We start from the raw sequence: 144,179 nt of genomic DNA, 5'->3' as shown, positions 1-144,179 counted from the left end.
TTTCACATGACTGGGCAGGGGTGCAGCCATGGGTGGGTCAGGCCAAGGCAATCAGAATGTGTTCTTCCCACAAAGGGGCTTTATTACAGACATAAATACAAAAATACTCCTCAGCACCCCCCCCCCCCCCCCCCCCCCCCCAGGCGAAGAAGCCAGATGTGTAGGTCCAGGGCTGACGTGGTTACATGTGGTCTACTGTTGTGAGGCTGTTTGAAAGTACTACCAAGTTCTCAAAATCTCAAAATCGATGTTGGAGGCAGCTTATGGTAGAGAAATACATGTTCAATTCTCTGGCAACAGCTCTGATGGTCATTCCTGCAGTCAGCATGCCAATTGCATACTCCCTCAAAATTTGAGACATATGTGGCATTGTCCTGTTTGACAAAACTGCACATTTTAGTGTGGCCTTTAATTGTCCCAGAACAAGATGCACCTGTGAAATGATCATACTGTTTAATCAGCTTCTTGATATGCCAGAATGGTCAGGCGGATGGATTATCTTGGCAAAAGAGAAATGCTCGAAAACAGGGATGTAAACTAATTTGTGCATAACATTTTAGAGAAATAAGCTTTTTGTGCATATGGAACATTTCTGGGATCTTTAATTTCAGCTCATGAAACATGGGACCAATGCTTAACATGTTGTGTTTATATTTTTGTTCAGTGTACATTAGACACGGCAGGTCTGTCTGTGGTCTTTCTAAGAGACAGAGAGAGAGAGAGAGACAGAGAGACCCTCTGGACAAAAACTGGTTGAATCAACATTGTTTCCACGTCATTTAAAAAAAATATCTATGTGATGACGTTGAATCAACATGGAAAACTGATGGGATTTGCAAAAAGTCATCGCTCAACGTTTTTGTAAATCCAATGACATGGTGACATTTTTTGTTGATCTCACGTTGAATTCACATTAGTTGACAACTCAACCAAGTATAAATGAAAACTAGATGTTCAACTGACATCTGTGCCCAGTGGGGAGAGACAGAAAGTGAAAGAGAGAGAAAGAGAAATAGATGGAGAAACGTCTTGTCCCTACCGAATAGGTGAATCAGGAGCATTGTCACACTACCATTACTGTCCCATCTGTCCTCCGGTCCGAGTGTATTGGTCCATTAGCCAATACACACGGATGTGATGGGATAGCAGGCCTCTGATATCTGGCACTTGTCTCTCCACACAAACCCTCCCCGCTCTCTCCCCGCTGGGGCCTAATCACACCTGATTACCCATGGGTGTTTAGCTCCTATCCAAGCCTGCAATGCTCAGATCTCAATATCCTTTTGAAAACACACACCGGACGGGGAACAGGGGAATGGAGCGCACAGGTAATAACATTTACTTTTGGTAAACAATCCGCGCTCTGCAGGGCAGTGCGGGGCCATGCGGTATTAGGAACTCATCAATTAGTTGTCTGTGAATGGAGAGATTTGTGATTAAAGAGGGAGAGAGGGGCAACGGGTGAGGATAGGAGGTGTGGGGGAGGGAGGGATAAGAGAGAAGGAAGGACAAAATTGTGTATGCACACGGCGTCGCCTCTTCAGTGAAATTCCCAGAGGTTGCTAAGAACATCGTCTAACCATCTCCCTCTAGGTGCTTTCGATATTATGCAAAATGCCTTTGTGAAAGATACAAGTCCCCCTGTCTCAATCCACAACAGCTACTTTCTCTGCTTTTGATGGACAGTAGCAGTTGTGGCAACAGGTAGAATCCATACCTGTGCACGACACAAGACATTTCAAAACATGATGGCATTGACATCCTCCTGTGTGAAGCACATTGTGTGAATATAAAACGAGAAGAATGCCATTACTATCAAACTGAATAGAATTCTCCCTCCTTTTTCTCCACCATTCCATTCACCTGTGTCCATATATTTCTCTCTCCATCTCTCCTTAATGAACTGAGTGGTCCCTTGTTCAGCCGAGTGTAGGATGAGAGGAAAAGAGATAAGAAGTATTGAGTCGACATACAGTATATAGTTGAAGTCGGAAGTTTACATACACCTCAGCCAAATACATTTAAACTCAGTTTTCACAATTCCTGACAATTAATTCAAGTAAAAATTAACTGTCTTAGGTCAGTTAGTGTTATGTTTGTTCCTTATATAATGACAAACCGGGGCGTAGGTTTAACTACTTTTAATGAACATATACTTCAGCTAGAAAACTCCATGTTTAGCCATGCAAGGCATTCTTTAACCAACTCCGCGCCCGCATAGCCTGCTGGGTAACGTAGTCTAAATGTTATTAACACATAACAACACATCTTCTTTCCTTTAAAAGAAAACTACTTTTCTATGTAACTACACATGTCACATCACATTTGTTTACTCAACCTGCATAACATGCAATTTTCAATAACACACATTTCTTTCCCCCAATTTTTTTTTCTTTAAAAATAAAATAGTTTTTCAACTAAATATTATCTGTCCAACAATACTCTATTGTGGCTCTATTTCTATTCACATTAACAAAACATTCAGTCCAGGTGCCCCTTTTTTGTATTTTTTGCATTATTATTTTTTTTAGCAATTCTCAATAAGCCTTTCAGGGGCTCTTGACAGTCCTTTTTGGTCGTTCTGCTGATGTGCTTCCTGAAACAGTTGGACAGCGTTCATTGTCAGTCAGGGTGTTCTGACTGAATTGTCCATTTCTAAAGGCATTTGACGCTTCAACAGTGACCTCCTGATGATCCTCAGTCCCTTGAGTGAATGGCTGTAGGCTTAGATCCACTCTGTTTCGTCTCAGTTGTGATCCCTGCTCCGTTTGGATCTCAAAGGATCGCGATGAAACTTCTCTCTGGACACACCCTTGCTGCATCCAGGTTCCTGTAGTGATGTCTCGGAGTCGGACTCCAGGTTTCAGTTCAGGTAAGTGTCTTGCACTTTTGTCGTGTCGCTGTTTTTGTTTGTCTTTCTGTTTTTCCTTTGCGAGTTTGACTTTGTGAGCACCTCTGGGTGTTAGCAAGCCCTCGTGGATGGGTAGGTTGGTTCTGATGCGACGTCCCATCAACATTTGTGCAGGTGAAAGTCCGTTCTGCAGCGGTGCGCAGCTGTAGATCATCAGATTTTTTAGGAAGTCCTCCTTTCCATCGTGTGCCTTTTTCATCAGACCTTTGACAATTTTGACTGAACTCTCTGCTAAGCCGTTGGACCTTGGGTAGTTGGGGCTGGAGGTGTTGTGTCGGAATCCCCAGTCGTTAGCGAACGATCGAAATTCTGAACTTGAGAACTGCGGGCCATTGTCCGAGTACAGTTCAGACGCAACCCCATGTCTTGCAAAGACTGATTTCAGGTAGGTGATTACAGAAGGTAGTTGGCAGTGTTGCTACTTCAGGGTAGTTTGAGTAGTAGTTGGTAACAACAATGTGACTTTTGCCATTGCAGTCAAAAAGGTCAACTCCAACTTTGTAGTAGTGTCTGTTGGGTACTGGATGAGGCATTAGCGGCTCTGCTTGCTGCTTTGGCCTGTAGGTCAAACACAGTTCACATGAAGCAGTGGTCTGGCTGGTTTCCTAGTTAATTCTTGGCCAATACATTAGTTCTCGTGCTCGTCGTTTGCATTTTTCCTCACCCAAGTGGCCCTCGTGTATTTTCTGTAGCATTTCTTTGCGTAGTGTCATGGGAATGACAATCTTGTTGCCTTTGAACACTATGTCATCCACAACGGTGAGCTCTGCTCTGCATATCCAGTAATCCTGCATTCTCCTTGGACAGTTGTTTTTCTGTGCGGGTCATCCTATCAGTGTTGTTTCTTTCAACTCTGTCATTGTTTGGTCAGCTGCGGTCTCTCTTTTTATCTGCTCCATTCTCTCAGAAGACACAGGAAGTGATGCTACGATCATGTCGACGTAGGCCTGAATCTCAGTTTTTTTCTGTGTGTCGAAGCTCTCCTTCTTGTTGACTGCTCGAGAAAGAGTGTAGGCGGCGAACATGAACTTCCCGGGGTATAGATCATCTTCACATCATACTTTTGCAGTCTGATCAACATTCTCTGGATTCTCATTGGACAATCATTCAGTGGCTTAGACATGATTGACACCAACGAAATCTCGTCCGTAGACGTATTGGTGAAACCTTTCGCAATCGTATGTGCTTGTAGTTCAGTAGTTCTTTCTCTATTTGTGCATACCTTGTCTCTGCGCCTGTCAAGGCTCTGGACGCATAAGCCACGGGTTGCCATGTGTCGCCATGCTGTTGCAGAAGAACTGCTCCCAGGCCAAACTGTGACGCGTCTGCAGAAATCCTTGTGCTTTTCTCTGGATCATAGAACCTAAGCACTAGCTCTTCTGTGATTGTCTTCTTTAGGTTTTTGAAGCAGTTTTCCTGTTCATGGGACCATTCCCATTCATTTTTCTGTTCCAGAAGACATCTGAGTGGAGCGGACTGTGCTGACAGTTGAGGTATGAACTTTGCAAGGTAGGTGATCATGCCCATGAAGCGTCTCACATCGCCCTTGTTCTTTGGGCGCTCCATGTTGTTGATGGCTGATGTTTTCCTCGGGTCTGGTTTGACTCCGTCCCCTGAAAGTACATCTCCCACGAAGGTAAGTGTTTTCACACCAAACTTGCATTTGTCCTTGTTTAGTTTTAGGTTGACTTTCCATGTTAGGTCCAGCACTTGTCTCACTCTCGCATCGTGTTCTTCTTTTGTGGACCCCCAGACGATGATGTCATCCATCATAGTCTCCACTCCTGGAATGTGCTCGAAGATCATGTGGATTGTCTTGTGGTAGACCTCTGGCACTGAGAGAATCCCATATGGTAGACGAAGAAATCTGTACCTGCCCTCAGGTGTGTTGAATGTGCATAGCCTTGAGCTTGTATCGTCTAGCTTCATTTGCCAGAATCCTGATGAGGCATCAAGCTTCCTGAACCACTTTGCTCCAGCAGACTGAGACATTATCTCTTCTCTGGTTGGCAACTTGAAATGCTCTCTCTTGATTGCTTTGTTGAGATCTCTCGGGTCTAGACATATCCTGAGATCGCCGTTCTTTTTCACCACAATAACCAGTGAGCTTACCCAGTCTGTAGGTTCATCCATTTTTGTGATGACATCCATCTTTTCCATGCGTCCGAGTTCCTCTTTGAGCTTTTTCCTCAGTGCAAATGGAACTTTTCTGCATGCATGCACAACTGGAGTAATTTTGTCATCAGTACATATTTTGTGTTCTCCTGGTAAACATCCAAGACCCTCAAACACGTCCTCATACTCAGCCAGTAGTGATTCTTGGTCATTTTCAGTCTGTGATGTCACTACATACACTCTTTTCAACAAATTGAGCTTTTCATATGCAATGATTCCTAGAATTGGCTGTACACTCTTTTCCACGATCAGCAGCTGTGCTCTGAACTGTTTTCCTTTATGCTGTAAAGTTACTATGCAGCTACCTTTGACTGGTATGTTCTCCCCAGTATAAACAGTAACCTTCATTTTCACCGGGTGTATTTTGCTCTTCACCTTCAATGTTTTGTAGTCATCCAGCGATAACAGGTTTACCTCTGCTCCAGTATCAAGCTTGAACGGTTTTATAGTTTCATTCACAGTCAATGGCACAATCCATTCAGCATTTACTGCATTGCATATTTCCACAGAATCAACAAAGAATTCTTCAATCTCCTCGACTGTGTGAACCTTTTTCTTTGTAGCCTCAGCTTTGCAGCATTTTGAGAAATGATTATTTTTCCCACAGTTGTTACATGATTTGCCATATGCAGGGCATTTTTTTGGCTTGTGGATAAATCCACATTTTCCACATGTAGTGTTTTGATTTCTCTCCTTTGCTTGTTTTTGTTTTGTAAGGCGTTGTGTGTGGTGCTCCTCTCTTTTTATTGCATGCACTGACGTCTCATCCCTGCACAGCTCTTTACCTTGTGCTCTGGTGGTTCAGCTGCTCGACACATATTCACTGCTTTATCCAAAGTTAAATCTTGCTCACGCAGCAATATCTCCTTGAGTCCATTATCAAGTCCATTATCAAGGACTATCCTGTCCTTCACTAGTGAGTCTCAGATTTTCGAATTCACACGTTTTGCTCAGTGTGTTCAGCTCAGCCAAATACTGGTCAAAACTGACTCCCTGTTTCTGATCATGAGAGAAACTTGTATCTCTCAAACGTGATGTTCTGGCTTGGTACAAAGTACTCCTCAAATTTTGCCATTAGCACAGTCAATGTCAAGTTTGCCTCGTCTTGCTGAAAGCTATTGTAAATGTCCCATGCATCCTCTCCAATAACATACAGAAAAATGGAAGCTTTCAATTTGTCATCATCTCCCCCTGCTCCACTGGCTGCTGGGTAGATATTGAATGTCTGCTTGAAACGTTTCCAATTGTCGGCTAAATTGCCTGTTAACTGCATAGGAGTAGGAGGACTAAGCCTATCCATGACGGAGAAAAGGAACAGTGTCAATTTCTCTTACTTCACAGTATGTTGCTCATCAACTTGCTCGTCAACAGATTCCAATGCAGCCTCGCTCTCGCTGCTGTCACTCTCGCTGCTGCGGCTCGTTGTCCTCGCTCTTGCAAGCTAGCATCTTCGACTACTCACGACACTTGACTTGTGGTAGAATGTTCAATTTTCGTCGCGGAAATTTGCAGAGTTACTCCTTTCTTTTCTCTGTCTCGTCATAGCGACTACCAATCTGACACCATGTTATGTTTGTTCCTTCCTTATATAATGACAAACCGTAGGTTTAACTACTTTTATTGAACATATACTTCAGCTAGAAAACTCCATGTTTAGCCATGCAAGACATTCTTTAAACAAGTCCCGCGCCCGCATAGCCTGCTGGGTAACGTAGTCTAAATGTTATTAACACATACCAACACAGTTAGGATCACCACTTTATTTTAAGAATGTGAAATGTCACATTGATAGCAGAAATAATTATTTATTTCAGGTTTTATTTCTTTCATCACATTCCCAGTGGGTCAGAAGTTTGCATACACTCAATTACTATTTGGTAGCATTGCCTTTAAATTGTTAAACTTGGGTCAAACGTTTTGGCTAGCCTTCCACAAGCTTCCCACAATAAATTGGGTGAATATTGGCCCATTCCTCCTGACAGAGCTGGTGTAACTGAGTCAGGTTTGTAGGCCTCCTTGCTCGCAAAAACTTTTTCAGTTCTGCCCACAAATGTTCTATAGGATTGAGGTCAGGGATTTGTGATGGCCACTCCAATACCTTGCCTTTGTTGTCCTTAAGCCATTTTGCCACAACTTTGGAAGTATGCTTGGGGTCATTGTCCATTTGGAAGACCCATTTGCGACCAAGCTTTAACTTCCTGACTGATGTCTGGAGATGTTGCTTCAATATATCCACATAATTTTCCTACCTCATGAAGCCATCTATTTTGTGAAGTACACCAGTCTCTTCTGCAGCAAAGCACCCCCACAACATGATGCTGCCACCCCCGTGCTTCACGGTTGGGATGGTGTTCTTCGGCTTGCAAGCCTCCCCCTTTTTCCTCCAAACATAACGATGGTCATTATGGCCAGATAGTTCTATTTTTGTTTCATCAGACCAGAGGACATTTCACCAAAAAGTACAATCTTTGTCCCCGTGTGCAGTTGCAAACCGTAGTCTGGCCTTTTTATCTCAGTTTTGGAGCAGTGGCTTCTCCCTTGCTGAGTGGCCTTTCAGATTATGTCGATATAGGACTAATTTTACTGTGGATATACATACTTTTGTACCTGTTTCCTTCAGAATCTTCACAGGGTCCTTTGCTGTTGTTCTGGGATTGATTTGCACTTTTCACACCAAAGTACGTTCATCTCTAGGAGACAGAACGCATCTCCTTCCAGAGCGGTTTGACGGCTGCGTGTTCCCATGGTGTTTATACTTGCATACTATTGTTTGTACAGATGAATGTGGTACCTTTAGGCATTTGGAAATTGCTCCCAAGGATGAACCAGACTTGCAAAAAGATTTTTCTGAGGTCTTGGCTGATTTCTTTTGATTTTTCCCATGATGTCAAGCAAAGAGGCGCTGAGTTTGAAGGTAGGCCTTGAAATACATCCACAGGTACACCTCCAATTGACTCAAATGATGTCAATTAGCCTATCAGAAGCTTCTAAAGCCATGACATCCTTTTCTGGAATTGTCCAAGCTGTTTAAAGGCACAGTCAACTTAGTGTATGTAAACTTCTGACCCACTGGAATCGTGATACAGTGAGTTATAAGTGAAATAATCTGTCTGTAAACAATCGTTGGAAAAAATACTTGTGTCATGCACAAAGTAGATGTCCTAACCGACTTTCCAAAACTATAGTTTGTTAACAAGAAATGTGTGGAGTGGTTGAAAAACTGAGTTTTAATGACTCCAACCTAAGTCTATGTAAACTTCCGACTTCAACTGTATGTGAAGGTAATGATCCTCTATTAATTCATCTTCCATAGGGAATAATTTGTAATGCATTGTGATGACACTCGCATTATGATGACACATAGCGGGAGGTAGAGTTGCTGTATTTTTACCATAAAAGCTTGTTTATCAAAGCCAGAGAGGTGGATAGATATTCATGGTAAATAATACCTCTTAATTATATGTCATTTCTGTGCTTATTATACAACAAGTCTTGGTTTTCGAGTGGCTCTCGGATGTTTGATCCTCTGGTCAGTCTGCCTAATGACTGTTTCATATGAAATCCCTCTCCACTCTTCACACTATCACCCCAGCTAACACATTTGGTTCCTTCGAAGTAGTGGGGACATACGTTTTTGGTTTCCCATTGGTTCTGAGAATGAAGCCATATGTTTCCTGACCGGTAAAACATCATTTTTTAAAAACATTCTTAGAGCGGAATTTAAAATGTAGCTTCTTCTGGGAACATCTATTTTTAGGTTGCAGGGACGTTCTGGAAACGTTTTACTCTAGTCCCTTGAATGTTTTCCTGTGAGGTTTTATTAACACTCTGAGAACGGAAATGATAGGTTACTTGGAGGTTTTTGAATTACTTCCTTTCACTTTCATTTAAATTTTTATTAAGACTTTTACTATCACCACTTCCTGATTTTGTGTTCACTTCTTCTAACTCCAAGCTCAGATAGGACAGACATGTATTTCCTTATGCATTAATCATGCAAACACATTTATTGTCACACCCTGGCCTTAGTTATCTTTGTTTCCTTTATTATGTTTGTTAGGTCAGGGTGTGACATGGGGAAGGATTGTGTTTGGGTGGTTATATGGTTAAGGGGTTGTTGGGTTTTGTGTTTGTGGTTTTGTGTTGAGTGAGTATGTCTAGGTATGTCTATGGTTTAGTGAGGGTTTCTAGGTATGTCTATGGTTGCCTGAGCGGTTTCTCAATCAGAGACAGGTGTCTTTCATTTGTCTCTGATTGGGAGCCATATTTTAGGCGGCCATAGGCATCATGTGTTTGTTGGGTCATTGATTTAGTCATTGTCTTAGTCTGTGTCTAGGTCTGTTTCAAGTTGGCATGTTTTGCATTTAGTCGGTTTTTGTTTCACGGTCTTGGATTTGTTGTTTTGCTTCGTTAGTTCCTCTCCTAAATAAAGAGAAGATGTATTATTTACACGCTGCGCCTTGGTCCTATCTCTCTCCCATGGACGATCGTGACAGAATGACCCAACCAATTTGGACCAAGCAGCGTGAAAGGAGGGAACCAGAGCCCGTTGTGCAGATACTGGAGGTGAGCAATGGGAAGGATACAGAGACTGTTAAGGAGTTAATGAGGAGTTTGGAGGAGAGTGAAAAGAGGGACCTGCTGTGTTGGTGCGTGAGGCACGACATCCACCCGACAGAGCGTGTGCGGGAGGTGATGTTACCTGAGTCAGTTCTCCATGCTCGTCCTGAGTTGCGTGCTAACCGTCTGGGAATGACAGTCCCACGAACCAGGCCTCCTGTGTGCATTCCTAGTCCTACACCTCCTGTAACACCTTTCCGCCCCAGCCCAGTACCACCAGTTCCGGCACCACGCCCCAGGATTCCAGGGTGTCTCCAGAGCCCTGTTCGCATTGTTGCTTCTCCCCGCACTCGCCCTGAGGTGCGTGTCCTCATCCCGGTACCACCTGTGCCGGTACCACGCACTAGGCCTATAGTGCGCTTTGAGAGCCCAGTGTGTCCTGTTGCTGCTCCCCGCACTAGCCCTGAGATGTGTGGCCCCAGCCCGGTACCACCAGTTCCGGCACCACGCACTAGGCCTAATGTGCGTATCCAGGGTCCAGTATGCCCTGTTCCTTCTCCCCGCACTAGCCTTCAGGTGCGTGTCCCTAGCCCGGTACCACCAGTTCCGGCACCACGCACCAGGCCTATAGTGCGTCTCAGCCGGCCAGAGCTGCCAGTCTGCCCCGAGTCGTCAGAGCTGCCAGTCTGCCCCGAGTCGTCAGAGCTGCCAGTCTGCCCCGAGTCGTCAGAGCTGCCAGTCTGCCCCGAGCCGTCAGAGCTGCCAGTCTGCCCCGAGCCGTCAGAGCTGCCAGTCTGCCCCGAGCCGTCAGAGCTGCCAGTCTGCCCCGAGCCGTCAGAGCTGCCAGTCTGCCCCGAGCCGTCAGAGCTGCCAGTCTGCCCCGAGCCGTCAGAGCTGCCAGTCTGCCCCGAGCCGCCAGTCTGCCCCGAGCCGTCAGAGCTGCCAGTCTGCCCCGAGCTGCCAGTCTGCCCCGAGCCGTCAGAGCTGCCAGTCTGCCCCGAGCCGTCAGAGCTGCCAGTCTGCCCCGAGCCGTCAGAGCTGCCAGTCTGCCCCGAGCCGTCAGAGCTGCCAGTCTGCCCCGAGCCGTCAGAGCTGCCAGTCTGCCCCGAGCCGTCAGAGCTGCCAGTCTGCCCCGAGCCGTCAGAGCTGCCAGTCTGCCCCGAGCCGTCAGAGCTGCCAGTCTGCCCCGCGCCGTCTGAGCCGCCAGTCTACCCAGCGCCATCTGAGCCATCCGTCTGCCCAGCGCCATCTGAGCCATCCGTCTGCCACGAGCCAGAGTCGCCCGCCAGCCATGATCAGCCAGAGTCGCCCGCCAGCCATGATCAGCCAGAGTCGCCCGCCAGCCATGATCAGCCAGAGTCGCCCGCCAGCCATGATCAGCCAGAGTCGCCCGCCAGCCATGATCAGCCAGAGTCGCCCGCCTGCCATGATCAGCCAGAGTCGCCCGCCTGCCATGATCAGCCAGAGTGGTCCGCCAGCCAGGATCAGCTGAATCCGCCATTCAGCCAGGATCTACCAGAGACACCGAAGCGGAGATCGACTATGGTGGAGTGGGGGCCACGTCCTGCACCCGAGCCGCCGCCATATTAAGGCCTACCCCGGATCCTCCCCTAGACTTTGTGTTGGTGCGCCCGGTGTTCGCACCTTAAGGGGGGGGTTATGTCACACCCTGGCCTTAGTTATCTTTGTTTCCTTTATTATGTTTGTTAGGTCAGGGTGTGACATGGGGAAGGGTTGTGTTTGGGTGGTTATATGGTTAAGGGGTTGTTGGGTTTTGTGTTTGTGGTTTTGTGTTGAGTGAGTATGTCTAGGTATGTCTATGGTTTAGTGAGGGTTTCTAGGTATGTCTATGGTTGCCTGAGTGGTTTCTCAATCAGAGACAGGTGTCTTTCATTTGTCTCTGATTGGGAGCCATATTTTAGGCGGCCATAGGCATCATGTGTTTGTTGGGTCATTGATTTAGTCATTGTCTTAGTCTGTGTCTAGGTCTGTTTCAAGTTGGCATGTTTTGCATTTAGTCGGTTTTGGTTTCACGGTCTTGGATTTGTTGTTTTGCTTTGTTTGGTCATCTCCTTAAATAAAGAGAAGATGTATTATTTACACGCTGCGCCTTGGTCCTATCTCTCTCCCATGGACGATCGTGACATTTATTTGTTATTGTGACAATTAGTTAACAAGATAGAGAATAGAGAGAGTGTTATTGATGCTGAGAACGAAATGTACAGTGCCTTGCAAAAGTATTCATCCCCCTTGGCATCTTTCCTATTTTGTTGCATTACAACCTGTTATTTAAATATATTTTTATTTGAATTTCACGTAATGGATGTACACAAAATAGTCCAAATTGGTGATGTGAAATAAAAAAATAACTTATTTAAAAAACATCTAAAAAATCTAAAACAGAAAAGTGGTGCGTGCATATGTGTTCACCCCCTTTACTATGAAGCCCATAAATAAGATCTGGTGCAACCAATTAACTTCAGAAGTTACATAATTAGTTAAATAAAGTCCACCTGTGTGCAATCTAAGTGTCACATGATCTGTCACATGAGCTCAGTATATATACACACCTGTTCTGAAAGGCCCCAGAGTCTGCAACACCGCTAAGCAATGGACACCACTAAGCAAGCAACACCATGAAGACCAAGGAGCTCTCTAAACAGGTCAGGGACCAAGTTGTGGAGAAGTACAGGTCAGAGTTGGGATATAAAAAAATATCCGAAACTTTGAACATCCCACGGAGCACTAATAAATCCATAATTAAAAAAAATGAAAGAATATGGCACCACAACAAACCTGCCAAAAGAGGGCCGCCCACCAAAACTCACAGACCAGGCAAGGAGGGCATTAATCAGAGAAGCATCAAAGAGACCAAAGATTACCCTGAAGGAGCTGCAAAGCTCCACAGTGGAGATTGGAGTATCTGTCCATAGGACCACTTTAAGCCACAGAGCTGGGCTGTACAGAAGAGTGGCCAGAAAGAGCCATTGCTTAAAACTTCTTTGGGATAGGGGGGCGCTGTTTCACTTTGTATAACATCATTCCCAAATTAAACTGCCTCGTACTCAATTCTTGCTCGTACAATATGCATATTATTATTACTATTGGATAGAAAACACTCTCAAGTTTCTAAAACCGTTTGAATTATATCTGTGAGTAAAACAGAACTCATTTTGCAGCAAACTTCCTGTCAGGAACTGAAAAATCTGAAATCGAGGCTCTGTTCCAGGGCCTTCCTATTAATTTGCTTGAAATCTATGGATATACATGCACTTCATAAGCCTTCAACTAGATGTCAAGAGGCAGTGAGAGGTGGAATGGGGTGTCTAGCTTGATCTGAGGTCGAACAAGAGCTCTTGGAATGACGTGACCACTATTTCCTTTGTTCAGCAAGGCGCGGGAAGGAACCCTGGATTGCGTTCTGAAAAGCTATCATTATAGACGGCTAATATCTCCGGCTTTGATTTTATTTGATACATGTGATAATATCATCGTAAAGTATGTTTTTTCAATATAGTTTTATCAGATTATTGAAAGTTTATCGGGAGTTTTGGCGGTTTCCGTTCTCTGCTTTTTGTAAAGATGGACAGCTTCGTGCCACTTGGCTAGCTTTGGTTGCTAATTCGACAGGAGAAAAGGACATTCTAAAACCAAACAACGATTGTTCTGGACAAAGGACCCCTTGTACAAGATTCTGATGGAAGCTCAGCAAAAGTAGGAACCCTTTATGATGTTATTTCGTATTTCTGTGGAAAATGTTTAGTACTATTTTCCGCCCTCATTGCAGGCGCTGTCTCGCTATAACGTAAGCTGTATGTCGTACTAAAGTTATTTTTAGAATTCTAACACGGCGATTGCATTAAGAACTAGTGTATCTTTCATTTGCTGTACAACATGTATTTTTTAGTAAAGTTTATGATGAGTTATTTGGTCAGATTAGGTGAGTGTCAGAAATATATCCGGAGGTTCTTTGAAAAAGTTGCTACGTTTTCACAATGTATAACCACGGATTTCAGCTCTAAATATGCACATCTTTGAACAAAGCATAAGTGTATTGTATAACCTGATGTTATAGGACTGTCATCTGATGAAGGTTGTCAAGGTTAGTGAAAAATTATATATCTTTTGCTGTTTTTTGGGGATTTTTACCCACGTTCAAGTTTTCTTATTTGTTGTTTGTTTCACAATAAAAAATATTTTGGATCTTCAAAGTGGTAAATCAAATGATCATACACATTTTAATTCCAGGTTGTAAGACAATAAAATAGGAAAAATGCCAAGGGGGTGAATAGTTTTGCAAGGCACTGTACATTTCGTTCTCAGCATCAAGAACACTCTCTCTATTCTCTATCTTGTTAACTGTTTTCAGGTGTGTTGGCTGCACCCACTAATTGTCACAATAACAAATAAATGTGTTGTACTGTTGGTACTGTATATCAAAGAACGTGACATATATTTTTTATATGTGTTCATATATTTAATACCCATATATAAATGTGACATACATTTTGAAATATACGATAATATATTTTAATAACGTATATAAATCTCACACCACCATACAAAAAAATAATAATATTGATATGTATTTTCATAATGAAAAAGGTTCTTAATTTTTGTTCAATGCATTTATTGCTTTGAAATGCATTCTAGAAAAAAAAAATTACATTCCATATACACTTACGTTCAAAAGTTTGGTGTCACCTAAAGAAAGGCACATTTTTTGTCCATTAAAATAACATCAAATTAATCAGACATACAGTGTAGACATTGTTAATGTTGTAAATGACTATTGTAGCTGGAAACGGCTGATTTTTTATGGAATATCTACATAGGCGTACAGAGGCCCATTGTCAGCAACCATCACTCCTGTGTTCCAATGGCACGTTCTTTTAGCTAATCCAAGATGATTATTTTAAAAGGCTAATTGATCATTACAAAACCCTTTTGTAATTATGTTAGCACAGCTGAAAACTGTTGTTCTGATTAAAGAAGCAATTAAACTGGCCTTCTTTAGACTAGTTGAGTATCTGGAGCATCAGCATTTGTGGGTTCGAATACAGGCTCACAATGGCCAGAAAGAGACCTTTCTTCTGAAACTCGTCCGTCTTTTCTTGTTCTGAGAAATGAAGGCTATTCCATGCGAGAAATTGCCAAGAAACTGAAGAAACTGGCAACGCTGTGCCAAAAAAATCAAGAAACCTGCCTGCTAGACTCTTATGAAGTTATCATGTATTGTTATGACATGATGTTCCAATACTACTGTAAAAACATACTTCAAAGAAGATGGAAGTAGTTCTGAAAACGTTGCTTCAATGTTCTGTTAATATTGATGTGTCGTGTAACATTATGCAGTTGCCAAACATTTAAACAAATGGAATTTCAAGCTTCTTACATTATGATATTTTATTCTGATTTTTGTCCAAACATAGTTCTAGCTTTTCTACAGACAGGCCATTAGATTTGAACCTGCTGTCTGCCGTCTTCTAGCCCTGTGGTCTACACCACCAGGACCCCAATGTTTCCATTGGATTTCCCTTTGCACTGAACTCCCTAAATTATAATTAAGTATCAATAGGTATTTTTCTAGATTTAGTTATTGTTTCTCTGCAAAGACAAAAGCCCCGACCTGGAAGTCAGAGCAAAGCTGTGAACAGCTTTGTATCAGTACCCTTCCAGTGGAGCAGTGGGTTAGTTCCAGGGATAACCCTCCAAAGGTCCCATGTTCAGTCTCCGCTAGTGACATTGAATAAAATACAGCAAAACTATATTTGTACAATCAATGTCTAATAAACTGTCATGTAATTGTCAAGTGTGTTTTTCTATATGAATTGCTGGCAACCACATTCCTCAAAGAAATCATGCAAGGAACATATGAAGAACATTGATGGAATATTTTGTGCACCCTAATACAAACTGTCATCATAACTGGATATATTGTGTGTTTTGGGAACCTAAACTCAGCAACATAAAAAAAATGTCCCCTCTCTGTCAACTGTGTTTATTTTCAGCAAACTTAACATGTGTAAATATTTGTATGAACATAACAAGATTCAACAACTGAGACATAAACAGAACAAGTTCCACAGACATGTGACTAACAGAAATGGAATAATGTGTCGGTGAACAAAGGGGGTCAAAATCAAAAGTAACAGTCAGTATCTGGTGTGGCCACCAGCTGCATTAAGTACTGCAGTGCATCTCCTCCTCATGGATTGCACCAGATTTGCCAGTTCTTGCTGAGAGATGTTACCCCACTCTTCCACCAAGGCACCTGCAAGTTCCTGGACATTTCTGGGGGGAATGGCCTTAGCCCTCACCCTCCGATGCAACAGGTCCCAGACGTGCTCAATGGGATTGAGATCCGGGCTCTTTGCTGGCCATGGCAGGATACTAACATTCCTGTCTTGCAGGAAATCACGCACAGAACGAGCAGTATGGCTGGTGGCATTGTCATGCTGGAGGGTCATGTCAGGATGAGCCTGCAGGAAGGTTACCGCATGAGGGAGGAGGATGTAATGCACAGCGTTGAGATTGCCTGCAATCAGTCAGATGATGCTGTGACACACCGCCCCAGACCATGACGGACCCTCCACCTCCAAATCAATCCCCCTCCAGAGTACAGGCCTCAGTGTAACGCTCATTCCTTCAACGATAAACACGAATCCGACCATCACCCCTGGTGAGACAAAACCGCGACATGTCAGTGAAGAGCACTTTTTGTCAGTCCTGTCTGGTCCAGCAACGGTGGGTTTGTGCCCATAGGCAATGTTGTTGCCGGTGATTTCTGGTGAGGACCTGCCTTACAACAGGCCTACAAGCCCTCCGTCCAGCCTCTCTCAGCCTATTGCGGACAGTCTGAGCACTGATGGAGGGATTGTGCGTTCCTGGTGTAACTCGGGCAGTTGTTGTTGCCATCCTGTACCTGAGGGTCCCTGAGCAGGAACCCTGGGCATATTTCTTTTGGTGTTTTTCAGAGTCAGTAGAAAGGCCTCTTTAGTGTCCTAAGTTTTCATAACTGTGACCATAATTGCCTACCGTCTGTAAGCTGTTGGTGTCTTAGCGACTGTTCCACAGGTGCATGTTCATTTATTGTTTATGGTTCAATGAACAAGCACGGGAAGATCTGTGAAGTTATTTGGATTTTTACTAATTATCTTTGAAAGACAGGGTCCTGAAAAAGGGATGTTTCTTTTTTTGCTTAGTTTATATATGTAGTAATGTCCCCACACTGTTCCCACAATCCTTATGACATGCTTGGGAACTTTTAAACAACAGAAAAAATGTGTTTTGTGAAAAATGTTGCAATTTTAGGGGAATGTTTTGCCAATGTTAATACCAACATTTTACACAACAGTATCTCTTTTAAAGTCACCACACTGTCTCACAACATGATGAAATGCTTTGAAAATGTAAAAGAACTGTCAGGATTTGGCCAGGATTGTTCAGGTTTTGGTCACTAGATGTCCCCATTGCACCTTTTTTGAACCTTTTTTGTTTTTTCCTTGCTCTAATTATTGTTTGCACCTGTGTGTCGTTTCCTTGTTGGTATTTAAACCCTGTATGTTCCTCAGTTCTTTGCTCAGTTTTTGTATGTTAGCACCCAGCCCCAGCCTTGCTGTGAACATATATTTCTCTTGTTGGATTTTCCAGAGGTTCTCTGGTTTAGTTCTTGTTTATTTTTGATTAGTCTTTTGAGGTTTGTTTGTTCCCTGCTGTTTTCCACTTTGTGGAGTTTCTTTGTATTTTGGAGGATATCCATTTTTGCCTCTTGGCTTTTTTTTGGACGTTGTGGATTTATATTCTTTGCCTGAAGATCTTGTTCTTTTATTAAACCACCATCTCTAGTACTGCTGAGTCTGCCTCATCTTCTGGGTTCTGCCGACTATTAGTGACTGTTTCTCACACCGGGTCCTGACAAGAACATTAAAAATTATGTTCTATTAACAGTCTTGCAACGTTAGAGGAATGTTTTTTCACCCTAATACAAACATTGAATAATCATAAACACAACTGTACAGATTTTGTGTTATTAGAACATTTGGGGGGAATGTTCTTATACTTTTCCCACTGCAATGTAATGAAATGTTCTGGGAACATTCACAGAACCAGTTGTGGTTTGCTGAGAATGGACTGAAACCGACACTTTGTTACATACATGTTATAAAACAGCTAATACATGTCAAGTGCTAGACAGTGGTGTAAAGTACTTAAGTAAAAATACCTTAAAGTACTTCTTAAGTAGTTTTTTGGGGTATCTGTACTTTAATTTACTATTTATATTTTTAACAACTTTTACTTCACTACATTCCTTAAGAAAATATTGTACTATTTACTCCATACATTTTCCTTGACACCCAAACGTACTTGTTGCATTTTGAATGCTTAGCAGGACAGGGTCATCCCTGGTCATCCCTACTGCCTCTGATCTGGCGGACTCACTAACACACATGCTTAGTTTGTAAATTATGTCTGAATGTTGGTGTAAAGCACGTGGCTTTCCATAAATAAAAAAACAAGAAAATGGTGCCATCTGGTTTGTTTGATATAAGGAATTTAAAACTATTTTTACTTTTACTTTTGATACTTAAGTATATTTCAAACCAAATACTTTTGGACTTTAATCAAGTAGAATTCTACTGGCTGACTTTTACTTTTGCTCGAGTCATTTTCTATCAAGGTATTTTTACTTTTACTTGAGTATGACAGTTGGATACTTTTTCCACCACTGGGGCTAGACATAATTAGCATTGCAGTTATTCAACCCAGCAGTACCTTATATGAGAGGAAAAACATTACCTTGCTACACAATCATCTCTTTTGTGTCTATTATGCCTGAGTGAACGGTCTATCAATTTAATGGTCTGCCACAGTGCAGTCGGAAGGCCATTGTGGCCTACTCTCCTGCACATTTTATAGGTCAATAACTTTCATGCCTATTCATTTCCATGCGTAATTGGCTTCTTTTCAGCCTTTTTCCCTTTCTTTCTGGTCCTTCAAATGAAAGACAAATTGGACCGCCAGTGACAACAGTTCTGAAAATACTCATTCACACTTTATTTTTTATCTGAGTCCCAGACAATTTCTTCTGGCACAGTTGGCAACTTCTGAGGAGAGAGCTGTGAATGGCGAGGGACCTCGTCAAAATGACAAGTATGTCAAAATGACACAGCAGGTGGATTTCCAGCTGATGTTGGCACTCACGATGGGACTGTCAAGGTCCAAATGTTCAACTGTGTTATTTGTTTCCCTGCCAGTACACTAACACATCCGAATCTGCTAATGGTCGAGAACGATTAGTTGAACATTTGAAAAAGGTGCGTTAAAGCCTACCTACCCAGTAGCTCTCCAGGGTAAGAGTTTGAGATCCTTGCTCTTGCGTCTCCTAGACACAAAGCTAATAAACGAGACTGGGATAAGGTGGAGGAGACAGCAGTGTTATGGTGCACTGTCTAGACCACAGGAGGTTGATGGCACCTTAATTGGGAAGAATGGGCTCGCGGAATCAGTGGAACGGTATTAAATACATCAAACACATGGTTTCCAGGTCAATAAAATGTTGTCTTTCACTATTTAATTTCACATTTCCAAGGTGCAGCTGTGCGTTGTGTCGGAGAGCAGCAAGGCTCACAGGTGTTTGGGTGTCCAGTTTTACTACTGGACACATCAGTCATCACGATCCAGGGGTGTAATTGCGAAGTTGGCTCGATAAATCCAAGTTTACAGTGGATTTGAGCATTGTGTCCATGCCCATAGGCAGACAAGAAATGGCTTTCTGGATAATATATGTCAGAGTTATTACCTCTTGAGCCACATTACCCTAGCCTAGAACATGAATAAATGCTTCTGTGTGGACACAGATTGCCCAAATTCCAACCATTCAGATATTGTATTGCACAACTATAAAAAAATAAAAAAATAAACATTTTATGATGATTTCCATGACCCTTCCTTTTTCAAACTGGACAAGGAGTCGTCTGCAGTTAATAGAATGAAGACCTTTGCATTTCCTTGACAGGCCACATTTTTTCTCTCTCGAGCAACTGAAAAAGTGACATTTGGACTTCAGGTGAAAGAAGCACTAGAATGATACAAGGTCTTTGCTGAGCAGAGAAAGAGAACAGAAAGTCATGTCATGATTACATAACTCATAACAACCTTCTCCAAACATTGGAAAATGGCGTCTCTAAACTTCTTCTGAGCACATTGCACCCAGTACTACAAAACAATCTGTGAATTTAGTTAGAGAATACACCGACAGCTGTTACCAACATATAATGCAATTTGCGATTAATTAGTGAATAGCTCGTCTTGCTAATCAAATTATGACATTGCATCAGAGCACAAAATAGACTCATCAGCACACACTTAGCACATACTGAGCAAATATGCATATACATAATGAATACATAATTCACTGTTAAGTGTTCAGTTCACAGAATATTAACCCATTGTTTTCATCAGAAGAGAAATGTGTGCAATTGTGTTGACTGTTTCTGGCAAATCAGTAAATACTACTGCACAAAATTCTGAATCATCCCATCAGTGTCATACCGTGTACAATATATGGAAAGATCTAGGCAATGAGGGCTGTCTAATTGTTATGATTTGTTTACAATATGGGTTACTCCTAAGTCATCATCTCCAACATTGTGACCTTCCATTAAAGAGCTTTGCTTTGGTGTGGATTTAGGCCTTTACATTCATATCAGTTGTGGTCCTCCATTGTATTCACCTGTCCTTATTTCCATTGTGGGTTGTGTTTGGGTGCGCCAATGGAACGTCTACAAAAAACCATGAGGAAACCAACCTTTGTATTGAATACATGGAAATGGATTGTGATGATACCGATGAATGAATCATGCACACAATGTGCTTATTTAAATTGAACACATTTAAAACCGACATTGTTGTTCCCATGTTGTTTACCTTTTAATATTAAGGACACAATTCAATTTCACAACCACATGGATCAGTGGAACGGCACCACTGCTGTATGCATTAGCACTTATTCATACATAGTATCAGGTGTACAGTACCTTAGGACCTGGAGAGGGGGTTTGGGGTTATTGTAGACCTGTAATAGCACACAGAGCTAAAGTTTAGCAAATGAGCTGTGTGTGGTTTAGGATAGTAAAACAACGAAAATTGTCCCTTGTGGGGGGGGGGGGGGGGGGGGGAAGAGAGAGAGAGAGAGAGAGAGAGAGAGAGAGAGAGAGAGAGAGAGAGAGAGAGAGAGAGAGAGAGAGAGAGAGAGAGAGAGAGAGAGAGAGAGAGAGAGAGAGAGAGAGAGAGAGAGAGAGAGAGAGAGAGAGAGAGAGAGAGAGAGAGAGAGAGAGAGAGAGAGAGACGAGAGAGAGAGAGAGAGAGAGAGAGAGAGAGAGAGAGAGAGAGAGAGAGAGAGAGAGAGAGAGAGAGAATATACGGCCTTGTTTCTGTTGGGGGAAAGACAAAGACATTTAATGTGGTTTGGTATCCAAGTATAGCTTCTACAGCAAAACTGTCATTGTTCACTGCAGCACAAACAAAACAGACAGAGACATCCACTGAGGTTATTTATAGGAAATGGGTAGAGTTCTGCAGAATAAGGGGAAATATAATCAAAGGGCGCCAATGAGTTTCCCAGTGAACAACACTTTTAACAAGAAAAATACCATTTACTATGGTTAACAATACGTAGACTACGTTGGGGTGGATTACCGTTTCTAGTTGGATTCAAGAGCACGCTATTCTACTTCTCTGCTGTTATTCCTTCTTTCTGTTTCCTCTGAGACAAACTAAGACCCGAGAGAGCAAGTCTGAGGTCTCTCTCTACAGCCAGTAAAGAACAGTGAGTGTCAGTGAGACAGGGCAAACTGCAGCAGCAGGAGACTTGTAGTCCCAGTTCAGTCCCAGACGCAAGTTGTGATTGTGTGGATGAGTTAAGATGAACGCGATTGGACTGAATAGCTCGATTGCACCACCTACTGGTCAAGGGAGAGGAACACATAGTGTATGGGTGTTGCATGGTGACTTCTGGTCTTAATAGGTCTCATCCAGAAACAACCCTTAGTTAGAAACATCAGCACCAGCAAAGCCAACTGCATCGCCATCATCTGGTATCAACATCATCTTGGCATCAACTGCATCGCCATCATCTGGAATCACCATCATCGAACCATCGTTTAACTCAGTTTAGGAGCTGATCTACTGACGCAGTCATACTATACGGCTATGACAATGTCGTTTTGTTATGTGTTATATGTGTTACCCAAACATGCCTAGTAGGTTAGGTCTACTGTGTAGCCTGGTCCCACTAGGTGGTTTGTTAATTTTTTCGAAACATGTATTGAAGAGGACCACAATGGAAATAATGTTTTGTTTTGTTATTTTCAATGCATTATCCAAATGGGTGGTTTGTATTGTGTTTTAGATTGTCAGCTAGATAGATACATCTATCTATATCTATCTATCTATAATGACATATTGATTATGCTGGAAATTGCCTACATTTTTCCTTTCTAGCAATAAATGCCAGTGCCTAAACCGTCTCACCCACTTGAAAAAAAAAAGTGTTCACACTCTGAATGGCACACATACACATTCCATGTCTCAATTGTCTCAAGGATTAAAAATCCTTTCTGTAACCTGTCTCCATCACTTCATCTGAACTGATTGATGTGGATTTAACAAGTGACATCAATAAGGGGTCATAGCTCTCTGTACCGGTACCCCCTGTACATAGCCTCACTATTGTTATTTTACTGCTGCTCTTTAATTATTTGGTACTTTTTATTTCTTACTATTTTTAGGTATTTTTCTTAAAACTGCATTGTTGGTTAAGAGCTAGTAAGTAAGCATTTCACTGTAAGGTCCTGTTGTATTCGGCGCATGTGACAAATAACATTTGATTTGATTTGATAGCTTTCACCCGGATTCACCTCATCGGTCTATGTCATGGAAAGAGCAGGTGTTCTTAATTTTTTGTATACTCAGTGTAGACAGATGGAGCACCAATTCGCTAGCCTGGATTTTAAATGATGCAAAGAGACTAATGTTAGAGTGGATCATTCGCCAGAGACAATAGACATTGTTAGCTAGCTAGCTAGCAATGTTTTGGTATTTCTCAAACCAACACATTTGAAAAAAAATCTATTTTTTTTGTTTTCTCATCTGTTCATTCACCAAATCAAATCAAATGTTATTTGTCACATGCTTGATAAACAACAGGTGTATACTAATAGTGAAAGGCTTACTCACGGGCCCTTCCCAACAATGCAGAGAGAACATTGGAAAAATAATAGAAAGATAACACAACGAGTAAATACACAACGAGTGACAATAACTTGGCTAGCGCATTCGGAAAGTCATCAGACCACTTGACTTTTTCCACAGTTTGTTATGTTACAGTCTTATTCTAAAATGATTATAAAAAGACATGGACTCATCAATCTACACACAATAGCCCATAATGACAAAGCGAAAAACAGTTACAAATATATATATATTTATATATCAGAAAATCCTTATTTACATAAGTATCCTTTGCTATGAGACTCGAAATTGAGTTCATGTGCATTCTGTTTCCATTGATCATCCTTAAGATGTTTCAACAACCTGATTGGAATCCACCTGTGGTAAAGGTGGTTCACCTTCCAACAAGACAATGACCCTAAGCACACAGCCAAGACAATGCTGGAGTGGCTTCGGAACAAGTCTCAATGTCCTTGAGTGGCCCAGCCAGAGCACGAATTTGAACCCGATCAAAAATCTCTGGAGAGACCTGAAAATACCTGTGCAGCGACGCTCCCCATCCAACCTGACTGAGCTTGAGAGGATCTACAGAGAAGAATGGGAGAAACTCCCCAAATACAGGTGTGCCAAACTTGTAGTGTCATACCCAAGAAGACTCAAGCCTGTAATCGCTGCCAAAGGTGCTTCAACAAAGTACTGAGTAAAAGGTCTGAATACTTATGTAAATGTGATATTTCAGTTTCAATCCATTTTAGAATAAGGCTGTAACGTAACAAAATTTGAAAAAGTCAAGGGGTCTGAATACTTTCCGAATGCACTGTACATGGGGCACCAGTACCGAGTCGATGTGCATGGGGTACGAGGTAATCAAGGAAGATTTGTACTAGAGGTCGACCGATTATGATTTTTCAACGCCAATACTGATACCGATTGTTGGAGGACCAAAAAAAGCCGATACTGATTAATCGGACGATTTTTTATTTATTTAGTATTAATAATGACAATTACAACAATACTGAATGAACACTTATTTTAACTTAATATAATACATCAATAAAATCAATTTAGCCTCAAATAAATAATGAAACATGTTCAATTGGGTTTAAATAATGCAAAAACAAAGTGTTGGTGAAGAAAGTAAAAGTGCAATATGTGCCATGTAAGAAAGCTAACGTTTAAGTTCCTTGCTCAGAACATGAGAACATATGAAAGCTGGTGGTTCCTTTTAACATGAGTCTTCAATATTCCCAGGTAAGAAGTTTTAGGTTGTAGTTATTATAGGAATTATAGGACTATTTCTCTCTATACGATTTGTATTTCCTATACTTTTGACTATTGGATGTTCTTATAGGCACTTTAGTATTGCCAGTGTAACAATATAGCTTCCATCCCTCTCCTCGCCGCTACCTGGGCTCGAACCCGGAACACATCAACAACAGCTACCCTCGAAGCAGCGTTACCCATGCAGAGCAAGGGGAACAACTACTCCAAGTCTCAGAGCGAGTGACGTTTGAAACGCTATTAGCATGCACCCCGCTAACTAGTTAGCCATTTCACATCGGTTACACCAGCCTAATCTCGGGAGTTGATAGGCTTGAAGTCATAAACAGCGCAGTGCTTGAAGCATTGCGAAGAGCTGCTGGCAAAACGCACGAAAGTGCTGTTTGAATGAATGCTTACAAGCCTGCTGGTGCCTACCATCGCTCAGTAGGCTGCTCTATCAAATCATAGACTTATTTATAACATAATAACACACAGAAATACGAGCCTTAGGTCATTAATATGGTCGAATCCGGAAACTATCATCTCGAAAACAAAACTTTTATTCTTTCAGTGAAATATGGAACCGTTCAGTATTTTATCTAACGGGTGGCATCCATAAGTCTAAATATTCCTGTTACATTGCACAACCTTCAATGTTACGTCATAATTACGTAAAATTCTGGCAAAATAGTTCGCAATGAGCCAGGCGGCCCAAACTGTTGCATATACCCTGACTCTGCGTGCAATGAACGCAAGAGAAGTGACACAATTTCACCTGGTTAATATTGCCTGCTAACCTGGATTTCTTTTAGCTAAATATGCAGGTTTAAAAATATATACTTCTGTGTATTGATTTTAAGAAAGGCATTGATGTTTATGGTTAGGTACACCTTGGAGCAACGACAGTCCTTTTTCGCGAATGTGCACCGCATCGATTATATGCAACGCAGGACACGCTAGATAAACTAGTAATATCATCAACCATGTGTAGTTATAACTAGTGATTATGATTGATTGATTGATTGCTTTTTATAAGATAAGTTTAATGCTAGCTAGCAACTTACCTTGGCTTCTTACTGCATTTGCGTAACAGGCAGGCTCCTCGTGAGGCAGGTGGTTAACTGTAAGGTTGCAAGATTGAATCCCTGAGCTGACAAGGTAAAAATCTGTCGTTCTGCCCCTGAACAAGGCAGTTAACCCACCGTTCCTAGGCCGTCATTGAAAATAAGAATGTGTTCTTAACTGACTTGCCTAGTTAAATAAAGGTGTAAAAAAATATATATAAAAAAATACAGATTTCCGATTGTTATGAAAACTTGAAATCGGCCCTAATTAATCGGTCGACCTCTAATTTGTACATATGGGTTGGAGTAAAGTGACTAGGCAACAGGATAGATAGTAAACAGTAGCAGCACCGTATGTGATGAATCAAAAGAGAGTGCAAAGGGGGGTCAATGTAGCTATTATGGCTTGGGGGTAGAAGGGAGTAGTACACAGCATTGTACGAGATCTTCAGTTTCTTCAGTGGAGACATTATGTACAAAAAAGTTTAAAATCAGCATTAATCAAAAAACACACAGAATAGAAGAGGTTGGTCAGGTGCCTGTAAAACATCCGCTTTCCATCGCAGTACCATCTCTGTTCCAGATTGGAATGAAACATTTGTTTGCTCAAGTAATTAACGTTACTGCTTTCCTTTGTTAGTTAGTAGTTTTACTTGTATAACAATGACACCAGCTAGCTAGCCTAACTAGTTACCGTTACTTGGCTAGCTTGCTAACTTTGGATGGCTTGCTAAAATGATTTAGCTAGCTAAATACTGTTACGTTGGCTTGCTAGTCTGCTATGTGATTGTGTCCTTGCTAGCCGAGTTACTTAGCTAGCTAGCTTGCTAATGCTAGATGGTTTGCTAATGTTAGTTAGCCAGCTAGCTAGCTAGCTAACAACATTGACTAAATGTATATGTACTGTACATTTAGGGGAGAAAAAAATGACTTTTTCATGTAACTAATCTGGTTTGTCTTTCAATTAAGGCGATGGCCTGCTCCAGTATTGTATTCACCACAGCATCATGTGGATGTGATAGCCTTAGCCTAGATGAGACTTTTCTTATCTGTTCTTTTTTGCACAGTAGTTACTTTATTTCAATGTAACGTTATTGTTTCAAACGGGGCCAGGAGTGAGACACTACAACAGGCCAATGGTGCCAAGTTTGGGCTGCAGACAGGAAGTTAAAAACATAAATAGTTATTGGAAATATCTGGAATCTGTCTTTACAGACTGTCACAAAAAAATGTATATAAAATATAAGGGTTTGGAAATATGTTAACATAGTGTGTCATGTCTAATACTTCTCTTGCATTTTGTAGCCAACGTTTCTGTCTGTAATGGGTGCCAAGAACCTGAAGTCGATAGTGTGGTGGATGCTACCTTGCATTTTACCAAACCGTCTTACCATCACCACAACCTGAACTGGGCCAGGAGATAAGGCCTGTTTCAGGGACTTGTTTCATTAGATCGTTCTTCACAGTAAGTCTTGATATTGTTCAATGTGTTATACTTGTTTTCTTTACTTGTAAGTCAATTCCTGAACTCATTTGTAAGTCCATTTGCAATTCAAATGTAACTCAATGTTCTTTAATTGTGTATAGGAGCCATTGGGAAGAACTGTATACCGGAATGCCACAGTTACCTGAAAGGAGCCTCCGATTGTGAAGGCGGAGAGTGAACCTCTGCAGGGAATGTCAACATCAGCTCTCGGACCACCTGTCTCAAAGCTAGCCTCTACACCCAAGCCACAAGACTGTTCCAACAGCTGAACCCTGGGCGGACTACTGCACCCTACCAAAACACTTAACATTTATTCAAATTCTGTACAGACTGAAATCCTTTTTGTCTACCGGAACAATGCAATAGTTATGTCACCTTACCACACTACTAATGTATATGCTTTCATATAATTATTCGCTCTACTACGCTGTACCTTATTCCACTCACTATGCACATGGGCAAACAATGTCTATACTATATCCATATAGGCAATTTTTTATAATCCTATTTTGATGTATTTCTTATTTTACCTGCATTAGTATTTTTATTAGTATGTTATATATTTACAATGTGATATACACTGCTCAAAAAAAATAAAGGGAACACTTAAACAACACAATGTAACTCCAAGTCAATCACACTTCTGTGAAATCAAACTGTCCACTTAGGAAGCAACACTGATTGACAATAAATTTCACATGCTGTTGTGCAAATGGAATAGACAAAAGGTGGAAATTATAGGCAATTAGCAAGACACCCCCCAAAACAGGAGTGATTCTGCAGGTGGTGACCACAGACCACTTCTCAGTTCCTATGCTTCCTGGCTGATGTTTTGGTCACTTTTGAATGCTGGCGGTGCTCTCACTCTAGTGGTAGGATGAGACGGAGTCTACAACCCACACATGTGGCTCAGGTGGTGCAGTTCATCCAGGATGGCACATCAATGCGAACTGTGGCAAAAAGGTTTGCTGTGTCTGTCAGCGTAGTGTCCAGAGCATGGAGGCCCTACCAGGAGACAGGTCAGTACATCAGGAGACGTGGAGGAGGCCGTAGGAGGGCAACAACCCAGCAGCAGGACCGGTACCTCCGCCTTAGTGCAAGGAGGTGCACTGCCAGAGCCCTGCAAAATGACCTCCAGCAGGCCACAAATGTGCATATGTCAGCATATGTCAGCATATGGTCACAAGGGGTCTGAGGATCTCATCTCGGTACCTAATGGCAGTCAGGCTACCTCTGGCGAGCACATGGAGGGCTGTGCGGCCCCACAAAGAAATGCCACCCCACACCATGACTGACCCATCACCAAACCGGTCATGCTGGAGGATGTTGCAGGCATCAGAACGTTCTCCACGGCGTCTCCAGACTCTGTCACGTCTGTCACATGTGCTCATGTGCTCAGTGTGAACCTGCTTTCATCTGTGAAGAGCACAGGGCGCCAGTGGCGAATTTGCCAATCTTGGTGTTCTCTGGCAAATGCCAAACGTCCTGCACGGTGTTGGGCTGTAAGCACAACCCCCAACTGTGGACGTTGGGCCCTCATACCACCCTCATGGAGTCTGTTTCTGACCGTTTGAGCAGACACATGCACATTTGTGGCCTGCTGGAGGTCATTTTGTAGGGCTCTGGCAGTGCTACTCCTTGCACAAAGGCGGAGGTAGCGGTCCTGCTGCTGGGTTGTTGCCCTCCTACGGCCTCCTCCACGTCTCCTGATGTAATGGCCTGTCTCCTGGTAGCGCCTGCATGCTCTGGACACTACGCTGACAGACACAGCAAACCTTTTTGCCACAGTTCGCATTGATGTGCCATCCTGGATGAACTGCACTACCTGAGCCACTTGTGTGGGTTGTAGACTCCGTCTCATGCTACCACTAGAGTGAGAGCACCGCCAGCATTCAAAAGTGACCAAAACATCAGCCAAGAAGCATAGGAAGGCGAATTTGCCAATCTTGGTGTTCTCTGGCAAATGCCAAACGTCCTGCACGGTGTTGGGCTGTAAGCACAACCCCCAACTGTGGACGTTGGGCCCTCATACCACCCTCATGGAGTCTGTTTCTGACCGTTTGAGCAGACACATGCACATTTGTGGCCTGCTGGAGGTCATTTTGCAGGGCTCTGGCAGTGCTACTCCTTGCACAAAGGCGGAGGTAGCGGTCCTGCTGCTGGGTTGTTGCCCTCCTACGGCCTCCTCCACGTCTCCTGATGTACTGGCCTGTCTCCTGGTAGCGCCTGCATGCTCTGGACACTACGCTGACAGACACAGCAAACCTTTTTGCCACAGTTCGCATTGATGTGCCATCCTGGATGAACTGCACTACCTGAGCCACTTGTGTGGGTTGTAGACTCCGTCTCATGCTACCACTAGAGTGAGAGCACCGCCAGCACTCAAAAGTGACCAAAACATCAGCCAGGAAGCATAGGAACTGAGAAGTGGTCTGTGGTCACCACCTGCAGAATCACTCCTGTTTTGGGGGGTGTCTTGCTAATTGCCTATAATTTCCACCTTTTGTCTATTCCATTTGCACAACAGCATGTGAAATGTATTGTCAATCAGTGTTGCTTCCTAAGTGGACAGTTTGATTTCACAGAAGTGTGATTGACTTGGAGTTACATTGTGTTATTTAAGTGTTCCCTTTATTTTTTTGAGCAGTGTATTTGATTATTTTCCTGTTGATTATTAGCTGTGTCACATTTGTTGCCATTATGTTGTGTGAGAAGCCTGCAAGTACGTGAAAATAAGATTTGACTGGATCTTATTTGTCGTATCTTGTGGATCCAGATGACCAGCATTGGCTCTCGTTACCTGATACATTTTTCACACATAAAATCATTTACAGTACTTTTCCACAAACCTTTTTTCAAGTGAACACGGCATCCAATGAACAGTAAATCTTAAATAATACAAATCTATAAATAAGATGCCTTCAAAAAGTATTCATACCGCTTTTTCTCACCTATCTACACACAATACCCCATAATGACGAAGTGAAAATATGTTTTGAGAAAATTTTGCAAATGTATTGGAAATGAAACACATATCTATAATGCATAAGTATTCAAACCCCTGAGTCAATACATGTTATAATCACGTTTGGCAGTGATTACAGCTGTAAGTCTCTAAGAGCTTTGTGCACCTGGATTGTACAATATTTGCCAATTGGATCATTTCAAAATTCTTCTAGCTCTGTCAAATTGGTTGCTGGTCATTGCCACACAACCATTTTCAAGTCTTGCGATAGATTTTCAAGCAGATTTAAGTCAAAACTGTAACTTGGCCAATCAGGAACATTCATTGTCTTCTTGGTAAGCAACTCCAGTGTATATTTGGACTTGTGTTTTAGGTTATGGTCCAGCTGGAAAATGTATTAATTCTTCCAGTGTCTGGTGGAAAGCAGACTGAACCAGGCTTTTCCCTAGGATTTTGCCTGTCCTTAGACCATTTGCATTTCTTTTTTATCCCCCCAAAAAACTCCCCAGTCCTTAACGATTACAAGCATACCCATAACATGATGCAGTCATCGCTATGCTTGAAAATATAAAGAGCGGTACTCAGTAATGTGTTGTATTGGATTTACCCAAACATAACACATTGTATTCAGGTCAACATTTTAATTGCTGGGGCCTCCCAGCAGTCTAAGGCACGGCATCACAGTGCTAGAGGCATCACTACAGACCCGGGTTTGATCTCGGGCTGTATCACAACCGGCCGTGATCGGGAGTCCCATAGGGCGGCGCACAATTGGCCCAGTGTCGTCTGGGTTAGGCGAGGGTTTGGCCGGGGGGGGGCTTTACTTGGCTTATCGCGCGGTAGCGACTCCTTGTGCCAGGCCAGGGGCCTGCAGGCTGACATCAGTCGTAAGCTGAACGGTGTTTCCTCCGACACATTGGTACGGCTGGCTTCCGGGTTAAGCGGGCAGGTGTTAAGAAGTGTGTTTCTGAGCGCCATAATTCGACCTTCGCCTCCCGAGCCCATTGGGGAGTTGCAGTGATGAGACAAGATCGAAATCATAAAATATATATCATTTTAAGTGTTTATTTTTTTATCTAACATAAATCAGATAGATATAGGATATGGTAGAACGAGTATGTGGCTTTTGCTGTAGCCTACTGGCTGGAGATAAAATGTATGACAATGTAATGAGATAGACACTTTTTACATCATGCAGGTTTCTCAGATCACTTGGGAGGCTGTTGATAGTTTTTTTGATGGAACGTTTCTGGAGCTCTGCAGAGATGCGTCTCTCCAACAGCACCCTGGAGAGTCGCGCTGTGAATGGACAAGCTAAATATTGGTAGCTTACAGGATTTCCACAAGACATGGCTTCATTCATGACAGGCAACCACATCTCCCGCAGTGCTAGCTGTCAGGCAGGCGGGCAAACAGCGAGTACTGGACTGTCCACGTGTCTTAAATGTCATTACCAATTAATACTTTTTACCCAGACTTTTACAGATCTTGGACATTTACTTTTGCTTTGTGCACGTCATGGGAATGGGACTTCTCCTGCCACTCAATTTGGGCCCGAGCCTTGGCTTCTACAAGTTAGCTTCAACAATGATTGTATGTGTGTGGCTGCATGGGAGTGCACTCGCGTGGCATGATTCTTTTTTCCGATCGGCTGGATGCCCTAATGGATGGAGCTGCCTACCTGTGTGCTGCGTGGGAGGACTGCTACCAGCTACTGTTTGTGTGTGTGTGACTTTTGGTGTCAGTATGAAAATGGAACCGAAGGAGGCCTCGGAGATGCGTCTCCCACACAACCGTGGGCCTGCTGTGTGCATGCAGAATGAAATAATGTACATGGGGTTCTACTGTGACTTCTACAACACTGTCACCGAGAGGTTCACCACGAAGATAGGCCTAAATGCATTTCCCTTTACAACTGTAAGTAATGTACTGTTAAACCAAAGTAAACTGGCTGCCAGTAAGTTATCATAAAAACAATACTGTTTTCAGTACTGTTTTTTACATTTAAAGAGGTTACAGGAAACATCTAAGGTGAAATAGCTGTTGAATTGACATGAGAGTCGACAACGTCCCTTTGATTTATCAAGCTAACATTGTGTGTGTGTGTGTGTGTGTGTGTGTGTGTGTGTGTGTGTGTGTGTGTGTGTGTGTGTGTGTGTGTGTGTGTGTGTGTGTGTGTGTGTGTGTGTGTGTGTGTGTGTGTGTGTGTGTGTGTTGTGGTGGAATTATTGTAATCAAAAAGACTTAGATTTCTTCAAAAGAATCCAACTTTATTATTTAATTAGTGCAGTAATGGAGCTGGTCGGTAATCACCCCTGGAGGTGATCACTGAGAACTCAACGAGCGGGTTTGAACCACGGCATTTTATAGCAAAGTCCATCCTCCTGGATGTTAATGACAACCAACAGATGTATGGAATGGGTTACAAGGTTAAGATTTGTGTGAAAGATACTAATAATTCACAGCAGACAGTATCTCATTGTGTAGAGACCAGGGTCTGGCTCTGGAGTCATCTCTCCCTGGTACCTTACAGAACAGAAACATTAACTCATGCTCTGGAATGCGATATCCCCAAAGACATCGTAAATCTCCTGTCAGTGTTCTCACAGAGGCCCACTCTCAGTTCACACAGACACAATATAGTTATAAGAACCCTCTATTCTGTTGCATAAAACAAAACCATTTGATGTTATAAATGTATTATAACATAATCTTGCAATTTTGCTCTTTCATTCCCCCATTTTGAGAATCCTCTCAACTTAAAAGAAAATTACAAGATTAAAGAACATTAACTCACTTGTAGAAAATGCATACATTCTTCATAAACCAAGAAGCATAAAAGCAATAACTCATTGCATGGATTCCTGTATGTGACCGGCTGCTGTAGCACTGGCTAAGCCTCCTCCCAAGAAACGTAGCATTGTCTCCCATTTCAACCGCCAACACACAGTCTCAACATTCTACCAATTTGTCTGGGTAGGTCATGATACACAGTCACCTGCATGAACCCTTGAAGAAAAACAAAAGATGCATACAGTTTATGAGTTTCAACGCTATGTCTTCATAGACAATGAAAAGCAAATATTTTATGCATAATGCAATGCAACAATGAACTTTAATAAAATAAGCTTTAGTTATCTATCACACTCCAATGGAGTGGAAATAACTATTTCCATCCCAGAAACTAAAATTAGCATATCTTGTCAGAAAAATCCAGGTAGTGACCCCTGCTTTAAGTCAAATGTATTCTGTTCATGCCTAATGAACATGACCCAAGACAAGAATCATGATTCCACTATTTATAAGGCAATGCCTATAGATCAAATAGATTAGGATCAGTTTCACTCTCCGGATCAAAGTTCACCCTCTCCATTATTCACCCATTCATGCTGAGAATAGTGTCGACATCTTAAGTTCATAACAGCAATCAAAAAATCCATAATACATGAATTGCCTCACTCGTATAGTTATTAGCATACTTAACTCAAATGAATCCTTCAGTTTAAAAAAAATCATCCAGTTTCCAAATCATAATCAAAGCCAAAATGAATTATCCAACCCAAATGTTCAATGACATTGCTCAGTGATTCAAATTGGTCCTATCACTCAAAGACAAAAAACATAAATTTAACACACATCAACATTGGCAGAATGTACATTTATATTAAGTACAGTATAATTATCCTATAACTCTACTATTAACTTTCTTATCACGATTATAATACAGATCAGTATCTTAATGCATTCTTAATCTAAATTACTATAATTTTATGTAGTGTGTGGACCCCTACAATCAACCTGATACCCCAAAATAAACAATTTTAGACAAGTCTAAATCATTATTGGGCACAGTTCCCCCCCCCCCCCCCCCCCCACACACACACACACACCCATCAAGCACCGATTCTTCTGACGTCTTCTTCATTGTCTTCTTCAGATAGCTTTACAGTTCAAAGTGGATGGCCCATGATAATGTCCCAATTTCAATGTCCTACCTGAGCCGCCACCCCCTTTACCACCCATTATGTCTATTCTATTTGTCAACCAGTACACCAGCAACATAAGAGAAGTTCAGAACAGATCTCTCCCCATGCTCACTCCACGTGGACTCCTGTCACACTCCTGAGAGAAAAGACATGAGAGAAAAGCAGTCGATAGCTCCGATCGTACGCTGCATACAGGTTGCTGGCTCAGGACTCAGGTCTCTCGGTAGAAGTGGTGCGGACAGGGCCGTGTTGAACGCCTTTGTCACTCTTCTTCAGCGAGTTAGAGTGGGTTTTGAGGTACACACACTGTTCGGTCCAATTATCTAACCTTTCATGATAACCTCGAGAGGACAGATCAGAGCAACAGTTTAGATCAGGAACATTTTTCATTCAGGAAATCCAGACAAGCATTAACTATATGATAAATAATTGCTTGCACCAATTATTCTTAATACCAATGTCTAAACAAGTGTCAAAGAGACTAACAACACATTCAACTGAAATTATTTTTTCAAATTGGCTTATACTCCCCATCACACTGTCAACTTCATCGCAGAGCCACAGGATCAGGAAGTTAGACCTATAACCCATCGGGAGAAATCCCAACAATCCAGCAGACCTAATCTGGTGAGATTTGTATCAAAACAGAACAGAACAAACACAACAATACACTCCTTCACATACCACTCAATACACTCCTACATATCACTCAAGGCGTGTAAACTTCAATTTAAAACCTCAGAGGACTGTTACCTCCCCCATTTTGACACATAACTCCACATGTGAGTAATGTGTAAAAAAATAAATAAAAAAAAACACTACTAGTGGGCAAAAAATATAACAAAATAATTTCAAATAACAAAATCGAATTAAAATAACTGTACCCATATGGTCATAGTAAAAAAGACTTAAGACAGCCGAACCTTAGTTAATGGCAATGCCCTTTCCTTCCCGTTGGTTCAAATCACAAATATGGCTAAGAACTATAAACTTCATCACATGATCAATATCACAAATTACCTTCAATTCATTATCCAAATGGCTTTCCAGTGAGGGTGATCAGGACAGAGGTCAGAGGTCAGAGGTCATACAAACCCTCCAAAGAAGTATTTCTTACTATATTAGCCAAATTAATGAAAAACAGTCAAACATGTCATACATTTTGTATCCCAGGTTTCCAGTAGGTTTTCAGTACATGTCTTATCAAAAGAATTCAAGTGTTCAATAAAAACTCAGAAAATAAAAACTTCAAAAAAGTCCATGTGCGTGTGTGCCCCATTAAGATACCTCGGCACTAAGACAAATGGAAAACTCACCAAACCCAAAGGAAATAGAACACTTACAATAAATCAAACATAGTATTTTAAAAACACCAACAAATAGTCAGAACAAGTTTGTTGAGTGTGGGTATTTGCAAACCTTAAGGTAAAAACAAACAAAAAAATATTTAATTTAGTAGTTTATGGCCTTAATCTTATTCACTGCTCTTCCCAAGACCACAGCTCTGGGAAACATTTCAAAGAGAGACCAGGAAACCCCCATTTTCTTGGAAAACCCCCACAAAACATGTCGTTAGCATTCACTATACGACACCGATTCAGCAACCCAAAAGTTCTAACTACAAACAAAACCTTATGATAATGATAAGTCCACTGTACTCCGTCAAATCATTAATCGTTTCTTTCAATCTACCCCAACGTTTATGTGCGCTTAATTTAGCACGTGCTACCCTTAGACACGACAACATGTTTCTCACCACCGAGTCTAACAATTCACTCCCATATTATATTATATGACTGGTCTCTCTTTTCCATAATCATATAAAATGATCCTGGTATAGTTACTAGACCAATGTCCAACAACATATGTAATTGTAAGGGTCCTGTGTGTAGCTGGTGTAGAGAGTCAGGCGCAGGACAGCAAATACGAGTAATCAACATACTTTTACTCAGAATGACAAATGTACAAAGTAACATCATGAGCACACCATAACGGACCGAAAATACAATAAACAATCACTCACAAACAAACATGGGGGAACAGAGGGTTAAATAATAAACAGGTAATTGGGTGAGTGAAACCAGGTGTGTAAGACTAAGACAAAACAAATGGAAAATGAAAAGTGGATCGGCGGTGGCTCGAAGGCTGGTGACGTCGACCGCCGAACGTCGCCCGAACAAGGAGAGGGACCGACTTCGAAGGAAGTCGTGACAGTAATGGCTATTTCACCTTAGATGTTTCCTGTAACCTCTTTAAATGTAATACTTTTTTCTGTCACAAATGTAGTCAATGTCTCATCGTAATGAACCATTTATCCTTCCCGGTAATCTAATAATTTCAACCTGTTGCATTAATTTAGTAAAAATATAAACCTGTCGTTTAACAAATCTAGAACCTTTAAAAAGTTGGTGCTGTCTCATCAGCATAATAGTGAAAACTATCCTGTAATCCACTTTAATGACTGGACATTGTTCCACGTAATAGAACCAGATTATAATGTTAGAATACATAAACTTTCTGCTCAAATTCACTGGTATTAACTAAACTATAAAACCCAGCAACAGTAATCAGAAATGATCACAGAACGTTTTCGATTTAACTATTCAGACCTCACCTGCAAATGTCCCACTGAATCCTTACAGCTCAATATAGCCCAGCGAGTACGAATAACTCTTCTATTCTTACCAGTAGGAAAAAACTATATTACCCATTCTCAACAACGTTCAGCCCTTACCTCTATCGGAAGGTTAAAAACAAACTTGACAACTTTCTCTTCTCCTTCAGCTTCACACTTATGAAATGTCCAAGACTTTAAAAGTAACATGTAACACGCCAACTTCATAAAATACATCAGTCAATCCATAAGAAGAAAAAAAAAACATTTCGGTGGGCACCTCACTGTGGCAATTGCCTATCCGCTATTAATAGAAGTCATTAGATTTAGGTAACTGCCTCTTCTTTGATACAGTTATTTACATACTACTCCATTCTCAATATATTATTCCAGCAGACCATTTACGCAACAGACAACGTATTACATTGAAATCGCCTCGCTATTTATGTTGAATAAGTTAGCCTTTCAATTTGAACTAAGCAAGCTGTTAAAACGTTCAGTTTGTATCTTAATCAAACACTGGCGGCCGTATTTGTACAGGCAAAACATACCAATAGTTGAATTACAATCAAAAACACAGATTTTAGTCAATACCAATGCTATTGAAAAGACGAAGAAATCCCGCAAATAACCCAATTTACAATTGTCTGTAGTCGAAACATCAGGGACATAATAACGACATAATTCCCAGAAAATAGCCTTATAGTTACATCGTTAGGGTAAGTAACCTAAAAGTGGACACCCTCCAATCAGTTTCTGAGACAATTGCTTAGATTTTGTAGACAGTTTAATAATGATTAAACATAATATTTATCAAATGATCCATTAAAGATACCAACTCAAAACCTATGTACATTTGAAGTCGGAAGTTTACATACACTTAGGTTGGAGTCATTAAAACTCGCTTTTCAACCACTCCACAAATGTATTGTTAACAAACTATAGTTTTGGCAAGTCGGTTAGGACATCTACTTTGTGCATGACACAAGTCATTTTCCAACAATTGTTTACAGACAGATTATTTCACTTATAATTCACTGTGTCACAATTCCAGTGGGAGAATTGGTATTTTAGTCAAATTAAATTAAATTTAGTCAAATTAAATCAAATGTTATTTGTCATATGTTTCGTAGACAACATGTGTAGACTAACAGTGAAATGCTTACTTACAGGTCCATTTCCAACAATACAGAGTTAAAGATAAGATTTTGAATAAATAAAGAAAATGGAAATAGTGACACGAGAAATAAATACACAGTGAATAACTAATAAAAATAATGAGTAAAATTAACATGGCTCTTTAAAAGGAGTAGAAAATAACATGCCTATATACAGGGAGTACCAGTACCGAGTCGATGTGCAGGGGTACGAGGTAATTGAGGTAGGTATGTACTGTACATATACAGTACAGTAGGTATGGGTAAAGTGACTAGGCAACAGGATAGATAATAGACAATAGCAGCAGCGTATGTTGTGAGTTTGAAAGTGTGTGTGTGTGTGTGTGTGTGTGTGTGTGTGTGTGTGTGTGTGTGTGTGTGTGTGTGTGTGTGTGTGTGTGTGTGTGTGTGTGTTGTGGTGTCAGTGTAAAAAAAGGGTCAATGCCAGTAGTCCAGGTAGCCATTTTATTAGCTATTCAGCAGTCTTGTTTAGAAGTCTTATGGCTAGGGGATAGAAGCTGTTCAGGATCCTGTTGGTGCATTAGTACCGCTTGCCGGCACCGCTTGGTAACGCTTGCCGGTACCGCTTGTGGCTTGTTTGACTGGAGTCACTGACAATTTTTTGGGCCTTCCTCTGACACAGCCTGGTATAGAGGTCCTGGGCCGTATTCACTACCCTGTATAGCGCCTTGCAGTCAGATGCTAAGCAGTTGCCATACCAAGCAGTGATGCAGCTAGTCAAGATGCTCTCGATGGTGCAGCTGTATAACGTTTTGAGGATCTGAAGGCCCATGTCAAATCTTTTCAGCCTCCTGAGAGAGAAGAGGCATTGTCGTGCCCTCTTCACGACTGTGTTGGTGTGTTTGGACCAGGATAGTTTGTTGGTGATGTGGACACCATGAAACCTGAAGCTCTCGACCCTCTCCACTACAGCCTTGTCGATGTGAATGGGGAGTGCTCGGCCTTCCGTTTCCTGTAGTCCATGATCAGTTCCTTTGTAATACTGACTTTGAGGGAGAGGTTGTTGTCCTGGCACCACACTGCCAGGTCTCTGACCTCCTGCCTATAGGCTGTCTCGTTGTCATCGGTGATCAGGCCTACCACCATTGTGTTGTTGGCAAACGTAATTATGGTGTTGGAGTCGTGCTAGGCCACGCAGTCGTGGGTGAACAGGGAGTACAGGAGGTGAATAAGCACACACCCTGGAAGGGCCCCTGTGTTGAGGGTCAGCATGGCGGATATGTTTTTTAATACCCTCACCACCTGGGGCGCCCGTCAGGAAGTCCAAGATCCAGTTGCAGAGGGAGGTGTTCAGTCCCAGGGAACTTAGCTTAGTGATGAGATTTGAGGGCACTATACCACCTATTGGTTGTAACTGTGGAAGCTACGTTGGTTCATGCTACATTTTGTCGGATGATATGAAATATGCCGCCATCGGAGGCTACCGCTTGAGTATCTTTGCAACATTGGTATTTACATTTGATGAAACATTTTGTCAATTTCAGTTAATATCCTTTGTCACTCTGGTAATGTTGAAGCTATCGTGAACTTGGGGTTGATTAATGTTTATTTATGAGTAAATCTGGCTTTGATAATGGCCCGTGTCTACCCAGCTACCGGCTTCATCGCAAATCATTGCACTAAACCCATTACTTATTCCGAGATCTGTAGAGTGTACAAAGCAAATCTGGTTGTGCAAAGAAAATCTGGTTTAGCATATTGAAACAAGGACACTTACTCAAATGGATTCATAAATAAATATTTGATTGAATTTGTTCTAGTCTGCTTCTGATTGATTGCATGTGTATTGAACTCTGATTGAAAGAGGAAGGTGGGGTTGTAAGCAGACTTTCATATCACAACACTAACAGAATGCAATCGGATAAGATTAGATCCCCGTACTATGCAAAAATCTACTCCTTGCAAAATGCATTCAACGTTGTTTCAATGTTGACAAAGAGAAAGAAATATGCAAGAGATTCAGACACATTTTACATCACATCATATACTTTCCTCAGAGAGAGTGACATATAATAGCCCAAATGCAGTTCATTTTCCTTTCTCGCCTCTCCTGGCTGAGACTATACAAATGTAGCGGATGGCTAAGTGCATTGCTACAGCATTGTCCTACATACAAAAAGAGTGATAAGCATAAGAATGGGTACAATGCTGTCTTTCACGTTCTGTCTCAGCAAACCTTACCTGCAATTTAACTTCACTAGGGTAGGGGGCAGCATTGGGAATTTTGGATGAAAAGCATGCCCAGAGTAAACTGCCTGCTACTCAGGCCCAGAAGCTGAGATATGCATATTATTAGTAGATTTGGATAGAAAACACTCGGAAGTTTCTAAAAGTGTTTGAATGATGTCTGTGAGTATAATAGAACTCATATGGCAGGCAAGAACCTGAGAAAAAATCCAACCAGGAAGTGGGAAATCTGAGGTTTGTAGTTTTTTTCAACTCTTTGACTATCGAATACACAGTGTCTATGGGGTCATATTGCACTTCCTAAGGCTTCCACTAGATGTCAACAGTCTTTAGAACCTTGTTTGATGCTTCTACTGTGAGGAGGGGCAAATGAGAGGGGAATGAGTCCGAGGTCTGCCAGAGAGCCACGAGCTGACCATGCGAGTTCACGTGAGAGTTAGCTTGCGTTCCATTGCATTTCTGAAGACAAAGGTATTCTCCGGTTGGAACATTATTGAAGATTTATGTTAAAAACATCCTAAAGATTGATTCTATACATCGTTTGACATGTTTCTACGGACTGTAACGGAACTTTTTGACTTTTCGTCTGCACCTAGTGATCGTGCGTCATGAATTTTGATTACTGGGCTAAACGCGGGAACAAAAAGGAGGTATTTGGACATAAATTATGGACATTATCGAACAAAACAAACATTTATTGTGGAACTGGGATTCCTGGGAGTGCATTCTGATGAAGATCATCAAAGGTAAGTGAATATTTATAATGCTATTTCTGACTTCTGTTGACTACACAACATGGCGGATATCTGTTTGGGTTGTGTTGGTCTCTGAGCGCTGTACTCAGATTATTGCATGGTGTGCTTTTTCCCGTAAAGCTTTTTTGAAATCTGACACAGCGGTTTACATTAACTTCTTGCGACTATAGGGGGTGCTGTTTTCTCATTAGCATAATTTGCATTACAGATTAAACGGCTTCCTACTCAATTCTTGCTCGTACAATATGCATATTATTACTATTATTGGATAGAAAACACTCTCTAGTTTCTATAGCCGTTGGAATTTTGTCTCTGAGTGGAACAGAACTCATTCTACAGCAATTTCCCTGACATGGAGTCAGATTTCACACATTTTGGCCCCTGATCTGGAGTCAGTTTAAAGGCCACTGTGAATGCTATGAGGATACAGACACTGCTTACGTCTTCCCCTGGATGCCTTTACGTGATGACGCTTTGAATGGTATCGATTGCGCAATCACAGCCACTATAAAACAAAAAAACGTGTAGGTAGGAACTCTTTTCCAGCTGCGCCGGACGCGCGGTGGACACCGCCCTGCTCTTTTTCCAAGCATTAGTGTAGCCAGTAATATTTCTCCGGTCATGTTTTTACCCATTATAGGTGTTAACAGCATCATAAGGTAGTTAATTTGAACCGTTGTATAGCAATTTATATCCTTTTAGTGCGATTTTGAGGCATTGCTTTGTTGTGCACTTTGACGCGCTGGGCACATTTCGGGGTCCCGGTCGTACGTTAGTGGGCATTTCGACGGACAAGTGGACATCTTTCGACCAAAAGAAGATTAGACCCAAGAAAGGATTCTTTGCCCAAGATTCTGATGGAAGAACAGCTCACAGTAAGAACAATTTATGATGATAAATCGTGTTTCTGTCAAAAAATGTTAAAGCTTACGCTGCCATTTTGTTTTGTATAGCTTCGCTTGGCGCAACCTGTATTGAAAAGTAAGGATAATTTAAAAAATGTAAATCAGCGATTGCATTAAGAACTAATTTGTCTTTCGATTCCTGTCAACCCTGTATTTTTTAGTCAAGTATATGATTAGCTATTGATTAAACTAGATCACTCAAAGATGGCGACCGACATTTCCAGGCTTGTTTTGCTACTATTTTCATTGTATAACCACGTTTTTTTATGGCTAAATATGCACATTTTCGAACAAAATGTATATGTATGTTGTAATATGATGTTACAGGAGTGTCATCTGAAGAATTCTGAGAAGGTTAGTGAAAAAATTAATATATTTTGGCGATGATATGATATCGCTCTCTTTGGCTAGAATCAGTGCTCGGGTAACATTTGCGTATGTGGTATGCTAATATAACGATTTACTGTGTTTTCGCCGTAAAACACTTAGAAAATCTGAAATGTTGTCTGAATTCACAAGATCTGTGTCTGTCCATTGCTATGTGCTGTGTATTTTTAAGAAATGTTTTATGATGAGTAAATTGGTAATACACGTTGCTGTCTGTAGTAATTCTAGGAGCTTTGGTGAGATTTGTGATGCTGGCTGCAATGGCAAACTATGATTTATACCTGAAATATGCACATTTTTCTAACAAAACCTATCCTATACCATAAATATGTTATCAAACTGTCATCTGATGAGGTTTTTTCTTGGTTAGTGGCTATCAATATCTTAGTTTAGCCGAATTGGTGATAGCTACTGGTGTTGAGAGAAAATGGTGGACAAAGAAAAATGGTGATTTTTGCTAACGTGTTTAGCTAATAGATTTACATATTGTGTCTTCCCTGTAAAACATTTTAAAAATCTGAAATGGTGGCTTTATTCACAAGATCTGTATCCTTCATTAGGTGTCTTGGACTTGTGATTTAATGATATTTAGATGCTACTATTTAATTGTGACGCTATGCTAGCGATCCCGGATCCGGGGTAGAGGCTCGTTAGAGGTTAAGGAGAAGTGGATCTAAAATTCCATGCATTACAGTTGTATCTTTTAGCAATGTTTATTATGAGTATTTCTGTAAATTGATGTGGCTCTCTGTAAAATCACCGGATGTTTTGGAACTACTGAACATAATGCGCCAATGTAAACTCAGATTTTTGGATATAAATATTAACTTTACCGAACAAAACATACATGCATTGTGTAACCTGAAGTCCTATGAGTGTCATCTGATGAAGATCATCAAAGGTTAGTGATTAATTTGATCTCTATTTCTGCTTTTTGTGACTTTGGCTGGAAAAATGGCTGTGTTTTTCTGTGACTTGGCTCTGACCTAACATAATCGTTTGGTGTGCTTTCGTTGTAAAGCCTTTTTGAAATCGGACACTGTGCCTGGATTTACAACAAGTCTATCTTTAAAATGGTGTAAAATACTTGTATGTTTGAGCAATTTTAATTATGGGATTTCTGTTGTTTTTAATTTGGCGCCCTGCAGTTTCACTGGCTGTTGACGAGATGGGACGCTACCGTTCCACATACCCTAGTGAGGTTAAACAATATAAACATATTAATATAATCAGTCCTTGGGCTATAGAATATCTTTCTGCTGGCTACACTGATGTCTTGCCTTTCTTTTTACACAAAGCAGGATTAGTACAGAAGAACTGTAGCAACTGGTACACAAACTTCTTCATGCCAGAATCAGGGTCCCAGTGGGTTGCTTTTTCTTGCCAAAAAAAGAGAGAAAAAAAAAGACATCAACACAAATCCATACTGTCTCCTGCTGGGAGATCTATTTTTTCTCTTTCTTGTTTGTCACCTGGGACTTGCTAGTTGCCACTCTAAACCAAACTCAAAAAGACGCAAAATAATACAAAAAGCCCATGAGTATAAAGTATAAAACGTACACCTGAAGTGATACAACTTTATCTGTTTATAACTGCTTATTAACTTTGAAAACAATGTTGGTGGTCAGGTCGTTCAGAATACACAATATTGTTCAAATACACTTCTCCTATTTGGACTTTTATTACAGAATCAAATTTCAATTTTAAATCCACACATTTTGAGATTTGAAACAATCCAGTAGTGTCCATCCTGGTCATATTGAAGAACTGACCAATCATGTTCTGACATCTCCCATACCTGTACACAACACATAGAGATGTTATCAACAGGTGCCACTCTCTGAGGGTGGTCTCCGTCTCAGCAGAAATACATTCTAATTTCACACATACAGTAATAACACGTTCATATAAAATAAAAAAACAAATGGAAAAAGAGTGGAGGGATATCCTCTGGTAAAGCATTAAGGATACACACAGCAGCTTTCACATGAAGACCGGGGGAGCAACATCATAAAAAAAAAAGCTCAAATAATAGTAAAAGGACATGAACATTTGAGGCTGCATTAATTACTTGAGGACCAACATAATTAGTTACGTGCATTCCTTCGAGTGGCTCTCTTGACTTGAGATGAGACAAACCTTTTGCAAGGTGAGCAAATGAATAAGCTGCGACGCAAAAACAGTCCGAGTGGATAGGAAGAAAGAGGATAAGGAGGATAAATGAACTAGCGTTGGTCCTCCAGGTCAAGCCTCATCTTTAGCTGTATTGTCCTCCAGATCCTCATCGCTGTCTACATCACTGTAGACTGTCTTCTTGACCTTCGTCTTTCTGCTTCTCTCCTCCTTCATCCTCTGTTTCCCCTGCTTTGTTGCCATTTTCACTGAAAAGAGAGGAACAAAAGTGAGTTGAAGGCACTAGTTTGCCATTTACTTTTTTAATGACAACCAGATATTAGTTTGTCCTATCATTGATCTTTGTGAAAATAAATAATTACAAGCTACTCAAAATCTAAACAATGTTGCTTCATAACTTGGGTGAGTGACAGTGAAAATGTGCTTCTCCTTGTCAACTGAACTACATAATCTTGATCTTCTCATTGTTTTTTTTTAAAGAAGATATCCTTCACAGAGTTTATTTTGAGATCACAATGGCTGGGTCTCACCTGCTGATGAAACCAACTGATTGTCTCGACCTCCGTCATCTTCACGGATGGCAGTGCTGTCCTGTTTCACCTCATCGTCAATGACAATCCTTTGCCGTGCACTCTCAAACACAGACTTGAGAACAATTGAGTCCTCAAATATCTATGGCAAACACACACAACATAAACCAAATTAGCCTCTCACAATCATTAGCTGGGGGCATCATGGTATGTGGATTTCACGTAAAACCGTAGGCAGTGACATGAATTCCAGTGGCCCTAGATCACATCCCTGCGGCACACCTGAGATCCCTCCAGGTTGAAGGTCTGGGCGTTGTGACACAGCAGTATGATGTCTTTCTCCAGATCTCCCACACTCCTGTACTTATGATTGCGCACACGCTCCTACCAAAAACAACACATTGTCAGAAAACATGTATGCTCACATAAATAGAGTGTATATTAGTACCTGAATACAACATCATAGAAACATTTGCTCAGATGACAATGGAATATGCAACCACAGGGTTGTGGAGGGACCGTTGGACACTTGAAAGAATAGCACTGCCATCTGTCACTTTGTTAACAGGCCTAGATCCAGTTGGTATGTGGGAAGATTTGTTGGTCGATCTGGTAGGTTAGTGTTGAGATTTGGTGGTGAGCAACCAGAAGGCTGATGGGTGGGTTGGTTCTGCGCTGAATTGGTATGTGGTAAGATGTGGGTGGGTTGGTGTCGTGCTGAGTTTATAGATTGCGGTGTAGAGCAGGGGTGCCCAATCTAGGGGGTGTGCCAATATTTCCTGTTGGGGCTTGAGTCCTGAAATAATTTTTTTGGGGGGGATAATCAAAATAATATATATACAGTACCAGTCAAAAGTTTGGACACCTTCTCATTCAAGGGTTTTTCTTTATTTTTTACTATGTTCTACATTGTAGAATAATAGTGAAGACATCAAAACTATGAAATAACACATATGGAATCATGTAGTAACCAAAAAAGTGTTAAACAAATCCAAATATGTTTTATATTTGAGATTCTTCAAAGTAGCCACCCTTTGCCTTGATGACAGCTTTGCACACTCTCGGCATTCTCTCAACCAGCTTCACCTGGAATGCTTTTCCAACAGTCTTGAAGGAGTTTCTACATATGCTGTGCACAGCTGTCATCAAGGCAAAGGGTGGCTACTTTGAAGAAGCTCAAATATGGATTATATTTGGATTTGTTTAACACTTTCTTGGTTACTACAGGATTCCATAGGTGTTATTTCATAGTTTTGATGTCTTCACTATTATTTTACAATGTAAAAAACAGTAGCAATAAGGAAAAATCCTGGAATGAGTAGGTGTGCCTCAAACCTTTGACTGGTACTACATGTGCAAATATAAATACAGGTGCATAATAATAGATAATAATTCATTTTGATGCTGATATAGGTCATATAAAATGCAATATGAACAGAAAATGGTGTGTTCCCAAATCTCTGCATTTAATTGGAATGACTCTTTAAGATGGCTATTTTACACCAAAAGTATATTTGCAGCAAAATAGCCTACTGTTTTTGTGGATGCCTACAAGTGCACTGTATTCCATTTCATTGTGATGCTGTTATGAACTATGAAGGGTTATATCAAATGCAATATGAAAATGTAAAATGCTATGTATTTGTGTCTAATTTGATCAAATGTCAAATAGGGGACCCTGTGTGAAAAAGGTTAGGAATCTCTGGTGTAGAGGGTCCACTGAGCCTACCCGGATCCTCCTGAAGTCCACAGGCTTTCGGATCAGCTCGTAATACTCTGACACCTCCTTCCTAGAAGGCAGTTGGATGAAGCCTTTGCTGATCTGACGGCCCAACCTGGAAGCATTTAGCACAGGCTCTGTTACAGGCCAAAAACACACAGACCTCTCCAGACAATAGTATGTGATTAGTTTCAAATAGTTTCAGCGTTTGATATAGCCTGCCTGGAGTGGCAGATTGGCCAGATTTAGTTCCATCGTGCCAATCAAGTGCAGCCAAAGTATTTGAAAGAAAACATATTATTTTAAGTCGGGTCCGATCATAGAGATAGATAGAAGACTCTTGTGCCCAACAGCTTGTTCTAGCATGGGCAGAGCCTTTGAGGAAGGATCACATAATTCCAACAGGTCACCAGGAGGGATCAGCCAATGAAATATACATGTGCAGAAAAATTCCATAACTGACTGATAACATAATCGCCAACCTTGGCTCTATACCTGTTCAAACAACACACTTTAGGTGGCAGTGTGCACCCTTTTAGTTTGTTTGCCAACTCATAGAAGTAGTAGAATAAGAAAATGGACTACCTCAAAATAGTTTTTTCATTTTTTTTTTTTACATTTAAGTTATTTAGCAGAGGGTCTTAGAGGAGCAATTAGGGTTAAGTGCCTTGCTGAAGAGCACATCGACAGATTTTTCACCTAGTCATGTTGGAGATTCTAACCAGCAACCTGGCCCAAAGCGCTTAACTGCTAGGCTACCTGCTGCCCATGCTCTCACAGATGCCATAATGGGACAGATTCTATCTAAGTCCTCTCTGTCTGATCATTTCTGCAGCACACTGCTCACACTGTGAAATGGAGGGAAACAATAAGTAATTAATGTTGAACCAGTCCCTGCATGGTCTAACATCAAACGTCACTGCCCTTCTTCTCCACAAATTGCTAATTAGTATGTGTGGACATAATTGCATCATAATTACATAATTAACACAGTGCTCATCCCCAATTCTCGCTGCTAATCTCACCCATCTTTGTAGTTGATGACCATATCCACCAGTGTGCTCAGCTGCTTGGTGAGCTCGGGGGGGTTGGGGAGCGGTTTCTCCGCCGGAGGTCGTCCCCGGCGCTTCTTGACCTTTTCACCTTCAGCATCCTGTCCGGAGTCTCGTGACTCTAAGTCTTTGTTGCCGTGGTGATCACCTTTCCGTTTCTTCAGGCTGATGTCCTCTTCCATGTCCTCCAAGACCCCGTTCTCCTCCACCTTGAGGAGGAGGAAGAAGCAGTTCATTGTTCAGAATTCAAAGATGACCGCAATATACTTATACACTAAAGCTGAAAATAGTTCACAAATTTTAACATAAACCTTTGGTGTATAGGTCTATTGCGGTCATCTTTGACTTCTGGGTCTTTATTTTTGTCGAAATCTGTTTGTGTAAACAATTTAAATCTCATTTGGTACTTGCTCCCAGACAAACTAAACAACTCCAGTTTGATTTCTATTTGTAACTGTGCTATTTCACAAAAGTTCCTGAACCTATATGTATTTTACAGATCCCGTATGCTTTACATTGTTTATCTTGTTATTAGTCCCACCCTTCAGATCCATTCAACCCCTCCCATCTATCTCTCAACATCATCCATTTCGGATTTCTATTTGCCATATATTTTTCAACTGTGCTGTGATGCTTCACAAAATAATTGAACCTTCCTATTCTCATAGCTTCTACAGATTATTTTTAATTTACAAACATTTTTGCTAAAATAATTATTATATTATTGATTGATTGACTATGGCTTTTCAAATCACCCAGTATTGCCATCTGTAGCGTTAGTTCTAGGCAAATGTTGCAATTCTTCAGCCATTCCTGGACCTGTGACCAAAAACGAGCTACATATGGACAATACCAAAATAAATGATCTAATGACTCTGCCTCACAGCAGAATCTGCAGAGCTGGGAAGATTGTATCCCCCATATATATAACATTCTATTAGTTGCAAGAATTTTGTACAGTAATTTAAATTGAAAAATTAGAAGTTTTGAATCCGGCGTTGTTTTGTGTATCAATTCATAAACCATGTGCCATGGAATGGGTACATCGAAAATCTCTTCCCAACTATTTTGCAATTTATATGGCACAGCTGTCAATTTTTTGGTCCTTAAATTAAATTGGTATATGTTTTTATTTATCACACTTGTCTTTAACCATTTATGTTCTTTAATACAGGGCCGACATACAAGTTCCTTACTTTTTTCCCCTTCTACTTGCCTCTTCCATTTTTGTGGTAATGCTGCAATTAATTGGTTGTAATTTTGGGTAGAGCAGACATTTCCATATGTCTATGTTAGCTGCATGTGTGACATAACTCCACCAGTCCTATTTATGATATCATTCACTAAAATTATACCTTTTTTTAAAATGTCTTCGATAAATACAGTTTTTTTATCAATTAGTATATTTGAATTTAACCACAATATTTGTTCCGCCTTTTCAGGTGGATTAAACTGAAATTGCAACCAACTTTCTAAGGCTTGTTAAAAAATAAAGATATTTTGGAGATTATTTCCTTTTCAAACAACCGAAAATGAGTGTAATCTGAATAAAGGGAAAAAGGCCCTTCTTGAACATAGGATGAGACATTCGTACCAATTTACTAGAGAACCAGTTTGGATTTAAGTATAACTTTTGTATGACTGATGCCTTTAGTGAGAGGTCTAATGCTTTAATATTTAATCATTTCTGCCCTCCGAATTCATATTCGTTATATAAATAGGCCCTTTTAATTTTAATCTGGTTTGCCGTTCCAAATAAAATTGAATATTTTTTGTTCATATAATTTAAAAAGCAGGTCACTAGGTGTAGGCAAAACCATAAGCAAATAGGTAAACTGTGATATGACTAGAAATTTGCCATGTCACCAAAAACACTCGCAAACTTTTACAGATGCACAATCGAGAGCATCCTGTCGGGCTGTATCACCGCCTGGTACGGCAACCGCTCCGCCCACAACCGTAAGGCTCTGCAGAGGGTAGTGAGGTCGGCAGAACGCATCACCCGGGGCAAACTACCTGCCCTCCAGGACAACTACAACACCCGGTGTCACAGGAAGGCCAAAAAGATCATCAAGGACAACAACCATCCGAGCCACTGCCTGTTCACCTCGCTAGCATCCAGAAGGCGAGGTCAGTACAGGTGCATCAAAGCAGGGACCGAGAGACTGAAAAACAGCTTCTATCTCAAGGCCATCAGACTGTTAAACAGCCATCACTAACATTGAGTGGCTGCTGTCAACATACTGACTCAAATCTCTAGCCACTTTAATAATAAAAAATTGGATGTAATAAATGTATCACTAGGCACTTTAAACAATGCCACTTTATATAATGTTTACATACCCTACATTACTCATCTCATATGTATATACTGTACTCTATACCATCTACTGCATCTTGCCTATGCCGTTCGGCCATCGCTCATCCATATATTTATATGTACATATTCATTCCTTTACACTTGTGTGTAAAAGGTAGTTGTGAAATTGTTAGATGACTTGTTAGATATTACTGCATGGTCGGAACTAGAAGCACAAACATTTCGCTACACTCGCATTAACATCTGCTAACCACGTGTATGTGACCAATACTATTTGATTTACACATTATTATTTCAAAATATTACAATACACTCTCACATCTGTAATACGCTGACTGGGCTAGCGGCAGGACTTCTGATTTCAAATTTTCCTGAATAAAATGTCCACTTTTCACTATGTTCAGACCACATAACAGGATAACAATATGTGATTATACAGATATACTAATCACTATATTTCACATATTTCATCTGCATCATTTAAATCTAAAATTTATTTGCATGAGACAAAGTCCGCCTGATCAATAGTTATTGCTCTGTTATCCTATGGTGCCACTGATGCCAATACCATCTATAATGCCACCAACTGGTCTGGTACAGCCATAAAAAGTTGCAGTGACTTTATATTCACACAGCTTCTAAGGACTTTTACATAAGGTTTGCATACCAAGTTTTATGGCCCCATGCCCATCGGTTCAGTTCTCATAGCCCTGGTGTGATATTGTGCCATCTAATGGTGTAGTGTGGCTGACTTCGAATGCAGCAACGAATCATTCTCAAATTCATTAGAGGCCATGAGACCAAAATATAGCTGCAGCAGCAATGAACGGGGTTCACAGGATGACAGAAAGGACACAAGATCAGTTGGATAACAAAGCAAGCACTCTATCATGTCGGAACTATCTTCCTTTATGTGCCATCATGAGTCTATAAACCAAATCTGGAGTCAATCGGATTGATGGTTCATGAAAAGAAGATGATTGCAGATGATTTTGAGCATTAGCATTATATATGCAAAGAATGAGTTGTTCATTTTGAAAAGTTTCAAGTTGATAGGTGTGGATTTTTGTCAATAACTAAAATATTATAATTGTTTTACCAAAACTAAGTTACATCCCTTAACAACTAAGGGGTTGGTTAAGAAATGGCTGAGTTATTGATAAATCAGAAAATCTGATTTTATGTGTCCATTTAAATCCTTTGTAAATCCACTTCACAATGGCCTATCAACTTGAGACTTGTTAGGTTAATCAAAACCCATTAACATGATGAACCACGTTAAGTTTGGCATTGGTGTCTTAAAAAATAAGGAAACTTAATTATTCACGCTTTTGAATATGTAACGCTAAAGCTTTAAATAATCATAAAAAATCGTATTTTCATGGAATGAAAGTCAGATTCACTCCAAATTTGGTCTTTGTGCTCATCACACTAGTCCCAAAAGAGTTGGACAAAATAATGTTGATGCATTCGAAGATGGCCACATATACCAGTGGATACATATGAACAAATACGCAAATATGCTAAAATAGTCACCAACAAAAAACTATATATACAATTTGGAATGTAGGCCCATTGTACATGTCCTAAAGGTCCAATGCAGCAGTTTAATTTCAACTGTGATTTTTTTAAATATATTTTTTGGTCAAAAATAGTTTGTTAGCAAAGAGCAATTACTCAACCAAGAATTTTGCTAGAACTGTCAGAGTGGTCTGAGTGGGGAGGGGAAAACTGACAACTAGCTAGTGTTGGCAGAGAGATTTGGAACGGACTTTCTTATTGATCGATTAACCAATTCACCACCTGGTGATGTCATCAGGCAGGCCAAAACTCCATCCCACTAAAACAGTCTGAAATTTAAGGCTGTCTTTTCAAACAGCTCTTACACTAAAAGGCCACTAATCATAATTTTCACAATTTCACAGTATTATTCCAACATCATAGTATGGAAATATACATTATACATATTTTCTTGTGCTACAGCCTAAATTCAAATCAAATCCAATTTTATTGGTCACATATACATGGTTAGCAGATGTTAATGCGAGTGTAGCAAAATTCTTGTCATTCTAGTTCCAACAGCGCAGTAATATGTAACAAGTAATCTAACAATTACCCAACAACTACCTAATACACACAAATCTAAAGGGGTGAATGAGAATATGTACATATAAGTATATGGATGAGCGATGGCCGAGCGTCATAGGCAAGGTGCAGTAGATGGTATAAAATAAAGTATGTACATGTGATATGAGTAATGTAAGATATGTAACATTATTACATTCACATTATTTAAAGTTGCATTGTTTTAACTTCTTGTGGCTGCAGGGGCAGTATTGAGTAGCTTGGATGAAAGGTGCACAGAGGTGCCCAGAGTAAACGGCCTGTTCCTCAGTCATAGTTGCTAATATATGCATATTATTATTAGTATTGGATAGAAAACACTCTGAAGTTTCTAAAACTGTTTGAATTATGTCTGTGAGTATAACAAAACTCATATGGCAGGCAAAAACCTGAGATAAAATCCAAACAGGAAGTGGAAATTCTGGGGCTGGTGGATTTTCAACCAAGATCCCATTGAAATCACAGTGAGATATGAATGAGTATTCTCTTCCTACGGCTTCCACTAGATGTCAACAGTCTGTAGAACTTTGTCTGATGACTCTACTGTGAAGGGGGGCCGGATGAGAGGAGAATTAGTCACCACTGCCATGAGGTGACCATTCTTTGACCATGCGCGTTCACATGAGAGGGAGCTCCGTTCCACCGCTCATCTGAAGTCAATGTAATTCTCCGGTTGGAACGTTATTCAAGATTTATGTTAACAACATTCTAAAGATTGATTCAATACATCGTTTGACATGTTTCTACTGACTGTTACGGAACCTTTGGACATTTCGTCACGTTTTAGTGAACGCTCTTTTTGACTTTGGAGTTGTTTACCAAACGCGCTAACCAAAGTAGCTAATTGGACATAAATAACGGACATTATCGAACAAATCAAGCATTTATTGTGGACCTGGGATTCCTGGGAGTGCATTCTGATGAAGATCATCAAAGGTAAGGGAATTTTTATCATGTAATTTCTGGTTTATGTTGACTCCAAAATGGTGGCAAATGTTATTATATTTCTGAGCGCCGTCTCAGATTATTGCACGGTTTGCTTTTTCCGTAAAACAAATGTGAAATCTGACACAGCGGTTGCATTAAGGAGAGGTATATCTATAATTCCATGTGTATAACTTGTATTATCATCTACATTTATGATGAGTATTTCTGTTGAAGAGAAGTGGCTATGCAAAATCACTGGATGTTTTTGGAACTAGTGAACGTAACACGCCATTGTAAACTCAGATTTTTTTTTTAAATATGAACTTTATCAAACAAAACATACATGTATTGTGTAACATGAAGTCCTATGATCTGATGAAGATTATCAAAGGTTAGTGATTAATTTTATCTCTATTTGTGCTTTTTGTGACTGCTATCTTTTGCTGGAAAAATGGCTCTGCTTATTCTGTGGCTTGGTGGTGACCCAACATAATCGTTTGTGGTGCTTTCACAGTAAAGCATATTTGAAACCGGACACTTTGGTGGGATTAACAACAAAAATACCTTTAAAATGGTATAAGATACATGTATGTTTGAGGAATTTTAATTATGAGATTTCTGTTGTTTGAATTTGGCGCCCTGCACTTTCACTCGCTGTTGTCATATCGATCCTGTTAGCGGGATTGCAGCCATAAGAGGTTTTAAGTGACTACTGATCCATTTACTAAAAAGGTCAACCACAAAAAAATCTGAGGTCTTGGCTGAGGTCTTGGCTGATTTCTGTTGATTTTCCCATGATGTCAAGCAAAAAGGCTGAAGGTTTGAAGGTAGTTTGAAGGTAGGCCTTGAAATACATCCACAGGTACACCTCCAATTGACCCACATGATGTCAATTAGCCTATCAGAAGCTTCTAAAGCCATGACATAATTTTCTGGAATTTTCCAAGCTGTTTAAAGGCACAGTCAACTTATTGTATGTAAACTTCTGACCCACTGGAATTGTGATACAGTGAATTATATGTGAAATAATCTGTCTGTCAACAGTTGTTGTAAAAATTACTTGTGTCATGCACAAAATAGATGTCCTAATCGACTTGCTAAAACTATAGTTTTTTAACAAGATATTTGTGGAGTGGTTGAAAAACGAGTTTTAATGACTCCAACCTAAGTGTATGTAAACTTCCGACTTCAACTGTACATTTGCTAAAGCATTATGATAACTCAGCGACACAATGGTAAGGATTAACTGAGCTTGGCTTGTCTCAACGGAGCCTTATAGCGCTTTGAAAGGACCCAAGAACCCAAATTATTCTGGTGGATCCAATCCTCCCTATAAAACGTGTTTTGTTTCCAAAAGGTATCGAAATTGTCAACAAAAGTTGCACACATTAAGCTGCAATAATCACATAGCCAGTTGTGAAGAGAAATAATCCTGCTAAAGCGTTCAATGCCACGATTCAGAGAGCGCACAGGGCCAGAAGTGGTCTTTTATTAGTGTCAATCAGAGAATCAATCAGCTCTTTAAAATCCAGTTTCAACTGTTCAGAGCTGCCCTTCATAAGGACATTAAAACCCAAATGGACTACGATAGAATCGAATTCCTTGTCCTGGCCTAGAACATTTGGGAGCAGCTTAGTAATGTCATTTAATCAAGCTCCAGGATAGGACATTGTTTTTGCACCAGGAACAGTGACATTTCTTACCCTTGAGCTGCCCAGAATCACGGCTGGTGAGAAGGACGAGGAAATCCACCCACTCCCACGGTTCACAGGATTCTGAGAACCCTTTAAGGATGAGCGAGAGACAGGATAACTTGAGCCCGCGGCTTCTGGTGCAGGCCTCCGACAGATGGAGAAGCCCTGCTCGATTTGCCGCAGGGACAGGTACCCCCAGCGACAAAGGTGCAGGAAGTTTAGGCTCCGGGGCGGTGAAACTATTTGTTGTTTGTATCTGCTCTGGGCCTCTCGTTGGGTTGTTGATGGTCGCATGCTCCTCTTGCTGTGCTCCTTCAACTCCACTATTAGATGGGGGAGGAGAGACAGGAGATGGCTCCTCTGGCAAACAAACTCCAGGCAACACCGGCCAGTCAGACAACAAGGCAGAGATGCATCCAACAAGCACGAACGGCCTCTAGCCACCACTCTGCGTTTCCCTAAGTTTCTTACGTTGCGACTTGCTTGATCAAGGAAGCCAGTTCAATCTTATAATCCTCGGCAAGCAAACAATTGCCATATTGGAACTCTGAGTGATCCAGTTTGTCCCGAGAAAAAAACGTAGTAGATACAGCTTATACAGCGCTGGAACCATTCATTTACTTCTCCAAACAAAAAAGAATCCATTGCAAACTCCTCTGGGACTAACTTCGTTAGCTTGTTGGCTAGTAGCTAGTTAACTAAGGTTAGCGGCTCTGTCAAGCAGGCTTCAACCTGTCTGTAAAGCGGGATTCCGGGACAAGAAATAATGGTCCTAGTTGTTAAAAGCTTGTTGTTTTTTTGTCAAAAACAACAAAAATGACTGTTTCCAGAATACAGTGTTCAGCTGCGCACTCTCACCATTGGCCTCATGGTGAAATCCCTGAGCGGTTTCCTTCCTATCGGCAACTGAGATAGGAAGGACGCGTGTACCTTTGTAGTGACTGGGTGTATTGATACACCATCCAAAGTGTAATTAATAACATCACCATGCTCAAATGGATATTCAATATCTGCTTCTTTTTTTTATCCATCTACCAATAGGTGCCCTTCTTTGCAAGACATTGGAAAACCTCCCTGTTCTTTGGGTGGAATCTGTATTTAAAATTTCCTGCTCGACTTAGGGACCTTACAGATAATTATATATCTGGGGTACAGAGATGAAGTAGTCACTCAAAAATCATGTTAAACACTATTATTGCACACAGAGTGAGTCCATGCAACTTATTATGTGACTTGTTAAGCACATTTTTACTCCTGAACTTATTTAGGCTTGCCATAACAAAGGGGTTGAATACTTATTGACTCAAGATATTTCAGCTTTTCATTTTTTACTCGTATTTAAACATTTCGAAAAACATAATTCCACTCTGACATTATGGGGTATTGTGTGCAGGCCAGTGATACAAACAATCTCAATTTAACCGGTTATAAATTCAGGCTGTAACACATCAAAATGTGAAAAACTTTCTGAAGGTACTGTATATAAAACACAGACAAATAGCATTTTTGCCTGCACTGGGCCTTTAGTTTGAGCTTAGGGATAGGTCAAAAGATGGCTGAGTTATTGACAACAAAAAAAGAAAAAATTTTACTTGTCCAATTTAACCACTGTAAATCCACTACACAGTGGCCTATCAACTTGAAACGAGAAGGCTTCACAGAATCACTTGTACCCGAATACCCGAGGTCCAATCCAGGACCCGGATCCAGAATTCTAAATAATGTCACGGGTCTGGGTCGGTTCTGATATGATTGTCACGGGTCTCTGGTATGTGTAATTTTAACTGACTTGTCCGGAAGGACCCATACAAATCTGAACGCGACTACTGCCGTAGAGAAAGGGAAATTGTACAATTTATGTTGTAGCACTTTGCTTTTCACGAGTGGCGTGTGTAGCTTGTTGTTGTCGTTGGCCAATCATAAGTCATCAAAGCGGCAATAGGCCACAGTCAAAGAGCCTCCGTGTGAGGCAACAGTTAGGAGATATCAAATCAATGGAAGATTAAAATAATGGAATTAAAGTTAAAAGGAGAAGGATAGGATACAGTGACCAAGAGCCAACAGGTAGGCTACGTTATATTCTGAAAGAAGTTGTCGTTGTTTGTAACTGTGTAAGACGAGAAAGCGCATAAAGCCTCAATTAGCCTAGGTTGGTTGCTGTCTCTCGTCTCCGCTTACTCCTCCCTGTTCCCCATGTCACTCGCACACACTAACAGTAGCCGACACACACAGCAAGGCCCCTGCTAGAGCATTACCTTTACCTCCTCTCCATCGCGCTTTATCAGCTCCGGTTACTAAAGTAGCTTAAAAATATACTTTTACATAAAATATAGATTTACTCCAGATTTTGTATTTAGACTCATTAATTAATGAGGCAGGTAGCCTAGTGGTTAGAGCGTTGGGTCAGTAACCGAAAGGTTGCTGGATCAAATCCCCGAGCTGACAAGGTACAAATCTGTCGTTCTGCCCCTGTACTGTTCCCCAGTAGGCCATCATTGTAAATAAGAATTTGTTCTTAACTGTCTGGCCTAGTTAAATAAATGTAAAAAAAATTAAATGCATTGTACCTATAGATGCAGGTTAGCACATACGCTAATGCTAAAATCTTCTTCACGAACCATAAGTCAGATTGACTCCAGATGTGATATATAGACTCAATGAATTCGCCTCGAATGATTAGTTGCTGCATTCAAAATCGGCCACGCTACACCACTAGATGACACCATGGCTATAAGAACTGAACCGATGGATATGGGGCCTTATAATTTTGGAAATCTGACCTGTTGCCTCCAATGCTTCCCACAGTTAAAACCCAGCAGCGTTGCAGTTCTTGACACAAACCAGTGTGCCAAGCACCCACTACCATACCCCAATTGAAAGGCATTTAAATATTTTGTCTTGTCCATTCATTAGAGCATGGGTATAACTATTGCAACTAATACCTATTGAAAATAAATATTGATCAAGTGGACTTTGTCTCATGCAAATGAATGATAGATTTTAATCATGCAGATGAACAATGTGAAATATTTCACAAATCTTGACATAAACCATTAGTCAAAATACCAACCCCAGAATTGGTATATCAACTGAATACATTAAGTAGTGATATTAAGAGTGATTACCAGCTGCATTCAAAGGTAACCAACCTACAACACTAGACTAAAGTCATCCTTGTGGTATTGATAGATAAACATGGTAATGAGTTCACTGATTGCACATAAAGACAGTTCCTACATGATAAAGTGCTTGCTTTGTTAATCAACTGATCTTGTGTCCTTTCTGTCATCCTGTCAGTGGTGGGCCGTCAGGGCCAGCAAGGCCTTCTCTGCTGGCCTAAACATCATCAGAATATATATTTTTTTAAATATATTTTCCCACAAATATGTATTAAATTATTCCCCAGAGTAAGAGTTATACTCTTCATTTCATAGCTTTCCTCTTGGTTGCACTGCTTCCAGCCCCAGGTTGAGATTTGGAGGGCTGGTCTTTATGTTAGATCTTTTATCCAATCATATTCAGCCATCATGTGTTGCCAGGGGTCTAAAATCTGCCCTCAGGCCTTCAGAATCAACAGTGCGGGCGCTTGTAGCTTAAAGTGAATGGAAATGAAAATTTAGTGTCAACCAATCAGCTTTAGATTTGGCTATTGTACGCCTGCTGGCTGGCTCCAGTGTTACACAGGAGCCAGCTAGCAGGCGTAGTGCGTGCACGTCTTTTGATTGGATTACCAATATTGAGAGGCAGGTCCTATGGGCAGGTCTATGCAGAACCTCTGAACTAGGAAACTGAATTTGATAAACAAATTAATTTGTGTACTACTAAGCTGTTTTTTCAACCCACAATGGTGGAAGGAGGAGAAGATATCGATTTGGAGCGAGGATATAATTATAACGCCATTCTCAAGACGAACTTTTCAAGAAAAGTTAGACATTGTAAGGAGAGGTCGCCCGACGCCGACACTACAAAGCCTGTCACAGGCGGGAAAGGGGTTCGTTCACCACTTTCAAAGTTCCAACTACGAGCGCTATCAATGGCTCACAGGCTCCGAGAAGCACTGCAAACTGTACTGCTGGGAATGCCTATTATTTACAAGTGATCGATTTGGTGTTTGGAGCCACATTGGCTTTGCAAACTTGAGTTGTCTAACCAAGGCAGCAACAAGACACCAAAGTACGGCTGGTCACTTACAAGCAATGGGGCTTTTGAAAACTTTTGGGGACACCTGAGTGGATCTACAGCTCAACGAACAAGCGTGCAGGGCAACGGAGCTGCACAATGAAAAGGTGAAGAAAAATAGGGAAATATTGAAAAGACTCATTGATTGTGTCAAAAATGTAAATTTTTGGGTAAACAGTGTTTACCCAAATTTTTTAATTTTTGTCAATTTCAAGGTGACGCAACGCCTGGTTATAGTGCGTTTGTCTAAATGTATAGAGTCTAGAGCCATGGCATCATAATGATGGTAATAAGAGGTGGATTAATTCGGGTGGGACTGTGTAGGACCTCACTGAAGGCCCAGGCCCACGGCACACCACTGCATCCTGTGAACCCCGTTCATTGCTGCTTGCAGCTATATTATTAAAAAATCTGGATTTATTGAATTTTCCATGTGGTTAATATTAAAAGGGCAGTTCATTTAATATAACAGGCTTTTAAAATATAATATCGGTGCACAATTTCCACTTAAAATATTAAAAGATACGCAAAAGGGACTCATTTTCGTGGAACGACCCAAATATCAATATCTTTAGAAGAGAAAAGTTTAGAAAAAGTTCAAAAAAAGGTTAGAATGGAAAAAGAAAAGAGTGTGATTGTGTGAGTCTTATGTGTATGAGTGTGTGAGTGTTTGCGTGTGCACGCTCATATGTGTGAGGTTGCTGTACGGCAGGGTTGCCTGTGTGCCTTAGTGCCTGTGTCTTGTTTTTATCTCTCATAGCTGCAAATGTCTGCAGCAAGCAACTGCTGTATTTTACACAAAGGCAATTAAAGCCTAGATGTATGCATGCAGCAGCGCTTATCTGGGCTGGCGGGGAGAGTGAGAGAAGAAGAGAGAAAGGGGGAGTGAATATGTATTCACATTGGGGGGGGGGGAATTCAGACCCGAGTTACACGTGCTTTATAATGGAACATTATTCCCTTTTTATGCACTTCTCTCTCTATGTGTATACTGACCTTGAACACAGCTCAACTATTCGTTTGGTGTGGAGATTATAGAAATGGAGGTGTGGCAGAGGTGTGGCTACAGATACGCCTTATGCTGACCTTGGCTTAATTCCCTAATAATTCCACCACCTTTACACGCAAGGAAACCATGAATAAGGTGGAGCTCCTATTGGTTCCAAAGGAAAAAACATCTACCATTTTTAATAGAAATAACACCATTCTCCATGCACTGTAATGTATAAATTGATAAGAGCTAGTAATCCATTCGGAAAAGAGGACTGTAATAACAAATAGCAATTTTTTTTAGATTATTTTTCCTTATGATCACTGGAGACGAAAGTGAAACTAGTCATGGAAGTAAACTGAAAATTATATTAACATGACACGTATTTCCTTTTTCCACAATGAAGCAGTATTCTATAAAACAGTTGTGCCGTTATTCAGAATTTGTATTGAATAGCATAATACATTTGCAGGGAATTACAGTTGGAGACCTAAGCTATAGGCTTCTGTAGCTCCGAACCTACCAAGTTGATGTATGCGCTCTTTAAAGTTTTAATTATATACCCAGGTTTTTCTCCATTTTTTTGTACAATTTGTATCATGTAAAGTATTAGCCACTATCGGTAGCCACCGTCAGTAATTCACACATACGCCAACTGTCAATTTTAGTGTTCGTTTCCTTCAATTTGTAGCCTATATTTTGTATATTACCACTACATTCCGTTTACTTTTACTTTTCTTTCCTTCCTCCGTGTAGTTGTTCCTGAGAGTTGCTAGCAATAGCGGATCATATTAGGTTAACATGGTGCACTAATTTGGGACATGTAGCCTATTTGATTCCTTATAGAACTCAGACCACACTTGGAAGTTTAAACCTGGAGCCTGGCGCTGTAACAGTCCTGACCTGTTTTATGTTGTTTTTTATGTGTTTTTGGTCAGGGCGTTAGTTTTGGGTGGGCAGTCTATGTTATTTGTTTCTATGTTGGTTTTGGTTTGCCTGGTATGGCTCTTGATTAGAGGCAGGTGGTTTGCGTTTTCCTCTAATCAAGAGTCATATTTAGGTAGGGCATTCTCACTGTTTGTTTGTGGGTGATTGTCTCCTGTGATGTCTTTCGTCGTTGTCGATGTGTTTTTCACTTACGGGACTGTTTGGCTGTTCGTGTGTTTCGATGTAACGTTCCTGTCCGTGAGTTTACGTTTGTGATGTGAGTTTATGTTCAGGTTCCGTTCTACGTCGTTTTGTTATTTTGTAGTTTTGAAAGTGTTTTGTTTTGTTTCGTGGCTGTCAAATATATAATAAAGATGGCATATTTCCCTGAACCCGCATTTTGGTCTGAAGATCCTTCTCTCCTCACCTCCTCCGAGGATGAGGAGAGCACCAGCCGTTAACAGAATCACCCACCAACAAACAGAGACCAAGCGGTATGGGAATGCTCGACGGAGCAACAAGAACTTCTGGACTTGGGAGGAGATCTTGGACGGTAGAGGACCTTGGGCTCAACCAGGGGAATATCGCCGTCCAAAGGAGGAATTGGAAGCAGCGAGGGCTGAGCGGCGCTGGTATGAGGAGGCAGCGCGACGACGCGGTTGGGAGCCCGTGAGTCAGACCAAAAAATTTCTTGGGGGGGGGCACAAGAGGAGTGTGGCAAAGCCGGGTAGGATACCCGAGCAAACTCCTCGTGCTTACCGTGGAGGTAGAAGGCGTCGTACTGGTAAGAGACCGTGTTATGCGGTAGAGCGCACGGTGTCCCCAGTACGCGTGCTTAGCCCAGTGCGGGCTATTCCACCTTGCCGCACTGGGAGGGCTAGGTTGGGCATCGAGCCGAGTGCCATGAAGCCGGCCCAACGTATCTGGTCTCCAGTACGTCTCCTCGGGCCGGTGTACATGGCACCAGCCTTACAGGTGGTGTCCCCGGTTCGCCTGCATAGCCCAGTGCGGGCTATTCCACCTCGCCGCACTGGCAGGGCTACGGGGTCCATTCAACCTGGTAGGGTTGGGGAGGTTCGGTGCTCAAGAGCACGTGTCCTCCTTCACGGTCCGGTAGACCCGGTGCCACCTCCATGTACCAGTCCTCCGGTGGCAGCCCCCCGTACCAGGCTGTCTCTCCGGGTTCTCTCTCCTGCTGTTTCCTCCTCTCCAGCGCAGCCGGTGCCTAGACCACGCACCAGGCTGTCTCTCCTTCTCCTCCCTACAGAGCTATCCGTCTCCCCAGCGCCATCTGAGCCATCCGTCTCCCCAGCGCCATCTGAGCCATCCGTCTCCCCAGCGCCATCTGAGCCATCCGTCTCCCCAGCGCCATCTGAGCCATCCGTCTCCCCAGCGCCATCTGAGCCATCCGTCTCCCCAGCGCCATCTGAGTCATCCGTCTGTCAGGAGCCTGCAAAGCCGCCCGTCTGCCATGAGCCTGCAAAGCCGCCCGTCTGCCATGAGCCTGCAAAGCCGCCCGTCTGCCATGAGTCTACAGAGCCGTCCGCCAGACAGGAGCCGCTAGAGCCGCCCGCCAGACAGGATCTGCCAGAGCCGCCAACCAGACAGGATCTGCCAGAGCCGCCAACCAGACAGGATCTGCCAGAGCCGCCAACCAGACAGGATCTGCCAGAGCCGCCAACCAGACAGGATCTGCCAGAGCCGCCAACCAGACAGGATCTGCCAGAGCCGCCAACCAGACAGGATCTGCCAGAGCCGCCAGCGAGCCATGAGCAGCCAGAGCCGTCAGAGAGCCATGAGCAGCCAGAGCCGTCAGAGAGCCATGAGCAGCCAGAGCCGTCAGAGAGCCATGAGCAGCCAGAGCCGTCAGAGAGCCATGAGCAGCCAGAGCCGTCAGAGAGCCATGAGCAGCCAGAGCCGTCAGAGAGCCATGAGCAGCCAGAGCCGTCAGAGAGCCATGAGCGTCCAGAGCCGTCAGCCTGCCATGAGCGTCGAGAGCCGTCAGCCTGCCATGAGCGTCGAGAGCCGTCAGCCTGTCATGAGCGTAGAGAGCCGTCAGCCTGTCATGAGCGTAGAGAGCCGTCAGTCTGCCATGAGCGTCGAGAGCCGTCAGCCTGCATGGACCTGCCAGAGCCGTCCAGTCAGGACCTGCCAGAGCCGTCTAAACAGGACCTGCCAGAGTCCTTCAGCCGGGATCTGCCCCTTGTCCCGGTGCTGCCCCTTGTCCCGGTGCTGCCCCTTGTCCCGGTGCTGCCCCTTGTCCCGGTGCTGCCCCTTGTCCCGGTGCTGCCCCTTGTCCCGGTGCTGCCCCTTGTCCCGGTGCTGCCCCTTGTCCCGGTGCTGCCCCTTGTCCCGGTGCTGCCCCTTGTCCCGGTGCTGCCCCTTGTTCCGGTGCTGCCCCTTGTTCTGGTGCTGCCCCTTGTCCCGGTGCTACCCCTTGTCCCGGTGCTGCCCCTTGTCCCGGTGCTAGCTGTTTATTTAGGGGAAGGTAGTGTTAGGGTGGTCATTAGAAGGGGTAGACAGAAGAGGGGAGTGACTATGGTGGTATGGGGACAGCGTCCTGAGCCGGAACCACCACCGTGGTCAACTGCCCACCCGGACCCTCCCCTGGACTTTGTGCTGGTGCGCCCGGCGTTCGCACCTTGAGGGGGGGGTACTGTAACAGTCCTGACCTGTTTTATGTTGTTTTTTATGTGTTTTTGGTCAGGGCGTTAGTTTTGGGTGGGCAGTCTATGTTATTTGTTTCTATGTTGGTTTTGGTTTGCCTGGTATGGCTCTTGATTAGAGGCAGGTGGTTTGCGTTTTCCTCTAATCAAGAGTCATATTTAGGTAGGGCATTCTCACTGTTTGTTTGTGGGTGATTGTCTCCTGTGATGTCTTTCGTCGTTGTCGATGTGTTTTTCACTTACGGGACTGTTTGGCTGTTCGTGTGTTTCGATGTAACGTTCCTGTCCGTGAGTTTACGTTTGTGATGTGAGTTTATGTTCAGGTTCCGTTCTACGTCGTTTTGTTATTTTGTAGTTTTGAAAGTGTTTTGTTTTGTTTCGTGGCTGTCAAATATATAATAAAGATGGCATATTTCCCTGAACCCGCATTTTGGTCTGAAGATCCTTCTCTCCTCACCTCCTCCGAGGATGAGGAGAGCACCAGCCGTTACAGGCGCACAGTTCACTGAACCGTTGTCATTACAGTTCCGATTAGTAGGGTAGATTCATAAGACTATTGTTCAAACCCTATTGTACACTTATTTCACTCTCCAATATTTCATCGATTGAACAACTGAATGTGTCAACTTGAATTTTGTATTCAATATATTCAGTGTGTAAAAGCTCCCCAAACCTGTTTTTTTTTTTTGATCTACAAGATCATAGTATTTTTAAATCTACCAATTGGTGCTGAAACGGAAATGAATATGCATATCTTTAGATGGCTTTCTTTCATTGATCCCTAATATTCCGAACTAATTCTCTTAATATTTTAAATTGAGTCCGTAAAGAAAATTCTAATTCAAGGTACACCGTATTTAAAGGGATGGCTAAATGTACTGAAATAAAGATATAGGAGATAAATGTAAATGAGATAAATGTACTAAAAATCCCATTGAATGAAAACTCCATGAGAAAATCTGTTGGCCAGCAAGTGGGAGGGTTTTCAGCTGTTTAATTAAATGTATTCAGTGCACATAAGGGAGCAACTCCCAAAGAGCTCATTATGCAGATGCACAAGGTAAGTCTGAATACCAAATACTGAGAAGTGCTTCAATCAAAACGCATAGGAAAGGCATACAGTTGAAGTCGGAGGTTTACATACACCTTAGCCAAATACATTTAAACTCAGTTTCACAAATCCTGACATTTAATCCTTGTAAAAATTCCCTGTCTTAGGTCAGTTAGGATCACCGCTTTATTTTAAGAATGTGAAATGTCAGAATAATAATAGAGAGAATGGTTTATTTCAGCTTTTATTTCTTTCATCACATTCCCAGTGGGTCAGAAGTGTACATACACTCACTTAGTATTTGGTTGCATTGCCTTTAAATTGTTTAACTTGTATCAAATGTTTCGGGTAGCTTTCCACAAGCTTCCCACAATAAGTTGGGTGAATTTTGGCCCATTCCTCCTGACAGAGCTGGTGTAACTGAGTCAGGTTTGTAGGCCTACTTGCTCGCACATGCTTTTTCAGTTCTGCCCACACATTTTCTATGGGCTTGAGGTCAGGGCTTTGTGATGGCCACTCCAATACCTTGCCTTTGTTGTCCTTAAGCCATTTTGCCACAACTTTGGAAGTATGCTTGGGGCCATTGTCCATTTGGAAGACCCATTTGTGACCAAGTTTTAACTTCCTGACTGATGTCTTGAGATGTTGATATATCCACATAATTTTTAATTCCTCATGATGCCATCTATTTTGTGAAGTGCACCAGTCCCTCCTGCAGCAAAACACCCCCACAACACGATGCTGCCACCCCTGGTGCTTCACGGTTGGGATGGTGTTCTTCAGCTTGCAAGCGAGCGCCTTTTTTCTCCAAACACAACGATGGTCATTATAGCCAAACAGTTCTATTTTTGTTTCATCAGACCAGAGGACATTTCTCCAAAAAGTATGATCTTTGTCCCCATGTGCAGTTGCAAACCGTAGTCTGGCTTTTTTATGGCGGTTTTAGAGCAGTGGCTTCTTCCTTGCTGAGCGGCCTTTCAGGTTATGTCGATATAGGACTCGGTTTACTGTGGATATAGATACTTTTGTACCTGTTTCCTCCAGCATCTTCACAAGGTCCTTTTGCTGTTGTTCTGGGATTGATTTGCACTTTTCGCACCAAAGTACATTCATCTCTAGGAGACAGAACGCGTCTCCTCCCTGAGCGGTCTGACGACTGCGTGGTCCCATTGTGTTGATACTTGCGTACTATTATTTGTACAGATGAAAGTGGTACCTTCAGGCATTTGGAAATTGCTCCCAAGGATGAACCAGACTTGTGGAGGTCTACCATTTTTTTCTGAGGTGTTGGTTGATTTCTGTTGATTTTCCCATGATGTCAAGCAAAAAGGCACTGAGTTTGAAGGTAGGCCTTGAAATACACCCACAGGTACACCTCCAATTGACAGACATGATGTCAATTAGCCTATCAGAAGCTTCTAAAGCCATGACATCATTTTCTGGAATTTTCCAAGCTGTTTAAAGGCAGAGTAAACTTCTGACCCACTGGAATTGTGATACAGTGAATTATAAGTGAATAACCTGTCTGTAAACAATTGTTGGAAAAATTACGTGTGTCATGCACAAAGTAGATGTCCTAACCGACTTGCCAGAAGTTTGTTAACAAGATATTTGTGGAGTGGTTGACAAACTAGTTTTAATAACTCCAACATAAGTTTTTTAAACTTCTGACTTCAACTGTACATTTTCTAAGTCTGAATCAGGCCCATTCAGCAGAGAATGAGGAATGCATGCAGGCAAGAGGGGAAAGAGTGCCCCCTCTTCTTGAAGCCACAAAGTTCAAGGCCGAATGCGGTACTGCAGGCATTGTTTGCAGAAAACAGGATCCCTATTATAGTGAATGAGAAAATGGCAATCTTTATGGTCAATCTTCATGTAAAATAAATACATAATCGAAGACTATGTTACCAATAATTGCTTCTATTACACCAGATGTATGTCCTTGAATTGATTTATTTTAAAATCTCATACAGAATAAGTTATAAGGGTGATTTAGTTGTTAATGCCAGCCAGCAGTACCCAAGGACGGCCTTCAACTTGAGAAACTCAATGAGAGAGGGCAGCACTAGGCTAGCCTGCAACGTAACTTCCTGGACTAGCTCAAACTGCACGTTATGTATCAGTGAGAGTATCCATGAGACGCCACCTTAACCAAATTCCTTGGCTTCAAATGCGCTATTGTAATCTTCACATAGGAATGAATGGTATCACGTGAGTGTACAAACATTATGTTCTTTCCATGACATAGACTGACCAGGTGAATCCTATGATCCCTTACCGATGTCACTTGTTAAATCCACTTCAATCAGTGTAGATGAAGGCGTGGCGACAGGTTAAAGAAGGATTGTTAGGCCTTGAGACAATTGAGGCTTGGAATGTGTATGTGTGTCCTTTAGAGGGTGTATGGGCAAGACAAAATATTTAAGTGTATGGTAGTAGGTGCCAGGCACACCGGTTTGTATCAAGAACTGCAACACTGCTGGGTATTTCAGGTCAAGTTTCCTGTGTGTATCAAGAATCGTGTACCACCCAAAGGACATCCAGCCAAATTCATTCAACTGTAGGAAGCATTGGAGTCAACATGTGCCAGCATCCCTGTGAACCGCTTTGGACACCTTGTAGAGTCCATGCACTGACAAATTGAGGTTGTTTAGAGGGGGTGCAACTCAATATTAGGAAGGTGTTCTTAATGTTTTGTACAGTCAGTCATTGATGTAGGCTGGCCAATCTAACGAAAATATTGATGTTTGAAATGAGTCATACAGCCACGCAGGCATGTAGACACATAGACATAACACACCCACGTTATATTATACTGTCTTAGCACATATCTACAACGACACAACGATGAATGTTCATGTAACTGTGTATTCATGCAGATATGTCGTCTGCGCTTATGAATACACATTCATAAATTAGTCAACCGGCACACACACACACACACACAGACGACAACAGTGGCCAAATAACCATTATCAATGGCGAAAAATCTGAATGACATTCCGACAGTGGAATATGCATTCCATACGTACTCTGATACACATGCACACACACACAGTGAAAGCGAGAAAAGCATGCATGAAACAGAAATGATAGAGAGTGTCAAGAACAGTACAAAGGACAACAAAAGACATCATGCTGATAAATCGGTCAGCTTTAAATGGTCATCTTTATAAAGCCCGGGCAAACATTTCTCTACCGGGCTACAGTGGAATGCACAGGGATACAGAGTAATCCTGAAAGACGGGCAACACAGCTAAACACTGCCTTTGTATGCAAGTGTGACTGTGTGTACAGTATTCGTTGCTCCATGCCTGTACCATCATCACCAAACAAGCCTGCCTCTTCCTTCCCCTCCTCGACTGGAAAACGATACCCCCTCATCCGTTACAGCTCACACCTACACACCCACACCCTCTACCTTTCGCACACTCACACAGACACCGTGCACACCTACACAGACGGACAGACTCTCGCGTCTCCCTCTGTGCCGATCTGTGCGATGCAGCTGAATCCTATCCTGAGAATAAAGAGAGAGGGAGAGTGAAGAAAGAGAGTGAAAGAAGGAATACATATTTACCTGGCTGCAGTCTGCAGTCTGGCTCTGTGGATCAGGATGGGTTGTAGCTGGATCGGCTGCAGCTGGAGGGGAGAGAATTAGCAAGCCAGCATAGCGGCGAGCTGCTAGCCTCTTCATCAGCTGATCACTCAAAAGAGCAGGAACCCAGAAGGGGGGCAAGCATGCAGAAGAAAAAGAAAAGCACTAGGTTTTCATACACAAATCAATGGGTAGCTGAACGGGGGAAAATAACAATGTTATAATAATAGTAGTCATCTCACTCTGGCTCAGTGTGGCGGGCTGCAGTAAGCATTTCTCTCCCTGTCCTCTCGCCTCTGCTGCAGTCTCATTCCTCTCAGTAAGGCCCCAAGCTCGTCTGCCTCTGCATGTTTTAATATCGACTGTCGCCATACGCATTTTTTTTCCAGATCCTGTTAAAGTTATCAGGTCCAGTTTTTTTTTTTATTAATGATTTTTGCATTGCTTTTCAGCGTGGGGATAAGACTGTGAGGGGTGGGGTGAGGGATCTATGAGATTATAATGTGCATGTTACACACACACACACACGGCTCAGACTGCACACAAATAACTTAAGCTCAGTGCTGCCACGATGATGTCATGCAAGTGGTAATTTAGGTTTTTGGTCGTGTGTCCACGCGTGTGTACAATTTATTAAACAATTTAAAACAATTTATTCTGTAGCTCTAATTTCTCCGCGGGACTCCACTGAGAAACCTGATGCCAACGTAGCTACAGAAAAAAAAAAAAAACAAGGGCTGGTGACCATTTACATAAAACTGAAATTACCTTGTGGCCATGATGCTTGCAAAAAAAAGGTAGTAGTTCAAGGGTTGTCCGAACAGAACCTGTTGATATGAACTCAGCAAAGGTCAGACATGGAAAGATTTTAGATTTGGATCGGACTTACATTTTTCAGCAAAATCTTCATCATAATCATTGTCCTCACATTCAACAGCATGTGTCCTGATCCAGGAATGAGCTGCTATTCCAGACTGTCTGTGTCTGTGCTGCATAGAACATTACATCATTTGGCCAATACGCCACTTCAGGCTACTGGTCTTATTATTGCTCCATCTTGAAATTAGATATATATTTTTTATATATTTTTGTGTGTGTGGTAATAGTCCCCTTACATGGTCCTGTCCTCACCTTGACAACGGGGGCGATTAAACAGGAAAAGGGAATTTGATGTGAGCGAGACGATCAATATCAAATCAATGCTGTGAAGAGATGGTTTTATATCAAATATTGATCTGTGTGTATGAGTAACGCCGTCTAGACGTGTTCATTCCAGTGAGACAGAGATATCATTTTATTTTTATCTCGCTGAGATCACCACTTGCTCAAAACAACATTTTCCACTGCTGCGTGTTACCATAGCAACATCCCATTTTGATTATGGACCTCATAGGCACTAATGTATTCCATCACTGAGCTGGGGAAATCACACGCTCAAGGCGGCCTGAAGACAACCAGAAAAGAACCAAATGTACATGATTTCAGACAACGATAATATTACATGGTTCACACACATTCGGGATGAGAAGACACACACAAGCACACACACAAAGGTGCTCACACACACACACACACACACACACACACACACACACACACACACACACACACACACGTCAATCACAGATCTTCTCTCACCACGCTCCCTAGACCCCCTCAAACACCTCACCCTAAAGACTTCAATACATTCAGAGTTTACAAAGTCATCAAGGATCAGGGGAAGTTCACGTGATAGTTTTATAGAGAGATTTTTTCTTCTTCTGAAGGACAACTCTACAGACAGAAGTGGATGGAATGGGGGTCTGGATCCCGGGGAGGATTGGGTAGCATGTAGTATTAGGCGGAGATGTAGAGGTGAGTCCTGAACAGCATGCGTCCCTATGTAGTGCACTTCTTTTAACCAGAACCGTATGGGCTACATAGTTTTGTACTATATTCCTAATACTGTATATATATGTAATAGGGTGCCATTTGGGACACAGCCTAGGATGGAGATGAATGAGGAGTATCTGCTTCATCTAATTTAATCCCTCCGTTTTAACGATGGGAAACTATATATCCCCCTCAATTATTTCCAAATGTTCAGACACATTTCACTGTTAGGGTGAAAGATTTCTCAGCGTTTTGGAGAACAGTGGAAGGGATTGAATATGTCCTAGTGGTGGGGGGGGGGGGGGGGGTCAGGTTGTCAGTTCTGGAGGAGGGATGGCGAGGCATGAGCTCACAGGCATAATAGGAGAATGTTTTGGAGAGGAAATTAGTCCCCGGAAATTGCGTACTGTGTCACATATGTGCAGATATGTGCACCACGTCACCGCTCTCTCTCGCTATGCTGTGTGTGCATGATGTGCCCCTTGCTAGCTGTCACTCAATTGAAGAGGGACTGAAGCTCATTGGTTGAATTTGAATCGCTAGGGGGCTGGCTCAAGTGGGGGAAAATAGAGGGACAATGGAGCAGCGCACCCTCCAGACGAACATTTGCTTTCAAACTAGGGATTTCGTGGCAAATTTTATGAGTTAAGACAGTAATTCTGCTTATAGATTATGCATGTATGAACTACATAGTAACACACCCAGTCCAAAGCGGGAGGTTTAAAAAATACTTAGTAGTCGCCAAAGTTTCGGAGCATGTCTTTAAGAAATGCTGGAGGCCATGGCTGAATTAAACCTGAGTTGATTTCGCGGGGTGTGGTTTGATGTGGGTACCTTGTGTATGTGTTCCCAGGTGGTAAGAGTTAGCCAAATAATTTAGCTAATTAGCTACAGCCGGGTGATGTGCAACCGTGGCAAAGGTGGTTTGACTTTGGATAGCCTATCTCTGGGGATCATTAGGGGCCGTCAATAAATTACACAACGTAAATGGGACAATATTTTCATGTTGCGCATCTTAGTTGTCTCATTAAATGCTTTAAAAATGTGTATATGAATTTCTACAATTTATAGTTGGTTTTAAGATTTTTAAGTCATTGAATTTTTTTGCTATTGCCCTTTTAGAATATTAGCCTATTTACACATTGGGTAATTTAATGATGGTCCCTAAGTAGCCCCATGGGGATATCTAATGTCAAACCAAATTGACCATGTGCATTATGATTGGGTTAAGTGCAGCTGCACTCCGAATTGATAATTACATGTATCTGGGTGCAGCCAGCTGTGGGCAGGAATGAAAATAAACCCTGGGAAAACTGTTACAGTACCCTTGATTCATTCATTCCGTGACATACCATTATTTCCTATCATCTCACAAATCCTCATTTTGGACGAGACTGACTTTATGATCAAAATTATCATATTACACGTTGTAGTACATTTTTACACTAGAATAAAAGTTTGACTCATATCGATCCCACATAGGCCATTTTCAAAATTAGAAGTTGTTTTTTTAGAGGCAGTCGCTCTTTTAAGATAGAATCCTTCATTGAAACAATAGCAAAGCAGTCATCCCCGTCTGTGTTTTGGCAAAAAGTTGAGGGATGGGCCTCGAAACAGAGCTATGGATGCAAGGGCTAAATTGTTTTAACTATGTTTTGAGGCTATTCAGTGTTTGTTTAGGAACATTGGAGTAAAACAAGCTTGTATTTTGGCGTTTATAAGTCATATTCTTCCAGAATCAATAGGTTTACAGTATATAATTAATGAGTCCAAAAATGTATCGATTCCAAATGTAAGCGATTTATTTCGGTGACAGGGGTATGAGAGGGTAACAAGGTAGTCTAATCGGCTCCACTGTGTTAACCGTGACTAGTTCATGACAATGGGAGGTTTGCTTAAAAGTTTGTTGCATTCTCACTTCAAGTTACATTGCTACAGAGTTGCCCTCAATCTCTATTAGCGTCTGAAGGAGAGAAAACGATTTAGACAACGACGATTAGGTGAGGGCTACAGATTCATTGTTTGTTGGAGACAATACTACTGTACCCACTGGAAAACTTCTGTGAAAACCTACAACTGAGAGAAATGCTATGAGGAACATTCACAAAATATGATTGTTTGCTATAACTACTTCCTCGCCTTCGAACCAAGGTGCATGAACGAGACAAGCAAACGGAAGAGGAGAAAATATTCAGCCTTCCTAGGAGGACGAAGGAATGGAATTCAGAAATGTGTTGGTTTTAACAATAGAGAACCAGTTTTGAATTCCACTGCCGTCGTACTCCAAGAGGGGCTGAAAATTTTGCTCACGGGGACCATTCACCAGCAGGAGAAAACTTAACGGAGTTCTGTTCCTCACACAGTGTGTTCCTCTGAAGATGTTCAACCCGAAAGCTCCAGCTGGTGGCGCCAGGTACAAATATATCAACTTTACCCAGACCTGTCGGTCATGATGTACTGTTGTTCTACAGTACACAGTGCATTTGGAAAGTATTCAGAACCCATTCACATTTTCCACCTTTTTGTATGATCCAGCCTCATTCTAAAATGGATGAAATTGTTATTTTCCATCAATCTACACACAATAGCCCATAATGTCAACATTTTTATGAAAAATAAAAAACTGAAATATCACACATTTACATAAGTATTCAGACCCTTTACTCAATACTTTGTTGAAGCACCTTTGGCAGCTATTACCGCCTTGAGTCCTCTTGGGTATGACGCTACAAGCTTGGCACATCTGTATTTGGGGAGTTCCTCCCATTCTTTGTCTGCAGATCCTTTCAAGCTCTGTCTGGTTGGATGGGGAGCATCGCTGCACAGCTATTTTCAGGTCTCTCCAGAGACGTTAGATCTGGTTCAAGTCTGTACTCTAGCTAAAGCCACTTCTGCGTTGTCTTGGCTGTGTGCTTAGGGTCGTTGTCCTGTTAGAAGGTGAACATTCGCCTCAGTCTGAGGTCCTAAGGCTCTCTGGAGCAGGTTTTTATCAAGCAGGTTTTCATCTCTCTGTACTTTGCTACGTTCATCTTTCCTTCGATCCGGATGCTGCCACCACCATGCTTCACCGTAGGGATGGTGCCAGGTTTCCTCCAGACGTGATGCTTGGCATTCAGGCCAAAGAGTTCAATCTTGGTATCGTCAGACCAGAGAATCTTGTTTCTCATGGTCTGAGAGACCTTTAGGTGCCGTTTGGCAAACTCCAAGCAGGCTGTCATGTGCCTTTTACTGAGGAGTGGCTTCCGTCTGGCCACTCTACCATAAAGGCCTGATTGGTGGAGTGCTGCAGAGATGGTTGTCCTTCTGGAAGGTTCTCCCATCTCCACAGAAGAACTCTGGAGCTCTGTCAGAGTGACCATCGGGTTCTTGGTCACCTCCCTGACCAAGGCCCTTCTCCCTCCGATTGCTCAGTTTGGCCGGACGGCCAGCTCTAGGAAAAGTCTTGGTGGTTCCAAAGTTCTTCCATTTAACAATGATCGAGGCCACTGTATTTTTGGGGACCTTCAATGCTGCAGACATTTTTTGGCACCCTTCCCCAGATCTGTGCTTAGACACAATCTTGTCTCGGAGCTCTACGGACAATTCCTTCAACCTCATGACTTGGTTTTTGCTCTGACATTCACTGTCAACTGTGGGACCTTATATAGAAAGATGTGTGCCTTTCCAAATAATGTCAATTCAATTGAATTTACGACAGGTGTATTCCAATCAAGTTGTAAAAACATCAAGGATGATCAATGGAAACAGAATGCACCTGAGCTTAATTTCGAATCTCATAGCAAAGGGTCGGAATACTTATGTAAATAAGTTATTTCTGTTAAGACATTTGCAAAAAATGTTCTCACTTTGTCGTTATTGGGTATTGTTCGTAGATTGATGAGGAACATTTTTTATTGAATCCATTTTAGAATAAAGCTGTAACGTAACAAAATTTGAAATAAAATTAAATCAAATGTTAGTCACATGCGCCGAATACAACAGGTGTAGACCTTACAGTGAAATGCTTACTTACAAGCCGTTAATCAACAATGCAGTTAAGAAAAATATGGGTTAGGTAAAAAATGGATAAGTCAAAAATAACAAGTAAAAGTTACAAATAATTAAAGAGCAGCAGTAAAATAACAATAGCAAGGCTATATACAGGGGGTACCGGTACAGAGTCAATGTGCGGGGGCACCGGTTAGTCCAGGTAATTGAGGTAATATGACCATGTAGGTAGGGTTAAAGTGACTATGCACAGATACTAAACAGAGAATAGCAGCAGTGTAAAAGAGGGGGTGGGGGGGGGCAATGCAAATAGTCTGGGTAGTTATTTGATTAGATGTTCAGGAGTCTTATGGCTTGGGGGTAGAAGCTGTTGAGAAGCCTCTTGGACCTAGACTTGTAGCTCTGGTACCGCTTGCCGTGCAGTAGCAGAGAGAACAGTCTATGACTAGGGTGGCTGGAGTCTTTGACAATTCTTAGGGCCTTCCTCTGACACCGCCTGGTATTGAGGTCCTGGATGGCAGGAAGATTCAAGTTTTTTTTTTTTTTCGTAAAAAAAAAAAAGATTGGCATCAGTGATGTACTGGGCCGTACGCACTACCCTAGAGTGATGTACTGGGCCGTACGCACTGGAACGTAGAGTGATGGGCCGTACGTACTGGGCCGCAGAGTGATATACTGGGCCGTACGCACTACCCTAGAGTGATGTAATGGGTCGTACGCACTGGGTCGTAGAGTGATGGGCCGTACGTACTGGTCCGTAGAGTGATGTACTGGGCCGTACGCACTACCCTAGAGTGATGTACTGGGCCGTACGCACTGGGCCGTAGAGTGATGGGCCGTACGTACTGGGCCGTAGAGTGATGTACTGGGCCGTACGCACTAGAGGGAGGTCGAGAGTCAATGATTAAAAACATACCAGTAAATACACAAATACATTCATATCTACATTACAAGGGAGGGAGTTAATTAGTTACTTTCATGTGATTATTGTACCATGTAGATGTAGATTACATGGTATCATACTTAAGACCACAAAATTAGTTCCTTTAAATGTGTTAAAATGTATAAAATGGCAAAAGGTTGAGGTCGAGCAGTTGCCATACCAGGTAGTGATGCAACCAGTCAGGATGTTCTCGATTGTGCAGCTGTTGAACTTTTAGAGGATCTGAGGACCCATGCCAAATCTTTTCAGTCTCCTGAGGGGGAATAGGTTTTGTCTTGCCCTCTTCACAACTGTCTTGGTGTGCTTGGACCATGATAGTTTATTGGTGATGTGGACACCAAGGAACTCTCAACCTGCTCCACTATAGCCCCGTCGATGAGAATGGGGGTGTGCTCGGTCCTCCTTTTCCTGTAGTCCACAATAATCTCCTTTGTCTTGATCAAGCTTCCTGCCACATAATTACCTCAACTATTTACATAATTACCTCAACAATGTACATAATTACCTCAACTATGGACATAATTACCTCAACTATGGACATAATTACCTCAACTATGGACATAATTACCTCAACTATGGACATAATTACCTCAACTATGGACATAATTACCTCAACTATGGACATAATTACCTCAACTATGTACATAATTACCTCAACTATGTACATAATTGCCTCAACTATGTACATAATTACCTCAACTATGTACATAATTACCTCAACTATGTACATAATTACCTCAACTATGTACATAATTACCTCAACTATGTACATAATTACCTCAACTATGTACATAATTACCTCAACTACGTACATAATTACCTCAACTACGTACATAATTACCTCAACTACGTACATAATTACCTCAACTACGTCGACACCGGTGCCCCCGCTGACACATTGACTCTGAACCGGTACCCCCTGTAAATAACCCCGCTATTGTTATTTACTGCTGCTCTTTAATTATTTGTTTTTCTTATCTTTTTCTTATGTCTTATTTATTTGTAATTTGTAGGTATTTTCTTAAAACTGCATTGTTGGTTAAGGGCTTGTAAGTAAACATTTCACTGTAAGGTCTACACCTGTTGTATTCGGCGCATGTGACAAATACAATTTGATTTGATTTAACTTCTTTGGGGTAGGGGGCAGTATTTTCTCGTCCAGATGAAAAGCGTGCCCAGAGTAAACTGCCTGCTACTCAGGCCCAGATCCTAGGATATGCATATTATTAGTAGATTTGGATAGAAAACACTCTGAAGTTTCTAAAACTGTTTGAATGATGTCTGTGAATATAACAGAACTCATGTGGCAGGCAAACACCTGAGAAAAAATCCAACCAGGAAGTGGGAAATCTGAGGTTTGTAGGTTTTCAACTCTTTTCTTATCCAAGATACAGTGGAAATGGTCATGTTGCACTTCCTAAGGCTTCCACTAGATGTCAACAGTATGTAGAACCTTGTTTGATGCTTCTACTGTGAAGTGGGGGCGAATGAGAGGAGATTGAGTAAGGTCTGTCCCAAAGTGCCACGAGCTGACCATGTGCTGACCATGCGCGTTCATGTGAGAGTTAGCTGCGTTCCATCGCATTTCTGAAGACAAAGGAATTCTCCGGTTGGAACATTGAAGATTTATGTTAAAAACCTCCTAAAGATTGATTCCATACATCGTTTGACATGTTTCTACGGACTGTAACGGAACTTTTTGGACTTTTCGTCCGTACTATTCGCCGCACTTGCACACGCGCCATGAGTTTAGATTGTGTACTGAACGCGCGAACAACAAGGAGGAATTTGGACATAAATTATGGACGTTATAGAACAAAACAAACATTTATTGTGGAACTGGGTTTCCTGGGAGTGCATTCTGATGAAGATCATCAAAGGTAAGTGAATGTTTATAATGTTATTTCTGACTTCTGTTGACTGCACAACATGGCGGATATCTCTTTGGGTTGATTTGTCATCTGAGCGCCATACTCAGATTATTGCATGGTTTGCTTTTCCATAAAGTTTAAAAAAAATCTGACACAGCGGTTGCATTAAAGAGAAGTGGATCTAAAATTCCATGCATAACAGTTTTATCCTTTTGCAATGTTTTTCGTGAGTATTTCTGTAAATTGATGTGGCTCTCTACAAAATCACCAGATGTTTTGGAACTACTGAACATAATGCGCCAATGTAAACTCAGATATTTGGATATAAATATGAACTTTACCGAACAAAACATATTGTGTAACATGAAGTCCTATGAGTGTCATCTGATGAAGATCATCAAAGGTTAGTGATTAATTTGATCTATATTTCTGCTTTTTGTGACTCCTCTCTTTGGCTGGAAATATGGCTGTGTTTTTCTGTGACTTGGCTCTGACCAAACATAATCGTTTGGTTTGCTTTCGTCGTAAAGACTTTTTGAAATCGGACACTGTGGCTGGATTTACAACAAGTGTATCTTTAAAATGTTGTAAAATACATGTATGTTTGAGGAATTTTAATTATGGGATTTCTGTTGTTTTGAATTTGGCGCCCTGCAGTTTCACTGGCTGTTGACGAGGTGAGACGCTACCGTCCCAAATACCCTAGAGAGGTTAAACTGTAGTGTTTTTGCGGAAATTAATGTAGTATACGAAAGAATTCACTGTAGTGTTTTTGCAGACACCTTCTACACTGCTGTCCCGTCGATGTGGATAGGGGGGTGCTCCCTCTGCTGTTTCGTGAAGTCCACGATCAACTCCTTTGTTTTGCTGACGTTGGGTGAGAGGTCATTTTTCTGGCACCACACACCCAGGGCCCTCACTTCCTCCCTGTAGGCTGTCTCATCATTGTTGGTAATCAGGCCTAATACTGTTGTGTCGTCTGCAAACTTGATCATTGAGTTGGAGGCGTGCAAGGCCACGCAGTCATGGGTGAACAGGGAGTACAGGAGGGGGCTGAGTACACACCCTTGTGGGGCCCCAGTGTTGAGGATCAGCTAAGTGGAGGTGGTTTTTCCTACCTTCACCACCTGGGGGCAGCCCGTCAGGAAGTCCAGGACCCAGTTTCACAGGGTGGGGTTCAGACCCAGGGCCTCAAGCCTAATGATGAGCTTGGAGGGTACTATGGTGTTGAATGCTGAGCTATAGTCAATAAACAGCATTCTTACATAGGTATTCCGCCACCGTGTCTCCCGACCCCTCCTGTCTCAGCCTCCAGTAGTTATGCTACAATAGTTTGTGTCGGGATGCTGGGGTCAGTCTGTTATATCTGGAGTATTTCTCCTGTCTATCCGGTGTCCTGTGTGAATTTAAGTATGCTCTCTAATTCTCTCTCGATTTCTCTTTCTTTCTCTCTCTCTCGGAGTACCTGAACCCTAGGACCATGCCTCAGGACTATCTAGCCTGATGACTCCTTGCTGTCCCCAGTCCACTTGGTCGTGCTGCTGCTCCAGTTGCAACTGTTCTGCCTGCGGCTATGGAACCCTGACCTGTTCACCGGACGTGCTACCTGTCCCAAACCTGCTGTTTTAAACTCTCTAGAGACATCAGGAGCGGTAGAGATACTCTGAATGATCGGCTATGAAAAGCCAACTGACATTTACTCCTGAGGTGCTGACCTGTTGCACCCTCTACAACCACTGTGATTATTATTATAAGACCCTGCTGGTCATCTATGAACATTTGAACGTCTTGGCCATGTTCTGTTATAATCTCCACCCGGCACAGCCAGAAGAGGACTGGCCACCCCTCATAGCCTGGTTCCTCTCTAGGTTTCTTCCTAGGTTCTGGCCTTTCTAGGGAGTTCTGTACAGCACTTTGTGACATCAGCTGATGCTGACTTACTGCTAACCTACAACGCATTACATCGGCTTGCTTCTACCTATTCTTCCAATTTGGTCCTCCCGTACATACCTACACGTACGCTACGGTCACAAGACGCAGGCCTCCTTACTGTCCCTAGAATTTCTAAGCAAACAGCTGGAGGAAGGGCTTTCTCCTATAAAGCAAAATTTTTATGGAATGGACTGCCTATCCATGTGAAAGACACAGACTCGTTCTCGACCTTTAAGTCTTTACTGAAGACTCATCTCTTCAGTAGGTCATATGATTGAGTGTAGTCTGCCCAGGAGTGTGAAGTTGAATGGAAAGGCACTGGAGCGACAAACCTCCCTTGCAGTCTCTGCCTGGCCGGCTCCTCTCTCTACACTGGGATTCTCTGCCTCTAACCCTATTACGGGGGCTGAGTCACTGGCTTACTGGTGCTCTTCCATGCCTTCCCTAGGAGTGATGCGTCACTTGAGTGGGTTGAAACACTAACGTGATCTTCCTGTCACCTTATAGGTGGGCGCTGCCAATTAACTGCCTGGACCTTAAACCAGCAAAGCCTCTCCAAACAAACAAACTGAAAACAAAAGGACATTATTGCAGCGGCTTTCTATAACGAACATCTTAAATATTGTCACACATTAATAAACTCACTGATGGTCAAACTCAACACATACCGTTGAGAACAAATCAGCCACACCCCAAAACTGTTTTCAAGACAGCATGGTCACAAAATGGTTGCTCACAAAATTCAACCAACAACACAGTACAGCCTAAACACAAAATCCTCCCTTCATCTAAACACCACCTTGGCAGAACCAATCAGGTAAGACGGCACCATCCAAGTTTCTTAACCTCTCCAACATATTCTCGATGATTCTCACACTTAAACAACTAAGGAACATAAAGAGGTCAAACATAATCCTTGCGGATATAGTACAAAGAAAGGATTTTCTGTGAAACGGTTTCACTGAACATTATAAGAGCAGGTAGTTAGACTTATAATAAGAGATTATTGAATGGATGTAGGTTTATGATAGCTAGTGAAGACGACCTAGCCTGGTAGCCAGACCTGGTTCTGTTTTATATGGGGCCCTATGACAACAAACTCACCACAGATTGACATGGGTTGAAAGTAGATCTGCCATCCGGGCTAGGGATGACCATGAGATAGAAGTTAACAGTAACCACAGATCTCGGATCAGCTTATCTCCCAATCTTAACCATTACCCATTGGGATGAAGGAAAATAGATCTTACCCACAATCAGTGAAAGCCTGCTTGTTGGTGACTACGTCCTGGTGCAGCTATTGGTGGCAGTGCCAGTTGGCATGGGTCAAGTGTATGGCTGTGACTGCACCTGGAACGGAGGTATCTTCATTGTAGCCCTGCTGCTTTCATTCCCAACCATCTGCCTGCACGCTGTACTGTGCTCTACTGTTGGCGTGGTCTCCGGTAAGAGAATTCCTCGCACAGAAAAGTGTACACCCGACCTTTAACCCCAGCCCAGACTGTGGAGGTGGTGATTGAGATACAACAGACAAAGCTTGGTTTTAATGGCTAAACTAATGAACAATCCCAATGGACATTCTCTTTAGTGATATAATTAATGGTATAATAAAAGTTACATCACGAAAAAAAATAGGAGCTGGAGAATGAGAATGTTGAGAACTAGGAGAATGTTTCCACTGTGGGGTCGAAATGTTGTCTCGTGGGCTGCGTTTACACAAGCAGCCCATTCTTTTTTTCACTAATTGGTCTTTTGACCAATCATAACAGCTCTAAAAAAAGAGCTGATGTGAAAGATCTGATGTGATTAGACCAATTAGTGGAAAAAATATCAGAATCGGGCTGCCTGTGGACATCGGTTAACATTGAATGTACTGCTGTCCCATTATGAATGCAGTGTACAGTTGAAGTCGAACCCTGCTCCCCACGGGGGGAGCAGGGTTCAATTCCCACGGGGGGACCAGGATGAATATGTATGAACTTTCCAATTTGTAAGTCGCTCTGGATAAGAGCGTCTGCTAAATGACTTAAATGTAAAATGTTAAATGTAAGTCGGAGGTTTACATACACCTTAGGCAAATACATGTAAACTCAGTTTTTCACAGTCCCTGACATTTAATCCCAGTAAAAGTCCCCTGTTTTAGGTTAGTTAGGATCACCACTTTATTTTAAGAATGTGAAATGTCAGAATAATAGTAGAGAATGATTTAGTTCAGCTTTATCACATTCCCAGTGGGTCAGAAGTTTACATACACTCAATTAGTATTTGGTTGCATTGCCTTTAAATTGTTTAACTTGGGTCAAACGTTTTGGGTAGCCTTCCACAAGCTTCCCACAATAAGTTGGATGAATTTTGGCCCATTCCTCCTGACAAAGCTGATGTAACTGAGTCAGGTTTGTAGGCCTCCTTGCTCGCACACACTTTTTCAGTTCTGCCCACAAATATTCTAGGATTGAGGTCAAAGCTTTGTGATGGCCACTCCAATACCATGACTTTGTTGTCCTTAAGCCATTTTGCTACAACTTTGGAAGTATGCTTGGGGTCATTGTCCATTTGGAAGACCCATTAGCGACCAAGCTTCCTGACTGATGTCTTGAGATTTTGCTTCAATATATCCACATGATTTTCCTGCCTCATGATGCCATCCATTTTGTGAAGTGCACCAGTCCCTCCTGCTGCAAAGCACTCTCACAACATGATGCTGCCACCCCCATGCTTCAAGGTTGGGATAGTGTTCTTCGGCTTGCAAGCCTCCCCCTTATTCCTCCAAACATAATGATGGTCATTATGTCCAAACAGTTCTATTTTTCTTTCATCAGACCAGAGGACATTTCTCCAAAAAGTACAATCTTTGTCCCCATGTGCAGTTGCAAACCTTAGACTGGCTTTTTTTATGGCAGTTTTGGAGCAGTGGCTTCTCCCTTGCTGAGCGGCCTTTCAGGTTATGTCGATATAGGACTCATTTTACTGTAGATACTTTTGTACCTGTTTCCTCCAGCATCTTCACAAGGTCCTTTGCTGTTGCTCTGGGATTTATTTGCACTTTTCGCACCAAAGTATGTTCATCTCTAGGAGACAGAACGCGTCTCCTTCCTGAGTGGTATGACGGCTGCGTGGTCCCATGGTGTTTATACTTGCATACTATTGTTTGTACAGATGAATGTGGTACATTCAGGGATTTGAAAATTGCTCCCAAGGATGAACCAGACTTGTGGAGGTCTACAATTTTTTTCTGATGTCTTGGCTGATTTCTGTTGATTTCCCCATGATGTCAAGCAAAGTTGCACTGAGTTTGAAGGTAGGCCTTGAAATACATCCACAGGTACACCTCCAATTGACTCAAATTATGTCAATTAGCCTATCAGAAGCTTCTAAAGCCATGACATCATTTTCTGGAATTTTCCAAGCTGTTTAAAAGGCAGAGTCAACTTGGAATTGTGATGCAGTGAATTATAAGTGAAATAATCTGTCTGTAAACAATTGTTGGAAAAATGACTTCACAAAGTAGATGTCCTAACCAACTTGCCAAAACTATAGTTTGTTAACAAGGCATTTTTTGGAGTGGTTGAAAAACGAATTTTAACGACTCCAACCTAAGTGTATGTAAACTTCCGACTTCAACTGTACGTGTCTAATAAGTTACAAAAAAGAGCATTTCAGCCTAAACATTAGGGCATTTTTAAAAAGACAGTTGAATATTATTGATTGTTTAGTTACTCTTCTGGCATTTATTTTTCTGATCCGAGCTTTTGGTTACAGTACAAGCAGCCGACTCCATACCATAATTAGCTGCAGTGGTAATTCTGAATGAATGTATGAAAATCCTTATCTAACCAGATCCTTTTCTGAAGTGAGTCTGTTACGTCACAGAGTAGAAAAATCAACAGGGCCGTACTCATCAAGCGTCTCAAAGTAGGAATTCCAGGTCCCTCCGGTCTACGTAATCTTATTCATTATGATCTAAAAGACAAAACTGATGCTATATCATAAACTCCTATTCTGAGATGCATGATGCATATGGCCCCTGATCTGGAATCTGCTCTTAAGTCCCCTTTTCCACCATATCTGTTTTCAGTTTGGGTAACCAGCATGCACCTGGCCTTTCTGCCTGTCCGCTCTCACCTTCCACCACGGAAACCACAGCCATCCACAGACTGCCTCGGTTGTTAGCGATTGATAGTAAAGTCAAGGCTGGAGTTTGGGATTTCGAAAACATATTGGCTTGGATATCAATAGCTATTTGGCTAGTGTTACAGTCACGAGACCTCAGACTTCATTCATTTCAGCTTCCTCTACTGTTCTCAATAGCATACAGACGTTTTCCCGCCAGAGGGGTATCCTCCGAAGCAGGTTTGAGGAATTAGAGGTAACTCAACCGAGTTCAACTCAGGATAACCGGTCATACAAAAGTGGCTCACCTTTTAGCCAAGTAAATTTCTATGGCAACAAATCCTTCTGAACTAACCTGCTCCGAGTTGAGGACCAATGAAATCAGATTTCCTCCCTCTTGCAAAGACTGAGTCATCATCCCCTTCATTTGAGGAAGGCAACACGCAATGTATTAATAAGAAAAACATATAGATAGTAGTGAGAAAAAAGGATTTTGCTTTGATAAGCACTCTAAAGACTGCATTAACGATAAATGAATTGAAAAAATATACGCAGCATGCAACAATTTCAAAAGATTTGACTGAGTTACAGTTCATATAAGGAAAACAATCAGTGAAATAAATTCATTAGGCCATAATCTCTGGATTTTACATGACTGGGAATACAGATATACATTTGTTGGTCACAGATACATTATACAGTGCCCATCATTTGAGAAAATAAGCTTTTTGTTTGTATGGAACATTTCGGGAATCTCTTATTTCAGCTCATGAAATATGGGACAAACACTTTACATGTTGCGTTTATGTTTTTGTTCAGTATAAAGCAATCTGTAACTAGACTACCTGGCTTCGTATTATGTTTCTTAGATTAGACGGGAGATGGGGAGATACATTTGAATGGGATTTTGAGAGGAATATACAGTGCAGGAGATCATCACAGCAATTCAGACAGTGAGTTGTTAAAGGGTGCTCTCATATAGTCCTCTTCCAGCGAAAACAGGCTATTTCAGGTACTGTGCATCACTGGCTTCTCCTCCTCTGCACTCGGAGGTAGATTCCTATCATTGGAGAAGCTGTACTTTTGTATACTTTTTAGCCATTAGATCTGAAAGTAGCGCCCTCAAGACAGAAATGGTCCCCAAAAATGGGGTACTATGTCACAAATGTGCACCATGCCAGCTCTCTCTCTCGCTCTCTTTCACTGAGGGGCTGAAATTGGAATTGGTAGGGGGCTGGCCCACGTGGGGGTAAATGTAAGGAAAATGGCACAGCACAACTTCCAGAAAACAGTCACTTTTAAACTAGGGATTTCGTGGCTAATTGAGGTAGAACAGTCATTCTGAACATAGATTATGCATGTATGAACTACACAATGACACATGCAAGAAATTACTAATATTTGACATATTATAATAATTCTCATGTGCCAACGTATCACCACGGTCCGTGCCGTGGTGAGACTTGCACTCCCGTAGATCTGAAATAATTGGATGGCGAAACTTGAATCCAGCCAACCAGAAACGCTAGGCAAAGTAATTCAGGCATTTTTGAAAGTCAAGACAATCCTTTTTCTGCAATGAAAATCATTTTAACACAGTCATAACAATGTCATAACAATTGACAACATGTCATAACATGGTCATAACACTCATGACATATTTAGACCTGTTGTCATAATTTATAGTATTATTTTATGGCTGGTTATGACACCTAAATAAGAGTGTTGAAACCTACAAAACCTACCATAGTAGTTATTTTTTGGCTTGTCACGACACCTCAATAAAAGCGTCTCAAAACCCATAAAACCTACCACACAAGGCAAAACATTCCATTACGCCATAGCCTACTCGTTCGTTATAACATTTTCTGAAATTGATCATATTAAATGATCATTGTAACTGCACACAAATTGATGTCAGACATGCACCTGCCCCAATGCTCTGTGGCTGATGACGAGGCTGAAAGCAGGAGCAGAGTTCAGGAGCAGGACAAGACACCTTCAAAACATTGTTTTGACTGATGACTGACATAAGGGCATGCACGTGATCGGCCTATCAGAATGCCAAGCGTGTGCAAAGCTGCCATCAACGCAAAGGGTGGCTACTTCGAAGAAACTCAAATATATTTGGATTTGTTTAACACTTTTTTAGTTACTACACCATTCCATGTGTTATTTCATAATTTTGATGTCTTCACTATTATTCTACAATGTATGAAATAGTACAAATAAAGAAAAAACTCTGGAATGAGGAGGTGTTCAAACTTTTGACAGGTAGTGTAAGTATTCAGACCTTTTACTCAGTACATTGTTGAAGCCCCTTTGGCAGCAATTACATCATCGAGTCTTCTTGGGTCTGACGCTACAAGCTTGGCACACCTGTATTTGTGGAGTTTCTCCCATTCTTCTCTGCAGATCTTCTCAAACTCTGTCAAGTTTGATGGAGAGCGTCGCTGCACAGCTATTTTCAGGTCTCTCCAGAGATTTTTGATTGGGTTCAAGTCCGGGCTCTGGCTGGGCCACTCAAGGACATTCAGAGACTTGTCCCGAAGCCACTCCTGTGTTGACTTGGCTGTGTGCTTGGGGTCTTTGTCCTGCTGGAAGGTGAACCTTCGCCCCAGTCTAAGGTCCTGAGTGCTCTGGAGCAGGTTTTCATCAAGGATCTCTCTGTACTTTGCTCCGTTCATCTTGCCCTCAATCCTGACTAGTCTCCCAGTTCCTGAAAAGCATCCCCACGGCATGATGCTTCACCGTAGTGATGGTGCCAGGTTTCCTCCAGACATGAAGCTTGGTATTTGCTCTGACATGCACTGTCAACTGTGGGAACTTATATAGACAGGTGTGTGCCTTTCCAAATCATGTCCAATCAATTGAATTTATCACCGGTGGATTCAAATCATGTTGTAGAAATCAAGTTGTAGTCTTTTAATACATTAGTAAAAATGTCTAAAACCTGTTTTCACTTTGTCATTATGGGGTATTGTGTGCAGATTGATTAAATACAATTTTCCATAAATTTCAGAAAAAGGCTGTAACGTAACAAATTGTGGAAAAAGTCAAGGGGTTTGAATACTTTTCGAATGCACTGTATGTAAGTGTCTTAACCAGCCATAAAATAACGCAATATGTCACAACAGGTGTAAATGGGTCATGAGTGTTATGGCCATGTTATGACAAGTTACAGCAGCTGTTATGACATTGACATGGTTATGACTAACGTTCCCTCCAAGCTGCATGCAGCTCCCAGGACTGCCGTGCAGAACGGAAAGTAAATATCAGCCCACGGAGAGAAGCACGAGACTGAACTTCACTCAACTTTCTAGAGTTTTCCCTGTTAACACTATCAACGTTTCCCTTTACAGTGGCAACAGTGAATGAATGGACGCAATATTAGCCACTTTCAATGCAACATACCGAAACAAAACGAACTATGCAGGAGATGTTGTTGTAGGCACAACTCATCGGAGTAGGATTCTATTGCTCATAGCTCAGACCATACCATACTCTACAAAGACCGGTGAGGGATAATCAATCAGAGCTGCAGTAGGCCTACATGCAAATAGACCATTGCCATGAATGGATCTGTGCCATTTATTTTGAACTGGACTGTGTTTACAGCTGTGGTCATGAGTAGATGCCTTGTTTTGAGATCAAAGCAAGAGCTGCATGTAGCCACATGCAATTTGTGTAATATATTTTGCCAGTTAGTGAGTTATTAGCCCAGTTTGAATCATTTGTAGTCAGCAATAGAGGAGTGATTTCTTCCTACAAGAGCACAAAACGTGCATTTCTAGATGTCATTGAAAAGCAAGTCAGCTAAAGAGCTCTTATTCAAGCCTTAAATGGGCAGTGTTGTATTTTGAGACAGGCTTGAATAAGGTAAGTAGCCAACAGGCCGAGGGTAGCATCATTCTTCTGATTCTTTGTAATAAATGGTATGGGAATAATAATGCATTTTATTTTGTAAAGTGGTTTCTTGCATCAAACAACATTTTCAGTCACCTCCTTGTCTGAAGGACAAGTGGATTAACAGGTTAATGTCAAGCACAATGTAGGCCTACATTGAACACCACACAGTGGCTGCTACTGTAGGCTGAATGATAGAACAGCAGTTTCCATGTTAAATGTTACGGCATGCATTTTCTCCATTGTTTTTGATGCTAGGCCACTCTGGTAGGCCTACATTATGATTAACTAGCCACAGTAGCCTACTTGGCCACTGTTAAAAAACGGACTTAAAGTGGGTACAGCCTCAGTGTTCACAGTAAAAGCGTTACACAGAATCTTTACAAAGATCAAGTTTGCACTCAGCGGACCAGAAATTTGCTTAGTGCTGAAAAAATGAGGGAACATTGATTCGTGGGTGTCAAGTGTTACTCAATTTTCATAGTAAAATCTTTTTGATTTCACAAGCAGTAGGCATTTAGAATGGAATGTGGAGTGAATCTTTATAGCCCCCAGTACCTTAATTATTTATTTATTATGAACCCCTTGGGTTCGTGCCGTGGGGGAGATCTTTGTGGGCTATACTCAGCCTTGTCTCAGGATAGTAAGTTGGTGGTTGAAGATATCCCTCTAGTGGTGTGGGGGCTGTGCTTTGGCAAAATGGGTGGGGTTATATCCTGCCTGTTTGGCCCTGTCCAGGGGTATCGTCAAACGGGGCCACAGTATCTCCCGACACCTCCTGTCTCAGCCTCCAGTATTTATGCTGCAATAGTTCATGTGTCGGGGGGCTAGGGTCAGTCTGTTATATCTGGAGTATTTCTCCTGTCTTATCCGGTGTCCTGTGCGAATTTAAGAATTCTCTCTCTCGACCCCGACCTGAGCCCTAGGACTACCTGGCCTGTTGACTCCTTGCTGTTCCCAGTCCACCCGGTCGTGCTGCTGCTCCAGTTTCAACTGTTCTGCCTGCGGCTCTGGAACACTGACCTGTTCACCGGACGTGCTACCTTGTCCCAGACCTGCTGTTTTCAACTCTCTAGAGACAGCAGAAGCTGTAGAGATATGAAAAGACAACTGACATTTACTCCTGAGCTGCTGACCTGTTGCACCCTCTACAACCACTGTGATTATTATTATTTGACCCTGCTGGTCATCTATGAACATTTGAACCTCTTGGCCATGTTCTGTTAGAAAAGAAGAGGATTGGCCACCACTCATAGCCTGGTTCCTCTCTAGGTTTCGGCCTTTCTAGGGAGTTTTTCCTAGCCACAGTGCTTCTACACCTGCAGTGCTTGCTGTTTGGGGTTTTAGGCTGGGTTTCTGTACAGCACTGTGTGACATCAGCTGATGTAAGAAGGGCTTTATAAATACATTTGATTGAAATTTGATTGAATTATATGGCAATCATTTATTTAAAAAAAACAGTTTCCATCATCATTTATCCCAATAAAGAAAGTTAGAATCCACCCTTCGAACGGATAAAAATGTTGTCGATCTTTAGAGAATTTTACATTTATCTGACATTTTCGTTATGTGTCTTATTGCTTTTGTTGAATAAACCTGGGTCCATGGAAACCTGCATGTAAATACACATTTGTAAGAGATTCTCTCAAACGCGTCCACAATCTTCTCTTTGTTGCACCATTTCTCCTCCCAATATCAAGTGTGATGTGACTGCATGAACTATGCAAATATGTGTGTGTGTGTGTTTGTCTGTGTGTGTGCGTTAAACCTTGATACACTTTCAAACGGTCCAGCTGCTGTGACAGAGTCACACTCCCAGACGTGTGAGAGCTGAAGGAGACCGGGAAAAAAAGGTGAGAGATGGGAGGGGGATGGAAGGGAAAGGAGACAAGGGGTTGGACGAAGAAAGAAAAAAGTATTACTCAACAAAACATTCACAGCCATTTCTTGCTAGTCCTCTTCCTCACATCCTCAACACTCTCCCCATTTCCTGAACTTCACGCTCATTAAAAACACATGCCTGGGGACAATTTCAAACACACGGTCTCTTAGGATGGGTAGTTCTGATCTGATTCCTCAGGGAACACAGTGTCTGCTGCTTCCATTCTCACACGTGACAAACATCAGCAACTGATTTAGACTGGGAAAACCAGACAAACTCTCTGCACTCAATCTATCAAATGTATTTTATTAAGCCCTTTTTTACATCAGCAGTTGTCACAAAGTGATTTACAGATGCCCAGCCTAAAACCCCAAAGAGCAAGCAAATACAGAGGCAGAAGCACAGTGACTAGGAAAAACTCAGTGATATCAACTGATCAACAGGGAAAAGAGAGAACCCAGCAGATACTTCAGGATCAGTTGTCAAACCCTGCTCTACTCCATTCTACACACTACTGATCTACATCACATTACACTGGACTCTAACCTTTCAGTGACTGAATAGACTGACAGACAGTCTGTGATAGTGGGATGAAGTGTCACTTCCTTTGTGAATGTACTGTCAGCAACTCACCACCTCAAGGATCCAGCATTGCCTACTACTCCCACATGAGCATGGGGGAAGGTGGTGGACTGAGCTGAACCTGTGAAGGACAGCACTTGCCACACATACACAAACACACACGGGACTCCCTAAAAACCTGCTCGATACAGCAATGACTTTTCGTAGCAGGATAGGAGAATTTACACAGCAGGTTAGGAGAATTAGGTTAAGGGTTGGGGTTAGCGAAAATGCTAACCTACCCTACTATGAAAAGTCACTTGTATCGAAGTGGCGTGTTTTTAAGGGGAACACGCACACACCATAATCTGTTCATCTGTCATAGGTCTAAACACTGATCAGAGGAAGAAAGATAAACTCCTGGGATTTTGATATTTACATGTTCAGTTTCTCATTAGCCATGAGTCATGATAAATGTATCTTTGTCACATGCTTCACAAACGGGTGTAGACTAAGTGAAATGTTTACTTACAACAACGGAGACAAATTTAAAAATAGAAAAATAATAACGCGAGGACTAAATACACAATTAGTAACAATAACTTGGCTATATACTGTACATGGGTACCAGTACCGAGACAACGATCTAAAGTCAGGCATTTTAGAAAAATGTAAGTGTGATCTCATTTTGGTAGGCCCTGTTAAGAGTGGTGTGGCGACTCAGTCCACAGCAAGTCTGATGTAAACAACAAGCAAATAGTGGTGATTTGAGATTTCAGAACCATGGACAGCGGTCGTCTCAGGCGAAGCTGAAACATCACTGGGAAAATAAAACATCTATGGGAGAGGAGGCCTAACAGGAAACAAAAACCCTCAAGTAGGCTCCTCGCCAACGCTATGCTGGACTGTTCAGCCATATTGATTGTTAACCCTTTAGAATTGTAAATGTTGAGGAATACATCTGAAAAGAAGGATTCTTTGAAAATGCATACAGGGGCCTCGATAACAATTGAACATCAACAGGACACATCGGCCCTCAGGCAAATCACAGACTAGAATAAAGGTGTACAAGAATTCTGTGTTGTACAACAATGTGTTTGTGCGTGATATCCTGTGTATCATGAACTCATGTCGGCTCCATAGCCCATAAGTAGACCAGTGACAATTCAGCCCCTAGCACGCGATAATGACAATGCTTAAACTGGATCTAAATAAAGTACTGAAGTGAGACTGCATGTGAGTGTATGAATTCTGTACGTTTGTCTGTGTGTATTGTTGGTACACTTTGGCACGTTAGCTGTCCCCCCTGCCGTCCCCCTCCAGCCATAGTCTCAGTGTGACAGGACAGGCATTAATAACTGTGATTTCCTCTGTGTGGAGAGCAAGAAAGGCGAGAGAAATAGCGAGCTCAAAGTCCCACCAGTCCCAATGTTCCCGTGGGCGGATGGGAGAGTGAGAAGGCTGAGAATACAGTGAATAGAACATAATCTTCTGATTCACTTCGTTCTAGAACCATCTCTCGCTGTTGTAGTGGAGCTCTACTCCAGCCAGAGCCCGTGACGCTGCTGACTCTCCATGTTCAGACCAAATTTGTCTCCCATTTCCTGTTGCGAGTGACTGGGAGAATCCACTGGAAGATGGAGAATCCACCTCTCCCATTGGCTGTGGTGAGCATCATAGAAGTGGAAGCATTGCCACGTGTGTCTGCTTTTTGTTCCATAACCATACACTGGTGTACACAATGAAAATGTGTAAATCATTATTTGAATATGTTGGTGACCCGTTGTATAAAAGTGATAATGACCTCGAAGCCAGTGTTTGGAGGACTTCGTCTCGGGCCTAACAACACCTGTGCCAATATATCCCCCAAACACCGGCTTCTCTGGCATTATCACTTAAATATATATGAGTAATTGATTAAAAAACAATGAAGATGGATTTCTCTGATGAATGGATCACATGCATAGGGATGTAGTTTGTATTTTGGCAGTTAATTTTATTTATTTATTTTAACTTTAGCTTTCAAATCCAACTGACAACTCTATAACAATCAGGAGAAGTACAGGTACAGTTTCAAAACTACGGACAAGCTCGCATTTACACAGGACAAATATACTGTAGGTGCAAGGAAAGCATAAACATTTAAGTCATGAGTGACAGCAACTCGATGTAGTCGGAGGTGCAGTCCGTCCACATGTCACTCAACTCCATTTCACATCGTGGAGTTGAGAAACTCTCTTCAATCGGCAAACCTAGACGGCTCTGAGGATTCAACTCACTGGTCGTGACTGCTCGTGAGCTTTCTGCTAAGAATCCCGGAAACGAGTCTCAACAAGGAGAAGGAGGCGGTTACATCCGCATGATCATGAAGCGAACGCCAATGGTCTCGCGGAGGAATCGGTAGGCACGGTAATTCCCTCTTGTGCGTAGGAAAATGGGCGGGTTTGGGGAAAGCTCGGTCACGCTGCGTGGGTGTTGAGTGTATAGTAAAGGGCTGCCGCGGCAGTATTTAGCACAGTCTGCAGTCAGCCGCTCAGTCAACCAACAGCCCAACCACAGCGAAAACAGCTAAGAGCTTTTCAGCACCAAAAAAACAGCGGAGAGCTCCTCAATAAGCGAACACTATGGTTCTGATCTGGACCCAGTTTGGAGTGAAAACCAAAAATGGAAAGTGCAAGGTCCGCGTTATGAACAGAAATGACAGCTCGGGCTCTTCATCAGGGGTAAGTTATATTTTTGAAATGTGTCTACATTTCTGTAATTTACAGATCGTTATGTATTGTATCAAATGCAAGTAGCCCATGTCCGTTAAACTCATGTATGTCATAAATTGTGCCTAATGGTTGTGCCATTAAAAAGTTGACCATGACTTTAAAGACTAGTGGTATCATTGCTGAGAATATTATCGGATTAAAGCATAGATGTGTAAAATATTTAATGTTCCTTTTATTGTAAATGAGAATGTATTCTCAGTCAACTCACCTGGTAAAATAAGGAATTATATATATTTTTAAAAGCTTATACACACTGTGTGTGAGCAGTTTGCACAAAGTCAACGGGTTCTCCAGTAACCTACTGTATATGCTTTGTACCCCTAATTCCAATGCAGACAGTGTAGCCTAGTTGAGCCAATCAGGGCTCAGCTGGCATCTGTGGTGGGAGGTGCAGTCTGCATCAAGATGCTCATACACACGAGTTCCCCCTATAGTCACGTTGCCTGCATTTAGATGCACAGACAGATCTGCATTACAGTCTAGAAGACTTAACCAGCCTGAATTGCATTTGCCATGGGCTAGTTTTCACACAATACTATTTTCACAGGCTAAATGTAATAATAAAGAATAAGTCGTGGTAATTTGTATTCAAAAGGACTGACAGGTGACAATTCCAAGTATGTGTCCTCTGAAACTGGTACTAGCACAGAAGGCTTGCTGACAATCATAGTCTACTTCTCTGGGTCATTCTCAATCAATTGTTGAATGTCACACCTGCTGGGTGTCATAAAGCTGCCTGGTGCTTGGAAATGCATTATTATGGACATGGGAGTGAGAGCGCTATAAGGAGTGGTTGAAGTTTATAGCCCACAGCCCAGGGAGTTGGTTCTCTTTCTATGACATCTTATCCAGCTCTGGCTTTCGATGGCTTCATTGAGGCAAAGACATTTGTCCTTTTAAAACGTGGCTATTCTGTGTGCAGTAGATCTCTAACGTGTTCCTTCTCCCACCTTGTTTCTCCAGGAGAACCAGAAGGACCAAGAGGTACCCGTTCTGTCCAGGCCTATGGGGAAGGATTTCTACAAGGTCCTGGGTGTCGAGTCTGACTCCAACGAAGACGACATCAAGAAGGCGTACAGGAAGATGGCCCTGAAGTTTCACCCCGACAAGAACAGCGCTGCGGACGCCGCGGACAAGTTTAAAGAGATTGCAGAAGCTTATGAGATTCTGACCGACTCCAAGAAAAGGGTCATCTATGATCAGTTTGGAGAAGAAGGTGAGAGCCTTTCCTTCTTTCCCTTTGTCATTTGACCGGCAAGTGCTGCTGCATCTAGCAAAAAATCTACAGCACCCGGTCCCCCTGAGAGCCAGCCCAACACATGCAGTGCAGACGACTACAGGTTGATAAATTAGTCAGCCAGCGACGAGAAAGTGTTTGTCAAACTTCAAAGTGCCAATATATAAATTTAGCAAGCCTCCAGAAGTGTTGAGCTAAATTTAACGAGTAAGAACTTTGTCTCAGAGTGGGAGAAGAATACAAGATTAGACAAGATGGAAGGTCACACTTCTGCCTGAGTGAACTGTACTAACTGCAGTTGTCTTTTTTCTTTTGTGTCTCAGGTCTCAAGAACGGAGGCGGGGTGTCCATGGCAGGCAAAGAGAACAACCCCCATCACTATAGTTACCACGGCGATGCCCACGAGACCTTCTCAACATTCTTCCAGGGCTCCGACCACTTCGACATCTTCTTCGGGCCCGACGGCGAGGAGGAGCTTTTCAAACCCTTTAACCGTTTCACCTTCAGTAAAGGTGACGGTTACCATGGTAACTACGGCCCCAACGGCGAGAAACTTCGCGGCGGGCGACGGCAGGGCGTGGCGGTGGTGCACGACCTCCTGGTGACCCTGGAAGAGGTGTTCCACGGCTGCTCGAAGCACATGAAGATCACGCGGCACCGCCTCAACCCAGATGGCCGCAGCCTTCGCACCGAGGACAAGGTCCTGAACGTGGTGGTGAAAAAGGGATGGAAGGAGGGTACCAAGATCACCTTTCCCAGAGAGGGTGATGAGACGGCCAATAGCATACCCGCCGACGTGGCCTTCGTCCTCAAGGACAAGAAACACCCCCACTACAAGAGGGACGGGTCCAACTTAGTCTATACGGCAAAGATCAGCCTCAAAGAAGTACGTTTGTGTGAACTTGTGTGTCAACTTAACATTGATATGGTTATATAATGCAGTTAGTATTAGCAGATGTACAGCACTGCCATACTTTCAGTATAACATAATGCTTCAAGGCATAGCTGAAGTATGCCACTTCCGTACTTTAGATAATGGCTCAAATTGGTGGCTGTAGGGGAGAACACTTTGTTCTATTCAGAGCCCCTCTCAGCTAACCCCCACTGCTCCAACCGTGTCCTTAGCCCAGCTAACAACCCCCCAATAACACACAGTGCACACCAACACCTCCCCTCACTTACCTCATCGGCACCTACAGAGAGCAGCATCAGCAGTAGCTAAATATAGCCTCTGTCAGCCGCTCCCTCACACTGCTTTCACTTTGCTCCCCCACTGACTCCTCTGTTCTGTGCCAGCCTTTAGCTTCCTCTCTCTCTGGCTTACAATCACTCACTCCCACATCCTATGCTCCTCAGATTAGCATGCTAGTGTTCAGACATTGCAGGCTCTTCAACATCGCCTCTTCATCTTCCCCTGGCCTCACTCAGTCACTCTGTTGAGTACCAACACCCACAGCCAGAATAGAGAGGACATTACTGGTATAGCATTTGTAACACTTATCGTTGCATAACAGAGCAAAGCATCGCCTTTGGGGGGAGATTGCTCCACATTTGAGTCTGATATAACACTCACTTTAAGAAAATTGGCCTGGTTAGTTTCATACATTCATTCAGAAGTACCAACTGCAGCTAATTATGTTATGGGGATTGCTTCCACTGTTATGTAACCAAACGCTCTCAACAGAAAAGGAGGAAGATTAACACATACTGTCTTCCTCACTCTCTCCAGGCTCTATGTGGATGCACAGTCAACGTCCCCACCCTTGACAACAGGACGATGCCACTACCGTGCAGTGACGTCATCAAGCCCGGCGCCATCCGGCGGCTGAGGGGCGAGGGGCTGCCCCACGCCAAGACCCCCACCACACGTGGCGACCTGGTGGTGGAGTTCCAGGTGGCCTTCCCTGACAGGATCCCTCCCCAGTCCAAAGAGATCATCAAACACAGCCTCATTGGGTGCTAACATGCTATCGTGCTAACGACCACCACAGCTAGCCGATACAATCACAGCCTTGCTAGGTGCTATGACAATCCAGCACAGCTTCTCCCTATGCTTGGTTTAGAGACAATGGCAGGAATGGAATCTTTAAAAAACATATATACCTTTTTGATTATAGGCACTATTCGTCATCTACAATGCCACAGTGGAAAAGGTTTACAGTTTAACTGGTAAATGGACTCCTGAGTGTCTGGGCATGTTTTCTGACTGACTGACTAGCCTTTCTCTTGAATGAAAAAGGGTAGAGGTACTCTTACTGTGTTGCCTATAGCAAGAATTTGGTATGCCAATAGAGTCATTTGACTCATTAGAGAAACCTGAGGTAGTTGATTGCCACGTGGCAAAATGATTCTACCAGTTGTATGGTGTTCATATGACTGCACTTTTACATTGATTTATTACAATAACAAATATGTACTTGTGTACAAGACTGTACTAATGTACAAATATAGTTCTAACTGTCTCTAAAAGAGATGAATTTGTCAAATGTTCAACTGAATCATTTGAAACGTTTGTGTATATATTTGTGCTTTAACTTATACCAGATGTTAATGTATTATTCTAAATTGACAAATGGACAAAGAAAAGCATGTTGAATAAATGAAAATACCTGAATTTTAATTACATGTTTTTGTGTTTTATTATATTAAAATGTGCAGCACTGGTCATGAACTATGATTCAGAATAAGAATAAGCATGTCCATATCACAAAAGGAAATTAGAAAAATATGAAATACACTGAGCAAAACAAAAATTACATTCAGCATGCAATTTCAAAGAGTTTACTGAGTTACAGTTCATATAAGGAAAACAGTCAATTGAAATAAATTCATTAAGCCCTAATCTATTGATTTCACATGACTGTGAATACAGATATGCATCTGTTGGTCACAGATACCTTAAAAAAAGGTACAGGCATGGATCAGAAAACCAGTCAGTATCTGGTGTGACCAACATTTGCCTCATGCAGCCCAGCACATCTCCTTCGCGTGGAGTTGATCAGGCTGTTGATTGTGGCCTGAGGAATGTTGTCCCGCTCTTCAATGGCTGTGTGAAGTTGCTGGATATTGGAACACGCTGTCGTACACGTCGATCCAGAGCATCCCAAACATGCTCAATGGGTGACATGTCTGGTGATTATGCAGGCTATGGAAGAACTGGGACATTTTCAGCTTCCAGGAATTGTGTGTAGATCCTTGCGACATGGGGCCGTGCATTATTATTATCATGATTCCAAGTGTTAATGTCTTCACTAGTATTCTAAAATGTTCAAAATAGTAAAAAATAAAGAAAAACCCTTGAATGAGTAGGTGTGTGCAAACTTTTGACTGGTACTGTATCTCTCTCTCATTCTTATACACTGAACAAAAATATAAGTGCAGCATGTAAAGTGTTGGTCCCATGTTTTCTGAGCTGAAATAAAAGATCCCAGAAATGTTTCATGCGCACAAAGTTTATTTGTCTCAAATTTGTTAAAAAAAATATATATATAAATGCAATATGTAATCTGTTTGTCCCATGTTTCATGAGCTGAAAAAAAAATACCAGAACATCTGTCACATCTGTGACCAACAGATACATATCTGTATTCCCAGTCTGTGAAATCCATAAAGTAGAGCCTAATTAATATATTCCAATTTACTGATTTCCTCATATGAACTGTAACTCAGAAAAATCTTTGAAATTGTTGAATTTATATTTTTGTTCAGTGTACTATGAAGACTTAACTTCATAATACCGTAAATTAGATAAACCTCACATTCATCCTGACTACAAACAATTTAGATTATGTGAAGAGCTGGAGAGAACTCTTGGGCGAGGCAATGCCTCCTGCAATTGCCATCTTGCAACAGAATCAACGAAGACTAATGAGGCCTTCAGGCCTCATTAGGCCTGTTTCAACTGTTCTGCCTGCGGTTATGGAACCGCCACCTGTCCCAGACGTGTTGTTTTTCAACTCTTAATGATCGGCTATGAAAAGCCAACTGAAAATTATTCATGATTATTATTTGACCATGCTTGTCACTTATGAACATTTTTGAACATCTTGGCATAGTTCTGTTATAATCTCCACCCGGCACAGCCAGAAGAAGACTGGCCACCCCTCATAGCCTGGTTCCTCTCTAGGTTTCTTCCTAGGTTTTGGCCTTTCTAGGGAGTTTTTCCTAGCCACCGTGCTTCTACACCTGCATTACTAGCTGTTTGGGGTTTTAGGCTGGGTTTCTGTACAGCACTTCGAGATATTAGCTGATGTACGAAGAGCTATATAAAATAAACTTGATTGATTGATTGAAGGCTATCTTACTACCTCCAAGTGCAGATCAGCCAGCTGACCCAGAGTAATGAGTACATAAACTGTTCATGATCATCAGTGGTGTCAGTAGGTTTTGAGCCGTACTGTTGGTTGAAAGAGTGTTGGTATTGCACCGCTGATAGGTTGGCTGACAACCTCACGAAAACAATCTGCGCGCTTCAAAGGAGCTGAAGGCTGTGTTATGGTTCTTGATGGCCAGATAGCTAGCAATAATGACAAGAAACTGCCATGTGGGGAATCGTAAGTGGCTTGTTTTAGCTAATTTGATCTTGATCTTGACACCATGTCTTATGTTGAGGTGTTTTGACTGATGTCACGTCTATATGCTAATATGGCAAAACATTTGCTAGCTAGCTAACCAACAACTGTAACAATGCATTTGAGAGACAAGTGCTCAATGTGCGACTTTATGTTTTCAATAAACATTGTTGATAAAATGTCAACTATATTTCATATCCAATCTAAGCCAACTCCGTCTGTTTTGCCCCATAGTCGCGCACATATCGGTTTAGTTAACTACTGCCACCTAGTGTTCAATGCTACTAAAATGACTCAGAAACCATATTCTAGGGCCCATAGGTGCATCCCAATATGCTAAAAAAAAGCTTCCTTTTCCTGACTCCTCTCTTTTCATCTGCATTGAGCTAAACACAGGGTAGGTGAAAGCAATGTGTACTACTATGGGGCATATTTATTTTCCTATCCAACTCTTTCACATCAGTGCAGATGAGGGAAAGGAGAGAGAAGAAGCTAATTCACACTATTGAGACGCAGCCCCTTTTGCAATAATGTAATCTTTCCTTCACTCTCATCACTTCTTAGGGGAGGAAAAAAATTAACACTTAGTTCATGTTTTAAAGTTGGAGTTGAAAATTCTGGAAAAACAGATGGTACAAACATGCTAGAAAAAGGAAGCAGGAAATATGTTTTAAGGCAAGACTCAAAAGAGCGCTCCCCTGTGGACTGTTGAGAGATTTCCACTCCTCCATGGTTGATGCTGGGTTTTCAGCCAGGTCAGCTGTGATAGAAGTCAGTATTTGACGTCTATCCATATCTGAGGATATCGTGAGCAACATTGAGCACTGTTACCGTCAAATAGGCCTCTGAATCCAAAGGTTGCAAGTTCGAATCCAGCGATAGAAAGTTGTTTTGAGGTTTTTGGTTTTAAGCCCATCCCAAACTTTAACCATTAACATTCAGAGTTAATGCCTAAACTTAACCTTAAACAATTTGAAATGTGACGTTTGTAAAACATGGAGACCGAGCTAGTTGGGGTTTCACACAACATAGAAAATTGCCACCGCAGCCACCGACTTGAGAGTCAGTCTTTCCCTGATACATAGACAGAGACAGTGAGACAGACACTGACAAATGGTTTGAGATGGGAAGGCAAAACGTCACAAATTGCTTACCAATAAAATTTAACAGAACATGAAGCATCATCATCTCACAAGAGTGTTGTTGATTCTGTAGTGTTAAGTCTTGTCTGCTTTCTTTCCTTGTAGACTTACCACCATGTGTATTTGTGTGCCACATAGGACAACCTGATCACAGAGAATTTCGTATTATTCTGTATCTTAATCCGATACACTCCATTTAATTATATGTTACTTTCTGTATGGTATGTATTAATTTGTGGATGTCCATCAGCCATTTCGTTCGATATGTTACTAATTACAATTTGTATTATATGTGAATATGCAATGACTACTATATGTTACGACTTCTAGTTAGGTGGCTAAAGTTAGCTAGGTGGCTAACATTAGCTAGGTTAGGGGTTAAGGTTAGGGGAAGGGTTAGCCAAAAGAGTTAGGGTAAGGGTTAGCTAAAAGGGTTAAGGTTAGGGAAAGGGGAAGGTTCAGCTAGCATGCTAAGTAGTTGCAAAGTAGCTCAAAAGTACTAAGTAGTTGAAAAGATGAGTGATGAGTTTTGAACTTGCATCCCTTGGGTTGCTTGACCTTCACGTATCCATCTATCTTATGTAACCATACCAAATGTAACATTCCATACTAATTTGATTATCCTGGATGTATGTTTACTATGTATCGTCTTGTCTATTAGACCAGGCTGAATTGGAAGGGTTCCTGTAAATCTATGCCAACGAGCATAAAACAGCGTGGTTGGGCCAATTCGTTGGGCCAATTCGTTATGCTGTATTTATAAATCCTTGCTTTATTCAATGTGCCATAATATTTATACACCTGTACGTCACCGGCAGCTTGGACATGAGAGCGAGATCTGGGTGATGTGATTGACTATTTGTGAGCTATTCTACAGGACAGACAAGCATCAAGCAAGCGGACATTAAACTCGTCACCTGCGTTTTGGGGGTATTATTTCATTCCTATACGCACATTTTCGAGTAAGCCTTCTTTCGGCTGTCCGAGCATAAAAATGAGTTGTCTACGTAAATAGTTAATTTGGGGTAAAATATTGTCATTTAAATACAGATGTATTCAATAGCTCTTGAAGCAGAAAATAAAATCTACCATGGCCACGGGGTTCGCCAAGTACAAAATCCAAGCAGTCATTCTGCAGAGTTCAATCACAGACCCTGGATAGTGAAATTGATTGGTCCCACAAAACACCTGCGCTCTCGCAGAGAAAAATCACAATTTTATGCGTTCTGGAATTGGATCCTATAAACTATATGACGAAATGTCGCAAATAGGCCCATCAACACCACCCTCAAATCTGAGTGAAGGTTTGCCAATTACAAGTTTAAGACTACTTATTATTTTACTCATACCGTGCGTGGTTCTTCTGCTGCTGTTGAACTGTTTGTTCCTGGGTTACAAGTTACACATTTTTTCAAAGAAAAACAGAAAGAGACAAGACAGCGAAAGTATTTTACAGTCTACTCTTTCGACGCGCCAGAGAATGACCATAATATCAGAGGCGCCATTTTTTCCAAATCAAGATGGAAAAATAGGTTATATCTCTGTTTCAGAGCCTATTTTGGCCCAGCCCTTGAGCTCTTCACGTACCTCTTCAAATGACAGGGCAGCAGTGGAGCAGAGTATCCGATTCGTCCGTCTGGGTGGGGCCACAGGCGATGGTGGCCCGGAGTCCCTGAGTGCTCCGAGCGCCATATTGGCGACAACAGCCGATACCAACTCCAGTGTCGATCAGCCCCGTAGGTCAAGCGTGTACAGTAGGAATAAAATGGGCCGGCGCAGGAGCGCCCCTGTCCTATCGCAGTCAAGTGATTCAGAGGCAGAACTGCCTTGCCTTGTGCCACCCAATTCACCTGCGCTAAATGATACACACTCAAGGGTAAATTCATGGTTCCAGCCTAATTTTAGCCAAAGTAACCATTGATGGATGTGATGTGTGACTGTTTTATGCACGCAGGTAACACCTGACCAGAGGCCCATGCGTCGGTGCAGCACCATGGAGCTGCAATATGTATTGAACAACACAGGGGAACACAAGTTTGATATGGTTGAATTCGAATGTGAATATGCCAGTAGCATACCTCCAGAGATTTCATGCTTTGTTGCATCTGACAACTCTTCCACAATGGGTCCTGGATTGGACAGCGACTTTGGAGCAAGCGCAGGTGAGTTGACATCAAATCAAATCAAAATGTATTTGTCACATGCGCCGAATACAACAGGTGTAGACCTTACAGTGAAATGCTTACATACAAACCCTTAACCAGCAATGCTAAGAAAAAAAAGTTAAGTAAAAAATAGATGAGTAGAAAATAGAAAACAAAAATAGCAAATAATTAAACAGCAGCAGTAAAATAACAAGCGAGGCTATATACAGGGGGTACCGGTACAGAGTCAATGTGCGGGGGCACCGGTTAGTCGAAGTAACTGAGGTAATATGTACATGTAGGTAGAGTTAAAGTGACTATGCATAGATTATAAACAGAGAGTAGCAGCAGTGTAAAAGAGGGGTCTGGGTAGCCCTTTGATTAGTTGTTCAGGATTCTTTTGGCTTGGGGATAGAAGCTGTTGAGAAGCCTTTGGGACCTCGACTTGGCACTCTGGTACCGCATACTAGACCAGTGGTTCTCAAACCTCCTTGCATTTAAACTATTCCACAGCTAGCACACTTGATACAACTTGTCAACTAATAATCAAGCCCTTGACTAGGGGAATCAGGTGATTCAGGTTTAGGGTCACTTAGAAATGTCCTTGTTTTTTAAAGAAAAGCACATTAAAATAACATCAAATTGATCCGAAATACAGTGTAGACATTGTTCACGTTGTAAATGACTATTGTAGCTGGAAACGGCTGATTTTAACATTTTTAAAAAATGGAATATCTATATAGGCCCATTATCAACAACCATCACGCCTGTGTTCCAATGGCACATTGTGTTAGCTAATCCAAGTTTATCATTTTAAATGCTAATTGATCGTTAGAAAAACCTTTTGAAATTATGTTAGCACAGCTGAAAACTGTTGTTCTGATTAAAGAAGATATAAACTGGCCTTTAGACAAGTTGAGTATCTGGAGCATCAGTATTTGTGGGTTTGATTACAGGCTCAAAATGGCCAGAAACAAAGAACTTATTCTAAAAATGGATAATACACATTTTTTTATCCTCAACAATCTACACACAATACCCCATAATGACAAAGCGAAAACAGGTTTTTCAAAATGTTTGCAAATTTATAAAACAAATACCTTATTTACATAAGTATTCAGACCCTTTGCTATAAGACAAGGAAATTGAGCTCAGGTGCATCCTGTTTCCATTGATTATCCTCAATGGTTTATGTTTATAAAACTTGATGAGAGTCCACCTGTAGTAAATTCAATTGATTTGGAAAGGCACACCTATGTATATAAGGTCCCACAGTTGACAGTGCATGTCAGAGCAAAAACCAAGCCATGAGGTTTAAGGTATTGTCCGTAGCGCTCCAAGACAGGATTGTGTCGAGGCACAGATCTGGGGAAGGGTACCAACAAATGTCTATAGCATTGTAGATCACCAAGAACACAGTGGTCTCAATCATTCTTAAATGGAAGAAGTTTTGAACTCCAGCTGTTTGCTTAGAAATTCTAGGGACAGTAAGGAGGCCTGTGTCTTGTGACCGTAGCGTACTTGCAGGTATGTACGGCAGGACCAAATCGGAGAGATCGGTAGGAGCAAGCCTATGTAATATGCTTTGTAGATTGGCAGTAAAACCTTGAAATCAGCCCTAGCCTTAACAGGAAGCCAGTGTAGAGAAGCTAGCACTGGGGTAATATGAACACTTTTTTGGTTCTATTCAAGATTCTAGTAGCCGTGTTTAGCAGCCGTCTGACCGGCACAAACGGTGATAAAGACTTCAACATAGAAATGACCAATAAAGACTATGGTGTCACTGCAGAAGAATTAAAAGGAAGGATCTAAGTAACATTCTCCAGCGGGCCAGTGGTATTCGAAGGTGAGCATTTTCCCACTGAAGTCAGTTACGATGCCGAACTGCAGTCAGATAAAGTCCCTGGTGAGGACGACGTGCATGCAGATGAAGCTTTCCTGTGATGGTTGTCCAAACCCACTGTTTCAACAGCTGTCCAGGTGGCTGTTATCAGACGATGCCGCATGTGAAGAAGCTCTGGTGGACATTCCTGCAGTCAGCATGACAATTTCTCACTCCCTAAGAACTTGAGACATCTGTGGCATTGTGTTGTGTCACAAAACTACACATTTTAGAATGACCTTTTGTCCCCATCACAAGGTGGACCGGTCAAATGAAATCAAATATGTGTAATGATCATGCTGTTTAATCAGCTTTTTGATATGCCACACCTGTCTGGTGGATGGATTATCTTGGCAATTAAGAAATGCTCACTAAACAGGGATGTGCACAAATTGAGTTTTTTTTTTGCATATGGAACATTTCTGGGATATTTTATTTCTGCTCATGTTTTTTATATTTTTGTTCAGTATGTGTGGGGTACAGAGAGGAGATAGTCATAATGTTAAACACTATTATTGCACACAGAGTCCATGCAATTTATGAGCAATCTTTTATTTGAACTTCAGCTTTTCATTTCTAAATAATTTGTAAAAAATATCTTAACATAATACCATTAGTGTGTAGGTCAGTGACACAATCTCATTTGAATCCATTTTACATTGACTAACAAAATGTGGAATAAGTCAAGGGGCGTGAATACTTTCTGAAGGCACTGTACAGCAATCGATATTGGTGCGCTATGTCAAGAATCCAGTATATAAATATGCAGTGTGTATTAACAGTGTAACAAAAATGCAATGTAGTATAAATATTAGACATAGCTTGTCAAATACAGTATGGATATGACATTTTCCATTTTAAGGGATTCCCTTTCACATACCTAATTACGAATGTGCTTCTACAGGTGTCTTGCTCCGAATTCTGTCTGCAGACAGCGACGGTCTCACCAGCAGAATGTGGGCCTCAGGAATGGATTGGGACTATTATGACCCGTGCTACGTGAGGGAGAGAGGCATACCCAAACAAAAAGATCACAAACCTGCATTACATACCAAGCATTATTGGGTATGATGCCCGAGATCTACATGTTTTAATCTCATTTAGATTTTTTAATATACTTTATTTACAATATTAGGCTATACATTTTTCTCCACATATTTAAAATAATATAACAGCACTAAACAGATCACTTACCAAATGTAAAAAAAAGAATCCCCACTAGTTTAGTAAAGAATTGCTAATTCACTAATGTAAATCACATTTATTCCAAGACACTTACTTGTATGATTCACTTTTTTTGTAATGCATTCATTTCACACAACTTTCAATGTTTCAAAAAAAAATTGTGGTCCACTTGAATAAGCACGTTTTGATTGTGCACAAATTTCTTGTACTTTTCACTTAAAATTACACTATTAAACTTTCAATAAAGATTGTGTATTGGTTTCGTGGTTCAAGTTCATTCCCATTTAAAATATCTATCCAAACATGTACAATTAAGTTTCATGCAAGCAAAACTGACACCCGTTTCACCAGTTCATTTATTGTTTTCATTTCATACAATTCAATTTTCACATTTCTTTAGCCCTATTACATTATATATATATTTATTAAAAAAATGACAAGTCATAAGCAATCCCTTTTATTACAGGCTATAGCATTGAATCCTTCAATAGTGGCTAGGAAGAAGGCAAATGTACTCTACCCAATCCCCCACAGCCTTCTGTGTAAATCCTTACAAGGTTTGAAATAAATGTCCCCAAAGCCAGAATACAGACAAGCTGCACCATGCGGTCTCTAACTATTAGAGGGGGGTGAATAATATTAAATAGGCATTTTTTTGTTTCAGTTGTGGTATTGTACAGCTTTGCCAGAATGTGAGGAAACTTTGGTCCACCGAGTGGTTGTGTTTTGGTCCACGGTGCGGTTTAACCATAGAGGTCGTCGTCGTTGTCCTCGTTGAAGACTGTACCACCGCTGCCACCAGCAGAGCCCTGGCTGGGCCCAGCGCCTGGCGCAGAGCTAGTGGGGAACCTGAGATGAGGAGAGGACGGGAAAGTAACTGTTTAGCTCAGTACAGTACATATCAAGGGGAGCCAGCTTGGTAGTGCCACAACATTCCTTATGTAAACCTTATGGCATGTTAGCTGTACTTTGCAAGAAGAAAAGTTCAATGAATGTTCACACTGGGTGTATATAGGCTATAAATGATCTAGGATATATGAGCAGAAAAAGTTACCTAACAGTATTATTCAACCCCATCATCCGCTATGTGAAATGCGTGTTCTTACCGGAAGCTTCCGAAGCCTCTGCTCTGCTGTAACGTCTGTGCGAACATCTCGTATTTGCGGATGTCGTTGTCGCTGACTGAGCGGCGGGCGAAACGCATGGCCTCCTCAAAATGGTCTTTACGGATCTCTGGGACAGGGTCGTCCTCAACCTCCTGTGGGGGCAAGGGCAATAAATAATTGATATCTTTAAAATAACATCACGCTTTCTCTTCCTCCAGTATGTGTGTGAATTGGTTTAAGGTTCAACGCATTATTCCTACTCTTCTTTCTGTGTATAAATAATGTATAGAAATCTTTATGGTTTATGTGTCCGTTAAAGAAATGCCTAGGTTGATTTACTCAGTCATTTAATAATTACGAGATTAAGACATCAAGACTGGCTTTGTAGCATCTACAGACTCATAATTGAAGTGTCTTAAAGGCCTGTGTAAGTCCAAAATCTCAAATATATTTTGATATGTTTAACACTTTTTTGGTTACGACATGATTCCATGTGTTATTTCATAGTTTACAATGTAGAAAATAGTAAAAATAAAGATAAACCTTGAATGAGTAGGTGTGTCCAAACTTTTGACTGGTACTGTATATAAAATCCACCAAAAAAGAAACGTCCCTTTTTTCAGGACCCTGTCTTTCGAAGATAATTCGTAAAAATCCAAATAACTTCACACATCTTCATTGTAAATGCTTTAACACCGTTTCCCATGCTTGTTCAATGAACCATAAACAATTACTGAACATGCACAACAGTCGTTAAGACACTAACAGCGTACAGACGGTAGGCAATTAAGGTCACAGTTATGAAAACTAAGGACACTAAAGAGGCCTTTCTACTGACTCTGAAAAACACCAAAAGAAAGATGCCCAGGGTCCCTGCTCATCTGCGTGAACGTGCCTTAGGCATACTGCAAGGTGGCATGAGGACTGCAGATGTGGCCAGGGCAATAAATTGCAATGTCCATACTGTGAGACGCCTAAGACAGAGGTACAGGGAGACGAGACCGTCCTCGCAGTGATCGTCCTCGCAGTGGCAGACCACGTGTAACACCTGCACAGGATCGGTACATCCGAACATCACACCTGCGGGACAGGTACAGGATGGCAACAACAACTGCCCGAGTTAAACCAGGAACGCACAATCCCTCCATTAGTGCTCAGACTGTCCACAATAGGCTGAGAGAGGCTGGACTGAGGGCTTGTAAGGCAGGTCCTCACCCGACATCACCGGCAACAACGTGGCCTATGGGCACAAACCCACCGTTGCTAGACCAGACAGGACTGGCAAAAAGTGCTCTTCGCTGACAAGTCACGGTTTTGTCTCACCAGGGGTGATGGTCGGATTCGCGTTTATCGTTGAAGGAATGAGCGTTACACCAAGGCCTGTACTCTAGAGCGGGATCAATTTGGAGGTGGAGGGTCCATCATGGTCTGGGGCGGTGTGTCACAGCATCATCGGACTGAGCTTGTTGTCATTGCAGGCAATCTCAACGCTGTGCGTTACAGGGAAGACATCCTCCCTCATGAAGTACCATTCCTGCAGGCTCATCCTGACATGACCCTCCAGCATGACAATGCCACCAGCCATACTGCTCGTTCTGTGCATGATTTCCTGCATGACAGGAATGTCAGTGTTCTGCCATGGCCAGCGAAGAGCCTGGATCTCAATCCCATTGAGCAAGTCTGGGACCTTTTCACCATTTGCACCATTTCTTGAGTACCCGGCCTGAAACTGAGATGCCTCCTACAGAATTCATTGTATCACTGACTGAATGGACTCTTAATCATAACATCTTTATCTTCCAGGACCGTATTTTTAAACAGGTCAAAGGATGTGCCATGGGAGCTTGCTACAGCCCTTCCTACGCTGGTTTGTACTTGGGTAATTCGGAAAATGACTTCATTTTGGATCCTTCTAAAAACCATTTCTTTGACCGGATTATATGGTGGGGACGCTATATTGAAGATGTTTGCCTATTTTGGTCCGGCTCAGAAGATGAACTTATTTCCTTCCACCAATACCTTAACAGCATTAACCCTAACATCAAACTAACTATGGAATACAGCAAGGATAACATTCATTTTTTGGACCTCGACATTAGTAAAAATGACAAAGGTTCTTTGCACACATCAATCTTTAGGAAGCCTACAGATGGGAATACCATTCTGAGGGCAGACAGCTTTCACCCCAAAAGGCTAAAAGAGAATATTCCATATGACCAATTCCAAAGAGTCCGCAGAATTTGCGATCAGGAAACAGACTACAGTGTCAAATCTGCTGAATTGGAGAATCGCTTTTTGGATCGGGGCTATAGCGTTCAGGTCCTGAAAGATGCAGGTATAAGGGGCTGGATTACTTGACAGAGAGAACTTGTTACGAAGAGGAGTGCCTCGTGATACATCAGAGAGAGTGTATTTTGTTACAAAATACAGCACTGAAGCAGAGAACATTAAAAGAATCATTAAAAATAATTGGGGAATCATCCAAAGTGATACGCTACTACGCCAAGTCTTTCCTGAACCACCAGTCATAAGCTTTAAGAGATGTCCTACCCTAAATGACAAATTAGTCCCCAGTTATCTTCCGGGTGACTCTCAAAAAACTTGGCTTGACCACAAACCCAAGGGCTCTTTTAAATGTAACCAGTGCAACCATTGCAGTAATATTGCACAGAAAAAGTATTTTGTTGACACAGCTTCTAAAATGGAGTATTACCTCAAGCATTTTATTAACTGCAAAACCACTCATGTCATCTATAGATTAGAATGTCCACAGTGCAAGGTGTTCTACATTGGACGGACAAAGAGACGCCTTCAAGATCGCTTGGCGGAACACAAGTACGCCATACGGGTAGGCAATGAAGACTACCCCATGGCAAGGCACTACAAGTCCTTACACCATGGCAACCCTGCCTCCCTACAAGCTATGGGTATTGATCATGTTCAGGCCTCTATTAGAAAAGGGGACCGTCTTAAACAGTTAAACCAAAGGGAAAGTTTTTGGATTTACAAACTACAGGCCACTAAGTACCCTGGTTTAAATGAAGATATGGATTTCTCACCCTTCCTGTAGGGTCGTGATGGGTCCAATTGCTGTCATTTAGTGGACATTTTGCTCAATTGCCCTCAGCTATGTTTGGACTGTTGTTCATGTTTTGCTGTGGTCTGGTGTACTGTGGAATATATTGCTTTCTTGTTCTGGACACTTCTCCCAGTCATGGTTAGAACTGCCTCTCTGGGTGTTCTGATGCTTCTAGCTTGGAGTTGTATGCTCATGATAACATAGCTACAGTATTTCACCTTTTCATGTGTATATTATTGCTTACTAAGTGTGTTTAATTTGGTAACCACTCCCTCTTCTAATTAGAGCTAATTGGAAAAGCCTTTCAAAGAGGACATTGTATTCTCCTTTTTCTGTACTCCCTGACGAAGGCCATGCAGCCGAAACGCGTCGGTTTTTAAACAACTTTGTTTCTTTTGAACATGCCATACTAATAAAGGCATTTTAATTAATTATATGAAGAGTGCCTTGGTCCTCTTTTCTTTTTGATGACCAATTTACCCCTTTTACCAAAGAGCACCTTCTATCTACCAAAATATACTATAGTGTACCTTAGTAGCGCTTCCCTTCCTCCTCTTTGTACACGTCTGGGACCTGTTGGATCGGAGGGTGAGGGCTATGGCCACTCCCCCCAGAAATGTCCGGGAACTTGCAGGTGCCTTGGTGGAAGAGTAGGGTAACATCTCACAGCAAGAACGGGCAAATCTGGTGCAGTCCATGAGGAGGAGATGCACTGCAGAACTTAGTATCTGGTGTGGCCACTAGCTGCATTGACTGTTACTTTTGATTTTGATCTCCCCTTTGTTCAGGGACACATTATTACATTTCTGTTAGTCACATGTCTGTGGAACTTGTTCAGTTAATGTCTCAGTTGTTGAATCTTATTTTGTTCATACAAATATTTACACACGTTAAGTTTGCTGAAAATAAACGCAGTTGACATTGAGAGGACGTTTCTTTTTTTGATGAGTTTACATGCATACAAACATATATACAGTTGAAGTCGGAAGTTTACATACACCTTAGCCAAATACATTTAAACTCAGTTTCTCACAATTCCTGCCATTTAATCCTAGTAAAAATTACATCTTAGGTCAGTTAGGATCACCACTTTATTTTAAGAATGTGAAACGTCATAATAATAGCATAGAGAATTATTTATTTCAACATTAACTTGGGCCAAACGTTTCAGGTAGCCTTCCACATTAAGTTGGGTGAATTTTGGCCCATTCTTCCTGACAGAGCTGGTGTAAGTAACTGAGTCAGGTTTGTAGGCCTCCTTGCTCGCATACGCTTTTTCAGTTCTGCCCACAAATTGTCTATAGGATTTAGGTCAGGGCTTTGTGATGGTCACTCCAATACCCTGACTTTGTTGTCCTTAAGCCATTTTGCCACAACTTTGGAAGTATGCTTGGGGTCATGTCCATTTGGAAGACCCATTTGCGACCAAGCTTTAACTTCCTGACTGATGTATTGAGATGTTGCTTCAATATATCCACATAATTTTCCTGCCTCATGATGCCATCTATTTTGTGAAGTGCACCAGTCCCTCCTGCAGCAAAGCACCCCAACAACATGATGCTGCCACCCCCGTGCTTCATGGTTGGGATGGTGTTCTTCGGCTTGCAAGCATCCCCTTTTTCCTCCAAACATAACGATGGTCATTACGGCCAAACAGTTCTATTTTTGTTTTATCAGACCAGAGGACATTTCTCCACAAAGTACGATCTTTGTCCCCATGAGTTGCAAACCGTAGTTGCAAACCGTAGTCTGGCTTTTGAAAAACATCCCCACAGCATGCTGCCACCACCAAGCTTCACCGTAGGGATTGTGCCTGGTTTCCTCCAGACGTGACGCTTGGCATTCAGGCTAAAGAAATCGATCTTGGTTTCATCAGACCAGAGAATCTTGTTTCTCATGGTTGGAGAGTCCTTAGGTGCCTTTTGGCAAACTCCAAGCAGGCTGTCAGCCTTTTACTGAAGAGTGGCTTTGGTCTGGCCACTCTACCATAAAAGGCCTGATTGGTGGAGTGCTGCAGAGATGGTTGTTCTTCTGGAAAGTTCTCCCATCTTCACAGAGGAACTCTAGAGCGCTGTCAAAATGACCAGCGGGTTCTTGGTCACCTCCCTGACCAAGGCCCTTTTCCCCCGATTGCTCAGTTTGACCGGACGGCCAGCTCTAGGAAGAGTCTTGGTGGTTCAAAACTTCTTCCATTTAAGAATGGAGGAGGCCACTATGTTGTTGGGGACCTTCAATGCTGCAAAATGTTTTGGTAACCTTCCCTAGATCTGTGCCACGACACAATCCTGTCTCGGAGCTACGGACAATTCCTTAGACCTCATGGCTTAGTTTTTGCTCTGACATGCACTGTCAACTGTGGGACCTTATATAGACAGATGTGTGCCTCTTCCAAATCAATTGAATTTACCACAGGTGGACTCTCATCAAGTTGCAGAAACATCAAGGATGATCAATGGAAACAAGATGCATCGGAGCTCAATTTCTAGTCTCATGGCAAAGGGTCTGAATACTTATGTAAATAAGGTTTGTTTTTTAGTTTTTAATACATTTGCAAACATTTCTAAAAACCTGTTTTTGCGTTGTCATTATGGGGTAGTGTGTGTAGATTGATGAATAAAAAATAAAAATAACACTTTTAGAAGAATGCAATAACAAACGTAACAAAGTAGAAAAAAGGGGTCTGAATACTTTCAGAATTTTCCATCAATTCACAAGAGGCTGAATGTATCTCACCGGAGGAAGCATCCGAGCGAGTGAAACAGTGCCCCTCGGTCTTATGCGGGCTGGTCAAAAGGAGTATGACATTGTTGCCGCCCGTAGCAATGGAAGCCAGCAAGCATTTGGCCTCCCTTGATAAAAAAGTATAAAATAATATCCAATCAGTGTTGAGCTAAACTGAGTGAGCTCAACTGTGAATGGTCCTGGCGCATCAAAAAAAATATATATAATAATTTACAACAAAAAAAGTGTCAAGGGAAGCCAGTTTTTATTTGGCTTCACACCAACCACATTAAAAGCAAACCGTCATTGACAGAAAACGTAAATTGTTTCATCTGGTTGTGTTGTAAAATTGTCCCTTTCCGAAATTAGCCATGGATGGAAATAGGGATTTGGACTTGGTGGTTTTACTTAATTCTCCCCTCTGGCCAATGATTGTAACGATAATTCTGATCCAACCATAAATTCATATATTGTGTCCCTGGCCTGAGAGGATGGAAGTTCAATATGTAGCTAGATGCAGTAGGCTAATGTTAACTAGCTGGTTCATCGTTGCCCAGGGAGTAAGGCTAGCGAGCAAGCATTTTAGCCAGGTAGCCTAGGACAACAAAAACTAAAAGCGTGTACTGCATGACAGAGCAGACCATTTCATAGACCATTTCGACAACATGAAAGCGAGGTGGATAGCATTGTTGTTTCTCTACAAGTAGGGTAAGTCAACATGTTTTTTTCTACTTGCACACACAGAGCAATCAGAACCATTAACAGACATATTTAACTTACGTTGATTGGACTAAATTGTTTTTGGGATCTTTTCGTTGTCACTGTATTAGACTAAGCATAGGTGATTTGATGATGTTGGAATGTTGAAGTTGAAATGTTGCTGGAATAGTGGAGGCAACTCCTGTTTTCTTTGCCGCTTACGGCAATTGTCCATGATTCTAAATCCATAGTTGTGTAGAAGTCTGAAAATGTCAGAAACATGAACTTGCTTGACCGTGCTGTAGGTCATGCAACTGTTTGTTACACATGCAAAATGCTTTGTGGACTTCACCGGATAGAGGTTGCTCTCCGGTTTTCTGATGAAAGGTGTGGTTGAATTTATTCTGCCACGGTGTCTGCTTATTGTCTCGGGCCTTAGGCCTATATATCAACGTTTCAAGGCATATGAACTAACAGGTTTTAGTGCAAACAACGCAATTATCACAACACAGGTTGTAATATGGCTTTTTTGGGGGGGGCTTGGCTTCCCCATTCATTTTAACGACACACCGCTACTGGACATTATTAGAAAGATGACATTCTCCTCTTTTCTACTGTAGGTATGCAATTCAAAATATTTTTATTTTGCGGTTGCTAGTGAAACTCATAAAAACATTGGGGGGGGATAAAATGACTTATTTATATTTTTGCGGACCCCTGGTCTAGACCGGGTCATTGAATGAATAAAGATGCAGTAGTGACTAAACTCACCATGGCTAAGGGGTTGGTCTGCCGCTCTCTCTCCCTCCTGATCTCATTCTCAATGGACTCCCTGATGGCCATCTTACAGGCCCTCTGACAGATCTCTGTCAGGTCAGCGCCAGAGAAACCATTGGTCATCTTGGCCAGGAAATCCAAGTCCACATCCTATAAATCAGACAGGGGTGGAGGGAGTGTTAAAACCACTTCCAGACAAAGATCAAAACAGTAATGTGATTAGAAAACACTGATGTTTCACCACACAGCAATTTCCATATCAACAACTTTTCCCACAAACAATCAATACCCATTACATGAAGCCAGCCTGGAATAAAGACATTTGATAAGCCCTAACCCCACCCCTCAAATCAGAACATGCTGACTGAGGAGATTGGAGAAAGTTCAGTTCAGTCAGCACAATGTCAGCGCATGGCCAAATACACATAGATGCTTGCCTTGGCGATGGGTGACTTCCTGAGGTTGGCGCTGAGGATGTTGATGCGGGACTTCTCGTCTGGCAGGGGGATGTAGATGAGCTGGTCCAGTCTTCCGGGCCTCAGGATGGCCGGGTCGATGATATCAGGCCTGGTACAGCACACAGTTTAGTCATTAAACTTAACCTACATTTCTACACAAACTATTCTACACCTCATTATACGCTACCTTATTGTCCACCTCAGATCTAAGTGCATTCAACTAAGGTAGGGGAGACTACCACATATGATAATTGCAAGTAAAACCTTAATACATTTTTTGTTTGTTTATTGCTTCTAGCATCAACCGCAGTGCTAGAAATGTGTTTTTAACACTAGAACCGCTAAAGCAGTCATTTGGACTGCTCATTCATTTTTATTGACTTTTCCTAAATAAGTCTATATCGATGTTAGAATCTTAATATCACAAAAATAACTGGAGTTATAACCCGTTTTAGGAGGAAATGACATTGAGACATTTCCAAGCCTCCCCCCGACAAGACATGCTCTACTCCTTCTCCCAACAGTTGATAATCACCCCTATAATTGCCTCAAACGAAATCTAAAACTATACCGAAACTATTTTCACACAACAGATTAAATACACTATATATTTTTTTATTTTACCTTTATTTATCTAGGCAAGTCAGTTAAGAACAAATTCTTATTTTCAATGACGGCATTGGAACAGTGGGTTAACTGCCTTTTTCAGGGGCAGAACAGATTTTTACCTTGTCAGCTCGGGGATTCGATCTTGCAACCTTTCGGTTACCAGTCCAACGCTCTTACCACTAGGCTACTATTTCAGCCACACCCGTTGCATAATTATGTAATCACCAATTGTGAATGAAGAACAGGGCGGGCCATTCTATTGATTTGATCTATTCTAATGATCTCAAAATGCTATGTACCCTATATCAGTCAACCAAATTTGATCTAACCTGAACCTACCCCTTCGAGGCCCAAGCGCAAAAAAGACAGAACGGTGCACACTGACCAGGTGCCCTCACCACCACCAAATGAAACGGTGAGAGAGGAAATGATGACTGCCCCATTTGGATAGAACAAGCCGCTGACAATGCCACAGGCCGATTATCAGCACAAAATGTCATCACAGAGAGCAGGCCCTACATTTCAAGCAAAAAAATAGATCACCAGCTTTGGTTGTTTATGTGACTTGGACATACTCCAACTTATGTATTTGCAACTTATGTACAGTCGTGGCCAAAAGTTTTAAGAATGACACAAATATTCATTTTCACAAAGTTTGCTGCTTCAGTGTCTTCAGATATTTTTGTCAGATGTTACTATGGAATACTGAAGCATAATTACAAGCATTTCATAAGTGTCAAAGGCTTTTATTGACAATTACATGAAGTTGATGCAAAGAGTCAATATTTGCAGTGTTGACCCTTCTTTTTCAAGACCTCTGCAATCCGCCCTGGCATGCTGTCAATTAACTGCTGGGCCACTTCCTGACTGATGGCAGCCCATTCTTGCATAATCAATGCTTGGAGTTTGTGGGTTTTTGTTTGTCTACCCGCCTCTTGAGGATTGACCACAAGTTCTCAATGGGATTAACGTCTGGGGAGTTTCCTGGCCATGGACACAAAATATTGATGTTTTGTTCCCCGAGCCACTTAGTTATCACTTTTGCCTTATGGCAAGGTGCTCCATCATGCTGAAAAAGGCATTGTTCGTCACCAAACTGTTCCTGGATGGTTGGGAGAAGTTGCTCTCGGAGGATGTGTTGGTACCATTCTTTATTCATGGCTGTGTTCTTAGGCAAAGTTGTGAGTGAGCCCACTCCCTTGGCTGAAAAGCAACCCCACACATGGTCTCAGGATGCTTTACTGTTGGCATGACACAGGACTGATGGTAGCGCTCACCTTGTCTTCTCCGGACAAGCTTTTTTCCGGACGCCCTAAACAATCGGAAAGGGTATTCATCAGAGAAAATGACTTTACCCCAGTCCTCAGCAGTCCAATCCCTGTACCTTTTGCAGAATATCAGTCTGTCCATGTTTTCCTGGAGAGAAGTGGCTTCTTTGCTGCCCTTCTTGACACCAGGCCATCCTCCAAAAGTCTTTGCCTCACTGTGCGTGCAGATGCACTCACACCTGCCTGCTGCCATTCCTGAGCAAGCTCTGTACTGGTGGTGCCCCGATCCCGCAGCTGAATCAACTTTAGGAGACGGTCCTGGCGCTTGCTGGACTTTCTTGGGCGCCCTGAAGCCTTCTTCACAACAATTGAACCGCTCTCCTTGAAGTTCTTGATGATCCGATAGATGGTTGACTTAGGTGCAATCTTACTGGCAGCAATATCCTTGCCTGTGAAGCCCTTTTTGTGCCAAGCAATGATGACGGCACGTGTTTCCTTTCAGGGAACCATGGTTGACAGAGGAAGAACAATGATTCCAAGCACCACCCTCCTTTTGAAGCTTCCAGTCTGTTATTCGAACTCAATCAGCATGACAGAGTGATCTGCAGCCTTGTCCTCCTCAACACTCACACCTGTGTTACCGAGAGAATGACTGACATGATGTCAGCTGGTCCTTTTGTGGCAGGGCTGAAATTCAGTGGAAATGTTTTGGGGGGATTCAGTTCATTTGCATGGCAAGGAGGGACTTTGCAATTAATTGCAATTCATCTGATCACTCTTCATAACATTCTGGAGTATATGCAAATTGCCATCATACAAACTGAGACAGCAGACTGAAAATTAATATTGGTGTCATTCTCAAAACTTTTGGTCACGACTGTATGTACACGCAGACCTTGTAAGCACGAGCTGACAATAATTGGCTATTTATGACTGCAGTCAGACACATAGTCTTTCTATAAACTAGGGTACCAGTGAGAATGTCCTACATTGGACAACTTGTTACAGCTGCTCATAAGTCATTGATAATAAATCAGCAAAAAAAAAAATGTCATTACATTAAGGGGGAACATTGATTCAATACAATTCACAAGTTGATTTAAAACCTGTGTTTAACCCTTTATCATGGTTGTTGTCTTAACAGATTTGTCCAAAATCGTGTGACATAAAACATGTGTGACAGAGTGTGCCAAACTGTCATGAAGGCAAAGGTTGGGTACTTCATGACAGTTTGGCACACTGAATGACAGTTGTGCCTGGATCCACGTTGGATCTAATAACCCTAGCGAATTGATGTTGATCATCTGTTGTCTGTTAGATTTAACAGACAAAGCAGAAGTAAATAGTTAATGTTTTCATATGTTTTTGTCCCTCGGATTGGACACCAAATCTACAGTGCGCAATTGTGTAGGTTAGACAATTGCGCAACACCCAACGCTATTCCCATGAATTATTCTGGATGTAGTGACAAGAATTTACATAGCCTAGTGGGCTTATTCACAATATGATCTGGTAATGAAATAACATGACACATTTGTTTTGTTTTCCGTGTTAGACCTGCAATTTTAAACAATACAAGTGGCTTGAAGTAGCCGACATGAACTTGAATTTGGAGCTCAGAAATTCAAGTACTAGAGTAGGCCTACCTTGAAAATCAGACATTTACGCAATTTGGTGCTTGAAAAGTTCAAGTAATTATTGTAGCCAATTAATAAGTTCTCCTGCTCCCTTACACTGAACAGAAATATAAAAACACAACATGCAACAATTTCAAAGATTTTACAGAGTTACAGTTCATAATGAAATCAGTCAATTGAAATACATTCATTTAGGCCCTAGTCTATGTATTTCACATGACTGGGAATACAGATATGCACCTGTTGTTCACAGATACCTTAAAAAAAAATCGCAGGGGAATGGATTTAAAAAAGAGGCAGTATCTGGTGTGATCAGCTGCCTCATACAGCGAGACATCACCTTCGCATAGAGTTGATTAGGCTGTTGATTGTGGCCTGTGGAATGTTGTCCCACTCCTCTTCAATGGCTGTGTGAAGTTGATGGATATTAACGGGAACTGGAACACGCTGTTGAACACGTCAATCCAGAGCATCCCAAACATGCTCAATGGGTGACATGTCTGGTGAGTATGAAGGCCATGGAAGAACTGGGACATTTTCAGCTTCCAGGAATTGTGTAGAGATCCTTGCGACATGGGGCCGTACATTATCATGCTGAAACATGAGGTGATGGCGGCGGATGAATGGCATGACAATGGGCCTCAGGATCTCATCACGGTATCTCTGTACATTCAAATTGCCATCGATAAAATGCAATTGTGTTCATTGTCTGTAACTTATGCCGGCCCATACCATAATTCCGCCGCCACCATGGGGAACTCTGTTAACAACATTGACATCAGCAAACCACTCGCCCACATGACGCCTTGATGGTTGGGGTATTCATTTTGATTTTGACTTTATGAAAAGATGCTGTCCCCACATTCCAACAAAGGCACTACACATAAAAAAATTGATTGAACAATTAAAGTGTTTTTAGTGTTTTGTTTTTACATATAATCGACAGTAACAAACTAATAAAAATGCTATTGTGTTATTTGTAGAATTATTATTATTTTTAATTCTAATGTTACCTAAAACCTTCATAAACACAACAAAATTATTATTTTTGTGATAGCATATATGGAATGTATTAATTACATTGTTCGATGTTGCAGTCTGAATGACTGCTCATTAGCTTGAAGAGGGGGGGGGGGTCCCCTCGAGGCCCAGCGGTTGTAGTGTTAAAAACTCAATTAGTGAGAATAACAGTGTAGCAGAGTGAGCGGTTGAGATGGCCGACCTGTTGGTGGCACCGATGATGAAGACGTTCTTCTTGCTGGACATGCCGTCCATTTCTGTCAGGATCTGGTTGATGACGCGGTCGGCCGCGCCGCCGCCATCACCCACGTTGCCGCCACGTGCCTTGGCGATGGAGTCCAGCTCGTCAAAGAAAAGCACGCAGGGGGCGGCCTGACGAGCCTGGAACACAAGCGGGCTTAGGAGGGTACAATATAGGTTTTGCAACGGAAAACGAGAATAAGCGTTTATTGGACGAGTCAAGGTTGGTCCGTCCCTTTTCAGTAATTTTTCTTCCGTTTATGCCTAATAAACACCTCCCAGGTTTCACATTTATTATCCATATTTGTGCATGTGTAACACAACAATGAAATACCATACAGTCAATAAAAACATACAAAAACAGTTCAAATACATGTAAATATGAGGTTAGAGGGATCTGAAGCCATGAGAAATTGGTTTAGCCGTACCTTGTCGAAGATCTCACGAACGTTGGCCTCGGACTCTCCGAACCACATGGTGAGCAGCTCAGGTCCTTTGATGGAGATGAAGTTCGCCTGGCACTCGTTGGCGATAGCTTTGGCCAGCAGGGTCTTACCACAACCTGGGGGCCCGTAGAACAGCACGCCCTTGGACGGGGTCATGCCGAACTTCAAGAACTTGTCTGGGTGCTCCACTGGGTACTGAAGAGAAGCGCAGACCATGAAGGTTAATCAAGACCCACTACAGACAAGCAAAACAGACCAGAGAAATTAACTGTACTCTTCACTCTCTATTGATTAAAAAAAAAATCAACAAATGACATATTAGCTTTTATGGCATATAAAGTTAAATCTTATCAGTAATGTACCCATGACTATAACATGGTACCTGTACAAGCTCCTGGAGTTCCCTCTTGACGTCCTCCAGACCTCCGATGTCCTCCCAGCTGATGTTTGGCACCTCAACCACCGTCTCTCTCAGGGCTGACGGGTTGCTCTGGCTTAGAGCCCACTGAAACGCAACACGCATACAAATCGGTTAGTCCTGCTGGTTAAGAGATTCTCTGCTACAACTGGTTCTAATGCTTAAAATGGTACCTGGTCACATTTTTGGGAGATAACTTTAAGCATAAAGTGCTGTCCTCAGACCATTAGAAAAAGACAATTGCTGGATGCTGCAGATTTACATTGTGACGAAAAACAAAGGTGAATAAAGTGCTCTGTGCTAAACTACTTTGAGTAGTGTGTGTGTGTGTGTGTGTGTGTGTGTGTGTGTGTGTGTGTGTGTGTGTGTGTGTGTGTGTGTGTTAAAGGAGAAAATAATCCAGTTCCTTACTCTGAAGTCATCCATGGTGACAGCCAGGGAGCTCATGACCTCCGCGTCGATTGTTTCGTCCTCCAGGTCGATGAGATCCATCTTCTTCCTGATGGCCTGCAGGGCGGCTTCAGAGCACAGAGCGGCCAGGTCAGCACCCACATGGCCGTGAGTCTGATTGGCAACCTGGAGGACACAGATAGACATGGTCACACATACAGTGGCGATACAGACACAGAATCAATATGGCAGTGAGTTAAGCCACTGGCAACTTTTCATTCCACCTTGCGCGCACACACAAAATGGTGAGTTTCATTGACAACCTCACTCTGTAAAACGACAGTAGTGCTATACACACCTGCTCGAGGTCCACGTCGTCGGACAGTTTCATGTTCTTGGTGTGTATCTGCAGGATCTCCAGTCTGCCTGTGGCGTCAGGGATGCCGATGTCCACCTCCCTGTCAAAACGCCCTGAGGAGCGACGTCACACAGTGAAGGTCAGTCTCACTAACCAGCATAGAAATAGATTCCATTTTGATTTCTTTGTTAACGTCAACCCTGCTAGTAATGACAAAGAATCAACATTGGATGAAGATATTCATCAAATATGGTATATCAAATATAAGAGGCCTCCGACAAAACTCAGAACAGACACTGTTACATTCTAGGTGTGCAAGTGCATTGAGGAGGGATCGTACCAAATCGCCTCAGGGCGGGGTCAATGCTGTTGGGCCTGTTGGTGGCTGCCATGACGATGACGTGAGCGCGCTGCTTTAGGCCATCCATGAGTGTGAGGAGCTGGGACACAATGCGCCTCTCCACCTCACCGTGTGTCTGCACAGGACAACATAAAAAAGGTTAATGACATTCTCGGGTTGACCCTAAAGTCCCTTTCTCACCATGTCTTGTTGACGACGCCGTTCACGCCAATTGCAAAATATCGTCCTGCTGCAATCCGTCAATTACTTATTCGGAACAGGTTCGATGTGTGTCTTTTCGCATGCGAAAATAAGCTGTTGATCGATATACACTAGACAAAAAAATTCATTAGGCCCTAATCTATGGATTTCACATGACTGGGCAGGAGTGCAGCCATGTCCACCCACTGGGGAGCCAGGCCCAGCCAAATAATGAGTTTTTACCCCCCAAAAGGGCTTTATTACAGATATAAATACTCCTTGGTTTCATCAGCTGTTCAGGTGGCTGGTCTTAGACTATCCCACAAGTGAAGAAGCCGGATGCGGAGGTCCTGGGCTGGCGTGGTTACACGTGGTCTGCGGTTAGAAGGCCGGTTGGACGTACTGCCAAATTCTCTAAAACAACATTGACCTCCGATTTATTGTAGAGAAATTAACATTCAATTATTTGGCAACAGCTCTGGTGGACATTACTGCAGTCAGTATGCTAATTGCACGCTCCCTCAAAACATATGTGGCATTGTGTTATGTGAAAACTACACATTTTAGAACAACCTTCTATTGTCCCCAGCACAAGGTGCACCTGTGTAATGGTCATGCGGTTTAATCAGCTTCTTGATATACCACACCTGTCAGGTGAATGGATTATCTTAGCAAAGGAAAACATTTCACTAACAGGGATGTAAACAAATTTGTGCACAACACAGAGAAATACGCTTTTTGTGCATATGGATAATTCTGGGGTCTTTTATTTCAGTTCATGAAACATGGGACCAACACTTTACATGTTGCGTTTATATTTTTTTTCCAGTATAAATTGTTATCTGAGACAATGCCAGTGACAGGCCGCTCACTGCTACTGACGGATCTGTGAAATCGTTGTGTGAATGAACAAATGTATTTGAAAAATACAAAAAAAAAAAAAAAAAAATGAAATAAGTTGAACTATATTGATGTTCATCGTCTATATATAGACGATGTATATATACGAGTAGGATATATATATATCCTACTCGTTCAAGAGCTATGAGGGGGAAAAGATAGGCCAGCAGAGTTGCCAGCGGAGATGCGTGAATTGCACAAGAAGAGAAGAGTGAAGAAGACAGAGGGATGTGTAAATTAGAAGTTAATACAGCCTATATATTAGGCTATACATTATAGGCCTGACAAAGTGAACCTAGGCCTTTCCTACTCACTTCTTAGTAGTTGGTATTCAGACTTACCTTATGAAGGTGCTTAACAGGCTTTGCATGCGTGGTTCCCTTGTGCACACTGAATAAATGTAATTCAACTGCTGGAAGCCCTCCCACTTGCTGGCCAACAGTTTTCATTCTAAATACGGTGTACCTTTTAGTTTGAATTTTGTCAAACTCAACAAATATTTATCGAGAGAACGGGTTCAGAATATTGAGGACCAATGAAAGAAAGCCTACACTAACCATGGAACTTTGTGATGACACAGCCAATTATTGCGCCACGAGTCAAACTGTTACGGCTTGGTCTGCACGCCACTTCATAACGATTTAATTAGCCTACATGTATTTTTTTTTTTTTTTAATATTACCAACTGTTACTAATGATCCTCAGCAACAACCACATGGCCATGACTGCGTTTACAGAGGAAGCAAATAAAGTTAAACGAAACAATGTAATTAAATGGAATGATAATGTAGGCTTTACCAACTGAAGGGAAATAATAGTAAATTGGCAGTTAAATATGTTTTTTTATTTGGCCTACTGATGGTCGATACTGATAGTGGCTAATAATTAACACGATAGAAATAGGAAAGAGACATTTGGGGTAGTCTACAATTAAGACATTCGAGAGTGCCCATCCCTGCAAATCAAAAAGGTTGTATTTACTCCTGAGGTGCTGATTTGCTGCACCCTCAACAACTATTGTGATTATTATTATTTGACCATGCTGGTCATTTATGAACATTTGAACATCTTGGCCATGTTCTGTTATAATCTCCATCCGGCACAGCCAGAAGAGGACTGGCCACCACTCATAGCCTGGTTCCTCTCTAGGTTTCGTCCTTTCTAGAGAGTTTTTCCTAGCCACCGTGCTTCTACACCTGCATTGCTTGCTGTTTGGGGTTTTAGGCTGGGTTTCTGTACAGCACTTTGAGATATCAGCTGATGTACGAAGGGCTATATAAAATACATTTGATTTGTACAATAACAATTCTGCACAATGGCACAGCATTTCATAAACTTTACTGTGGGAAAGTTGATTATGGTTCCGTTTCTGCCATATTACTGTTTCACGTGTAAATAGATTAAGGTCAAATATATCTAAAACAAGTGTCATTTATATTTACAATTCCCTTAATTAACCAAAACGGGTTACTCATTTACCTAGCTCTTATCGATAGCTCTTGTTATTTCTATCTGAAAATTAAGTCGATGCTTTTTCCACTTCCCCCATACTCATGGTTTCCTCACGCGTAAAGGTGGTGGAAATAAGTCAAGGTCAGACCACACCTTTATTTATTTGATCTCCACCCCCCCACCCCCCCAAAAAAATTGCTTAAGTTAAAGATCAGAATGCGCATAGAGAGAAAAGTGCATAAAAGGGAATTTACGTCCCGTTTACATGCGCTTCACCTGGGTCGGAATCAGGTTCGATTTCTATTCAGAAATGTTCCTGAAATGCAGTACATTTAGACAATCATACCCCTTCACTTATTCCACATTTTGTTGTTACAGCCTGAATTAAAAATGGATTTAAAAACATATTACACAATAATGACAAAGTGAACACGTTTTTAGACATTTTTGCACAATTATTGAAAATGAAATATATATCTCATTTACATAAGTATTCACAACCCTGAGTCAATACATGTTAGAATCGACTTTGGCAGCGATTATAACTGAGTCTCTAAGCGCTTTGCACACCTAGATTGTACATTCTTTAAACAATTCTTCAAGATCTGTCTAGTTGGTTGTTGATCAGTGCTGGACAGACATTTAAGAGACTTGCCATAGTTTTAACTAGGCCACTCAGGAACATTCAATGTGGTCTTGGTAAGCAACTCCAGTGCATATTTTGGCCTGTTTTAGGTTATTGTCCTGCTGAAAGGTGCATTTGTCTCCGTGTCTTTCGGAAAGCAGACTGAACCAGGTTTTCCTCTAGGATTTTGCCTGTGCTTAGCTCTATTTCGTTTATTCTTATCCTAAAAGCCTCCCTTACCGATGACAAGCATACCCATAACATAATGCAGTACTCAGTGATGTGTTGTGTTTGCCCCAAACTAGAGGGCTTCACGGATGCAACAGCCCCGGAATTCAGAGGTCAATTCGGACTTTTATCTCTGATCTGGTTTGGGTATGATATAATTGCCACAGGTCTCAGGAATGTGTAATTCAAATGTATTTACCGACTGGACCCGATTAGACCTGTCCTCTGTTAATTTAGTGTTTGTGTGATGAGAACTGTGCAAGCTTGTTATCGGTGTCAGCCAATTGAAACTCAATAAAACATATAGCTTATGTCCAGCTGAAACTGGTTCTGGCTACTCACCTCATGTGCCCCTGCTGGGGGGAAGAAAAGAAAAGGAAAAAGGAGCCTGGGCCTAGGCTACTGTTGATTGCAAAGACGGAGTCCTTTTTCATCGAAGTAAAACAAAAAGTTAAAAGGAGAAAGAGTATAGTGAAAAGAAGCCAACAAGGGGAATGTCCTCTGGAACAAGTTTAAATATTGTAGAGGACAAAGAACGAGAAGAACGTTGGTGAGGCCAAATGGACTGTTTGCAACTCGCTTTCAGGTTTGATGCAACTCTACTGTTTATTTAGTATCAATTGTTTATTCATTATTATTGTAAATCATTATTATTGTAGGCCTGTTTAATCATCTGAACCGGTCCTTTAAATAGTCTATGCAAAAATATATTTTTTTTCACATTTGTGTTGGCTAAATGAAGTTAGAACTGTCTTTTTATTTTTTTATGTGCGCTCCGTATTTAGTTTAAGGTTAAAAGTAGGCCTGTTGTAAAATAAATAGCAGTAAACCTATTGCTGTCATTTGTTGGGCAGCCTTACAGTATGCAATTCCCTTTCTTGGTAATAGCTGCAATATAGATCTGTTAAAAACTTGTTTTTGCCAGTTTGCGATTTGTACACTGCCCTGGTGTGGAGGACCTTCTGTTTTACACTGCCCTGGCTTGAGTAGTGAACTGTAACAGTGAGATAGTGGTCCTGACAGAGGCTGGTCCACCCGTCTGATGTGATGGCCAGCTTCGGCACGTCCTTCAGCTCAGTGATCACATTGGCCTTTTCTACACCATACCAGGCAGGAATTAATGTGTCACTGAGGTAACTCCTGGGGGGAGGGGTATATTTGGGGTTGAGTGCCATGCTCATCTCCCGACAGTAAAAAATGAAGTGTTGAATTATCATTATTGAATTATTGTGTTGTGGTATATTGTGGAGTGACGGGACTAACATACAACCCTTACTACTACTACTATACTATCCTAAAAATGAATACAACTCAATATACAGTTGAATTCGGAAGTTTACATACACCTTGGCAAAATACATTTAAACTCAGTTTTTCACAATTCCTGTCATTTAATCATAGTAAAAATTCCCTGTCTTGGGTCAGTTAGGATCACCACGTTATTTGAATGTGAAACGTCAGAATAATAGTAAAGATTATTATTTATTTCAGCTTTTATTTCTTTCATCACATTCCCAGTGCGTCAGAAGTTTACATACACTCAATTAGCATTAGGTAGCATTGCCTTTCAATTGTTTAACTTGGGTGAAACGTTTCAGGTAGCCTTCCACAAGCTTTCCACAATACGTTGGGTGCATTTTGGCCCATTCCTCCTGACATAGTTACACCAGCTGAGTCAGGTTTGTAGGCCTCCTTGCTCGCACATGCTTTTTCAGTTCTTCCCACACATTTTCTATAGGATTGAGGTCAGGGCTTTGTGACGGCCACTCCAAAACCTTGACTTTGTTGTCCTTAAGCCATTTTGCCACAACTTTGGAAGTATGCTTGAGGTCATTGTCCATTTGGAAGACCCATTTGCGACCAAGCTTTAACTTCCTGACTGATGTCTTGAGATGTTGCATAATTTTCCTTCTTCGTGATGCCATCTATTTTGTGAAGTGCCCCAGTCCCTCCTGCAGCTAAGCACCCCCACAACATGATGCTGCCACCCCCGTGCTTCACAGATGGGATGGTGTTCTTCGGTTTGCAAGCATCCACCCTTTTCCTCCAAACACAACAATGGTCATTATAGCCAAACAGTTCTATTTTTGTTTCATCAGACCAGAGGACATTTCTCCAAAAAGTACAATCTTTGTTCTCATGTGAAGTTGCAAACCGTAGTCTGTCTTTTCTACGGCGGTTTTGGAGCAGTGGCTTCTTCCTTGCTGAGCAACTTTCAGGTTCTGTCGAAATAGGACTCGTTTTACTGTGGATATAGATACTTTTTTACCTGTTTCCTCCAGCATCTTCACAAGGTCCTTTGCTGTTGTTCTGGGATTGATTTGCACTTTTCGCAATTTTTTTCTGACGTCTTGGCTGATTTATTTAGATTTTCCCATGATGTCAAGCAGAGGCACTGAGTTTGAAAGTAGGCCTTGAAATATATCCACAGGTACACCTCCAATTGACTCAAATGATGTCAATTAGCCTATCAGAAGCTTCTAAAGCCATGACATCATTTTTGGGAATTTTCCAAGCTGTTTAAAGGCACAGTCAACTTAGTGTATGTAAACTTTTGACCCACTGGAATTGTGATACAGTGAATTATAAGTGAAATCATCTGTCTGTAAACAATTGTTGGAAATATTACTTGTGTCATGCACAAAGTAGATGTACTAACAGACTTGCCAAAACTATAGTTTGTTAACAAGAAATTTGTGGAGTGGTTGAAAAACAAGTTTTATTGACTCCAACTGTATACTGACAGACCGTTACCTAAAGTCCTTGAACTCCACTGTTGCAAAGGGGTGTATGCCTTTCACTATGAACTTGGTCACAGCTAGGTGGCACTCATTCACCCTCTCCTCAGTCATCCTCCCACTAGCTGCCAGCGTGAAGAGGCTTTAAGCTTGTCTTTGGCTTGGCCCAGCTGTATTAGAGGGAGTGGGTTGTAGCTGCAACTTGTGGATTGTAGCTGCAACTTTAACAAAAAAGTTGCAAAATCTTTAAATGGGTGATTGAATTTATGGATGCACCCATTGCTAAACAATCAGCTGGCTAATGGGTACTTTTGATCATGAACCCATCATTTAGTTAACTCCGTGTGTGAGCTCTAGGCTGCTAGCATACATACCTAACGTAGATCGGGCAACGAGAGATGAACAACGAGCTAGGCAGTTGAAAACTGTGCATTTCTCTGCCTGTACATTATGCACTTTCGATAGATGTTTGGACAGATTGCTTGTAAGGGCGGAAACACGAGCAAAAGTCTTGTTGCACCTGTGGCATTGTCAGCATCTACTCTGGTGAAGTGTAACCACACTTTTGAACGTTTAGCTCTCTCCGCCATCGTCAGTAATTAAGAGCAGGGTATTTCTCGTGTGTGTGTGTGTGTGTGTGTGTGTGTGTGTGTGTGTGTGTGTGTGTGTGTGTGAGAGAGAGAGACACGGGCTCCGCACGAGAGAGAGATATCTTCTGGATTGGGAATGGCGAAAATGCATCATAGACGAATGTCCTAATCTTATTGCAAATTAGAAACGGTTGGTGAGATAAAATGTGCAAGATAAAATTTATGTAGCAATAATAAATAGGAAATGTATTTTCTTAATTTCTCCAGTACCGAAAGCAGAACCGATAAGGTCGGAGCTTATTGATTCTACGGTCTTTCATAATTTATCCCCGGGGCCCCGTTTAGTACCGGGTTTCAGTACCCATCCATAGATACACCTGAGCTCAATTTCGAGTCTCATAGCAAAGGGTATGAATACTTATGTAAATAAGGTATTTATACATTTTTTATAAAGTTGCAAACATTTAAAAAAAAACTGTTTTCTCTTTGTCATTATGGGGTATTGTACGTAGATTGATGAGGAAAACAATTAATTGAATACATTTTAGAATAAGGCTGTAACGTAACAAAATGTTGAAAAATCAGACAGAAATAAAACTGTAGGCAGCAAGCGTCATGATGGTCAGCATATGTGCAAGGAATTACTGCAGTGCCATTCAATCCTGGTCCTTGAGACCCACCGAGCGTGCAGGCTTTTGTTTCAGGGCTGAAACCACACACGATTCAACTAAAGAAGTTTGTGCTGGGCTACAAAAGAAAGCCTACACACCCTGTGGGCCTCCAGGGGCCCTGGAGGGGACCCTGGAGGGCACAATGTTAAATAATGTACCTTCCTGTTTCACAAAAAAAAAAATCTTCCTAATGAACATGACTCCGGAGTAGGAAGGAAGAACACCTATATAGCGGATGGGAAGAAAACTGTATCAGAAGACGTGAGCCCACCTTTTCTCTTTTTGGTGCAATGGCGTCCAGCTCGTCAATGAAGATGATGGCGGGGGCATTCTTCTCAGCCTCCTCGAAGGCCTTCCTCAGGTTACTCTCAGACTCTCCAGCCAGTTTACTCATGATCTCGGGCCCTGAAACATATAGCAGGCAAAAGTTAAACTATTAGTTCATTTTTTCCTGACCGTCACTGAACAGAGTTTGGGTCAATCAATTCCAATTCAGTATTTGCTCTTGAATGGAATTTCTATTCACTTAATGCAATGACAATTGAAACTTAATGAAACACTGAATGAAAAATAACAAAAAGGGGTATTGTTGCTCAGTCTCACCATTGATAAGGAAAAAGAAGGCTCCAGTCTCGTTGGCCACGGCACGGGCAATCAGTGTCTTTCCTGTTCCAGGGGGTCCATACAGCAGGATACCCCTTGGAGGCTGGGATTAACAATTAAATTACCTTTTTAATTATTTGCATTATCACATATAACATAATAAAAAACTAAAACTGTTTACTTATTTATCTTTTATCTTGTCCATGAGGTTTGAGATGAATGATGAGAGATAGGGTTGGGCGGTATCCAGATGTTCATATCTCATCCCGGGATTTACGGTATTACCGGTTTAGTACACAAGGGGGTGTAAAAAAAACACAAAAAAGCCCATTGGGACTCTATTACCAGAATGCTAACAAAATTGGCACAAGTAATAGCGAATTTCCATGGAGGCTAGCTAAATATGATAATGAGCGCAATTTAAAATAAACAAATTGCAAAGAGAGTTCCTAAAATTATGAACATATATTGTATTTTCTGCCGAATGTGTTGCACTAATGTATTTTCTGCAAAGGAAAACTATAGTTGCACGTCCCTGATTACTGTATTAAATAAAACATATTTATGTTTATTTTACCTCTAGGCAAGTCAGTTAACCTGTTGGGGATGGGGGCGCTGTTTAGACTACTTATGCTAATTTGGCTAATTTTTTAAACGGCTTCCCACAAAATCCTTGATCGTACAATATGCATATTATTATTATTATTGGATAGAAAACAGTCTATAGTTTCTATAGGAGTTGAAATTTTGTCTCTAAGTGGAACAGAGCCCATTCTACAGCAATTTCCCTGACATGGAGTCAGATTTGAGAAATGTTGGCCACTTTTCTGAAGTCATTTAAAAGGGCACTGTCGTTGCTATGACTATACGGACACTTCTTACGTCTTCCCCTGGATGCCTTTACGTGATGACGATTCCAACGGGCTCGATTGCTCGTTCACAGGCCCTACAAATGAAAAAACCCTGAAGCTAGTCATTCTTTTGGAGCTGCGTAACGCGCGTGCTGGACACCGACCCGCTCCTGTTCCAAGCGTTAGTTTAGCCTGTTATATTTCTCCGGTCATCTTTTCACTCGTTATAGGAGTTAAAAACATCATAAGGTAGTTAATTTAAAGCGTTTTATAGCAATTTATATCCGTTTAGTGCGATTTTGGGACATTTATTTTTGCAACGATGTGAAAAGTTGGGCATGCTTTTCAGTTCATCCCGAACTCAGTTGACATTTCCACATGGCAAGAGGACAGCTTTCCACCAAAAGACGATTTCTCCCAAGAAAGGATCCTTTGCCCAAGATACTGATGGAAGAACAGCTCAAGGTAGGACATTTTTATTATGATAAATCGTGTTTCTGTCGAAACATTTTAGTGGCTTAGGACGCCATGTTTTTTGACGTAGCTTCGCTTGGCGCAAACTGTATTGAAAAGTAAGGATAAATTAAAAAATGTAATAACGCAATTGTATTAAGAATTAAATTGTCTATCAATCCCTGTCCACCCTATATTTTTTAGTCACGTTTATGAGTATTTATGTATAAGAGTAGATCACTGTCTAAGTGGCGCAAGGACATTTTCTTTACCAGCTTGTCTACATTTCACATTGTCTAACCATGATTTTGGTGGCTAAATATAAACATTTTCGATCAAACTGTATATGCATGTTGTAATGTGATGTTACAGGAGTGTCATCGGAAGAATTCTGAGAAGGTTAGTGAAAAAATTAATATCTTTTGGCGATGTTGACTTTTATCGCTCACTTTGGCTAGAATCAATGCTGGGCTGCTAATTGCTATGTGCTAAGCTAATATAACGATTTATTGTGTTTTCGCTGTAAGACACTTAGAAAATCTGAAATATTGTCTGTATTCACAGGATCTGTGTCTTTCGATTCGTGTATGCTGTGTATTTTTACGAAATGTTTGATGATTAGTAGTTAGGTAAACACGTTGCTCATTGTAATTATTCTAGTCCATTTGTGACGGTGGGTGCAATTGTAAACTATGCCATATACCTGAAATATGCACTTTTTTCTAACAAAACCTATCCCATACCATAAATATGTTATCAGACTGTCATCTGATGAGTTTTTTTGTTGGTTAGGGGCTATAAATATCTTAGTTTAGCCGAATTGGTGATGGCTACTGGTGTTGGTGGACAAATAAAAGATGGTGGATTATGCTAATGTGTTTTTAGGTAATAGATGTACATCTTTACATATTGTGTCTTCCCTGTAAAACATTTTAAAAATCGGAAATGTTGACTGGATTCACAAGATCTGTGTCTTTCATTAGCTGTATTGGACTTTAATGTGTGAAAGTTAAATATTTTAAAAAAATATTTTTTTTGAATTTCGCGGCACTGGTTTTTCAGTGGGGGGGGGGGGGTGTGTGCCGCTAGCGCCACGCTGATCCTAGACAGGAACAAATTCTTATTTTCAATGACGGCCTAGGAACAGTGGGCAGAACGACAGATTCGTACCTTGTCAGTTCGGGGATTCGTACTTGCAACCTTTCGGTTACTAGTCCAACGCTCTAACCACTAGGCTACGCTGCCGCCCCATATATAAATAAAAACTATACTTTCAATATAAAACGTGAACCCTGTCAATACACAGCTGGACTCGCTTTCTCCCGCTGCGCTATTTACAAACACGTGACTGGCTCAACTGTTCTGGGGAACTACGGTAAGCTTCATAATGTGACAGGTGGAATGAAGAACTGCATTATCTCCTAACGTATTGCACAAGTTGACTGCAGGTATTTACTCTCAAAATAGCAAAAATTATTAAAATGTATTGAAAAACCATCCCGTGGCAATTTCCAAATAACCCGGTATAAGGTATACTGCCCAAGCCTAATGAGAGGTGGTGTATTTAGTTCACCTTGACGCCGATGGCCTTGAAAAGTGCTGGGTGTCTCAGGGGCAGCTCCACCATCTCCTTAATCTGGGCCAGCTGCTTCCTCACACCCCCAATGTCATCATAGCCAACCTCATTCAGAGACTCCTCCTCATCCTGAACACAGAGAGATGTGGTTGGTAAAGCATAGAAAAGCAGAGGGAAAGGCTACAGATAGAAAACAATTTCTTTGTATGCTATGATCAGAAAATTTGGAATTCCTGAACGATCGAGAAAAGAAATCACGTCTCTGAAAACTACAGCTTTAAAGTCAACCTGCTCTCATTGCACAAGTTCCAACCGAAGCCTGGATGTAGCCCTACCTCTCGTTTGATGGGCTCGCCCTCACAGTGGATGACAGTGTCTGGGGCCACGATGCAGTAGGGGTTAGGATCCGTCTCCACTACCTTGAACTCCACCGCACGCATGCCTCCCCTCACCAGGAAAATGTCCCCTACAAAACAACAGAGACTTCCCATTAAACCAGGTCCCCAAGACCCTGACCTTAACCTTTTATTGTTTTTCATAGTTATAGTCTGCTGGAAAAGACATAGGATCAGGTTCGTTACACATGAAACAGATGAAAACAGACTGAAACAGGTATGGACTACCTGGACTTGTCCAATAAGTAACACTTAGATTTCCGTTGCAACATGTTTTTAATGAGGTGTCCTAATGACCATAATACAGAAGAACGTCTGTAGTACAGGGTCAAGTCCAGGTGGAGGAAGTACCTTAAACATTTCCTCCCATTTGGTGCCTACTGAAAACACCCCATGTTTTCCCCTGAATCAGTTACCTTTCCTGATGGGCCTGTAGGCCTCCAGGAAGTAGGGCTTGAGGTAGACCTCAAACAGGTTCCCTGTGATCCCCTCTACAGTGTCATCGATGGGCAGAACATGGATCCGCTTCCCGTACTTCACATCTGGGCATGGCTGAATACTGTGTGATCACAAAAGGAACTAAATATGCCATGGCTTTACTGTACAGTGTGAAGGAGCAGCGGTCTGGTTGCCCACATCATTCTGCACTGATGCTAAAGTTCTCCAGTTCTGTCTCACCTGATGACATCTCCCAGGCGGACTCTCAGGTTGTTGCGGACCACTCTGTTCATGCGGACCTTCTCGTCGGAGCAGGTGTCGTCAGAGAGCACGATGCATACCGTCTCCCGTCTCTTCTTTCCTTTCATCAGCACTGTGTCTCCCCTGAACAGCTGCAGCTCATCCATCTTTGTCTAGGGCGGTGCAGGAAAGAGGAATTAGTCAGACACTGAATCCTACTGATATAGTATAGAACCTTGAACAGGGAATAAAACTGTAATACAGCCTGCACAACATGAATGAGTGAGTTACTGGTGAAATAATACTGTAGTACTCAGTGCAGACGAAGGGGTTCACTAAAATGTCCCTGCCCCATTCATTCGCACCACCAATGCCTCACCTGAGACAGAGAAACCACACTGTTGTCCTCATTGAGAGATTCATCCACAACTAACCGGTTGGGTCTGGTCTTCTGCTTTAAAATCGCTGTGGATAGATCATTTTTCAATCTGAGGGAAAATCAAAGAGATTGTAAATATTTATGATGGCAAGACGTAACATACTTCATAATACCCAAAAATACATTGAATCTGGGAATATATAGACAGACAGCTAGCTGACTGTTGGAAATTTCTGCTAAGAGACAAAACGGGTTTCTTTATTCAGATTTTTTAAATTAGAAACCAATGGCGACCGCTAGTCTTTCTGGGGTCCAACACAATGGAAAATACATTAAAGACAATTCACATACATTTAAAACATTGACATGAACATTACAGACTTACATGAATTACTAAAGAATAATAATGTGTGCGTAGACTGTGTTACAGTGCGTGTGTGCACGCATCTATTAGTTACACATACATGTCAGTACATACACACAAAAATGATGGCACATGGGGGAAAGGCGTTCTGCCTTGATGTGTTGTTTTATTTGTTTTAAAAGCACGTTTGCTGCTCACTTGCACTTTATGAGATGGAAGGGCGTTTCGATGCAACATTGGCTCTATATAATATTCTACGTTTTCTTGAATTTATTCTGGACCTAGGGACTGTGAATAGACCCCTGGTGGCATGTCTGGTGGGGGTAAGTACATCTGTCAGAGCCATATGTAAGCTAATTACAGACTATTTGGAATTTAACACATACATTTCTCACAAAAACGAGAATTGATGCATGCAGTCAATCTCTCCTCTACGTTGAGCCAAGAGACCGACAAGCATACTGTTGATATTAGCCCTCTGTGTACATTGAAGGGCAAGGCGTGCTGCTCTCTTCTGGGCCAGCTGCAGTTTCTCTAGGTCCTTCTTTGCAGCAGTTGACCATACCAATGGGGAATAGTTATGATTAGATCAAACTAGAGCCTGTAAGACTTGTTTGGTTGACTGTGGCGTTACAAATGCGGAGCATCTCTATCACAGACAGACCTGTCCCCATCTTTAAAACAATTGAATCAATATGCTTTGACCATGAAAATGTATAGGGTGTCCAATCAACATTTTTTGACTAAAGGGTAAAATAATGTAAATTGTGTAGATAATCCTCTAAGAAAACCAATGGTCCAAACCTCATGTCTCTATCATAATCCGTAATGTATTGGAGTTTCTACCCTTGTACTGTAGGATGGTAGTTACTCACGTCAGCAGGGTCACCTGATTTAAAGATGGCCGTTATTATGGCCGACTTCCATATCCTTGGAAACACCCCGAGACCAATAGATGTGTTGGTGATCTTGGTAATGGGGCCAATGAGTGACTCTTTGTAGTTTTTAGGAAAGGTAGAGTCCAGCCCAAACACATCTTTGGCTTTAGAGTTCTTTAGTGAGCTAATCACCTTGTTCACCTTTGACTCAGAAACCTCCCTTATGATGAAGACAGGTTGAGCGTTATTCACCAGCACTGAGCCCAAGAAACCAGTGGAGGGGTTCTGTGTCAGTTTCCTGACAGAGTCAATAAAGTAGGAATTGAAGACTATTGCTATTTCGACTTCATCCTGTGTTAGATTGTTATTCACCATGATTTCTAGTCTTTTTGCAGTGTTACTATGGTCTTTGTTTTAAGTGCATAATATTGCATATTCTACTTTTATTCTAATCACCTGTGTTCTACATCAGCCCTGAATATGTCATACTAATATGACCACCCTATCTTTAGATATTGGACAAAAAAGGTTTCCAAACGGGTGATTTTGTGCCATATTGAAAAAAGGATTATTATTTAGCCGTCTGTGACCATTTTGACCTTTTCCAATCACATGAAAATAAGAATCTGAGCAATGGTAACTCCTATCCTCATGAAATAAAGTGGTCTGTGTTTCTGAGAAGCTGCTATACAACATTAAAACACATGGAATAAGTATAACACCAGAACCAATGTTTAATTTTGACCCTAATACCCAACGATTAACATTTTACCCATTGGTCAAAAGATGGGTTTTTGATTGGATACCGTGCCATCATTTTAATCAACTGTCTCGTTGGGTTAAAAGTGGTCTGTGTGTTAAATGTGTGCCTACTGACTAGAGACAGAAACTTAGAATAGCTATTATGGGGCAGTTGCTTTCAGTTTCTTATTATACAGTAGTGAAACTAGCTACTAGAATGGGCAGCAATTGTATTTTTGTGGGTTTTGAAAAGACATCTGCCACACTTTTTGCTAGATAGCTGAGTTAACTTGCTTGCTATCAGGAGAGGAGAGTATTAGCAAAGATTTTTTTATAACTAACCCAATATAGACCATAGCCTGTCATTTCCACTTGGAGCAAATTGATTGAACAAGCAAGGAGGTTGGCAGAATCCTATTGGCGCGTTCTAGCATGTATTTGCATATTTCCATAAGAGAACGCCTTCTCTGAAGTAAAACTTTATTTATTTAACTAGGCAAGTCAGTTAAGAACAAATTCTTATTTACAATGACGGCCTACCCTGACCAAACCCTAATCATGGCCAGTTGTGATACGGCCTGGAATCGAACTAGGGTCTGAGATGCAGTGCCTTAGACCGCTGCACCACTTGGGAGCCCAATGTGCAAATGTTCAATAACTACATTTTTCCTTCCACTCCTAAACAACTAATTTTTTTTAAACTTCGGCAAAGGGTAAGCTCTACCAAACTTAGTCCACTTTGTAACAGATTTTAGTTTCGGGAACAGAGATCAAATGCTTAATCAATGAGAAAATGTGCAGAATGTCTGCCAAAATCCATCTTCTACCACTGCTGGCCACTGGGCTTCCTCTCAGCACCATATTTGGTGGTGAGTGGAAATGCCAACCAGATGCACCAGATTTATACTTCCAGTGTAACATCTGGCTCACTGTTCTGTGATATTAGGTAGCATACATAAGATGTGTATTCCTTTTGAAAGAACCTAGCTAGGGTCGGGACTCGGAAGAACGGGAGTATCCCCTTTGTAATGTTTGCTGTACGAAATGCTAATGTTTTGTTAAACGCTAGCATCAGCAGCCCAAAGACCAGCAGATTGTGATTGGACGGTAAGATGAAACGATTCTAAGGAATTGTATGCAGCAGGCAATACACACCTATCCCGTAGACCAGATCATACTTAAAACGTTCTCCATTGAAGGCTGCAAATTATAGATTTCCTCCTGAATGACGGGCACAACATCAGGAAGTAGTATTAGCCACTCTAGCATGGTGATGAAAAATGGTGTTTCATAAATGAAGTATGCATATTTTCCCCATTGTTTCCCCATCATTAAATACTGTATAGTTAAGGGGAAAGTTAAGGAGACGCCTTCGCTGCCTGTATGGAGAATGTTTTATGTATAAACCGGTCCACGGTGATAGGAGTGTATTGCCAGCTGCATACAATGCGTTTGGACAGTAAGATGAAACGACTCAATATCGGCATCTGCCGGCCTCTGGGTTTCAGATTCGGTTGTAAATATGTAGCTAAGTGTTACACATGCCCCCACATGACACAGCATGAAAAACTACGAGAGCGAAGGTGGTCAGTCATTCGCTCAATTTAACAGACTACTATAACTTTTGCTAGTATAACAAGCATCACTTAGCAAATGTTAGCTACATGACAAGCAGTCTTCCTATTTACGTCGCTGTCAGTTAACCAGCTTTGCTAGTTACGTAGCTGGTTAAATCTGGTAGACAGATGCAGAGATGGCAAGCTGGTATTTTTGACATAGCCAGTATAACTGAAATGATCTATGCGTTTAGCTAACCGGCACTGACACGTGGGCATGGCATAATCTATGTGGAAACGTATCATTTGCATGTATAGTACTTCTATATGTTCAAATATTGCTACGTCCATAGAACACATACCGATATTAGTAAGTTAACAGAAAGTTAGTCAGCATTATCTAGTCAATTTACCTAGGTTTTAGCTAACAGAGCAAACGTTCTTTCTTGGTAACTGGGTCCTTCAGGAAAGCAAATTAGATAGCGATGGCAACTTACTCTCCTCCTGAAGCCATGGTGTTCCGCTTGGTATGTTCAACGAATAAATGATGGTTTCTTTATAGTTTGTAACCTCTTATGTGTATTTTCCTCTCCAGTGAGTGCAACGCCGACAGTTTGATTTGATCGGTGACTGATGCAGCGGATTCTCGATTCAATAGAACCAATCAGAATAAAACGTTTCTTTGTCATTTTCTACCTAGTAACAATACCCCATAGGCCATATGTCTTAATGTTGTTTATTTCCATGACAAAACGTTTAATTATATGTACTATTACCGCCGAATTAACGAAAGGGATAACATTAATTAGAACTGTCTTTGTTATTATTTTACAATTCATAGTCCTTTGTTGTTAAAAAGAGCTGTAGAAATGCTGAGAAAAAGCACTGTTGTCACTAATGATATGACCGTGTAGGCAAGTCTATGGTTATCACCCCTAGAAACTAGGTCACCCAGTCATAAGATTGGTCCCTGAATGTCAGACATCTGCGGCAGGGACAGCAAGATGGTTCAGAATCCTGACGAGACTTCATAGTTTGTTGATCATGCTTTATGATTCATGCTTTATGATTGTGAAGCATAACTGAGGCATAGACTCTTACTAAAACAATATTATATGGCTATCCATCATTGATGTCAGTGAGATAATCTGCATTTTGCAGTCAGTAAAAAGTTACCACTAGTTTTTTTTGGTCAGCTCGTTTGAATAAGCTTTTACTGGATGGTCTTGGTATGTGGCTCTCCATAACCTTCCTAAGTTGAATGCACTGATTGTAAGCAACTTTGCATACAGTAAGTGTGTCTGCTAAATGGCCAAAATGTAAATGTTAAATACTTTAAGAAGGGTGGGGGGGGGGGGCAGTAGAAAAGAAAGTCCATGGGTCCTGGAGTAGAAACACTTTTTATTCTCTTTTAGGAGATATCAAGTGCCACTTTATTTTCTGAATGGCGTAGAAAGTTTATAATCTGCACACAAAACAGTTCAAAATATAAAACACTACTCAAAGCTTGCCAGGAAGGTCAAGACAATCTGCTTCAACTGGGCATCTGTGGTTTCTGAGATTTTGCCATCGGCTGTGCAAGGGGAAGCCAAATGGGTTAACATTATGTTCACGAACATGGTACGATAACTTACAAAAGGAGTCCAATAATGTCAGAACATCAAGCTTAAGCTGGCTAAAACATGGTAGTTGATTTGGTTGACCTAATTTGTGACAAGAGGTCCTGGTGCTGGCTGAGAACGTGTTGAAGGAAATCCTTCTCGATCTTGGTTAGGTCCATTTTGTCCAAGTGTCCCCTCACACCGGCATAGATGACTGTAACCTGCTCCTCAACGGCCATGGGGCCTGCAGGACAAAATGCATGCAGTCAGTCACACAGGCAAGGAAGAAGGAACAGCAGTGGCTAGAGAAAACTTTACTGAGGACGACCCTCTGGAAAATCTCAATTCAGTCTCATCCACTCATGCAATTTATTTGACAGGGACAGTGCACACAATCGTAATTTCAGTTGATTAAAATCATACAAATGTGACCAAAACAACACATCCTAGGAGATACTCACAGTACTACCCCTGCTTGAGGAGCTCTGGAAGGAAAACACCATGGTTCAGCAGCTGCTGGGTGGCAGCGTCCGAGTCGGAATCAAACGGGGTGAAGGACGCCACCTCACTGTACCGGTCCAGCTCCAGCTCCATGGTACCACCCACCTGACCAGGGAGGAAATGGGGTCAGTGACAAGTGGGACACTAATTCCCTTGTAAGGGTTTCTAATGCAGGGGCCCAATGACAATTTATAAATACTGGGGAAAGAAATTAGAGGCCCACCTACTTCATGGCTTTGGTCTGGGTTCAGTGTTATAATTGGGTAAACACCTGATCAATCAGTCCTAAGATAACAAAAAGTGACATTACTGAAAATTACAACAGGAATGAATGTGAGGACTCCCAAGTGGTGCAGTGGTCTAAGGCACTGCATTGCAGTGCTAAGCTGTGCCGCTAGAGATCCTGGTTAGAGGCAGCCGGCCGCGACCGGGAGACCCGTGGGGCGGCGCACAATTGGCCCAGCATCGTCCGGGTTAGGGGAGGGTTTGGCCGACAGGGATGTTCTTGTCCAATCGCGCACTAGCGACTCCTGTGGCGGGCCGGGCACAATGCACACTGACATGGTCGCCAGGTGTACGGCGTTTCCTCCGACACATTGGTGGGGCTGGCTTCCGGGTTAAGCGGGCATTGTGTCAAGAAGCAGTGCTGCTTGGCTGGGTTGCATTTCGGAGGATGCACTTTTCTCGACCTTCGGCTCTCCCGAATCCATACGGGAGTTGCAGCGATGGGACAAGACTGTATAACTACCAATTGGATACCACAAAATTGGGGGGGAAATAAAATAAAAAAGGAATGAATGCAAGGATAGGTATGAGGAAGGTCCATTAAAACCAGATAACTGAACTTTTATTTTCAGCTTCTGATTAATTATGGTAAACATTTTTGAGAACACATGATACTTACCTGTCCGTCTGTGACGGAGATGATGTTGGTTGGAATGTAGGCAGACACATCACCAGCCATCACCTGCCCTGTATGGAATGCAGGTAAATTATGGGGCACAGGTCAGGCCATTATCGCTGAGCAGGGGAGAGAAATTGGTGTGACCAAATCATGTGCTGGTGCCATCCAATTAAATATTTGGTAGCACCAGTGCCACCAGTGGAAAAAGTTAGTCTAGAACCCTGCAGTGAGTAGTAGACCTTTACCAGTACAGAGTGGCCTAGGAATGAAATGTGCTTAATTAAGGTTGGCTTTTTAGCTCTCATTGCCATGGTTATCAACTGTACTGCAGAAATGGAACGTAAATAACCCGACAATAGGTGTTGTGGTGAGATTTTACAGCAAAAGAGTAACATGGTGCATTGAATAGTAGTGTCCCGTCCACCCAGGCCGTCAGATAATGTCAAGACGTGGAATGTTTTTTCCCCCATTTTTTAAAATGAGTGTAGGGTTAGTTGGCAGGGTACATTTCATCCTTTTTGTATCACAACGTGTAATGGATTTACACAGTCTAGTTGGTGGCGGTAAAGCACCTTTTGGTTTCCAAACACCATTTAAAAATCCAGATGCTTCAGATTTATACATCAGGGGAAACAACTAGCTCTTTGTTCTATCTTCGATAGCACTCTCCGCAGGTCCGGTATTTTTTTACCTATGGGTGCACCACACAAACATTTTTCTTGGCAAATAAGAGTGAAAATGGTCTTCCATAAAGTTGTGGGGGTTCCTTGAAGAGGTGTGCGATTTCGTTTTCAGGATAGCTTTCATTTTCCCCGAACCCTTGGTGTACTTAGTGCAAAAGACGGTTGCTTTGTTTTTCTTCTTTGGTTGAGTTTTTAGTAATTCCTCTCTTGGTTTTTGAGATATTCTCATCATTGCAGCATCAAGAGTTTTGTCCTTGTAGCCTCTCATTTTTAATTTATCTGTAATTTTTTTAGCATTGCTGTCAAAATCTGTCTAGTGGCCACAGATTTGTTTAACCCTGCACAACTGGCTATATGGTAGACCATTCTTGAAGGGAAGAAGATGCATATTATCCGCACATAGCAAGGTGTTGCGGTCTGTGGGCTTTGTGTATAAGTCTGTGTGTAATGCATCATTTTCTTTGAGGATCCATAAGTCCGGGTAGTTTATTTCTCTCTCATCAGTCTGCATGTTGAATTTGAGGTATTCAAGAGCTCTCGTTTAGTAGTTTGGAATTAATTGAGTTCCTGCTGACTTCCCTCCGAGAGCACAAAGACATCATCTATTTATCTCTTCCATAGGAGGATTTTAGAAAGTAGGGGGTGTGTCTCTGTTTTGTACAGGAGTGCTTCTTCAAATTGTCCCACATACAGGTTTGCATAGTTGGAGGAAAAGGGGGAGCCCATGGCTACACCCCAAATTTTGAAGGAAAAAGTCTACGAAGTAGTTATTGGATAATACCGGTTCAGTAAGTTGTAAGATGCATTAATTGGATGGAGCAAGGGTAAAGTCTCTCTGCTGAAGGAAGTGTTGCAGCGCTTGCAAGCCTCCAGTGTGTGGGATGTTAGTGTACAAGCTCTCCACATCAAAAGTGGCCAGCAGGGTGCCCTCTGGTATCCTTCCTAAGCCCTCATTCAATGAGATCATGTGACTAGTGTTTTTGACATAAAATGGGAGATTCTCAACCATCGGATTAATGTGGTAATCCAGAAACTTAGAAATGTTGGATGTCACCGAGTAGATTGCTGCTACAATGGGTCTACCTGGAGGAGGAGACACTTGTTTGTGTAATTTAGTGACTGTATAGAAAGTTGGTATCTTGGGAAATTTCACACATAGAAATTCTACTTCTTTCTTGGTGATTTGTCCTGATTCCAAACAGCTTTCCACTGTGGATGAGATCTTATGCTGGAATTCTAGGGTAGGGTCATAATTCAGTTTGCGATAGAAGTTACCTTTAGATAGTTGTCTGCAACATTCATTCACATAGTCACATTTGTTTTGTATACAAATTCCTCCTCCTTTGTCACATTTTTTTAATGATAATCGAAGGATCTGACTAAGTCCTTAAGAGCCATTCTCTCGTCTCTACTCGGGTTATCGTAGGATTGCTTTTTGCTCTAAATGTGGTTCTCTCAGAGTTCTCAGGTACCTCATCTGGGTTAATGGCTCCATCTCCTTATTGACTCACGGTAGGACATGTAAAGTCTATTGATTAGCGTGGTAGACCTATGTATACATCTCACTGAGGATGACATTTCAAGTGGAGTCATGTAAGTTTCACTCTTATCAAAGAACTCTCAGATCTCAGATTACGGGAAAAACTTGAATAGATCTATCTGGACGCCAAAGTCATTAATGTATGCAGTAGGGATGCAACGGTACAGTGGGCCCACGGTTCGGTATGTATCACAGTTTGTGGGCCACGGTTTGTGGGCCACGGTAACGGTACGGTATCTTTATATTTAATAAAAGTGTGCGCTTGTATCAAATCAAATTTATTTATATAGCCCTTCTTACATCAGCTGATATCTCAAAGTGCTGTACAGAAACCCAGCCTAAAACCCCAAACAGCAAGCAATGCAGGTGTAGAAGCATGGTGGCTAGGAAAAACTCCCTAGAAAGGCCAAAACCTAGGAAGAAACCTAGAGAGGAACCCGGCTATGAGGGGTGGCCAGTCCTCTTCTGGCTGTGCCGGGTGGAAATTATAACAGAACATGGCCAAGATGTTCAAATGTTCATAAATTACCAGCATGGTCAAATAATAATAATCACAGTAGTTGTCGAGGGTGCAACAAGTCAGCACCTCAGGAGTAAATGTCAGTTGGCTTTTCATAGCCGATCATTAAGAGTATCTCTACCGCTCCTGCTGTCTCTAGAGAGTTGAAAACAGCAGGTCTGGGACAGGTAGCACGTCCGGTGGACAGGTCAGGGTTCCATAGCCGCAGGCAGAACAGTTGAAACTGAAGCAGCAGCACGGCCAGGTGGACTGGGGACAGCAAGGAGTCATCTTGCCAGGTAGTCCTGAGGCATGGTCCTAGGGCTCAGGTCCTCCGAGAGAGAGAAAGAAAGAGAGAAAGAGAGAATTAGAGAGAGCATACTTAAATTCACACAGGACACCGGATAAGACAGGAGAAGTACTCCAGATATAACAAACTGACCCTAGCCCCCCGACACATAAACTACTGCAGCATAAATACTGGAGGCTGAGACAGAAGGGGTCAGGAGACACTGTGGCCCCATCCGATGATAACCCCGGACAGGGCCAAACAGGAAGGATACTTATATCAATAAGTGCATCGATGACGTCATCCCCACAGTGACCATACGTACATAGCCCAAACAGAAGCCATGAATTCTGGTTGAAAGCTGCCGCTTTCAAGGAGCAGGACTCTAACCCAGAAGCTTATAAGAAATCATGCTATGCCCTCCGACGAACCATCAAACAGGCAAAGCATCAATACAGGACTAAGATCGAATCGTGCTACACCAGCTCTGACGCTCGTCGGATGTGGCAGGGCTTGCAAACCATTACAGACTACAAAGGGAAGCACAGCCGAGAGCTGCCCAGTGACACGAGCCTACCAGACGAGCTAAACTACTTCTATGCTCTCTTCGAGGCAAATAACACTGAAACATGCATGAGAGCACCAGCTGTTCTGGAAGACTGTGTGATCACTCTCTCTGCAGCCGATGTGAGTTAGACCTTTAAACAGGTCAACATTCACAAGGCCGCAGGGCGGATTACCAGGACGTGTACTGCGAGCATGCGGTGGCCAACTGGCAGGTGTCTTCACTGACATTTTCAACCTCTCCCTGTCCAAGTCTGTAATACAAACATGTTTTAAGCAGACCACCATAGTCCCTGTGCCCAAGAACACTAAGGTAACCTGCCTAAATGACTACCGACCTGTAGCATTCACGTCTGTAGCCATTAAGTGCTTTGAAAGGCTGGTCATGGCTCACATCAACACCATTTTCCCAGAAACCCTAGACCCACTCCAATTTGCATACCACCCCAACAGATCCACAGATGATGCAATCTCTATTGCACTCCACACTGCCCTTTCCCACCTGGACAAAAGGAACACCTATGTGAGAATGCTATTCCTTGACTACAGCTCAGCGTTCAACACCATAGTGCCCTCAAAGCTCATCAATAAGCTAAGGACCCTGGGACTAAACACCTCCCTCTGCAACTGGATCCTGGACTTCCTGACAGGCCACCCCCAGGTGGTAAGGGTAGGTAACAGCACATCCGCCACGCTGATTCTCAACACCGGGGGCCCCTCAAAGGTGCGTGCTTATTCCCCTCCTGTATTCCCTGTTCACTCATGACTGCACGGCCAGGCACAACTCCAACACCATCATAAAGTTTGTCGATGACACAACAGTGATCACCGACAACGATGAGGCAGCCTATAGGAAGGGGGTCAGAGACCTGGCCGTGTGGTGCGAGGACAACAACCTCTCCCTCAACGTCATGAAGATAAAGGAGATGATTGTGGACTACAGGAAAAAGAGTACCAAGCATGCCCCCATTCTCATCGACGGTGCTGTAGTGGAGCAGGTTGAGAGCTTCAAGTTCCTTGGTGTCCACATCTCCATCAAACTAACATGGTCCAAGCACACGAAGACAGTTGTGAAGAGGGCACAACAAAATCTTTTCCGCCTCAGGAGACTGAAAGATCTGGCATGGGTCCTCAGATCCTCAAAAGGTTCTACAGCTGCACCATCGAGAGCATCCTGACTGGTTGCATCACTGCCTGGTATGGCAACTGCTCGGCATCCGACCGCAAGGCGCTACATAGGGTAGTGCATACGGCCCAGTACATCACTGGGGCCAAGCTTCCTGCCATCCAGGACCTCTACACGGTGTCAGAGGAAGGCCCTAAAAATTGTCAAAGACTCCAGCCACCCTCGTCATAGACAGTTCTCTCTGCTACTGCATATCAAGTGGTACCTGAGCGCCAAGTCTAGGTCCACAAGGCTTCTAAACAGCTTCTACCCCCAAGCCATAAGACTCCTGAACATCTAACATCTACCCACAAGCACCCCCCCCCCCCCCCCCCCCCCCGGTACCCCCCTGTGTTTAGTCTTGCTATTGTTATTTTACTGCAACTCTTCAATTATTTGTTACTTCTATTTCTTACTAGTATTTTATTTGTTTAAAAAAAAAAAGGCATTGTTGGTTAGGGGCTCGTAAGTAAGCATTTCACTGTAAGGTTGTATTCAGCGCATGTGGCTAATACAATTTGATTTAGAAGGGCATGCAACCCATAGTTGGTCAATTCGTATATGTAACAACTCCCACCGAAGGTGGCTCCCCTTCCTGTTCGGGTGGCGCTCGGCGGTCGTCGTCACTGGCCTACTAGCTGATACTGACTTTTCCTCCCCCTCCCTTTTTGTTGAGTAGTGACACCTGTTTGTGGTTAGGGTGATTTGTGGGGCTTTATTACCCAGCAGCCCGGCCTGCTGGGTGTGCGGGATTGTTGTGTGTACAGTCTGTACATTCTTGTGTGTCAGGGTACGTGTACGTTGGTTTGTGATTTTCGTGTTTCTCACTTTGTTTGTGGTGAAGCATTAGTTTTAGAGTAGCGTCGTGTTTTCACCCGTGTGGGGAATTACATTTGGAACGCTACTCTGAACTCTCTGTCTCCTGTGTTTGACTCCTTTCATCCACTACACCCCGGGCATTACAGTATATGGCTTTTCAGTCTCAAAACTGCGGGCGATGAAACAACGGAGCCCCATTCAATGTAGGGAAGCAAAGTGGGCGGACGGGCAATTTTCATGTGGAGCTTGGCAAAAAGCGGCATTACTTGTTGACACACTTGTAATCCAAACCTAACCTTAATTTACTTGTTGTGACATACTGAGCTTCCAAACTCTGATTTAGACAAAACTGACTGACCAAAATTATTATATTTACACTTTGTAGTCTATTTTTACACTAGACTAAATGTTTGACTCATATCGATGACACATAGGCCGTTTTGAAAGAGATTAGTTGTTTTTTAGGGTCAGTTACTCTTTAATACTGCTAAATGACAACACAATTATGTGTCGAGTAGATACCCAAATAACCGCTCTCTATCCCTCTCCTGTCTCTCTATCGCCCTTCCTCTCCATGTAGCCTATGTTT

General features: G+C 42.0%; 3 protein-coding genes and 1 pseudogene across 9 annotated transcripts; 1 reads left to right on the top strand and 3 right to left on the bottom strand.

Annotated features, from left to right (window-relative positions):
• Positions 1-43,331: 43,331 nt before the first annotated feature.
• On the bottom strand, positions 43,332-100,124 carry LOC129863695 (probable global transcription activator SNF2L2). Of its 6 annotated transcripts, none has more exons than XM_055935862.1 (7): positions 99,957-100,124; positions 67,564-67,683; positions 47,078-47,313; positions 46,062-46,167; positions 44,615-44,716; positions 44,333-44,474; positions 43,332-44,050 (listed from the first exon to the last, which is right to left on the bottom strand). In XM_055935862.1, exons 1-7 carry the CDS (start codon positions 100,059-100,061, stop codon positions 43,914-43,916), a joined length of 948 nt encoding a protein of 315 aa, XP_055791837.1. In that variant the 5' UTR covers positions 100,062-100,124; the 3' UTR covers positions 43,332-43,913. The 6 variants fall into 6 exon arrangements, with proteins under 6 accessions (XP_055791837.1, XP_055791840.1, XP_055791839.1 ...); XM_055935865.1 differs by lacking the exon at positions 99,957-100,124 and adding an exon at positions 68,471-69,129 and having other exon boundaries at positions 67,564-67,625; XM_055935864.1 differs by lacking the exon at positions 99,957-100,124 and adding an exon at positions 68,471-68,560.
• Positions 91,149-95,276, top strand: LOC129863694 (dnaJ homolog subfamily B member 5-like). The gene is made up of 4 exons (XM_055935860.1): positions 91,149-91,368; positions 92,383-92,635; positions 92,980-93,542; positions 94,386-95,276. Exons 1-4 carry the CDS (start codon positions 91,270-91,272, stop codon positions 94,617-94,619), a joined length of 1,149 nt encoding a protein of 382 aa, XP_055791835.1. The 5' UTR covers positions 91,149-91,269; the 3' UTR covers positions 94,620-95,276.
• Positions 100,125-103,494: 3,370 nt separating the features above from the next.
• Positions 103,495-135,689, bottom strand: LOC129863693 (transitional endoplasmic reticulum ATPase-like). Of its 2 annotated transcripts, none has more exons than XM_055935858.1 (18): positions 135,523-135,689; positions 131,487-131,595; positions 131,108-131,280; positions 130,846-130,988; positions 130,370-130,500; positions 130,032-130,163; positions 127,155-127,257; positions 126,823-126,956; positions 119,147-119,282; positions 118,807-118,919; positions 118,470-118,634; positions 118,023-118,145; positions 117,623-117,835; positions 117,157-117,335; positions 112,400-112,529; positions 111,957-112,112; positions 104,687-104,838; positions 103,495-104,429 (listed from the first exon to the last, which is right to left on the bottom strand). In XM_055935858.1, exons 1-18 carry the CDS (start codon positions 135,537-135,539, stop codon positions 104,324-104,326), a joined length of 2,415 nt encoding a protein of 804 aa, XP_055791833.1. In that variant the 5' UTR covers positions 135,540-135,689; the 3' UTR covers positions 103,495-104,323. The 2 variants fall into 2 exon arrangements, with proteins under 2 accessions (XP_055791833.1, XP_055791834.1); XM_055935859.1 differs by having other exon boundaries at positions 135,439-135,527.
• Positions 135,690-136,465: 776 nt separating this feature from the next.
• On the bottom strand, positions 136,466-138,091 carry LOC129863193 (ATP synthase subunit alpha, mitochondrial-like; annotated as a pseudogene).
• Positions 138,092-144,179: the final 6,088 nt, after the last annotated feature.

The sequence above is a fragment of the Salvelinus fontinalis genome, chromosome 10, assembly GCF_029448725.1.
Source record: "Salvelinus fontinalis isolate EN_2023a chromosome 10, ASM2944872v1, whole genome shotgun sequence".
Lineage (NCBI taxonomy): Eukaryota > Metazoa > Chordata > Actinopteri > Salmoniformes > Salmonidae > Salvelinus > Salvelinus fontinalis.
Note: the sequence above shows the minus strand (reverse complement) of the source record. Positions and strands in the feature narration are given on the sequence as shown.

What these genes read in the sequence shown, in the direction of transcription:
- LOC129863694 (XM_055935860.1), top strand. Translation starts at nt 91,270, where the DNA reads ATGGTTCTGATCTGGACCCAGTTTGGAGTGAAAACCAAAAATGGAAAG. An exon ending in GCTCGGGCTCTTCATCAGGG is followed by an intron (nt 91,369 to 92,382) that starts GTAAGTTATATT and finishes TTGTTTCTCCAG; the next exon opens with GAGAACCAGAAGGACCAAGA. An exon ending in CAAAGATCAGCCTCAAAGAA is followed by an intron (nt 93,543 to 94,385) that starts GTACGTTTGTGT and finishes CACTCTCTCCAG; the next exon opens with GCTCTATGTGGATGCACAGT.
- LOC129863695 (XM_055935862.1), bottom strand. Translation starts at nt 100,061, where the DNA reads ATGGCGCTCGGAGCACTCAGGGACTCCGGGCCACCATCGCCTGTGGCC. An exon ending in CTGCCCTGTCATTTGAAGAG is followed by an intron (nt 67,684 to 99,956) that starts GTACGTGAAGAG and finishes TTGAGTGATCAG; the next exon opens with CTGATGAAGAGGCTAGCAGC. An exon ending in GTCATCAACTACAAAGATGG is followed by an intron (nt 46,168 to 47,077) that starts GTGAGATTAGCA and finishes AAATGCTTCCAG; the next exon opens with GTTGGGCCGTCAGATCAGCA.
- LOC129863693 (XM_055935858.1), bottom strand. An exon ending in GCGAGCCCATCAAACGAGAG is followed by an intron (nt 130,164 to 130,369) that starts GTAGGGCTACAT and finishes CTCTGTGTTCAG; the next exon opens with GATGAGGAGGAGTCTCTGAA. An exon ending in TCAAGGCCATCGGCGTCAAG is followed by an intron (nt 127,258 to 130,031) that starts GTGAACTAAATA and finishes TGTTAATCCCAG; the next exon opens with CCTCCAAGGGGTATCCTGCT.